Source organism: Sander vitreus, chromosome 8 (assembly GCF_031162955.1).
Source record: "Sander vitreus isolate 19-12246 chromosome 8, sanVit1, whole genome shotgun sequence".
Lineage (NCBI taxonomy): Eukaryota > Metazoa > Chordata > Actinopteri > Perciformes > Percidae > Sander > Sander vitreus.
The window spans coordinates 4780629-4924807 of NC_135862.1; the positions used below are offsets into that span (position 1 = coordinate 4780629).

Consider the following 144179-nt stretch of genomic DNA (forward strand, 5'->3'; position numbering starts at 1 on the left):
CTTGGCGAAGATAGGCGGGTCTCCGTTGGCACAGCGGACGTCGGAGCCGTCCCTCTCGATGAGCGCCTGGACAAAGGTGAGCGACTGCTCCAGGGCGTAGGTGTCTCGCGAACACGTATCCAGGATGCGCGCCCCGAGCGTCACGTTGGGCAGCAGCTCCGGGTCCTTGTTGATGAGGTCTATGGCGAACAGCATGGCCTCCAGCCGGTGGATGCCCTTCTCCTTCTTCAGCTCGCCGCAGGGGATGCCCCTCTCGCCACGAGAGTGCACGGGGAACAAGCCGCCCAGGATGATGTCGCCATCCAGCCGGATGGAGTGGCCGTACTCCTGCAGGGGCAGCTGGGAGTCTGCCACCACGGCCGGCTTCTGGCCAGCTGAGCCTAGCAGCCAGCAGATTTTAAGCATCAGCAGAGAGAGGACGCAGTGTCCCGTGACACTCAGGGGCTTCGAACCCATCGCCATTTTACGGTAAGTCGAGCTGCAGGGAAAGATAGCAGGGATATGATCGCAGAATCAACAGGCAGGCGGTGTGCAGTGCAGAGGGTGTGGCGAGGACGGGGCGAGCAAGACCATGGAATCACCCGTCACCCAGGGCAGGGTCAACCACGGCGGGCAGTCCCACCTACGAACACTGATCACGGAGTTTTCCTGCGGTACGGGTTCCTGTATCGGACATAGCCGTCTGCAGAGAAAGAGACGGAGCTTCAGAGTCTCAGCAGTTCTAGTTTCACATTCTTCCTGACACCTGTAGATTCAGACAGAGGAGGAAACGATCAAAATGTGATCAACAAACCAGAGTCTGAGCACAGGTGTACTGCCTTCTGCTTTACACGCCCATACTCACATATACCAGAACAACCAGCAGTGACAGACTGGGTTCAAAAACCGGCCCTGGCATTTGCAACACACCGGCCCTATTTTTGTCAATAACCTAGCTTGGAAATTAGGAACTCTGCCTTCCAAGTGAATCTTTCCACACACCTCGTCGTAGTACAATCTTGAATATTTGTGGCTGCATGCATAAATTAACTTATCAAAATCAACCAAAGATAAATAATAACAGTAGTGGCCCATAGGGGTCCATACGGGGCATCTGCCCAAATTCCAGATGGCCAGTCCGTCACTGACAACCAGTATGTATTGTATCATATGTCGACTGTTAGGATATTTTCTCTTACATGATTACGAAGTTTGGCATTTCTAATGAAAATGTTGTTAATTTCTATTGAAAGTGTTCTACCGAATGTATCTTGCGTGTTTAATCCGGTGGTTCCCAACTTCTTTGGTCAGAGGTCCCCCCACAGCCCTTTCAGATGACCTCATGTACCCCTTCATCGATTCCCAATGTGTGTTCTAAATCTATAACTGTTTTCATAGTGGATATTGTTTTTAATGCAATAAAATGTCAATATTTAGGTTGGTTTGGTCAGCAAACGTGCTACTACTACTTGGGTGAAGCTGAATGTTTCAACTCTTTATCCATTATTTTTAGCTATTTATTTCTACCATTTATTCCTTACTTTTAGCTACTTGTTTAAACGTCTTTACTAGCTTGCTAACACTTTTTATCAAACACTTACACATAACTGCAACATCTAGTGTTCAGGTATTACAGCTGATATTCTATTTCTTTTCTGCCTAGCTCCATGTTTTGAGGCATCCACCAAGACACTTAAGATGGCCTCTTATACTCTGACAGGCAGGAAGTGGAACAGACCAACTGTCTGTGATCAGGAGGGGGGGTCCACCACCTTGAATTCTTGTTAAATCTGATTAGAGTTTAAATTCTCTGCTCAAGCCCGAGCCCGAACCGGGCCCGACCCTAGCCGACATTTTATGTCATTTTTTATGATCGGGCCGGGCCGGGCCGGGCCGGGCCTTTAAACAAGCATTAGCCTTATTCGGTGGGGAGAAAGCTCTGCCTCTCCAGCTTCTCCCGTAGCTCTGGGTGGATGTCCTGCACTGACTTGAGTGTGAGGTAAACTGGGCTATATCGCGTCTCACGCCTCTGCAGCACTGTTGTCGGCCAATTAGGTGATCAAGACAAGAAAGTCTCCTATATGGTTCCAGGGCTTTGGTTATGTTGCTGCCTTGATCTGTTACCCTCAATATTCAGCTGAGGGAGCAGCTAGGGTCGAGTTTTTTTTTTTTACGTTTCTTCATTCGGATCCATTTCCGATCTAATCCATTCTAAATGACAGCTAAAAACAGCTCAGTTTACATGCTTCGTCCTTGTTGCATTACCGGTATTCATTAAGATAATTCTAAACAGATTTCTGTAGTTCAAACAATTACAAACATAGGTGTAATTTAGGGGGGGGGGGGGGTACAACCCCCTCAATAATCAATTAACCCTTTTTAGATGCTTTTTTTAACGTTTCTGGCGATTCTTTTTCAAGATTGCCTTTTTTTCGCACCTTTTTCCACTATCACCGGATTCACCACTAACATCAACTTATTACCGCTAGTTTTACACTTTTTTGGGAATTCATAATCAATAAACCTCATTTATATGAAATTATACCTCATTTTTTAGTTAAAAAAAATCTGAAATTATGAACTATTTTGACAAATAGTTACGATTTAGTGGATAATCACAGACTGTCACAGTTTAGTCAGGATACTGTGTGAACTGATCCTAAATTTGACCTGCGATGAGCGTTGTATGTAACCATCCGTGTTATTTTTGGGGCAATTTGGTTGAAAAAGACCCAAATTTCTGATGCGGAAACTTTGAAAACGGGTCAAATTTGACCCGAGGACAGCAGGAGGGTTAAGGTCTTGGCTATAGGTTTAGGCACAAAAACAACTCAGGGGATCAGGGATCCATATTTAGGAAAATCTGTACTGCCAATTTCCCACCTCAAGACCTGGTAACATTTCAGGGAACAAAGCTGTGTTGTAAATGAAAGCTGTAACATTGCAGGGACAAGCACATACAGGCTTACGTCCGTTTTATGAAAGACGCTTTCACATGGAGCGAGTCAACCTATCACAAGACTCCGCTGATGGCGTATTTGAATCTGCGCACTGCGATGTTTCTGATTCAAGTAGATCACGAAAAAAGCATTACTTGTCCCGCAAACCTGTTGAATATAAACACATCACAGGAACATTGGGTCGGAGTAGAGCAGCTGCTTCTTTGTGTTGAAAGGAGCCAGCTGGGGTGGTTCGTTGACTTAATGTTAATATCTCAATATATTCTTGTAATCAAATCATAAATTCTATATTTTTCCAAATGAGTTGAGCTACACTTAAATCTGTCTCCGCGTACCCCCTGGCAACTGCAGAAGTAGCCTACCCCTGGTTGGGAATGACTGAGGTACAAAAATGACCCTGGCACAAAAACTAGAGTTGACCGCTATCTCTCCTGTTTTATATTGAGGTTTTAAAGTCTGATGTGTCGCTGACGCATTCTTCTCCCTGACTTCTGGAACTAACTGGAGCCAGTGGTGTAGTCTATATGATACGCAGGTAGACACAGTATACCCACTAAGAAAGCTCCAGGATTTCATATGCCCACGTTTTGATATATTTTGAATTGTCATCTGTGGGTTTTTTTCTTCACATAGGCTAAATAAATGTATTTCCATTGTAAATTGGTGCATAAAAGTGTATCCGAAAACAGGAAATGAAGTCGTTGTTCCCTGGGGGAGAACACCCAGACCCCCCACTATGATATGCCCGCCCCTCCCCCAAAGGCAGATTATGGCCAATATATACATTATATACAGTACAGTATACCCACTACAATACATTAGACTACACCACTGACTGGAGCCAAAGAAATACATCATACAAATCTGTGTTTGGAGGACTTGTTCACAAGGCTGGGGACCACATACTTTTGGCCATGTAGTGTATTTAAACAGATTAAACAGTTAAATTGTGAGTTTCTTTCTATCTGAGCTTCTTTTAATAGCCTACACATCTTTCTTTCTTTCTAGCTCTCTCTCGCTCTCTCTGTCTTAACTATAATTACACACACACACACACACACACACACACACACACACACACACACACATACCACTGTGCAAACACAGCTGTAATCTATGCCTCGCGCACACCCTCCACGTTTACACATCCACCCTCATAAGTGCGCACGAACAAACCAGCAGGAGCTCAAGTTGCATTCCAGCAGAGTCAGCTGATATCAAACAATGAATCTGATCTGAAACCAGAGGAAACACACAGCAATGAGTGACCAATTGCTACTGATCGCCACAATACTGATTGATTGATTGATTGATTGTGTAGGTGGATTTACAGCAATCTGGAGGATGTCGCAGTGAGAGCTCATATCTCCAGCTCCCATCCCAAGACACCAATAATCACACAGATCAATATTTTAACGATCTGCAGGCATCCTCTTTAATTGAATACTGATTGCTTGATTGATTGGTTGATTTATTGATTAGGCTGTATCCTGTAGGCTACATTCTGTTTAAATGATGTGTCCAGATACCTTTCCTCTCCGCAGCAGGAGCAGGTGTTCCCTCTCTCGGTGTCACAGGTCAGACAAATGTTTTCTGTCTCCAGCTGTTCGTCACATCGCACAAAACACTTTCATCTAAATTCCTCCGCGGAGGTCTCGATCTCCTGCATCTGCATCCATCAACCCGCCCCCCCCAAAAAAAAGAAAAATGAAATCCAAATCCACTTTTTGTTTCTTCTGTAACCGCAGTGACAGAGCACAGATGTTCCTGATCTTGATGCTGAACGAGAGGCGGTAAATTCCTCTAAACAAGCAGGTTTGTGACGCCCCGGATCACCTGCAGGTGTCGGTTCGACTCCCCCGCCTTTCCGCTCCTAACGCTCCGGAGCCCGGGTTCCTGTGCTCCCGCAGACAGCACCGGTCGCTCTCAGATCAGCGTGTCGGACTGGAAAGACATCTCCATATCAGGGTCGAGTGGTTCCAGAAGTCCACGCTTTAGCCTATCTGCTTCTGTCTCGCTTCTCGCCAGCTCTTCGAAGTGCGCGGTGCGGCGCGGCTGTCCTGAGTCACAGGAAACACGGTCGCATCAAGTTCCCCCGCTCACACAGCTGCTCTCAGCCCTGAGAGCGGAGGCGTAAAGGGGGAGGACAGGTCTAACATGACCCCGGTCCTGATGGAGAGAAAAGTGCGTAGGACCAAACCGGAGAGGAGAAAGCACGCGCGTGCGTTTGTGTGCGGCTCGTGCAGTAACAGATGAAGTTAATGAGCTTCATCATTCAGCCATGTGAGAGGCGAAGCGACAGAGATGGAGGCAGGGCGCCCCCCTGCGGACCCCCACCGCAACTACACACTAACACCTGCTGCAGTTCTTCAGAAGATAAGATACATTTGTTTCCACATGTGGAATTTTTTTGCTTGGACCAACCCCCATGCTGCTGCCATTACCATTACATATATACATCATACATACATACAAGGCCTGCCTACATACATACAAGGACTACATACATACATACATACATACAAACATACGGTAGGCTACATACATACAAGGACTACATACATACATACATACGGTAGGCTACATACATACAAGGACTACAAGGACTACATACATACATACGGTAGGCTACATACATACCTACATACATACATACGGTAGGCTACATACATACATACAAGGACTACATACATACATACATACGGTAGGCTACATACATACGGTAGGCTACATACATACGGTAGGCTACATACATACATACAAGGACTACATACATACATACATACATACATACATACGGTAGGCTACATACATACAAGGACTACATACATACATACATACATACAAACATACGGTAGGCTACATACATACAAGGACTACATACATACATACATACGGTAGGCTACATACATACATACATAGGCCAACATACATACATGCATACATAGGCCTACATAAATACATATATACCTATACATACATACATACATAGATAGATGTTATTGAACAAACAATACACCAAGATCCCTAAATCACTAATCCCGTCCTTAAAAAAAAAAAATATATAATAATAATATAATAATAATTTAATAGGAGTAAAACCAAAGAGATCCTCCCAGTCCGTCTTGACCTAGACAATAGACAATTGACTAAGTTGTCCAGGCTGATTGAATTTAAGGACTCAGTGGTCTGATACTGAGTACTCTTTAGAGAACACGTAGTCTTAAGTAGCCTATGTCTTCATATATACCATATGATACAATTCTATTGTCAGTTCACACTGAAATTCATTTAGCAATCCTGAGCAGCTCCGCTCAAAAGAAGAAACAAATACACACAGAGCTAGACAACAATTACACATATAGTACAAAGATGAAGAAACATCGACAGCCGTGTTTGCACATATGTAGCTATTTCATTGTTATAATTTAGATTTGTTTTTATTTTGCACAATTTAAAATGACAAATGAAACCCATGACAAAGTACAGAGCAGGGAGAGGCAGAAAACCCAATGGGCTTATTTGAACATGCACATGGGCAATATGCATGGACAATAGACAGTTAGTACCCTTTTGGATTTATTGATTTGTTTATAAAGACATAATCATGACGTAATTTCAAAAGATTAAAATTCTATTACAAAAAAAAGGCTAATGTTGGATATAGTGCTGTCTGTATTAGATGCCATGCATTTTCTATAAATCTTGCTAAGACAAAACAATCTCCACATTCTCAATATCTGCCCAAAGGAATAAATTTTTTTTCATCGTTAAAGGCTGTGACTGTGTGACTTTCTGTGTTGCTTGCTCGTCACATTTTCTTTGTCAAATTGACTTGCTGGTTGGTGTGTTAAACAGTCCTGACCCAGCGTTCTCAACAGATTATTTTCCTTAAAGCCTCTGTAGTCACCGTGAGTTAGGTCTGTTTATATTGGATTGTCACTAAACAGCTCCCCCTTGTGTGTGGCCTGATGGCGCTGCTCCCGCTAACTTTGTAACGGGCCACAATGCAGAACTCCCTCAAGGAAACTGCCAATTTAAGGCAACTAGTGCTCATATTATGCTTTTTTGGCTTTTTCCCTTTACTTCATTGTGTTAATGAGCATAATATGAGCACTTTAAAGCTACATTGTGAAGAAATTTCTCCCATCTAGCAGTGAAATTGTATATGACAACCAACTGAATATTACTTTCTAACACCTCCCATAGACCGTTTTCACGGCAGACATGTTGACATGTCATAGTAGGAAAAGCACAGGTGTATTCCAAACTATTAATGATGGCTGCATTCCACTTAGGAGAGGCCCTGGTATTGTGCATGCTGACTCACTGAAATAGCTTACTGGGAAGCTTAAGGTTATCAACTTCAGCTGTGCTTTTCCTACTATGACAAGTCCAAATGGCTGCTGTGAAAACTCCTACACTGGCTGTATTATTCCAAGAAGTACGACTTCGTCCGTGAGAGTTCCTTCCAGCGTAATAATAGTTTGATGTTATTTTGGTACCATTTTATTAAACATCAGCTATCAGGTTCCCAAACATATGCAAGCTAATGTTAGTAAAGTATCCGTGCTATCGTTATTCTGTATATTGTACGAGATTAATAGTGTAAGGCAATGTTTACAGCGTAGGACAGACGCAACGGAGGTTTGTGTGTTTAATATATTTCTCTGAGCAGTATGAACAATGTCAATGAAACTGAAATTAGCTCTTGGTATCTCCAGCTAGTCCGTTACAACTGCACATGACGTGAGTTGTCTGCCAGGGAAATCACGACAAATATGATTACGTTTACGTTACAAGGCAGACAATCCTTTTTTCATCATTGACGCGAGAAAAAGTATCCTTAGACAACGTTCTAGCATTATGCACAAACATGTTATATCTAGCCAAGCAAGTATAAAACTTGCTTGGCTAGAATTAGAATTTACTCAAATAGGCAGAATGACCTGTCGAGAAGAAAGCAGGTAACTTTGGTGTCCCTGTTAAAATCCTTGCTCCTTATGAGCTCTTTCAATCTTGGAAAAGCCACTCCAATATTAACTTTGGTCTTGTTGCTTTGTCATTTTAATTAGATATAGTAATATATTACCTGTATGTATTTCAGTTTTAATCTTTTAGTTTGTGAATTGAATGTCTGTTGTTGTGTAGCCTTGACTGAAAGGTTTTGGCTTTTTCCAATGAGATGCATTAGAACTTGTAATCGGTTTGTACAATAGCTAACCCTTTTGTAGTGTTCCCTTTATGCCAGCTATTTCCATATTTTCTTGGTTGTGCTGGCAGTGTTTTAGGCCACCACAAACAAAATCCTGTTCAGGGCCACCAAAGTCCTAGGGCCGGCCCCCGGAAGGAGGGGTTCCTTTCAATGCCTTATAGGCAAACACCAGAGTCTTGGACTGGACGTGAGCTGCAGCAGGGAGCGAAAGTTGGAGCAGCCGCTGGTTCTGGATCTGGAAGGGTTTTTCCCTAATCTGTATCCATTTCTTTAAACAACCATACCCTCAAGGGTACTTAACACAGAAACACAGGACTCTCCCAGATGATATAATGAACTTGTATGTTTAAGTTATGGCCATCAGTTTTGATTAATTCAACTGAAAAACAAAGTTGAACAAATACTTATTGTGTTCTTTGTCAATATGTAATGCACTTTGAATTGCCTTTGTGTTTGATATGTGCTATATAAATCAAGCTGCCTTGTCTTCATCATGATATTTTCAAACGCAGTAATTCATCTTTTGATTGATGATTAAATCAGGAAAATGTCATGTCCTTTAAAGCTGTCAACTGTCAACCCGTTACATCATCTCTGGGGATTAATTAACGGGACTTTAACTCCCTGAAACAAAGACTCCTGAAGAAGCTCTTCCCATACAGAGACTCTTTGATCATTAGCTGTCACCTTGGTTACAGGTTGGAAAATGAAGTAACACCAGTGTTTACGCTGCCGTACAGATTCGCCCTCAGAAAGACCAGCGTCTTCCTCCAGGCGTCTTCCTGAGCTCGAGAATGTGCCGCCGTCTCCCCGCCCCACAGCGCTACCACTGTAAAGACAACAGGAAACAGACACAGCAGTCAAAAACCAAGTCCTGATTTTGGCACTTTAACTTTGAATGATGCAGAAATGAAGCTTCCCGGTCTAAAGGTGAACCTACGCATCTGACGTGAGGAGACGTCTCTGAAGGTGCTGGCTTTGGCGAAGGGCGTGAACGGAGGCTCGATCAGGTGACCAGCGTCGGGGTACGACAGGAGAGTCAGCAGGTGGCTGTTCCCCGCCCGCTCCATCATCTCCTTTATCTGGAAAAACAGGAGGTAAAAAAAAAAAAAAAACCTGATCTCATAATTCCCAGATGCAGTGATGGAGTACTCGAGTCCCACTCAAGTCTCTGTTCTCTGGACTCGAGTCCGACACGACACTCACGAGACTCTATTCTGTGGACTCGGGACTTGACTTGGACTCGCGGACTGATGACTTGTACTTGGACTCGAAGGAAATATAAAATCGGATTGAGAAGCTTCTTGTTAACTGTTTACTGTTAACTCACTTTACAGCGTCTTTGGGATCTCTTTTTTCTCTCGCTTTTTCCTCACAGCCACACGTACGCTTCTCAGTCGGACACCGCTACCGCTCACACTCCTTGCTTGACAACACACTCACTGACGTCACTCGCTTAACGCTGCATTCTCGCTCTTACTTTCACTACTCTCGTAACAAAGGAATTGATATTGATATATGCAACTGTAGTGCATGATTCGCGGGCTCCCTACTACATGTTCACGTTTGGAAAATGCAGAGAGATGCGCCCCGGATCGTGAAGTTCACCTACACAGATTTTACATCCAATGCTGGAAAGAGCACCGCTAAAAGTTGTTTAGAAACTCCCTTTGCAACGGTGACAGTGGTGTCATTTTTGTTTAATGTAGACCCTCTGTTATTAGTATATCAGCTCTTTAAAAGGTGCCAGAGTGGAGAAATGTAGGCAGTCTTGGAATTCAACACAGACTCAATTTTGATGACTTGACTTGGACTCGAACACTGGGGACTCGAGACTCGACTCGGACTCGACAGTTGGTGACTCGACTACAACACGGCCCAGATGGTTTCATGACGCGTTTCTTCTTTCTTCAGAGCTTTGTAAGACGTAGTAGCCTACTTGTCTAATATAAGTGTAGCGCTGCGAGGTGGAATCATTTGGATCAAACTTTAATTCTCCAAGAGCTGTCATCACGGCACAGAGACCATGTCTCCATGAATAATGTATCGTAAATAAATAAATGTTCTTCCTTAAAATACAGGGGGCATAAGTCAGTACACCCCTATGTTAAATTCCCATAGAGGCAGACTTTTATTTCTAAAGGCCAGTTATTTCATGGATCCAGGATACTATGATCCTGATAAAGTTCTCTTGGCCTTTGGAATTAAAATAGCCCCCCATCATCACATCCCCTTCACCATACCTAGAGGTTGGCATGGGGTACTTTCCATAAGATCATCTCTCAATGCAAATCAAACCAGCTATTAGGCTAACTGAAATAAATCTCAAAGCGGGCGTGCGAGTTATAAAATAGTCATCCATTTGACTTCCAGGGCTCCGTAGCATTTGTAAATATGTACATCACTATTCAAAAGTTTGTGACCGAGCTTGTTTTTCACACCAGATGTCATCATGTCAGTAAACTCACGTCCAGTGCAGACTCGTGGGCGGGCCCAGTTCTGATCGTCCTCACCTACAACCAGCAACAGAGGACACTGGAGTTGTCCCACCTGCTCAGAGACAAACAGCAGCAGCAGTGTTTCAGCTTTTGTTTATTTATTGGATTTATTATATCATTCTTTTAAATCTTTCGATCAATCTTTGGGGGGCACCAAAATGATGTGCTGGTGCAGCTAAATGAAAAAGTTAGGCACACCAGTGCAACTAATGTAAAAAGTTAGCCTGAAGTTGTGATCGTGCACACGTACAATTCCCAAATGTGTTCTGTATCTTGAAACAAATTACATAACTGGCTTAACTGAGAAGCAAATGTATCTGTGTGAAAGACCAGAGCAGAATTATTTGTTTTTTTAACCTCAACATGTTTTTACACCTACCATCACCTGAAGAATTATTATGTTGTGGTTATATTTCTAATTTTTTTTCGTAAACGAAAATAAAAGAATGCAAAAATCAACAATATTGCAGTGTCAAAAATTCACAAATAACTTCCACAGAGAAGCTACAGGACAAGTTGTTCACTTGTTTGGTTGTAAAAAAAAACACAAAAAGAAAAGAAATGATGGGGCGCCCTGGTAGTTGAGTGGTTAAGTGGTAGCTGCAACGTTCACGGTTTAGTTCTTGTTGAGAAATACTGTAGTATCAAAAAAAGGCAAAAAATACCATAAAGAGACAAAAGACACTTGCTTTTTAGACCAAAAACACAGTGACAGAATAGAAAATGAACTGTATCAGGAGATATTCTGTCCAGTGGTACTCACATCCACTTTGAGTGAGGGGTCGGTGGGGATGGGCAGCAGCAGATCGTGGCAGATCACGTGGTTCTCATTGTTGAAGCGAGTCTTCTCAGCGTTTCTGATTGGACAAATCAGAAACGGGTAAAGTTTATTAAAAAGATAGTTTATAAAGACAGTAGCGTTCACATATACATGCTATTAAAGTTATAAACTATCTTTTTAATAAACTGTCTGTACACTTACAAAGTTCTCAATGTGTCGGTTCACATGTAGGGACCCTCATTATGCTACCGTGGAAGTGTGGTGATATTTTGAGCCTTGTTAGTGGTATTGAAATAGCGATTTCTTTTTACTTTCCCGTGCCCCGATGACGTGTTATAAGCTAATTAGCAGTTTGCGCTAAAACTGGTCACATTCGATTAGCATGAAAAAATATCCCAGAGAACGGTACCCATGTGTTATTAACCCCTAAGTTCATTTTGCACCGAATTTGTCCTTGAAGTAGTTGGAAAAATCTAAGTGATCTAAAGTAACTAAAGGCAGATCAGTGTTGGGGAGTAACGGACTACATGTACCGGCGTTACGTATTCAGAATACAAATTATGAGTAACTGTATTCCGTTACAGTTACAATTTAAATAGTTGGTATTTAGAATACAGTTACATTGTTGAAATCAATGGATTACATGACGATACATCTCTGTTTCACGAGTTTATTCACTCTCTGAATAAATTAAGGCAACTCCATGCATTTCCCAGAAGCCCCAATATGAAAACGAAATAATTAGCTATTTGCGTGATCACTGATAGAGGTAGAGATGGAGCCGGCACAACAGAGCCAGGGCAGGAATGTGTTTCTATCTTGGAAATTCAAACAGCATTTCACATTAAAGAAAGAGAAGGGAGAATGAAATATAACTCTGCAGTGCAACCTCTGCTTGCCAGCAACCAACCTCCTTTCAGCGTCCAAATTCCTCCACCTCCAACCTGAAGAAGCATCTTAAAGTAAGTTCTTTTTTTTAATTAGCCAAGGGTAGTCGTCTGCTGTAGTTTTACTGGTCACCTTGCTATTTTATAGTTGACGTGCGACTTTACATTCTCCTACGTGCTGATTTTCTAGCCCCAGAGCCGTTGAAAGACTGACTAGCCCCGTTTAAAATAAATAAAATGCAATTTAATGTGGAAGTAATCCAAGTATTCAGAATACGTTACTCAATCTGATATAATACACGTTACAAATTACATTTTTGGGCATGTATTATGTATTCTGTAACGGAATACGTTTTGAAAGTATCCTTCACAACACTGCAGGCAGATGAACTTACTTATTAAAGAAACTCAGTATTTGTTCCACAGATCCGTCAACTGGCTGCACATGACTCCCACTAATACACACTATACACCTGAGCTGGAAGATGACGCACACAACACACACAACGCGCACACGCACACACACACACACACACACACACACACACTTTAAATAGGCATACATTATTTATACATGATGATTAGCTGACACCAGAAACTGAATTCATTTTAATGGAAAAGAAAGATCTAATAGTACCAAAAGTAAAGTAACTCTCAGCTATAGCCGTCTTACCTTTGCAACTTGGGAGTAAACAGCCATTTTAAAGGTGATACTGGTGCCGAAGGAAAGACCGATCATGGCGATCCTGCTGCTGAGGATCTGAGGATGCTGCTCCAGGACTTTATAGGCCCTCTGCAGTCGTTGTTGATGGAATTGCGATTTGTTTCAGTTAAACATTTTAGTGGATTTTCATGCTCTACATTAAAGGAGAATTCTGGCCAATTTTTACGTTAATCTTGATCGCTATAAATATGCGTGTACTTTTGATTGAAAAAAATCCGACCCGAATCAGTGAAGGCAACATGGAGTAGCTGCAGCTACGTGCATGAGCTTCCACTGAGCTAAAACGGCAGTTGTCGGGGCAAGTTTTAGAGTGCCTTTGTGCCTCTTAACAGACATAAAATGCAATTAAAGCTGCAAGCAGCGTTGGACGGGTCCTCGCGCCTCTGCGCGCACTGCGGTTACTGGTGGACGCCGCTCCTTGCGACCGTGCATTTGCGCGGCACGCAGACATCGCAAATCGTCACCAATGAAAAGGGAACTCCCTGCTGAGTTCAATGATACCTCACACAAGATTCTATGTCATACAGTTCATTAGCTGTGAAAGGGGGCGTGGCTAAAGCATAGGGGTCGGGCCAAACCATGACCAATGAAAACAGAACTCTCTGTTGAGATCAATGATACCTCACACAATAATGTACAAGAAACGGGTCATTAGTTATTAAAGGGGGCGTGGCTAACCGTCACCAATTAAAAAGGATCTTTCTGCTGAGTTCAATGATACCTCACACAAGACTCTACCTTAAACAGTTCAAATGTTATGGAAGGGGCGTGGCCTGATTAAGTGGGCGTGGTTAAAGTATAGGGGCCGGCTCAGTATCACATGTAGACCACACATTGTAAGTTTCATGTAAATCAGATGATGTCTGTCATATAAGGCTGATTTCCTGTTGCCAGCGGGGGGCGCTATGACCAAAAGTCAATTTGCGCCTGTATATGTCCTCAGGCCTGGACCCTTGTCAATCGTGAGAAATTTCAGGCAGATACGACAATGTACACTCAAGTTACAACAACTTCTTTGTTCATCGCTAAAGACTCAAAATGGCCGCCACGCCACGCCCACACTGTTTGATAACTTTTCATCATTAACGTTTTAAGAGACCAAATTTGAAGTTGATCGGATGAAATCTCTAGGAGTTCGTTAAAGTACGACATGTGGAAATGGCCAAAATCGCACTAATTTCAAACTTTCGATTCAAAATGGCGGACTTCCTGTTGGGTTTAGGGTATGGCTCCAATGACTATTTGTGCTTCTTTCTGCATTTCTTGCGGTCTACATCCTTTTATCGTATAGTCAGTGTTGGATGTCACAAAGCTTCTGACAGCTATACTAACTACCAACTCAAACCTGAAATCTTTTTAATTGGCAACACATTTAATCTTTGATTTATAGCTTTCCTCTCAGGCGACTAAAATTGTGAAATTATGTTTTAAGCAACTCCCATTTCGTTTATCTTTGTCTCATTTAAATCTTGAAAAAATAATTCAAACGCCTGTCCTGGAAGAGGGATCCCTCCTGTGTTGTTTTCATGAAGTTTTGTCTCTATTTTGTCTGTGGGGTTTTTCTTTATCTGAATTGAGGGTCTAAGGATTGAGGGGGTCGAGCCCTCTGAGGGAAATTTTTGAATGGTGATTTTTGGCTGTATGAGTAAAATTAACTTTACTTGACACAGCTGGACAATAGTGTCCTCTGTTCAGAGACAAAGTCCAAAACATCTCCTGCCTCCAGCCAATCAAAACTGCTGCTGCTGCCTAACCTAGTTAACAGTTATGACTATGTTACACCATTGAGGTTAATCATTGATTTTAAGATTTTATGGATTTTCCTCAAAGCCTTGGAGGGGTCAGGCCCTGTGCTACATTTTTTGACATTATATGAAAGTACAGATGTAATAATAATAATAATAATAATAATAATAATAATACTAGTGTGATATCAGATTTATTTTACACCAAGAAAAACTCCTTAAAAACTTAATTTCGCCACTAGAGCAGTCTGTAGTCTGTAAAGGTAAATGAACCTCTGAACCAGTTTCTTATGGGTTTACACATAAACACACAGATAACACACACCCTGGTGTCTGCAGCAAAGACTTTAAGCCAACACAAGCAGCAATATTTGTTTCATTAAAGTCCTTGGATCTGAAGATATACTCTTCAGATCCAAGGACTGTGGTTAGAGGTGAAACTTGTTGCTGCTTAGCCAAACACTGGGCCTCAGAGGATCAGGAAAGGCTGTAAATACTTTAGTCTCGCATTGCCAGACAATCCTCCAAGGCGCTGCGGAGGAGGGTCTGGCTAGTCCACACAGCATTCCAGTTGGGAGAAAAACATGCTCTGGTTTATTGGCATTTCTTTAAGCCAATCACAATCGGCATGGCCGGTACTAAGCCCTGTAAGGAGCCGCTGCAAAACAGCCTCGGTGGTTTGTCGTTGTGGTGGAACATGTGTACTTTCAAAAGTTGTTTTAGTCGTGCAACAGAAAGCTCAGATTGGACAGATAGTCTAGCTAGCTGTCTGGATTTACCCTGCAGAGATCTGAGGAGCAGTTAACCACTGTCCTCATGGATCCACGGGAGTTTAGAACGCCAACACAAAGAAAGCGGAGGGTAGCGGAAATCGTCGAAAAAGACATGCATCCGGTGGGATTTCTTGCGGCATCGAAGCAATCCCGGAAGTGGAACATCGTGGATATAGACTATAAATACTGTAACTTCGCTTTGGCAGAAATGTGCAGACTCTTGAGTGAATATTACGTCCATCAGGTGGATACAAACACACGGCTGCAACAGGAAGCTCATGTTGCAGCTGTGTCTGCTGGATGTGGCTATTTCCTAACTTGTTTTGGGATGTTTTAAAGGTCCTATGACATGCTGATTTTTGGATGCTTTTATATAGGCCTCAGTGGTCCCCCTAATACTGTATCTGAAGTCTCTTTTATATAGACCTTAGTGGTCCCCCTAATACTGTATCTGAAGTCTCTTTTATATAGACCTCAGTGGTCCCCTAATACTGTATCTGAAGTCTCTTTTTATATAGACCTTAGTGGTCCCCTAATACTGTATCTGAAGTCTCTTTATATAGACCTTAGTGGTCCCCTAATACTGTATCTGAAGTCTCTTTTATATAGACCTTAGTGGTCCCCTAATACTGTATCTGAAGTCTCTTTTATATAGACCTTAGTGGTCCCCTAATACTGTATCTGAAGTGTCTTTTATATAGACCTTAGTGGTCCCCCTAATACTGTATCTGAAGTCTCTTTTATATAGGCCTCAGTGGTCCCCCTAATACTGTATCTGAAGTCTCTTTCCCGAAATTCAGCCTTGGTACAGAATTACAGCCACTAGAGCCAGTCCCACAATGAGCTTTACTTAGGAGGAGATTCCAGATCGGCCCATCTGAGCTTTCATTTTCTCAAAGGTAGAGCAGGATACCCAGGGCTCTGTTTACACCTATCACCATTTCTAGCCACTGGGGGACCATAGGCAGGCTGGGGGAACTCATATTAATGTTAAAAAAAAACTCATAAAGTGAAATTTTCATGCCATGGGATCTTTAAATAAATGCTGATTGTGTTGTGATCTAGACACTCATGGGGTTTACCTCAAAGTACTGGTTGTCCACCATCTTCCCGGTTTCTATGGTGACTTTTGGCGTCAGGTAGTCAAGGGCCAGGGAGGCGAAACCGTGAGAGGCCAGCAGCGCTGAGCGGTACTCCACCAACTTCCCTCCACCCCCCCACAGGTCCAGGAGGCCAGGGAAAGGTCCCGGTCCTTCAGAGACATGAAATCACCAAAAACAGTTCACAGTTTACAGTTTATATTGTTCATTTGTTCTCTGGGATTACATCTGATGGAAACATAAGCCTATAAACCTAACCCTAGTGTGGCTCAATGGAAATACATTTCCAGGTTAAAGCCTGGATTGTGCAACAAGGCAGGCCTGCTTGGTTCTTTCGGGGAATGATTGTATAGATTTACAAAGAACACGTTTACGGCATTTACTCTCTAACTGGGACGTTTTGGGACCGATTGGTGGGATTGCTGTGGACGAAGTACACATGACTTATCATAATAGGAAAAGCACAGCTGAAATTGATAACCTTAACGATGGCTCAATTCCATCAAGTGTCCCAGGAAGCTATTTCAGTGAGTCAGCATGCACAATACCAGGGCCTCTCTTAAGTGGAATGCAGCCATCATTAATGGTTTTGAATACACCTGTGCTTTTCCTACTATGACATGTCAACATGTCTGCCGTGAAAAAGTTCTATGAGGTTTAACCATGTATCCAGCTAATTTAAAGGAACACGCCAACTTACTGGGACTTTAGCTTATTCACCGTAACCCGTAACGAGTTAGATAAGTCCATACATACCCTTCTCATCTCCGTGCGCATTGCAGCTCTTTCGGGCAGCTCCACCGGTAGCTTAGCCTAGAAAGGATCCTGAAGGTAACTGGTTCTAACTAGCCTACTGCTACGAATAAGTGACAAAATAACGCCAACATTTTCCTATTTACATGTTGTGATTTGTATAGTCACAGGGTGTACAAATAACAAGGTCACATGAGACACAGCCATCTTCTAACTGTATATAAACTGGGAACTATAGTCTCGGAAAAGCGAAGCATTTTCACTCTCTGTCCGGTGCTTCTCAGGTGCAAACATATCACTCCGCCCAAGTAGCAGAAGTAGCAGTGCTTCGCCTTTCTGAGAATGCTGCGACTATACAAATCACACCATGTAAATAGGAACGTGTTGGCGTTATTTTGTCACTTATTGGGAGCAGTAGGCTAGTTGGAACCAATTACCTTCAGGATCCGTGCTAGGCTAAGCTACCGGTGGAGCCGTCCGAAAGAGCTACCACGCGCACGGAGATGAGAAGAGTATGTATGGACTTATCTAACTCTGGGGGGTTACGGTGAATAAGCTAAAGTCCCAATAAGTTGGCAGTGTTCCTTTAATAGCTCACGTTACTGTATTATGTGAACAGTTAATATTGTATGTGCCGTTTTCTTTTGCGGGGTGCAAATGTTCCACCAGAAACTATTTTGCAGAGCCACGTTGCTGCATCCGGAGCTTAGCACCATCCAAGACGATTGTGATTGGTTTAAAGAAATACAAACAACCCAAGCGTTTTTTTTCCCCTATCCCAGAATGTATGTGTGTAGCTAGACCTTACTCTACAGCGCTGTGGAGATAGGTCTAGCAGTATTTCACTACCCGAACCCTTGTTTATTCTAACAGACCCAACTAACTCATGCTGAACTTGGTTAGTTTTCATGGTTAATGGTCATCCATGTCACATGAATAGGCTTGTTCGAGATGAGGTACGCCTCGCCTGTAAAGTGGATGAGAGCAGGCGGCAGCAGCAGTGGGCTGTGACAAAAACCTGCGGTCAAGTCGGGCAGTTTTCAGCCGTTTCCAGCACCCTTCAGGCCGAACATGAAATCCCAGAAACACTCACATCCTGTTAGGTCTGATTCCGATTTAATAAGATGTTATCAGACCCATATACTAGCTTGTACACAGTGTCCAGAAGTTTTTATTAAGACAGAGTAGCTGTCAAAATGCTCTACCTTTCTCTACCTGCCTTTTATCAAACCAAAATTGAATCCGCTTTCTCCAACCCCAAAAGCTTTTTTTCCATCTTCTCTAACCTCCCAGATTGCTCTTCATTCTCCACCACACTTCCTGAAATTATCTTTCCATCCATCACATCTAGTATTCTTTCCTCCTTCACCCCTCAAATCAAATTCTTACTTTGATTACCTCCGCCCGCCCTAACCACCTGCCCCCTTGATCCTATCCTTTCTCACCTTCTCCAGTCTATTGCTCCTGACCTTCTTCCTTTCCTCACCCGTCTCATCAACATCTCCTTGTCAACTGGCTGTTTCCCCGATGCCCTCAAAGAGGCAAGAGTGACCCCACGACTCAAAAAAACCAACACTCGACTCGTCTGAGGTAAATAACTACAGACCCGTCTCCCTTCTTCCATTTCTATCCAAAACTCTTGAGCGTGCCATTTATAATGAACTCTCTATCTATCTCCACCGAACAACCTTCTTGATCCCCCACCAGTCTGGCTTCAAGGCTGGCCACTCAACAGAAACTGCCCTGCTTGCTGTCACTGAACAGCTTCACTTTGCTAGAGCAACCTCTCTCCCGTCCGTCGTCATCCTTCTGGACCTTTCTGCTGCCTTCGACCCAGTGAACCACCAGATCCTCATTTCGACACTCCAGGATCTGGGTGTCTCAGGTTCTGCGCAAGGTTATTATAGTTTTGCATTTTTTCATTAGTTTTTATTTTTATTTCGTTTTGACTTTTTGTTTTCAAATTCAGTTTAGTTTTAATTAGTTTTTAAAGCGAGTTTGCTAGTTTAGTTAGTTTTTATTTTTTTGAAAATGCTTAGTTTTAGTTTTTTTATTAGTTTTAGTCTTTTTTTTGTAATATGGGTTATTTGTCGGGGGATTAAAAAGATCAGAAAAAGTATTGTGTAATAATAACTCAACAAAAACATCATACAATTTTAGAAATATGTATTCACAATGTATTCAACAATAACACCAGTACATAAAATGTAGCCTACATATGGTCATAAATATGTAAACAGTTTACACAAGACGCAGTATGTGCAAAATGTATAAGTGACATGTTCCAGGAAAAAAAAACTAAATAGCCAACAGACTAAAGAAGACATACATGAACAGGTGTTTTCAACTTAGAGTAAAGTGGCGAAGTCAATCGACTCACACAGTTGTGTAGACATCCCAGTATCAATCCACATATTAACCCACGCTTCCTCCCGCTTTTGGTGTTCCTGCGTATGTACTAACCAGCAGCTATCGGGTCACCGGTGAAAGCCTTCCTGTAGTGTTCTCTGTCCTGCTGTTGTCTCTGTCATGCTGCCTGGCCCTGTATCCATACATCCATGCCCATAACGTTACCGGGGTTAGCTTCTGTTTTGGGGAAAGGGGGCTTTGCGTTCTCCTTAAGGTAAGCTAGGTTAGCCTCCTAGCTTGTGTGCGCTTCTCAAATGTACTTTCATATTAGTGGGATTTTTTTCCCTGTAATAAATTGTCCACATATTTTACCACCTTCTACTGCAAGGCGCTTTTATCTGACACAGTCATAATCAAATAGGACTGTCGCTTTCTTCCGACTTTCGGTACCGCTATGATGCCAGGCGAGAGGGACGGAGCCACGGACATGTTGTGTTCAATTTGACGTGGAATGTCGGAATGTCTGGGTTCCCAGTCGGAAACTATACATGTCTACGGGTAAATGTCATGGTCGGAGAGATATGACGTTATTTGCTCTATGAAAGATCGAGAAAAACGAAAACTAAGACATTTACTATTAATTTTATTTGTTAGTTTTGCAAACAGACATTACAGTTTTAGTTATCGTTTTTTTGTAATGCCTCGTTTTTATTTTTACTTCAGTTAACGACAATGTTTTTTTCCCACCTAGTTTTCGTTATTTAGTTAGTTTTCGTTAACGATTATAACCTTGGTTCTGCGCTCTCATTGCTCACATCTTACCTGACAGACCGAACCTACTGGGTCACTTGGAGAGGATCTACCTCAGAACCTTGCCCACTCAAAACTGGGGTTCCTCAGGGATCAGTCCTGGGTCCCCTCCTCTTCTCTCTGTACACCAACTCTCTCGCCGAAGGCTAAAAACACATCTCTTCCGGCTACACCTCGGATAAACATAAAAAAAATATATATTTCTTGAAGATGCCCTTTCATATGGCTCTTTGTAGCTTTGCTTATTTAAAGCTAATGTACTTACTACTTGTTGTCTGGAGTTTGAACCTTCAGGGTTGAAAGCACTTCATGTAAGTCACTTTGGATAAAAGCGTCAGCTAAATGACATGTAATGTAATGTATGCAATCTGTTGCTGATGTCCTTTGTCTTGTGTTTTTATGTTGGAATGCATCACCTGAGTGCAACTAATTTAGTTGTATTCCTATGCAATGACAATAAAGGCTTTCTGATTTCTGTTAACAAAAGGCTGCAGATGATCCGTAATCTGAACGAATTTAGTCTCTCTGACTCTCTGATCTCGTGAGGTTACCGCTGCCCACGTGTGCATGACATCTGAGCAAGATGGGATAAAGTCGGACACAAATCTAACCAGCATGCATTGGGCGGCGATCGCCGGTGGGCGATTCCGCGCAGGCCTGGCTCATCGTGAACAAGCCTAATTTCACACCTGATGTCCATCCAGAAACCTCCCTCCCGACTCTCCCCTGGTCCTACCTGGGGGCAGGAAGAGGGTCGCAGTGAGTCCGGCCTCTGTAATCGGGATCCTGCGGACACCAGGCGCCATGTACCAGCGCTCCACCATCACACCGGCCAGCGACACCTGATCCAGGAAGCCCTCGGTCTGGTGGCCCGGGTACACCGAGATTGTGACCTCCATGGGAGTCTGGACGTTCATCTTCCTCATCCTGGGGGATGATGGGAAAGAGGCGATTCTGACACTGATTCAGTATTCATTGCTATCATCTGAACAGCGCCTACTCTTATTGACCTACCTGAGCCAAGGTTTGCTGCCTGGAACTGGTCTGAGGCTCCACAGAAGACCCATCGGTTCAACCCCAGAATATGTCCCGCCCAGACTGGGATCCTCTGAAACTGTAGTGTAAAAGGCACGAAAAATTAATTTCTTATTTGGATGTTCATTCTTTTAAATCAATTCCATCATTTTGTAACAAAATGTGGATTGCTGCTATTCACAAACTTGATGATGCCTGCAAACATTTCTGATTTCCCTTTTCTGAATTTTCGAGGTCTAAAGGGCCGTCCACACCAAGAACGATAACTATAACGATAACTATAAAGCTATAGTTTTAGAAATCGCTGTAACTGAAGTGGATGGCGGAATCTACACCACAACTATAACGACAGTGACAGTGGAGAACGATATCGCTGGGATCACTTTCAGAGCGATTTGATGAAGAATAGAAACACTGGCAGCCAATCAAAATCCATCTGAGTTTACAGACGAGAGAGATGTGTTTCACACAGGTTTTGTTTTTTTAAACATCAGTACTTTAAAAGTATTTCTCGTGTCAGAGAAACCACAGAGAGTGAATCTTGTGTTTTAGATGTGATTATCATACTGTCTGTGTTTTTGTTCCGATGCTCTGCACAGATCTGACACCGCCAGCCCGGTCTCATCCCCCCGGCTCTATGGAGCTCTGTGTGTGCGCCGCTCTTTCCTGGAGAAGGCAGCGGTGTCGGCGCCGCGGGGACCGCCGCTCAGAGTTTTTTGGTTCATAAAATGTACCCGAATTCACAAAAATGTAGGATATTACTACAGACATTCCTGTAATTGTACGTTGCAAAGTCTGCTGAATGTATTATTATCAGCTGGAGCGTGCAGTGCGTGCTTGACGTCGACGTCTGCAGAATGTTATTGCTCAGCATTGTGGATGCTCACATCATTATAGTTATGGTTATAGTTATGGTTATAGTTATTGTTCTTGGTGTGGACGGGCCTTAAGCATTATAAAACGTAACCGTTCACAGTCCCGATGGCGCTGGCGATGTAGTGAGCGAACGCCTCCCAGCTGTGTCCGTCGTCACACTTGTAGAGGGCGTGGAGCGTCAGCTGGAAACCAGGGAAGACGTTCTGGACCAGGATGATAAACTTCTCATCCATGAGCCCTCTGGACGGCTGGACCGACAGCTTCACACAACACTGCTTCCTGTCCATCCTGAACTGGCCCGACATGAAACTACCTGAGACAGATATGACCAAATAATGAAACCAAAACTCTCGGACTGGACGGATATCTTCCTAATAATGGCAGATGATGGATTCATGTATGTTGTTTGGCGTTTTTCATTTAGATGTACAATTTCTAATTCAGAACAAATTGAAATATCCATATAAATACACAACTTTTAGGGCAGAGACTGTGATGGGAAATATAAATGAATTGTTTCAATGTAACCCGGGTTTAACCTGCAGCCATCACACAAGAGCTTGGTTGATTGGTAGAAGAAGAAAAAACAGCTCGCGAGAAGAGTTTATTCATTTACCTGTTCTATGTACCTGGATAATCACTTTATAAAGTGGGCGAGATTGATGTACTGCCAAAACGTATTTGTTATGGTGCTTTTAGACAATCTGACTAGCACTTTATATCAACCAAACTGAGACCCAATCAAACTTTAACAGAAAAAGTCTGCATTACTTCAAGTCTATTTTAAAGTGCCTATATTATGAAAAGAAAACACTTTTTCTGGGATTTGGGGTGTTATTTCGTGTCTCTGGTGCTTCCACACACGTATACAAACTTTGAAAAAAAAAAACATCCATGGTGTTTTGAGTGAGATACGGTTTTCTGAATGTGTCCTGCCTTCAGTCTCCGGGTGAGCTGGAGAGAGCTATCTATGTCATCGGCCGAAACATTTGGTGTGTTCTAACCACTTTAGCTAATACCACATCAGCTAGCTGTTTCTCCAACTTTGGTAAGTACAAGGCATGATTAGCCGGGAGACTTCTTCTAAATGAGGGCGCACTTCCAACTTTGTGTGGAATACCTGCAGAACAGGGACACGTAAGTAGTTCTATACAATTTCTTTTGTAGATTAGGGTCAACTTGTGTGTTGTAGCAGTGTTTTGCCATTGAGAAAGAGGTGGCTAACTGCTAGCGGCGCTAGCAGCAGCGCTAGCAGCAGCGCTAGCAGCAGCGCTAGCAGCAGCGCTAGCGGTTAGCCACCTCGTTCTCAAGTAAAGCGGAGGCTCCACGCAGAGCTTTCGCCGTAGCCTACGTAAGTGGCCTGAAGTTTATACTTGTGCGTTGGTGTGTGCGTCGATCTAATAGCAGGGCAGGCATGTGTGTGTGTGCGTGTGTGGTAGAGCAAGTGAGAGAGTGAGGTTGATTAGCTTCGGAGCGAGTAGCGACTCTAGAGTCATAGTGAGAGAAACAAAGTGTCTCCTCTGTGTCGCCGCGACTTGTAGTTACATTTTTCAAGGGGTGCACGTCAGGCTACGGCGTAGGGTCCGCGTCTACACGTACGTGGCCACGGCGTAGATTTTAAACAGAGGCATAAATCACGCTTAAGGGTTAATTTACTGTTGTGTATTTTTATTGGACTTGTGTTCATTATCCACATCCTGATCTGATGCAGGTTACTGATTACTGTTGTTAGGTCCCTCTGCTTCACTAAAATACTTTCCTTCCTTGTCTGAGTATTGTTGGACAGTAAGGTGATTTTCCAATGACGCCCTGATTACATGCCATGCAAAATTACAACACATAGAAAATCACCAAACATAGCAATTAATATACACACTATACAGTTGCAATACATAGTACACACATGAAACAGTTACATAATGTTAAACTCAAAATGCACATGTACATTCAGGATACATGGACTCATAAAGAAGACATTTAAAGTGATTCAATTCAATTGCATTGGAAACTGCAGGCTATTCCATTTATATGGGGCATAATATTCAAATGCAGTTTTGCCTAATTATGTCCTAACAAATGTAATATTTAGGACCAAGGAGTCACTAGTGCGAGTGCCATAGTGATAAGATTTATAAGTATATAGGCAATTTTTTAAGCAAGGCTTTGTAGATAAATAGAATGCAGTGTTGCTCCCTTAGAGCCAAGAAAGTCCAGCCTACATTTTGATAAAGGAGACAGTGGTGGGTACTAAATCCATCACCAAATATAAATCTTAGGGCAGAGTGATAAACTTATTGCGAGAGAGTTCAGCTATAGGGCCACATCATGGTGGTCTAAATACCTCCACAGCAGATGGTCAGCCATCTTTTAACAAGCTTGCCGTGTGTCCAACGTCTCCGACCTGGCCCAGGTTTTAACCACTGAGGGTTATGGCGGTGTTTCTGAGGCGTGACACCCCCCCCCCCAGGTCTGGTTGAGGTCTGGGCCATGGCACTGTGTTGTGGAAAGCCAGTGCACTCTCCACTGTTTATTTTGGAAGTTTGGTTTTCTGGCACTCGGTGAAGGTCAATGATGAGGGGGGTGCCATCAAATGAGAGTCTGGGAGATATATTCTTCATTTTGACATATTCTGTACATGTTTTCTGATGGAAGAGCAGGGGCAAAGAGTCTGGTTTGTCCTGTTTTGAGCTTGCCTGATGGACTGTGATGGATTTGACCTATTTTTGTATGACACAGATCCCCATGTTGATCTTTCTTCTTCAACATAGTACACAGACAGACAGAAAGAATTGTTAAAGGGCTTATTACTTTTAGACTTTTTAATGGGGCCGTTTTATAGTCGTGCGTCGAATCGACACTACCCTACGCTGTAGCCTGGCGAGCACCTCTCGAAAAATGTAACTACACGTCGGCCATGGCGTGGTAGCATTCCCCCCTCACTCATTTCTTGGTTCTCCTTCTCCATAAACAACATGAAATCATGGAGAGGGTTAACTTTTCCTGCTACATATTTCCCACCGTGGTCAGAAATCACAGAGCAGACACTTTGTTTCTCTCACTATGACTGTAGAGTCAGTACTCGCTCCAAAGATAATCGCCGTCACTCTCTCACTTCTCCCTCGCTCTATCACCCACTCCGCGCGCGCGCGCACACAAACACACACACACACACACACACACACACACACACGCCGACTCGACGCACACACCAGCGCACAAGTATAAACATCAGGCCACAACGCCGAAAGCTCTGCGTGGAGCCTCCGCAGAACTGTAAAACTGTAAAACAGGCAACTGCGGAGTTCTGCGAAGCCCTCCGTGATGGCGCACCCCACCCACCACCCCTCCTCCACACAGTTCGCTGGATAAGACTAGTTTCTGAACACAGCCATACTGAGAAATACAGAGAGAGTTTGGTGGAGCTGATAGTCTTAATGAGCTTTTTAGCAACTCATTTGACAATGGCTTGAATGTAACGGACATTCGTTAATATCAAAAAGTTACGCACTAAAGCGTGTTTGACACTCAAAATGTGGGGGTCCTCTTGCAGGAAATTCCTTTCTCCACATGACACTTTATACTTTTACTCCACTACATCTCAGAGTAAATACATTGTTCTTTTTTTCCCCACTACAGTTAGGCTATTTGAAAGCTTATGTTGGGCTACTTTACAGATTAAGGTTTGCATACAAAACAAAGAGAGGACATTTTTTCTGTATTAAGTACTTTTACTTGGAATACTTAAGTACATTTTCCTGATAATACTTAGGCTACATACTTTTCAATGCAGGATTTTTACTTGTAACAGAGTATTTTTTAAAGGGAGGTATTACTTTAACTTCACTAAAGGGTCTGAATACCACTTTCCGTTACTTGAGTAAATGTATTTAGTTACATACATTCTAACGTTACACTGATAACGTTGGGACCTTCAACACAACAGAAGAATCAATCATTTACAGAGACAGAAAGTTGCTTCTACTGTGAGACAAAACTTAATTATGTGGACCTCTGTAGGCTTCTCACATTAGATATATAAGCTCAAATTCCACATGTAACACGTCTCATTTCATACCTCCAAAGTTGCACAATTATTACTTAGCCTAACTTATGTGTGTGAACCAATTCCTGTTCAGCGAGAACATACCTAACGTTAAGCTGTTGTCTTCAGGTTTAACGTCTTGTCGGTTGGTTTCGTTGAAGTTGTCTCAGAGTCTGGAAACCAAGCTGTGACTGAATCTGTGTGAATCAAACAACTCTGCAACAACACACACAGATACAGCTGAGATTCCAAAGTTCAGCCTCACCGTGTGGAGCTTTAATCTCCTCCCACAGCCACATCCCCGTGTCCCGACACAAGATGGCGCCGTCGACTCACCGACACTCCAGTTTCTGCCTGTTTAACGGCTCAAACACATAGACAGTAATGGCGTTTTTTCATTACATGGTACCTGCTCGACTCGACTCGACACAGTACTGTGCGTCCGTTTTCCATTGCAGATTTTAGTACCGCCTCAGCGTGGCTGGTCGTCTTATATGCCGGCTCGACGCACACACACCAGCGCACAAGTATAAACATTAGGCCACTTGAGCTTGTTTTACAGTTCTGTGGAGGCTCCATGCAGAGCTTTCGCCGTAGCCTACGTACACACACACATGCCGTGTGCCAGTTTAGCTGGTGATCATGTTATGTCTATCTCAGCACAAACAGTCTCTTTCAACCTGTGCCACAAGTCAACTGATAAGCCTATAGTTGTGTTTAATTTCATTAAACCCATATTAGGAATCTGAAACAGCAACATATCTGAATGTTACCAAACTCTCTCAGTACATCGACGTTTTGTAATCATATAATAATGACCTTTTTGTGTCGTCAAAGTAGGCCAACAAATTATGTGTGGGATAAATAAGTCAAACTCGGAGAAAATAAGCTTCATCTGTTCTTCACTTCAAATCACTGCAACTCACTTCATAACTTAACGGAGACTAAGATAACACTAATATGGTCATAACAATAGTGTATCTATGGCTACCATAAGTAGACCACAAAATCGCGATTCTGGGTCGACACAGACATACTATGGGTCTAATGAAATTAAACACAACTATAATCAGTTGACTTGTGGCACAGGTTGAAAGAGACTGTTTGTGCTGAGATAGACCTACACATTCTTCGTATGAGATGGCCCACAACAACAATGATAAATTATCACGTTTGCGCATGACTCACGTGTTTAATTTTTATATGGTATTTACCCCCAAAACAGAATAAAGAGTTAAGTGGGGTCATGCCTGTTTGTTGTATATCTGTAGGTGGCTCTTTTATAACCACTGCTTGTAGGCTGTCGTGTGCAATTTGCTATTTTAATTTAGTTTTTTTTCTCCACTGCTTACCAAGCTAGCCATGATATGTGCTGGCTGCCTGAGGTTAATGTGCTGCTAATGCATAATTCTAAGTAAAGCTTGATTGATGGTCCTGCGGTGGCTCCACGCAGAGCTTTCGCCGTAACCTACGTAAGTGGCCTGAAGTTTATACTTGTGCGTTGGTGTGTGCGTCAATCTAATAGCAGGGCCGGCATGTGTGTGTCTGTGCGTGGGGAGTGTGTGGTAGAGCAAGTGAGAGAGTGACAGTGATTAGCTCTGGAGCGAGTACCGACTCTAGAGGCATAGTAATGGCCTCTTTACAGTCGCCGTTCCCGACCTGTCACACGCCAATGTGACGTCAAAATGATGTAGATCTTGATGGCACGCCAGGATTTTAAGTGTGCGACCAGAGGTCGTGCACCACTCTATTTTTTTCAGCGTGCACAACAAAGCGGAAACAGGAAGCATGGACGAGTTTGAGGGCAACCGGATGCCAGGACTCTCAGAATGACTGCAAGTCTCTCTTGTAAACTTACTGGGTTAAGATGAGTTCTTTTATGGTGAATGAAAGGCTTGATCTGACCAAGTAGGTCATCGAATCGTTGTGCAGACATTCTGAAGTGTTCAAAGTGCTTCTCTTCTTCTCTTCGCCATTGTTTATCTTTTTCTTCTTCTTCTAGTCCGTAGAAATAGCAAAGTCGGTAGCCTTTCCTCAGTTGTGCCACCTCTGTTCAGGAGAAGACTGCAACTAGTGTCGCGACCACCACGCGCAAGTATAAATAGTTGCGGCGCTCCCACAGCGCTATATAGTTGCAATACATAGTACACAAATAAAACAGTTACATAATGTTAAACTCAAAATGCACATGTACATTCAGGATACATGGACTCATAAAGAAGACATTTAAAGTGAGTCAATTCAATTGCATTGGAAACTGCAGGCTATTCCATTTATATGGGGCATAATATTCAAATGCAGTTTTGCCTAATTATGTACTAACAAATGTAATATTTAGGACCAAGGAGTCACTAGTGCGAGTGCCATAGTGATAAGATTTATAATTCAGCTAGCTTGTTATATATAGAGACATTTTTTTAAGCAAGGCTTTGTAGATAAATAGAATGCAGTGTTGCTCCCTTAGAGCTAAGAAAGTCCAGCCTACATTTTGATAAAGGAGACAGTGGTGGGTACTAATCCATCACCAAATATAAATCTTAGGGCAGAGTGATAAACTGCATCAAGTAAATAACCAGCGTCAAAACGTCTTTGACTTTTCACACCTGATGCGAACCATACCTGAGTACGCATGAACTGTACTCAAGAACACCTTTTTTAGTGAACTGTGCCCAGGTACGGTACGTAGAGTTCAAATTAATAAAATTAACTGGACTTTGGGGTCAAGTGTACTTGGATCTGGGCCCAGGTCCCTGATGTGAAAGCCCTTACTGTATTATAGTCCATCATATTTTTTTTCATTGTCACCTGCCTCCTGAACTTTTTGTTTTCCTTCACATAAAACCATCCATCAGAATCATTGACTATAAATAAAAATGAACAGAGCATGTGTGACGTCACCCGTTGGTTTGTGGAGATCTGCTATGAGTCGTCGAGTTTGTTGCTACGGGCGCAGCCATCCTGGTTGCGGATGTGACAATTTTAGATGAGAGGGAGGAGTGAGGCCTCCCTCACTCCTCCCTCTCATCTAAAATTGCCATAGACTGTTGGGCGGTATCTGACTGTGATGTTAGCTGAGAGTTGTCTATGAGAGGCCGTATAGGAAGTAATTCATACTTCTGTTTTACACACACTATCATAATCTTGCATATACAGCACTATACTCATACACACACACTATTATAATCCTTTTACATGTATGTATGAAAGGGTATAGTCGTGTATGTGAGAGAGTATAGTAGTGTGTGTGTGAGTATAGTAGTGTATGTGAGAGAGTATAGTAGTGTATGTGAGAGAGTATAGTAGTGTATCTGAGAGAGTATAGTAGTGTATGTGAGAGAGTATAGTAGTGTGTGAGAGAGTATATAGTTGAATATGTGAGAACTTATAGTTCTTTATGCGAGAGAATATAGTAGTGTATGTGAGAGAGAATAGTAGTGTATGTGAGAGAGAATAGTAGTGTATGTGAGAGAGTATAGTAGTGTATCTGAGAGAGTATAGTAGTGTATGTGAGAGAGAATAGTAGTGTATGTGAGAGAGTATATAGTTGAATATGTGAGAACTTATAGTTGTTTATGCGAGAGAATATAGTAGTGTATGTGAGAGAGAATAGTAGTGTGTGTGTGTGTGTGTGTGAGAGTTTGATTGAAACGGAAGGGAGTTTGATTACTCAGCTCTTGATTGGTTGACAAAGAAGAAGAGGTATTTGACGGTCAAAATCCTAGTCATTATACTAGTTTGGCTGAAGTGGCGCTGTAATGGACAGAGAGAGGCTAACTGAAGCTGTGGGTCTTCTAAATAATATTATAGGAAATGGTGAGCTATTGTCAACGACGTCTCAACAATTAAATCAAGTCCAACAGAGCTCTGATTCGGAGATGCAGAGATTATTCAGGGGTGGAACTGCAAATCCAGTCAGACCTGGCTCCAGCGCTAGCGCTGCTACTTCTAGCTAGCTCAATGGAACATGGAGGACATCCATGGGAGGACCCCGTTACCAGACAAGACAGCATTTTGGTGGATCATCGTCGAAATCCAGGAAGAGGTAAGTTGATTAAAAAATAGCCAAGGACCCTTTTTTATTAACCTCGTACTATCTGCAGTTTCCCCCCAAATTCATGTTAGCATGGTCGTGACTTTAGCGCCGCTAGCTAGCTAGTTGCTACTCACATACAACACGGGCTAGCCGTTTTCCATTGAAAACTCTGCAATATCTCCACTAGTGCTAATTAATATGACCAAGCAAGTTTGAGCAAGCTGTGTGAAATAATTTCAGAAATCAGGTTTCAGAATTAAATCTGCTGTTACATGAGAGAGGACACAGTATCTGTCAAGCCCTTTGATTAACCACAGTATATGGTATTTTACTGTACAAATACATTTGACTTTGACTAGGAGAAAAAGCTAGCAGCTAGCAGCAGCAGTTATGGAAGCATATTGGTAGTTATAGTATCCATTGCTGCGCTCCTGTTATTCAATAACAGATTGTAATTTGCTATTCAATGCGCAGCTTATTACAGTGTAGTTCTGCATTTATTGGATTTCGCCTATCTTTGGGTAAGGAGACATCAGAGTAGGCTGTTTACAGCAAAGATAGCGTTAAATGAGAAAGCTCTAGCATCGGCTGGCTAGCTAGCTGAGTTGCAATCATCTGACTGGGTGACGATGTTCAGCCTATCTGTGTGTGTCTTTGAGTACCATGAAAAGCGCTATATAAATACAATGTATTATTATTATTATTAATATTAAAAAGTGCAATCCACATGTTTACATATGTGTATTACAGTGAATAATAATCTAAATACTACTAAGTGTGGTAAAGCCACATATTTGTTTTTATATTTCTGCAATCTGCACTTTAGTTTGTGTGATTAGTTTCTGACTTTCATATGAATGTTTACACCAGGCGGTCAGTGCTCAGTATACTACTGGGACTGAAGGAGTTCAATAAAAGATGTCATTCATATACATTCATGCATCACCTAATTTCATCATCACATCCAGGCCTGGCCTCCAGGAAAGAACAGTTTGTTTAATATATCTAATCTTGTGTTGTTCATACTATACAATGATTTAGTACAGATTATCTGGCCAATGCTGGGTGTCTAAGGACTTTGAAACACACAGAAGACAAAGATCTCTTGGTGGAGGATATTATCATGTTTCAGGTGGTTCATCGAGTCAGTGGAGCACTTTGGTTTGTGTAACTCCATTTTTTAGCAAACATAATTAACCCTTCTAAGGTGTTAATATTTTTGTTACACAGCCAATGTTCCCGGGTCTGGTGGACCCACCACATTATTAGGCTTTTAAATCAATACAGCCATAACAATTTATGTAGAAATACTTAACAGAGGTTTACTTTAGCTCATTTACCAATGATTTATACATAATTTGTGGTTCATATCTGCCATTTACTCCTGTGAGATCATATGATCATATTCGTTTTTTGTGAGTAAACAAGGAAATTCAATTATAAAAATGGTAAAAAAAAAAAATAGAAGCAAGATTTTTGATCATTATTGGTGCATAGGTAAAAGTACTTGAAATGTAACAATTTTGTAACTTTGTGTGGGAATAGCAGGTGCAGAAAGACAACATAGTTTCATAGAACCTACACTCAGACACGCACACATACAGACGAACAGACACAAAGAGACGCAGACACACACACACAAACACAAACACACACACAGCAGGCCCAATTAGGAGGAGGACACAGTTAAGTTTCATAGCACCTACAATTATTACACTGTAATAATTACACTCGGGTCCAGTAGACCCGAACACCTCATATGTAATAGTTATGTGTAGGGCGTTGTACCGTGTGCCGTCATTGAAAATAAGTTATTTTTTATGTTCTTCACAGAAAATGAGCCAAGGCCAGTGAGTTTGAGGTAGAAGAAATAATAAATAGCATCATTTTTCTTTTAGCAAACATTGAAAACGGGTCCCACAGACCCGAACACCTTACAAGGGTTAAGAATTCAACATATATTTTTAAAAGCCAGTGTACAACCTTACAAACACTCTGAATAAAGGCTTGCATGTATCATATAAAATAACTTAAAGAACATCACGTTTTAGATAGTTGTCAATGACAAGGCTTTCTTGTAAGTCATGCCTTTCATGTGCTGTGTGATCATTTATCCAATTTGAAAACAGATATTTGAATGTTCTCATGATACATTTTTACAGATTCCGGGAGGGGCTGAAGACCCTTGGTGTTCTTGATGCAATAAGAATGCACCCAGATGCTTTCAGACCGCTGTTTTGTCACGAGCCATCCCCCACTCACAGCTGATGTACTAGAACAGCTCTTTGAAATTCGACTGTCAGCAGTGGGCAGCAACAAAAGAAGGCCAGAGGAATGTGTGGTTGCATTTTGGAGGGACTACCTGCTGGATGTTGAGGGTAAGTATTATTGCTAGTTATGGAATAAAAATCTTTTCATATGCCCTTCTGTCTGTCTTTGTCTATCCCTCCCTTTTTAAAAGTTTTCTACATGCTAGGTTTAATTTCTTTTTTGGTGTTCTTTGGTGTATTTCTTTTTCAGAGCAAGAGGGACCCTTGCAACTTGGGGGTATCCTGGCCTTTGCGACGGGAGAAAATGCAATTCCACTCCTGGGCTTCTCCCCACGACCTTCGGTGGATTTTCTCCATGAGCTGCCCCTCAGACAAGGCCGTCATTTACCCACCGCAAACACATGCATTAACTGCCTGCGGTTGCCAGTCCTGAAAAACTGACTTCCGAGAACTCCTGAACATACATTATTAACATCTGTTGCCTGTTGAACTTGACTAAATTGATGAGGCATCGTTGTCAATAACTCACCATTTCCTAATACATTATTAATGTCTTGATTAAACAATTGAAAATGGAATAATCGTTTGACTAAAAAGGAAACCATTTTGTTATTTTATGTTGTTGTTCAACAGTTTCTAGAATTCTGTTCATAACTGTTTCATTGAAAATAAAGTCATTTTCTGGAACAACAACATTGTTTGAAGTGTCAAAATGTACTGGGGCGTCTTCATTCATTTCAGCGTTGTCACTCCCAACTAAAATGTTCTGCATTGCCTCTGCATTGTCGCGCGCAACCTGGAGCGCGAGCCCGTGTAAAATGATAGAAATTAAGGTCCCGTCGGGTCCCGTCGGGTCCCGTCGGGTTCGGACAAAGATCTTCAGGTCTGCACCAAAGCTTCCCTGATTGTCATCCTCTTCAAACTGCTGGTTAATCGAGAGCAAGAAAGAGATTGTCCGAGTATAACCATTGAGCTCAGAAATGAATCTTTCCAAAATGACACTGTCATGTCCCAAATTGTCAGTTTCCCTCACAATTCTCTGAACAGTGTATCAGTGAAAAAGATAGCAATGTTTTCCTCATTACCATTAACTTCCACAAACAAAAACTGACCTTGAAAAAGAAACTAAATAAGATAAGAATACTTTTTTTCTTCTCTTCTACTACGTTTTTGTCCTTAAAGTTTCTGCTGCTTGATTTAAATGTCCCTTGTTCCTCTGAGTTGGTGCTAGCTGTACTTTCAAAGCAGCAAGCCCACCGGATAATGATCATTTTTTTAATGGCCCCTTTAGCCAATGAGGAAGTGAGAATTTAAACTGTCTTCCTGATTGATCAAACCAACTTCCTTTTCAACTATACTCTCTCACACACACAACTATACAATCACTCACACACAACTATACTTTCTCTTTCACATACCCAACTATATGCTCTCTCACATATACTACTATACTCTCTCACATACACTACTATACTCTCACATATACTACTATACTCTCACATACAATGCTATACTCTCACACACACACACTACTATACTCATATACACGACTATACCCTCTCATACATACATGTATAAGGATTATATTAGTGTGTGTGTGTGTGTGTGTATGAGTATAGTGGTGTATATGCAAGATTATGATAGTGTGTGTAAGACAGAAGTATGAATTATTTCCTATACGGCCTCTCATAGTTGGCAATGCTGCTTACACTCTACGTTACGTTACACACTTTCACCGGCAATCTGGATGCAACTGCAGCTGAAAGCTAGCCTACATAATTCGAGGTAAGATTTAGCTTCGCTAGGTTTTAAATATATCTTTGTCCCATAGTTATATTACATATAAGACAGGCCGCAAACTGTCAATGACATCATAGCCACGACCTAAAACATCCCCTGCTTTATCATTGATTTTAAAATCAACGAGACCATAATTTAAAAAATTGAACATCATTCTGTATTGCAGAAGACGTAAAACTAGCGATTGAGACCATAAACTCATTATGAAAATGTTTACTGAGGTGATAAATCAAGTGAGAAGTGGGTCACTTTCTCAGAGACTTCTACAGAAACAGACCTCCTTTTGCAACCGCACGTGTCGCCCCCTGCTGGAATTCAGATAGAATGCAGGTTTAAGGCACTTCTGCATTTGCAGCACTTTGCCGAACCGGATGCTTTGTCCATTAATATTAACAGTCTATGATCAGAATGCAGGAAATTAAAGCTATGGTGCATAGTTTCTGTTGCTCCCATGAGGAATTCTAAGTAATGACAACAAAACTGTCAGCGCATCCACATGATACAAGCCCTCCGTGATCGCGCACCACCCCTCCTCCACACAGTTCGCTGGATAAGACTAGTTTCTGAACACAGCCATACTGAGAAATACAGAGAGAGTTTGGTGGAGCTGATAGTCTTAATGAGCTTTTTAGCAACTCATTTGACAATGGCTTGAATGTAACGGACATTCGTTAATATCAAAAAGTTACGCACTAAAGCGTGTTTGACACTCAAAATGTGGGGGTCCTCTTGCAGGAAATTCCTTTCTCCACATGACACTTTATACTTTTACTCCACTACATCTCAGAGTAAATACATTGTTCTTTTTTTCTCCACTACAGTTAGGCTATTTGAAAGCTTATGTTGGGCTACTTTACAGATTAAGGTTTGCATACAAAACAAAGAGAGGACATTTTTTCTGTATTAAGTACTTTTACTTGGAATACTTAAGTACATTTTCTTGATAATACTTAGGCTACATACTTTTCAATGCAGGATTTTTACTTGTAACAGAGTATTTTTTAAAGGGAGGTATTACTTTAACTTCACTAAAGGGTCTGAATACCACTTTCCGTTACTTGAGTAAATGTATTTAGTTACATACATTCTAACGTTACACTGATAACGTTGGGACCTTCAACACAACAGAAGAATCAATCATTTACAGAGACAGAAAGTTGCTTCTACTGTGAGACAAAACTTAATTATGTGGACCTCTGTAGGCTTCTCACATTAGATATATAAGCTCAAATTCCACATGTAACACGTCTCATTTCATACCTCCAAAGTTGCACAATTATTACTTAGCCTAACTTATGTGTGTGAACCAATTCCTGTTCAGCGAGAACATACCTAACGTTAAGCTGTTGTCTTCAGATTTAACGTCTTGTCGGTTGGTTTCGTTGAAGTTGTCTCAGAGTCTGGAAACCAAGCTGTGACTGAATCTGTGTGAATCAAACAACTCTGCAACAACACACACAGATACAGCTGAGATTCCAAAGTTCAGCCTCACCGTGTGGAGCTTTAAAGCTATTTTATGGTCGTGCATAGAATCAACGGCGTACCCCCACAGACCACTCTGCGTCTACACCGGACCCTAAGCCGTAGCCTGACATGCACCTCTAGAAAAATGTAACTACACGTCAAGGCGACGCAGACCGCAACGACTGTGATTGGTCAGATTAATACATTATTTCCGGAGTGTAGCTTTTCCAGTTTTCCTGTCCCTCTATACCGCCATTGTTTTGCCCGGAGTTGTTTGTTTCGTGAAAAGGACAACGATGGATCAAGTTGAGGAGCGTTTGATCGAAGAAGTACCAAAGTACGACCATCTTTACAACTCATCTTCAGCGAACATACCTAACATTAAGCTGTTGTCTTCAGGTTTAACGTCTTGTCGGTTGGTTTCGTTGAAGTTGTCTCAGAGTCTGGAAACCAAGCTGTGACTGAATCTGTGTGAATCAAACAACTCTGCAACAACACACACAGATACAGCTGAGATTCCAAAGTTCAGCCTCACCGTGTGGAGCTTTAAAGGGATATTTCACCACTGGAAAGATGAATATATATTTTTAAATTGGGTCATTTATGTAGTATAAATGTGAAATCTTTTTAGAAATTGATGCCTTCTAGACCGAGAAAAGCCAGAAAATGTGTTTTTGGCTCATGTGGATGAAAGACACCAAATCCCAGAATGCACTTGCTTCGCTTCTCTACAAGGCCACTCCCAAGCCACGCTTACCGGTTAGAGAGGGAAAATTCAACTACTAGCTGGCTAGTTGACTCGAATAAAAACTGAATAGACGCCGTTTTATCGTGAGTCTCCGTGACGAGTTAGCTAGTTGATAAATTAATTTAAATGCTAGCGTTTTTTCCATCGAAATGGTGCTACATTGCTTTGTACCGGGATGTATAGCCAAAACCAGGAAAGGACAAGCAGTAAGTTTCCATCATTTGCCAGTTAAGCATTTGGAGCGGTGCAAACAGTGGCTGCGGGCTATCAACCACCCAAAGTTTGGAGAAGGACCGATATGGAAAACCTGAAAAACCAGAGGGTTTGCAGTCGCCATTTCCATCAGGAACACTACAAACCCAATGTACTTGGAATGAAGAGAACCACTCTGAAGGACACCGCAATTCCGTCGATATTCACCTTCCCAGATGACGAACAGCCGGGGCCATCTGTTAGTAAACGCATTCGCCTAGAGGTAAGACTCTTGCTAATACTCGACTCTATTTCTGATCACCCAGTAGCCTATACATAGTGATATAGTTGTTAGCAGTAAAACAGCAACGTTAGCAAAGTAACGTTAGATAGACAATGACATATAAGTTGTATATAAGTTGGCTGTTATCAAAGTAAAGCCACTTTTAGCTACTGAGCTAGCTACTTGTCGAGTTATGTAAGCCTGTTGCTGTGTTCGATGGTTGAGATGACTGCTGAGACAGATACGTTTGCGAGATGGACATTATTAATTGCTACACGTATATTTACTATTGCATTTTATCAGCCGTGGAAAGAAACTATGCCGTTGTTTCATATTGGCAGTAAGCGTTTTGTGCGCTGCTTATGGGCACATAATGTTTAATTATGTTAAACATAGTATTATATCACTACTCTTATAATGCTACTGTTTCTGCACTACAATGTTACCACACTGCACATAGCTGTACATACTGTACATCTGTATATAGTTCATACTGAATATCCATATTTATTCTGTTTTTCTTATAATATATTTTGTTTATACACTGCATATATCTATATTATTCTTACTACTATTATAATGTCACTGCTACTACATTGCACATATCTGTACATGTTCATACATGGTTCATATTACATAGCCATATGTATTCTGCTCTTATAAGGTGTTATAAGTATAACTGCTAATACACTGCACATATTTATATTTAATTTATATTACTCTAAACCACCTTCTGTAAACCAACTGTATACTACTGTCTACACTGCACTATATTTCATTCTCCTGTCTATGCAACACCTGTCTATACTTTGTATATCACATTGCACTTTTCAGCTTTTTTTGGAGTTCTAGTTGGATGCAAACTGCATTTCATTGTCTTTGTACTTTTACTCTGCACAATGACAATAAAGTTGAATGTGATCTATCTAATTTCCTATCCTTTACAGGACAAGCACGGTTCAACCAAGTCTTCTGCAAGAGATCCAAGCAGTGGGTCTTGAAGAAAATCTTCACACCACACACCACCCAGTTAATAGACTTACCCATCCAGAGGGTCATGGACAGAAGACGCAACCCAAACATTTTGTTGAAGTTGCCAACCTCCTCACTTGCCCTACCACAGCCTGCGCTGCCACCCAACATTGCACCCGTGCCTAAACCATCAAAGGAGGCTGCCACGACTTCTTTCCAAAGCTGCTTCTGAGACCAACACTTTCCGGTAGCACCTTCTCATTCATGGCACCTACCTCAAATTCCCTCCGCTACTACTTCCCTGAGTCCTCTAGCTGTGTCAAATCGGATTCTGCCACCGCTGTTTATATTTCATTATTTATTTGTTGCTTGCTTTGTTTTTATATTGTGCAGGACATTTTTAGATGTATCTCCTTGTTTATTTTAATGTGTACCCTTGACTATGGTGGCACAATCTTTTTCCTTTGTGATGTAATAAAAAAAAACATTTCTTCATCTTAACCTGTACTCCTGTGTACACCAAAGTTATACATTATAGACTTGTGGAGGAGGCTGAATGGTTACTGTCATTGTGATTTAGCTGTCATTACTTAACTGTACACACTACCTTGATTATTCCCCTTGTTGGAATTCACTTTGGGTTAAAAAAAAAGAGCCAAATGTAATGTATATGTATATTACACATTTGAGACTTGCACTTCAAAAAGAAAATGCAAGACAGGACCATGTCAACAGAGTAGCTTAGTACTTTCCTCCAATTGCAATCACTATTTCTCTAGGCAAATACATACTGTAATGGTGCAACACTAAGGACTATAACACGAACCACAACCAATGTGAGTTTGAACTTTTAATTAAAAAACATAATATTTCACACTCATAGCTCATCCAGAGCTTTAGCAGTTTCTTTATTGCCGCAGTATTGTCAGTCAGGAGCTGGATATCTCTGTCTGATGTCCTAAACAACACAGGCAGGCAAAACAAGGCGATAGCCTTAAGGTCTGGCAATGTGAGACTACTAGTGAGTTGACATTTAAAAAAGAAGTTGTGTGCTCGGAAAACAGAGTGACACAAAGCACGGTCCAGTTCAACAATGTTCAACAAGGTATAATGAAACACACAAAAGTATATTGTAACAGTTGCTCCAGTCATTTCTGTGACACAAGAGTAGATAGATAAGAAAGCGGCACCAGAGGAAAAGGAGGATAGCAGATCTTGCAAAACAGATACGCTAACGTCAACTAGCGTTCGTGAACTCCCTAACAAAACTATTTTTTTTTAGTGCTAAACATGGTTTTTAGCTGTGTAAATGTTAGCAAAACAAAAAAAAGAATTATGCAAATATATCTCCATCCATCCTCATCCATAATGCGCTAGTTATAGAGAGCCGAAGTCACGCCCTTCTACTTTCAGTCCATGGAACCTATCTTTCGAAAAAATATGAACGGGAGTCAATGGAGAGATAATAATTGTTTTTTGGTCTGTTTCGAATTGCATTTCACAATGGCCGTGTGAAAATTTAAAAGATAAATTTTTTTTTCAATGTCAAGAGATAAACAATTTGACGTAAAGAAGTTGAACAACACTAGGTTTTGTGTGAGTTCGCTTAGTGAACTACATCTCTCGTCTCGAACAATATACGTCACCAGAGAAATATGGCTGTCTCCTTGTCGAGCTTTACCGTCTTCTTCCAAGACGAAGGCAGAAGTACCAAAAGAGGTGAAAACCATTATAAATCGGTACAAAACACACGGGCATCGTTAGCTGTGACAGAAGGGCGGACAGAACCGTGAGTGGAGGGAAAATGTGGTGACGAAATGATGTAAGCGACTTGGACTTGTAGTCCGTCTAATTACGTATTTTTCCATAGCAGTTAACTTTGATATTCTTGACATGTAAAATCAATTTTTATTTTGAAAAACATCACGTGTAATACAAGGCACAAGTCCATCGGGACCAGAAAATTGTTGTCTTCCGCCATTGACCACCGTTCATTTTTTTTCTCAAAGATAGGTCCCATGGAGGCAAATGGAAGGGGCGGGACTTCGGCTCTATATAAAGACTCTTTGACTGCACATGCAAGGGCTTTTATCACTGAAAAATAGGCTCAATCGCCATTGTGTTACACATATGTTAAAATATATAATACATATAATACTATATATAATACTATAATACTTCTTTCTCCATTGATTAACTGCTATGAAAAGTTTAACCACTTTAAGACTTTTTGAAGTTGTTTTTTTCGTGTACGTTTTGACTGCTGTGAGCGATGGTCATTCCCAACATATCACACCATTAAGGCTCCTTAATGCTACATTTGTTTTATAGAAGTCCAACTTCACGTTACTTTCACTCTGAAAGTCTATAAATAGGCTATTTTTCTCCACTGAGAGAGGCGACCATTAAAAGTCTGAACTCTGCTGATGAGGAGACAACACTCGTCTTTGTGATGGAGGCCGTAAAGAGGAGACGCTGGTGGGGGGTTTATCTCCTGATGGATGAACCCCTTTTCTTCTGATTCATGAATGTACAGAGCTCAGAAAATCTACTCTTCTTATAGGCTATAAAACATTCATAACCTTTAGTTTTGTATCAAATGAATTGGCCTGATTGGATGGTTACGCAATTTATTAAAAGGGACATTTTGCTATTTCCTTTCCGAAAAACAATATAAACCATTGTGTTGTCTTCCCGTCGACCATGCACCTTTTTGTTTTTGGCGGTCACAATTTTTAATTAAAATGGGTTTTTTTTCAACGTTTTGGTTGTCTTTTTCAACACTTTTGTCACTTTTATCCAAGTTTATTTGTCACTACTTATGTTTTCTTGTCATTTTTTTAAATGTTTTTCAACGTTCTTTTATCAATGTTTTTTTCAAATGCTATAAAATTTAATAAAACACCAGAATTCAATAAAAGTATTGACCTGATCATTTATTTTACTTGTGAAGAGCGTTGTAAGGAACCATCCACGTCATTTTTTTGAAAATTTGGTTGAAAGAAACCCACATTTCAGATATAGAAACATTTTGAAAATGGGTCAAATTTGACCCGAGGACGACAGGAGGGTTAAACTGAATCCCTTATATTTGTTTTTACTTAAAATATAAGTTAACGTACTAATTAATGATATTGTAGCCTAATCTTAATGGGATCCATTGGATGGTATCCATTAATTAATGGGTTTAACTGCTGTTGCCACAGATTTAGGACACAATGTCATGTATCTCTTAAAAATAATTTGATAATTAAGGGCTCTGGAAATTACATTACAATTTAAAACCTTGTATTTCTATACCATCTAAAACACATAAAATGATAGTAAGGAAATATGTTAAATAAGTTTTTGACTTTTCAAACTAAAGGACACGTTAAAGAGGGTATTTGGTATTTTTAGGGACGAAAAAAAGGAAAGATTAACGATATTTTAATGGTTTATTGTTTCACCGTGACAGCAGCACAGAGAGAGGGTCGAGCTTGACTGAATAACAGGGTGAGGATGAGGGGGCCGCCCAGGGGTCAATGTGTGTGTGTGTGTGTGTGTGTGTGTGTGTGTGTGTGTGTGTTCTTGTTTAACTATATTCGTGGGGCCCAGAAACCGGGAATACAGTATAGCTACTTGTGGGGTCCGGATAGCTTTGTGGGGCCAAAATGCTGGACTCCACAAGTTTAAAGGGCTGTTTGAGGGTTAAGACCTGGTTTTAGGATTAGGGTTAGAATTAGGTTATGGTTAGAGTGAGGGTAAGGGTTAAGGTTAGGCATTTAGTTGTGATGGTTAAGGTTAGGGTAAGGGGCTAGGGAATGCATTATGTCAATGACGGGTCACCACAAAAATAGTGCCATGCACTATGTGTGTGTGTGTGTGTGTGTGTGTGTGTGTGTGTGTGTGTGTGTGTGTGTGTGTGTGTGTGTGTGTGTGTGTGTGTGTGTGTGTGTGTGTGTGTGTGTGTGTGTGTGTGTGTGTGTGTGTGTGTGTGTGTGTGTGTGTGTGTGTGTGTGTGTGTGTGTGTGTGTGTGTTTCGACTGACCTAGTTCCTCTGCTGTGCTGGTTGGTTATAAACACAGATCATAAAGCGTGAGTCACCTCGCTGACCTGCAGCAGTCAAAACAACTCCTACGCTCGCCTGTTATCAGCCAATCGGAATGTTTTTAACACTGTTATCTGTCAGCCTGAACGTAAAGGAAGAAGAGCAAAGCATTACCCTCACACTTCCTGTTTTGAAGCGAACGCAAAGGACTCTCTGTTGGCCTCTGCAGGCATCCAACTTTAGAGGTGAACAATTGACCTTTGTAGACCTCATTTACACACTGCTCTAATAAACATTATCAAGACTACAGTATAATGCAGTATAATGTCACATCGTATTTAGTTGTATAAAATGTTCACGTCAGCCTCATCTGACAAATTTGCCTTCTTTAGCAAAAGATCAACAGAAGTTTAAACAATATGGCCGCAATATTAACACCAGTGGTGGAAAGTCACAAAATACATTTACTCAAGTACTATATTTAAGTACAATTTTACGTACTTGTAGGCTACCTGAATATTTCCATTTTATGGTAAAGGGCAAGAACCTCAAAACTATACTTAAAGGACAATTCCGGCGCAAAATGAACCTAGGGGTTAATAACACATGGGTAGCGAGTCGACCGTTCTCTGGGATATGTTTTCATGCTAATCGAATGTGACCAGTTTTAGCGCAAACCGCTAATTAGCTTATAACACTAAAGTAAAAAGAAATTGCTATTTCTACACCACTAACAAGGCTCAAAATAGCACCACACTTCCACGGTAGAATAATGAGGGTCCCTACATGTAAACTGAAGCACTGAGAACTTTGTAAGTATACAGACAGTTTATTGAAAAGATAGTTTAAAAAGACTGTACCATTCGGTATACAGGCAGGCGCCATCTTTGGTCATGACCAGTCGAACGACGAACGCCGTGCTTGAGCTATGTTACTGGTTACTGGTTGCACGGTGTTCGTCGTTTGAAGTTTACTTGAGTAAATTACTTAGTACTTAGTTACAGTCCACCACTGTAACATGGAGTCAATACAAACAACAACAATAAGAAGTGATTTAAAAAGATTTAACTCATTCTGCAGGAACTGTTACATCAATCGGTTTATTTAGTTTTTATGTTTAAAAAAACAGGGAGAAGGACAGGTTTGACAAAAGCAGATCATTAAATTTGAGTTTGAACTGTAAAAGACAGCCACCCCTCATATAATGTGCTCAGATAGAAGCTCATCCATCACTGATTCTCACACTCTGCTTCCTCGCTTCGGTCCCAGACTCAAGCGTGGATGGAGGGCGTTGGCCTGAGCTCCACGTCCTGGCCTGACCCCGGCCTCTCTCTCTTCTTTTTTCTGGGTCAGATTTAGCATCGCTGGCTGCTGCTGGCGTCCCGCCCGGCCACTGCCCGTGGTGCCTGGCTCTGCCTGCCGTTAACCCCCGTCATCATCATCGTTGCTCGGTGCCAACAGGAAACAGAGGCTGCTGCAGGAAACAGAAGCTCTGTGTGTGGACAAACACTGGAGTTCACATGGAGCCAGCAGCACTGAGAGACACACTGACTGTATGAGAATTAATCAGATTTACATTTATAACACAGATCCTGATGATGGTGGAGGGCATAAAGTCTAGTTCCTCTCTTAAAAGTCCCTTACAATGACTGATATATATATATATATATATATATATATATATATATACGGTATATATATATTTCTTTTCTTCCTTTTTTCTTTTTTTTTTAATTGACCATAATGGAAAACAGCTCCGTTTCTGTTCTTTTTTAAGCACTTCTGAACCTTTAATACACAAACAAACAAATTATTATGAATGAGATCAAGATCCCTGTTACAACACATATAAGTGTTTCCCTTTACCCTAACTTAAACCCAACCTTACCCAAACCCTAGTCCATATCCACGACCTTCCACTTCAGGGATTGCTCCGTTGCCGCCGGAAATTCCGCCGTATGTCACTCTTTTGTTGACACGTTTGTTACCTTACGCTTTCTTTATGTTGTAATTCTGAACGTCGGTGGATTTCTGAGGATTCCAACTCCTCAGATCTCTGCAGGGTAAATTCAGACAGCTAGCTTGACTATCTGTCCAATCTGAGTTTTCTGTCGCACGACTAAAACAACTTTTGAACGTACACATGTTCCACCAAAACAAGTTCCTTCCTGAGGCTATTTTGCAGAGGCACCGTTGCTCCGTCCGGCGCTTAGTCCCGCCCAAAACGATTGTGATTGGTTTAAAGAAATGCCAATAAACCAGAGCATGTTTTTCTCCCATCCCGGAATGCTGTGTGGACTAGCCAGACCCTCCTCCACAGCGCTGAAACATAACCAAAACGGACAATAACCAAACTGCAACCTTTTTCCACAACTTTAATGATGTGTTTAAAACCGTGACCGTTACAATCTGTGTTTTAATATAAAAACGGAAAAAATGCTCCTGTGGGTCGTATTAGAGGGCAGGAATAAACAACCCATATCGTCATATGGTTTGGAGGACTTGTTACATTGCATGATAGAAATGATGGACAAAACTGCAAAGACCCTAACAAGTTCTAAACAGGAATTCTCCTTTAAATGTATTAAAGCACATGTCTGGGTGTAAAACGATGTTGACAACCCAATAAATCCCAGAGCAAATGAAGCTCTTACTGCAGCATGAGAGTGTCTGGCAGCCGGAGCAGAAACGTCCACACAGATCCACTTCTGGGGAAACCCTTCATCTGCCGTCGGGGCTTCCAGGTTTTACCGTCGACGGCAAACTCCAGAGTCATGGTCCTGTTGAGCGTGAGCACAGAGTCGCCTCTCACCACTGCCGTGAACAGCGAACCTTTGCTGTTGGCGAAGTGTCCCGGCAGAGAAGACCATTGGCCCGAGCTCAGGTTATAACAGTCCATCAGGCATCTCAGGAAGTCGTCCGACGGCCCGTTTCTCACAACGTACAGGTTGTCCCTGTGGCCGATCATGCAGTGGCCGTAGCTCTGGTGCCTGATCAGCGTGGTAACCAGCCGCCACTCGTCTTTCCTTGAGATGTACTCGTAGATCTCCGTGGTCTCCATCGGCCTCCATAAACACGCAAATATCCTGCCCATGGCTTTGGTGCACGCCGCTCCCGCCGCCGGTCGTGGTAAGTGAGCGGCAAACTCCCACCTTCCTGTCTTAACGTCGTATGTTTCCACAGATGACATTAACTTCCGGTCGTACTCTCCTCCGATGGCGTAGAGTCGACCGTCTAAACCCACGAGGCTAAGATTGCATCGGAGCTGCGCCGGACTGGAGATCTGGCTCCAGCTGTCGTTTTCGACGCTGTAGCAGAAAGAAGAGTCCACGACTTGTCTATGAAGTCCATGAACTCCTCCGACGACGTAGAGTTTGTTGTCCAAAACAGTCACTCCAGCCATGGAGGTGCTGGCCTCTAGTGGAAGATCTGTCAATACTTTCCAAATGTTGGCAGTTTCATCCAGGTAGCAGACCGTCCTGGAGGCAGCGTGGACCGTTTCATCCACGCCGCAGGTCACATGAGCCCCCACAGCTACGAAAACACTCGGGGTCAAAGACTCAACGTAGGAGATCAGTGCTGACGGCAGGGATTTCTTGACCTCCGCTTCCATGTCGGCGTACATGTTCCGGATGAACAGCGCAGCAGCTCGGTAAAGATCCATGAGGCCGAAGTTTGCGGCGGTGTGATACATCAGCAGACAGTTGTCAGAATCGATGAGGTAGATGAGATGCTTAGTGAGCGGAGCCACCTGCAAGAAAGCAGCACATTCGATGGCTTCGACGATGTCGTCGCCGTCCAGGACGGGCATCTCGTCTCGTGACACCGCCAAGGCGATAAGGAAACCTCGAGCACGCAGAGACTTGAGGTGGATTTCTTCCTGCCGACACTCCTTCATTCCAGAACGATACAGAGCTCGGAAATAGTCGCAGCTCTGAACGAGAAACCTCTTCTCCTCAGAGAAGTGAGTGTCTCCGATCACGATAGTTAATTTAGCTGAGGAGAGACAAGAGGCACAACATGGCAGATATCTTTCGTCTGCAGTGACACAGCTGCTGCCGTCCTCTGATTCACGGCAGTGCGCTGACATTACAGTTCTCTGACAGTGACACTCGAGGAAATATCCTCCATGAAAATTAAACCAGAGGTCGAAACGTTTCCTAAAGTCCTAGAGAAGAGCTGGAGAGAATTGAGTCAGTGCGACGACGCTTCACTCTGTTCTTTCACAGCTTTCAAAAATAGACGCAGCTAAAAATAGAAGAGAACAAATGACCTGAGTCACATTCATGTTGTGGAGTATGTGTGAACACTGGGTGAGTAGTAATATCTGCTGCTGCAAACTTAAAGGACCAGTTCAACTATCACACAGAAATGTATTTTCTCACTTAGTGGCATCTGGTCATGACGATTGTTTTTGTTTGATTTGCAGAGATTTAGCTTTTTAACCAAAATGCAATGGAAGTAAAAAAAAAAAAAAAAAACATTTTAAGCATCAAAACCTTAAAAAATCTCTTTAAAACTCCATTGTGTATTTTTTTGAGTTGATTCGTAGCAAAAAAAAAACTTTGGTATTTCACAAAAATGTGCTCATTCATGTGTTTTTACTTCCACCAACTAATCAAAGTATTCTCCTACGCGTAGAATCTGCCATTCAGAATCATTCAGAATACATACGAGCGACTTGCTCGAATGGCGGCAGCCATGTAGCGCCTCCATCTTTAAAATACATTAGCCAAAGAGGGACATACCTTCACCGTCTTACACAATGTAGCTTTAAGAAACAATATCCACGACTTTACTGAGATCATTTCTCACTGGAACATTTTTTTTGGTAGACGACAACCATGGTTTTGAAAGGTGCTTTATAAATAAATATTATTATTTATTATGAAGATAGTTTCAACGTAAAAGATCCATACTGTAATAAATTAAGACCTAAGGACATTGAGGTCTCAGTATTTCATCTGCAAATGTGGGCATTTAGCAACGTACAATTAAAAAATGTACAGAAGATAGATTCCACTATTTTCAAACTCCTTATATTTAAAGTATCTCGCCACCAGGATTTTATTCTTATTAGTGTGGAGTCTTTCAAAAGACATTTACCGTTCATGTTGGGAAATAAAATATTTGAACAGTTACTAAACTCTAACACTTTTACATTTGGGGAATATGACATTGAATGGTACGAAGGAGCATTAGGGCCACATCAAGGGAAAAAAAGTTAAGGAGGAAGATGTTTTATTTATTTTGCATTTTGAGAATAAAGTCGAAATGTCGAGAAAAAACTTGATAGCCTATTTGAAGAATCAAGTCGGACTTTTGAGAATAAACCAAACTACTAACTTTACCTACTGTATTCTACAAAATGCATGAACTCTTTCTCTTTTAGCGCATAAACACAGTATGGTGATAAGTATTAGGACTTTGAAGAGATTGCGCCGAAAATTGCGTCTGTTCAGAAGGAGAAACCACACAAACTTGGAAGAGGTGGCCGTATTCCTGCTAACTGAAATAGCTTGTAATGGACAGATGCAATAAGGGTATCCATGGTTACACCTACGTGCAATACAGAGAGGATACGCTGTATCACAAGACACAATAAGACAATTGATCTTGTTTGATCCCGAAGGAGTGGAGCTCAGTTGAGCGCGGCACTCCAAGGATGTAACCCATATCTATGATGCTTCCTACATGGCAGCTGGCATGGCCGACAGTCGCTCTAATGTGATGAAGTGATAAAGGAGTTGAATTTATTCTCGTTATTTTGACTTCATTCTTGAAATGCAAAATAAATTAAAAAAAATATCTTCCTTATTTTTTTTTTTCCTTTGATGTGGCCCTAATGCTCCGTCGTAGAATGGGACTCTGTATTTAGGCAATAATTCAACATGATCACTGATTGTCTAAGCCATAAATGGTTCACAGTTCTCGCGTCTAATTGAATGAAGTGGAATCAAAATCTGTCATGGTCTTAAGATGCACAAGATGTTGTATATGCACAAAATAAAAATGTAAATAGTCATCATAAAGTTAGATTTAGTCAGTGCCTGAAATGGGCCACTACTGACCAGTATTGAGTACCGGCACTTCTGATTTTTGTCCCTGTGAGTACCCTTACTTTTAATTGTTATTAACAGTATTATTAATAGGCTGACATTTATACCAATATAGGCTATTTATCATGATTTATTAGGAAAACATAAACCAAACATTCAGCAACCCATATTGCCCGAATGGAATAATCTTTTGTTTCATAACCACATTTACAGACACTGTGACGACTGGACTGTGAGATTGGCAGAGAAGGCTCCTTAGATCGAATCATCGAAAATTCGACTAAACTGGGTCACTTAAGATACCTGTGAATATAAATAGATCCATGACACATGCGATGATGTAACTGCTGAATTAGGGTGCTGACACCTTTTTTTTGGGTCCAATTCAAGCACTGGATTTAGTTCCCAAAACCAAATGTAACTCTCCTAACATGTTTGAACTATTACTCCTTTAGTGCAGGGGTGTCAAACTCATTTTAGTTCCTGGGCCACATAACATAATTTGATCTCAAGTGGGCCAGACCAGTAAACCACTCCAGAAAGATCAGAAACTCAGCTTGACGTTGGCAAACGCAAGTTGCTTCTGCAACGACAGCATTCTAAGGCCATTGTATGAAAAAAAAACAATGTTACGGACCCGTGAGAGAGGGGTAATATTCCAAAAAAAAAAAACTCAGATTTTCCAAGATTAAAGTCGTAAATTTACCGTAAAAGAACTCAGATATTCTCTGAGATTTAAGTGGTAAATGAATTGCTTCTCTGCAATTTTGACACTTTGCAACGTCATCCAGTGGGCTTAACTGGACCCTTTGGTGGGCTGGATCTTTAGGGTGTAGCACTTAAAGGAGTGTTAGGCTCAGCGATCGTGACACATTCAACATACAAACACCAGATTAATACAAATAAGACAATCAAAAGTTCTTCCAGTGATAATATTCACATGAGAATTTAGACTTTTTTGGAACCAAACGTCTGAAGGGTCAGTGAGTGAAGGGTGACATGTTACAGGGATGTCTGACCTCTGTGAGCTCAGATCAGTTTGAAGAACAGCAGCAGCAGCTCTTTGTTTGTGTCTTGGCATCTTTTTTCTGTCGATCTGTCTCTTTACATTCACGTACAGTGAAGCGGAGGAGGGGCTGACCTACATTCGGGCTCGGTGGGGGCAGTAATACCGCAGGTCCTTATCAAAACAATCTCACAGCTCTGATCCGTCTCATCGGCTGCAGGTGCTCCATGTGGTTACAGCACGGCCCAAGTAGAAGAGAAAACAATGAAATAAGAAGATTACACAGACAAATGTACTGCAATACTGCAGGGTGTTGTTTACACCATGTAGAAATACCAGTGTTGTGACCAAGTCATCTTTGCTCAAGTCCCACATAAGTCATTTGGTACAAGTCTCGAGTTATTATTTTCCAAGTCCCAGGTTATGTCAAGTCAAGACCCAAATCACTTTTTTTTACACCCAAGATAAGGCTGATAAAGTTCATTATATTTATATTTATTTTTTGATAATTGATGTTACGTGTTGCCATAGCAAGGAGTTTGACTGACAGCCAGTCATCCAAAATCATGACAATCACATTAGCGGAGGAGCTTTTTGAGTCGTCCAATCATGATTCACAGTTTGCGCTGCTGCCGCAATACTTGATAGTTAGACACAATTGTGACATATTTATTATTTTAAATAGCTAAACATTCAAAACTTATGAAAACACGTTGGTCATCCGAGTCATCGTGCCTTAAATCAAGTCAAGTCTCGAGTCATTAACTTACAAGTCCAAGTCGAGTCTCAAGTCATTTCTTTTTTTGTCAAAACAGTGACTCAAGTCGACTTGAATCCAAGTCACCAAGTGTCAAGTTCACATCTCTGTCTCTGAGAAAATACAATATACTATTTGGGGGGGAAAAAGGGATGTAAGTAAGTTATTACATTCAATAATCTTTGAATGTTCTTTTTATCTGTATACACTACCTGCTCAACAGCAAACAGCAGACAGCATATTCCGAGACTAGCTGGTGAACATAGTGGAGCATTCAGCAGCTGATATCCTCTCAGGGGTTGGTGGAGACCAAAAAAACACTTAAAAAGAGAATATTGGACTGACATTCTTCAGGTGGACACTAGTCTCGCATTGCCAGACCCTCCTCCACAGCGCTGTGGAGGAGGGTCTGGCTAGTCCACACAGCGTTCCGTGATGGGAGAAAAACGTGCTCCGGTTTATTGTCAATTTGTACTGTATTTATCATTGTAAATATAACGTATGTGTATGGAATTGAGAAATGATCAAAATTGAAACAGCAGGATAAGTAACATACCAAAAGGAAACAAAATATTCAGATTTTATAAAAACACGACAAACTAGATGTGTTGATGTGTTGATATATGAATGCTATTTGTAGTGTATCTCTCATTTACCTATCAGTTCTATGGGTGGTTTTGAAAGGCATTCTGGGAGATGTAGGAAACCACTGCAGATGAGTCAGGCTAAAGGGAAATGTGTTCATCTGAAAGTAAACAATGAGATTTTGTCAATTTATATAATATTCACTATTATAATAATAATTCTTACAACCTTATAGTATTGCCATTAGTATCTTTATTTTAAAAAGTATTTCCTTGTTTTATTATTATTTTTAGTTGAGATGTTTTCTGAAGTGATTATTTTAAAGCCTCTTCTTTTCTCCCTGATGAGCCGCAGCACTGCCGGAGTGACCCTCTCTGAATCCTTGCGCCTGTCCTACTACGTTAAACTAGTTCGCCTTTTCTAATTCGTTTTGGGGGCGACTTTTTCACTTCACCAACTTCTAATTCACCGTGGACCGATACCACTCGTTACACCGCTTTTTATTCGTGTGCACGTTTGGATATGAAGTGTGTGGTACTGTGGTGTTACTTAACGTTTAGCTGGAGGCAGGCGGAAGGATCTAGCTGATGTTTTTAAATATTGGCAGCAGGAGGCACAGTGGCGCGCTTCTCTAGCTAGATGCAGCAACGATCATCTGACCTTTTTTTTTTTTTTTTGACCGGACTACCGATTTTCCCCGCTTAACCGTCTCGTTTTGCCCGTGAGAAGAAGCGAGGACTCCGCTGTTATCTGGGATCTTTACGTGAATATTTTCCAGCTGTATTTTTTTTGGGACAAGTTACGAGCAGCATGCTGCTCTCTAAACTGGGCTCCTTGTCTTACATCTCGTCCAGCATGGATCTGCCGGCGAAGCTGCAGCAAGGTAACGACAGCATGCAGGTGTTAACGGCACACCGTGTTCCGTGACCCGGTAGATTCCGTAACACACGTTCTCTTTACCTAACCTCAACCGGTCCTCTCCGGTACGCATCACCATAACGTTAACTTTAAGTGGATATACCACAAAATAAAATCCATCGGTTTCTTATCAGGTCACCGAATCTGACCCATAATACGACGTAACACGTGTACCGGCCTTAACTGGCGAAAAATACATAAACAAACGGACATTTTGTAGACGTTATTATTAGCAAGCATTTCAAAAATGCAGCCGATGGATTTAAAGTCATCGTATCTTCTAATTGGAGAGGTTAAGACCAGCTTACGTGTTATATTCTTACAGAATACTTAAATAATTATTACAATACACACATTTTCATCCACTAATCGGTTAGTGGATCTGTGCTGATGTATGACCTTTTTAAATAAAACAGTCTGAGACCATTTTGAAAGCAAGGCGTTGTGCCAAAATGTGTAGTGTGTATCTCGTTATAACAACTAACAGTTATACCCCCTCTGTTAAGACAGCATGTTTATTTTTACATCAGCCATGTAGCTAACATCGTTGACATGGATGATATTGGAGATGCTGTTATAACCGTCCACCATTTTTAAACGCCTGACACGAGAACAGGGGTCGTCTGAGGACGTTTGGTTATTCTGTCGTGTGTATTCATTCAGTAATGCGTATTGTTTATTTTCTTTTGCGAATTGCGGCAGTATTTATTATAAACGTATAGTAAGAGCTAAGTGTTTAGCTAAAGCTGCGTAGACAACACGCAGGAGACGAAACACACCTGCATTTGTTTTGTGTTGTGGGTGGGGGGCGGGGGAGTTACAGATTTTGGCGCAACACCACAATGTCCTAACTGTCCAAATTACATAGTCCTGATTTATATTCTGTTTATTTTTTTCAGCCAAAGCGGAGAAGCAGCCGTTTGAGAAGCTGTACCGGCTGGGTTCGGTGCTCGGCAGCGGAGGATTTGGCACGGTCCACTCGGCTGTCCGCCTCGCCGACGGGGTGCCGGTAAGAGCGGGGCGCTGCTTTGTTATGGTCCCAGCACATGGTCGCAGCACGCAGCGTCAAGCTAACTGCAAGCAGCTGCATTTCCGACTCCTGCCTTCAAAATAAAAGCCGTCCTAAAGTCTTCATCATTGGAGTGACAGTTCTTGAAACTGGAAACGATAGGTGACATAACAATCTGTTCCGTTTTTTTTTGATCGTCTTAGCTCTCTCAACAGATGTGTTCAGATTTCCATTTTTCTGAATCCTATTTTCAGATTGGTACAGCTGCTGTAGCCAACCCTTGTGCTTTTATTTGGGAGGCAGTGTCTATTCCCTTTACTTCCTGTTTTACTCTTGTAAGCTGTTAAGCTTGACACAGCCCAGCCCTGCCTGGCATGTGGTCTTTGTTTTGACAAAGAAATGTGGTTTTGTAAGCTTTCTTTTTCTCTTTTATTAAAAATATAATCTTGGTATTTTGCTGTATACTCTTTAAGGGAACAATAAGTGGGTACATGTTTGATAATATTTTCATGAAATCACCAAAATGGGAAAATAATTTTAATTTATTAGTAAAGAAAAATAAAGCTTTGCGTACTGTTAACGGTCACAGATTTATTTTAATTTGGCTCGTTTTTTGTTTTGTTTTTTAATAATGCGTTTTTACATAGACATTTCATTGTGTGTGTATCTATCTAACACTGTATGGAGGCTGTGTGTTAATGGTGTTGTTTTTGTTGACATGCAGGTAGCGGTGAAGCATGTGTGCAGGGAAAGAGTGACTGAGTGGGGCTCTCTGGTGAGATTATACCTGCAGATTAACTGTTTTATATAAGAACTTCCTGTCCGATAGTTTACCATTAAGGTCAATACCTTTTTTTTTTTTTTTAAACAAGAAAAGCTATTTTGACAAAACACACTATTTAAGTTCACAAAGACATTAAGAATTACAAGTTGTATTCTGAGTACCTGAGCATGTAACATCTTCAAATGGAATAAGAGATTTTAACTTAAAGCAACACTTTTCCCACTTCAGTCCCCCTACAGGTTGGACGTGGAATTGTCCATTACATTACATGTCCAGTTCATTCGAACTACAGATCTGCTACCCGATCTGGCAAACTTGCATAATGTAATGGACAATTCTTCTTCCAACCTGTAGGGGAACGAGCGGGAAAAGTTCTGTAGTGTTGCTTTAAGTCCGCCCTGCAGCCCTTTGCTGCACGTCATTCCCCCTCTCTCGCCCCTTTCAAGTCTAATACAAATAAAGGCCTAAAAATTATCTTTAAAAAAAACAAAACACGAGTTATAACTGTAAATAAAAAAAATAACTATTGCATTATGTGCAACTAAAGTACTTTTGGTATCTGTCATTTCTACATGATTAAGTGTAATGTTTATAAGTTATGGGCGGTGAGATCAAGATATATATATTTCCCTCTCAGTGCGGCGCGGTGGTTCCTCTGGAGATCGTGCTGTTGAAGAAGGTGGGCGGGGTGTTTGGCGGCGTGGTGCGCCTGTTGGACTGGTGGGAGCTGGCGGACGGCTGGCTGATGGTGATGGAGCGCCCCGAGCTGGGGCAGGACCTGTTCGATTACATCACGGAGCGCGGCCCGCTGGAAGAGGCGGCGGCGCGCGGCTTCCTCCGTCAGGTGCTGGAGGCGGTGCGTCACTGCCACGCCTGCGGCGTCGTCCACCGAGACATCAAGGACGAGAACCTGCTGGTGGACCTGCGGACCGGACAGATCAAACTCATCGACTTCGGCTCGGGGGCGCTCCTCAAAGACACCGCCTACACCGAGTTTGATGGTGAGTCGGATTAGTGTGTGCTCTTCTACTTTTGTATACGTCTGTCTGTCCTAAGGTGAGGATGTAAGTGGGGACGTTTTGGAACACATGGCTTTTTTTATACATTATTTTTGTAAAGTAAGTGTTTGCTCAGGAAGTATTTCTCCAGAAACTCCAGCAGCCCTTGTTAACGACTCACTCTCCGACACACTGTACCCCTTTGTGATGCTGTTGTCATGACAACTGCAGCAGCCTCAGCCTCAATCAGACCATTGTCTACCTAACGCCACCTCCCTCCTCCCCTGCAGGTACGCGGGTGTACAGTCCTCCGGAGTGGATCCGGTTCCACCGGTACCACGGCCGCCCGGCCACCGTCTGGTCTCTCGGCGTGCTGCTGTACGACATGGTGTGTGGGGACATCCCCTTCGAACAGGACGAGGAGATCCTGAGAGGACGGCTCTACTTCAGACGCAAAATCTCCTCAGGTCGGTACGAGCGCGACGAGTCTGCTCCGCTTAGATCGCAAGATCCGGTCCTACATCGATGTCCAGGGAGGAAGCTCTGCCTGTAAAGTGACATCAGAGAGAGGCTCTTTTTATAGATTTTTTTTTTTTTTTTTTATTAACGTTTTAAAGTACTTAAATATACAATAAGTATAGTATTTTACGACCGTTTTGGTGAGCCCAGAGGGAAAATATGTCATTTTAAAAGTAGCCTACATTTATGGTAGCAAGCTAACGGTAGACTACAGAGAGAGTGTGATATTTTTACGTCCGTTTCAGAGCGACGGAGGGAAAATATTTCAGTCGACATTAAGTGGAACCGAAATTTGCGTTCTAATCCGGTCCGATTCCTACCGGTTGCGTAGGAACCGGTTACACAGTGGAACCAGGTTTCAGTACCCAACCCTACCAAGCTCCTTATCCTGCTTTATGAAGCATTTTTAGAAGTGTGCTTTTACTGGGTGTGTGTGGCCTGAATGGTACTTTTATCTGTTTTAATCTATCTTATACTTAATGGCATTATCTAAACCTATATTTTAAATAGTTAATATTGTTCTATTATACTTATTCTCTAGTGTTGCTCCTTTCTTAATAATGTAAAACTCATTGTTGGTCTGCCATGTTGTTATTGTCTGTTAAGCAATTGGTAACTTTGTTTTGAAAAGTACTGTATAAATAAAGTTATTATCCCTTTTTTGTATTTGTGTCACAGAGTGCCAGCAGCTGATTGGCTGGTGTCTGAGCCAGCAGCCGTCTGACCGGCCGACCCTGGAGCAGATTCTCCTCCACCCCTGGGTGACGGGCAGCGACGGGCAGCAGGCACACGGCGACGCCATCACGCTCCACGCCGTCACAGTGGACTCATCCTCCTCCTCGAGCCAGCAGGGCCTCTGATTGGTCAACGCGAGGCTCCCAGGAGGGGGCGTGACATAGACTTGATTGACATATGCCTCTTGTCAGCGTTTGGATGTCCTCGTGCGTGCAGCGTTGACGCTGCGAGGAACTGTTTTCTGGTGGCGGGGGCGAGTCGTCACAGTTCAGGGTTGGGTTGATTCTGTGCTGCTCCACAGCCCCCCCTCCCGTTCGCAGACAGTAGAGCCGCTCTTATAGAGCCTAAACGTCTGTCTGGTGTTCGTGTTTCAGAGTGCCTTGAGTTTGAAGTAGGGATGCACCGAATCCAGATATTTTTGGGGTTCGACTGAATCCCGAATCCACTGGTTAAGATTGTGCCGAAACGAATACTGAATCCTACTCCCATCCTCAGTCCATTAACACAGTAAACACAGTAATGAAGTAAACAAGGTCCACAGTTTTTAGCAGTGACTGTCCTTCCTTTGCCGTACCTGAAGTTGCTGCATTCTGGCTGCTGTCTGTAGATCCCTTCATGCACGACTCGTATTCTTTCGGATGTTTCATACCAGATGTTGTAACAGCGGTGATGTTGTGTATTGTTTAGGGTCCTCGCCACCACGAGACAAATCGGCCTTGCAGATTGAACATGTAGCTGGACTTGAATGGCCTTCTTTTGACTGAAAGTACTGCCAAACAACACTTTTTCTGCTCACCAGTTCCGTTTTCACTTTCTCCCAGCCTACTGCATTGAACGGTCCACCTACGTAAACGCCTTCCCGTAATCAACGGCGGCGTCATTACGTCGACCAGTGTAGTGCAAGCGTAGGGTTCGGTGGAAGAAATTCTAAAAAAGCCCAATATTCGGCCGAATCCGAAGCCTGGATTCGGTGCGTCCCTGGTTTGAAGGTTGCTGTGGGCAGAGCGTCGCCACGGTAACCAACTGCAGTTCAGGAGTCGGTCCGGAGGGTTCTTCAGACGTTCCTTTAGTTCAGATGATAAAGTTTCTAAACCAAAATAAACATGGTTAAATCAGACGAACCCAGCCAGGTTCTTTTCCAGTGAGACAACCTGGCCAGGAGGAGTTGGCAGGGAACAGGCTGTGGAACTAGTTGTGTTTTAGTACGTGTGATGTCAGCACTGACACGGGCGAAGGACCCTTACCTGCTGATGTGGTGGGACACTATTAACACTCATTTAACAACACACACACACACACACACACACGCACCTCTCTGTAGAGCCGGGAGTCTCCGTTCTGATACCAAAACTTGACTTTTTGATACGGAGTACAAATGTTTTCTTTGTTACATATAATATATCACATCCCTCAGTGTTTCCTTTTGCCTGAAAACAAATGGATGAGGACTTTCCGTGATTTTAAAATACAGGCTAAAACTAGCAAAATAAGAGAAACTCTCTCTCAGGTTCATCAAGACAGTTGGTTGTGTTATTGATTATTCTTTGTTTAAATGGGGCTTCTTATTTTAAATATTTTATTTTGACGTGTGTGAATAATATTTTTGTTCTGACATTTCCATACATTTTGTACATTTCCCGAGTGTTTTATTTATTTAGTAAACAGACATTCCTCATCATGGGATTATTTATTTAAGTTGTCCAACTTAAAAAAAAAAAATAATAATATTTTAGTAATTCATGTTTTTGTCATCCTGAAAACAAGAATGTTTTTGAGTTTTCTCAACGCAGGTTAAGACTGATAGTTCTGAGTGTCGTATACAATTCTCACAGGGAAAAAGTATTTTTTCATGGAAACTTTTCAAATAAAACCGGTTTGTATATAAACTGATCTTCCGTGTGATGTGTTCGCTCCTTTTAGACTCCGACACTCATCTCTACAAACCACATTACATTCAAAAATAACCTCAGATCTATTTTCTTCTCCAAACCTTCATTTCTATTGGTCCAGGGAGTCATTAATAGAGGAAAATGGACTCGTTTTTTACATTACATCTGAAACCACCTTGAACAACTTTGTTTTGTGACCATTAACGTAAAGGTCCAGTGTGTTTAGTTCATTATTAAAATCTGTGTTGCCCGTTCACAAACTTCTTTTTCATGAATATTTACCACCACCATCAATTCCAAGTATTCCTATTGGCTTGAAATGTTAGATTTGCATTCACATGAACTGGGGTAGAAGCATATTCAAGTGTCGATATTCAAAACACATGCCTTTGTCAATGTAAAAGACTTTTGGCTTGAAATCCCATTTCCCAAATTTTTTATTTATTTTTTTCCCCCACCTGCAGTATTTTCATTCAAAGTGCCCATATTTTGAAAAAAAACACTTTTTCTGGGATTTGGGGTGTTATTTTGTGTCTCTGGTGCTTCCACACCCTTACAAACTTTGAAAAAAACCATCCATGCTGTTTTGAGTGAGATACGGTTTCTGAATGTGTCCTGCCTTCAGTCTCCGGGAGAGCTGTTCAAAATCTGCACGGCTTTCTACGTCACTAGCCGAAATGAGGTGCTAGAATGAGGGCTAACCGTTAGCATGCTAGCTCGTTCTCAATGGCAAAACACTGCTACAACACACAAATTCACACTAATCTACAAAATAAATTGTATAGAACTACTTACATGTCCCTGTTCTGCAGGTATGCCACACAAAGTTGGAAGTGCGCCCTCATTTAGAAGAAGTCTCATGGCTAATCATGCCTTGTACAGGCCGAAGTTGCAGAAACAGCTAGCTAGCTCATGTAATCCTTACTTGGCTATTGCACATGGGTGACTGACAACAAAGATGTTACAGCAGTGAGAGGTCTCACTCTGTAGCTAAAACAGAGACCTGAACACAGGGTGAAAAGAGGAGCTGCAGCAATGTGCAGTACAACAAAAATATGGTGTTTTTTGAAAATTAAACCATGTAAACCTATTCTGGTACAACCTCTAAATACAATTAAGAACCTGAAAATTAGCATAATATGGCCACTTTAAAATAACCAAATTTCCCCTCAGTGACATTAAAACATATCCAATCCAATATTTATGTATATTTATATTTTTGTGATATTCCTTCAGGTTTTTACCGTGGGTTTTTACACACGTTGTTTCTGTAGAGAGCACTTCCATGTGTCTACGGCGACACCGTGTGGCCGCTACCAACAACTAGCAAAGATGGTTGGTATGTCAACGTCATTTTGAACAGGCGTTTCGGGGACAGCTACCTACCAGCAGGGGTCCTTCCATCGTCAACACCGGAACTGCACGTGAACAGTAAGTAAAATAGTTTCTTAATGCTTAATAAAGTATGTTAAAATGAGAAAATATACTATTGTTGTATATGTATAGTTTAGTTAAAGTGTGTATATATTTAACCCAGAGACATATACTGTGCTAACGTCAGACGATAAGCTCAAACAGCCATCAAATATGCAGTTTCTTGTGCACTCTAAGCCAAACCCCGTTTAAAAAGTGAATTAGATCAAGTTAACGGGTCTTCAGCACGATAACATTGTTTACTAATTCATGAACAAATACATTTTTAGATTAATCAAGAGGTGTTCCGTAATTCGGCTAATAAAGAATAAACCAAATGTCAAACCTTTTTAGTCAAATCTTGACATTCTTAGTCGGATCACACAGCACGGTTTAACGTTTAAACGACGGACTGATATTGATAGTGGACACAGGTGATGCTTTAAAGGTATTTGGTAATGTTGGAACTACTATTTGCATTCACCAATACACAAGAAATAATAATTTACAATACAATAATGGTAAAAAATAAAATAAAAAATAGTTTGTTGTTTATCACAACGTGTCATCACATCATTGCAGTGATTCCACTAAAACAAAACCAGTATGTATATTGTATTGTATGTGTATATAATATATGGTATATTGTGTGTCTGTCTGTGTATTTGTGTGTGTGTGTGTGTGTGTGTGTGTGTGTGTGTGTGTGTGTGTGTGTGTCTCTGTCTGTCTGTGTGTTTTTTCCAAACCGAGGGGTCAGAGGTCAGGATGGGTCGGTCCTCCAAAGACAAGCGGGACATTTACTACCGTCTGGCCAAAGAGGAGGGCTGGAGAGCGAGGAGCGCCTTCAAGTTGCTGCAGCTCGACCACGAGTTCAACCTGTTCACAGGTGAGACCCGCAGGACGCCTGATGGGCTCCAGACACCTAAATATCTCCACCTACATTACACCCTCCTGGAGAGAATATAAACTACAGATTGACCGATACCATTTTTTTGCTTCATGATACCGATTCCGATACCTGAACTTGTGTATCGGCCGATACGGAGTACTGATCCGATACCAGCGTGTCGTGTATTTTATTATGTTTTAACAGCAGTGTACTACTACCCCTGTATGGATGTGATACGATTTCTATCTTTGTTGTATGGGTTAAACGTTTTGTGAAACAAGAACAAACGCAAACAATAAACGCCACAGAACTTTCTTTTATTATCCAGTTTGAGAGTCAGTCATAACGGAAAAAGAACATGAATACAACTTTAAAGTAGATTTTCTTTGGGGCTAAATGCTGAAAGGTATCACATCGGTGGAGAACTCCAGGACTTTACGCATTTATGCCGTTTGTTCATTCAGAATGGAATGGATCGCAAATGTATCCGAATGAAGAAACGTTAAAAAAAAGCTCGACCCTATAGCTGCTCCCTCAGCCGGATAGTGTGGGTAACGGATCAAGGCAGCCTTTCCTGTCTCAATCACCTAATTAATACTGTCCTTCGCTGCAGTCTGCATGCTGACGCGGTGGCCGACAACAGTGCTGCAGATGGGGGAGACACGGTGTAGCCCAGTTTACCTCACACTCAAGTCAGTGCAGGACATCCACCCAGAGCTACGGGAGAAGCTGGAGAGGCAGAGCTTTCTCCCCACCCAATTAGGCTTATAAAGTAATGATTAAAAAAACACAAATGCTTGATCAAGGGCCCGGCCCGAGTATAGCGGCGGAAAATATCGGCCCGACCCGGCCTGTTGGTCACGTCTGGTCAAGTTCAGGCTCGGGCAGAGCATCTAAACTCTATTTGGTATCCCTCTTTGCGCCTGTCTCTGACTGTATTCTTCTTTAAATAAATGGCTGATTTGACATTTATTAATGTTTTTTTTTTTTCTGCCTTAGGTGTGAACCGAGCAGTTGATCTGTGTGCAGCTCCTGGCAGCTGGAGTCAGGTCCTCAGTCGGAAACTCAGGTTTGACTTTTTAAATAAACATACAGTCATGTAGAAAGAAATGAAATGGATTTGAACAAATACCAACAGCGAAATGATTGATTGTTTGGTTTTGTTTTTCCCACTCAGAGGGCAGGAGGAGAAGGGTGAGACGGGGGAGGAGGTGAAGATCGTGGCGGTGGACCTGCAGGCCATGGCTCCTCTGCCCGGAGTCACTCAGATCCAGGGAGACATCACCAAGGTGACGACACCATGAATCTGATGGTGTAACTCTAATCGCCCTTTTCCACTGCAGGAATTAACAAAACGTAACGTGGAACCATCGTTGCTGGCTCTTCTTTTATTCCACTTTGGCAGGGGGTCACGGGGCGGGGCTAGAAGGGGGGCATTGGGTGGGGCTAGAGGGAGGGGGGGCATGGGGGCGGGGGCTAGAAGGGGGGCATTGGGTGGCATATAGAACCACACAATCCAGTGCGTTCTAATGTGTGTCTAGCACTTTCACCTGTGTCTACTGTGTATGATACTTGTGTTATGTTTTTTCTCATGCCATCAACCTAGTTGTCCTGATCTGGAATAGTGGTTGTGTCATTTATACTTGTCTATGCCTATGTCTTTCTTGTTTTATGTGTATGTGTTGTATTGTTGTAGCTTATCTATTGTTTTTAAGCCATCAAGCTGCTAGGGACTGCAGATGAAAATTAGCCTGTATGGTTAAATCTGGCACATTTACACCTTGGACTCTGTACTCATGTTGATTAATGTGTGTTGTCCCTTTTTTTAAATAAAGAAATAAAAAAATAAATAAATAAATAACCATCCTGTTGCATCTGTAAGGAGCAGGACAACCAATCCTTTTAACAAGTCGTAAGCGTTTGTCCCGCCGTCGTCCGTCTAATGACGTAAATCTGACTCGTCCCGGTTTGTAAAACACAAGAAGAAGTGCGTCAGTGCTTGGCATGACCTGTGTCGTCTTCTTCTTCTTAGGTGTCGACAGCGCAGGAGATCATCCGTCACTTTGAGGGCCAGCCGGCCGACCTGGTGGTGTGTGACGGCGCTCCAGATGGTGAGATGCTCACTTCCTGTCTGTCCTCACCAGGGGCACGTTCAATCTCAAAACGCTGTGCACCGTTTTGCTACGGCTTCCTGGTTGAACGAAATGTTTCCTCGGAACGGCGTGCAACCGCTCTGAGTTGTTTTCTCTGGTTTGGTGGGCGTGTCTCTCGTTTATTGGCTGTGTCACAGGTGATACCCAATCAGCAGAGACGTGTCTGGAAACTCTGACGTGTCTGTCTGGTAATGAAAAGACAGAGCGCCTTGCGCACACAACAGGGTGTTCAACGCACCCCCGTTTCAGTTTAAAACAAACGTGTTGCTAGGTTTTGTCGAAGCTGAACGTGGCCCTGATCTTAAGTCTCTCCTGTCTCCCTTTTTGTATTCAGCTGTCTGGAGTTATTTCCTGTTCTGTTTCCATAGTGACCGGGCTCCATGACGTGGATGAGTACATCCAGGCTCAGCTCCTATTGGCCGTGAGTACAGTGGTGTGTTTTGTGGTCACCTGTCGGTCTGTGATGTCACACTGACAGCCGTTTGTCTCTCAGGCTCTGAACATCACAACTCACGTCCTGAAGCCTGGAGGGACGTTTGTGGCCAAGGTGAGTCCAACTTTTATTCATATGGTTTATTAAGAACACATTTTGTAATTAGGGCTTTTTTTTATCGCGATTAATCGCTGAATTGATGTACTGTATGTCCATTAATATGCACTGTGCCTATCTAAATAAACTATTAAATAAAAATAAAAAAAATCATTTTGAATGGGGCTAGCGCGTTTAGGCTGCGGCGGGGGTTGCCGCCGGGCGGGATGCGCAAAGAAACGCAGCGGGTTTGAGGCGGTGTGAGAGTCCCGTACGGTAAACAGGAAACATCACTGCCTCTATACGCTGCCACAAGAAAAGTTTAAAAAACACTATGAGGGTAAAAAAACGAAACACAAGCCCTGAACTGCCCGGGAGTTTGTGTAACAGCTGAATGTTTCCTGCAACAACAAAGCTCTCGCTCTGTCTCGCTCGTCTCTTTTTCTCTCTCTCTCCTGTGAAATAAAGCTGCCTTCAAGTGCGATCTGACGGAAAACGGTTGTTGTGAAACATAAAGTCTGCTTGTGCTTTGTTGGGTTGTTTTAAGAACACAGCAGGGACGTCACCAACAACGGGCCGTTTCATTGACACTACCCCCGCCGCAGCAAATTTCCGGATCCCCTTTTTGGGTCTGAATGCCCCCGTAACTCCCACGGTGAAAGTAGTTTAATGCAGTGGTGCATTGTGGGCGGAGGTAACGCTGTGTCACACTGTATTAACCCCTCATTGTCCCGTGTGTCTCAGATCTTCAGAGGCAAAGACGTGACTCTGCTGTACTCCCAGCTGAAGATCTTCTTCAGTGGTGTGACCTGCGCCAAGCCTCGCAGCAGCAGGAACTCCAGCATTGGTGAGCAAACCCCCCCCCCACCCAGAATGTTTGAACTCAAAGTAAAAGCAGATTTTACCACATTAATTTGCATCTGGATCTGTGGTGTTAGATAGAACTCTGTTGACAAAGTACTTACAGTATCTGTCTGTCTGTCCGTCCGTCTGTCCCTGTGCAGAGGCCTTCGTGGTGTGTCAGAATTACTCTCCTCCTGAAGGTTACGTCCCCAACATGTCCAACCCTCTGCTGGATCATTCCTACGGTAACTATGTGCTCTGGATATCTGATCTGGATCACGATGCCACTGGGAGATAGAAGCAGCGTCACTTCCCTTCACCATGTTTGGTGACAAGTCAGACGGCGCTGCTTAACTCATTTCTCTGTTTAAAAGCTGTTCTATTAATGCAAACAAGTGTGTCATGTTTTGAAAAAAATCCTTAAGACAAGCGTAAAAAATACATATTCTTTGATTTTTTTTTATACTTGATGTTTTAGTTACCTATTCGGTCTTTAAATTGGATGTCTAAGGAAAATGGAAATATGTCATTTAAAGTCACGATACCCAGCTCTAGTTGCAGCCTTTCGCGATGTGTATATTTGGCTTAGTTGATATCGCGATGCCAATTAAAAAAACGAATGTATTGTGCAGCCCTATTATCAATCACATTTCTTATTTCAAAAAGGTTACATACGGGTAGTCTCTGTTTCCGTAGATTAAATCTGAATTGGATCGGTCTTTAGTTCCCCTGCGTGCCCTGCTCCTGCTTCTCCTCAGTGTGTTCTGGTCTCTGTCCTCCAGATGTGGACTTCAACCAGTTAGAGGGTCCGAACCGCGTCATCGTTCCCTTCCTGGCGTGCGGTGACCTCAGCGCCTTCGACTCAGACAGGACCTACCCTCTGCAGGTGACCAGGCACAGGTTTATCTTCACAGAGTTAAACTGAGCAACACAAACAGGATTCTTACATTAAAACAAGACTAGTTGAATCATTTTTAGTCATTTAATAACTGTGCTCAATGCAGTATTACAATTGAGGTATTTTACTGGATTTTTAAGCAGATGATTAATAGATAAATGAATTTATTGTGATATAGAATGTTTTGTTAGGAGTTTTAAAGGGGAAGAAACTTCTCAAAATGTAACAAAAAACATGAAAGCCATCCTATCTTTAATGGATTATCTGCACAGTTTAAGTGTTTTTTTTAAGGTGTAAAAATCCCTTCTAATTATCAATTGCATGAAAACTTTTCTAATCCATTCATGTATCCGTTAATTAACCCCAAATGTTTCAGCTCCTTCTGTAAATGTCCTGTCATGTCTGAATGACAAAAAGCCATTACTTTAAAAGATGGATGAAGCCAGCAATGTTACGTGTTCCATGTCTGAAAAGGACTTAAAGAGAGAGTTTGGATTATTTTAAGTGTGGTTGTATGAGTTACTTACCCATAGTCAGTGTATTACTAGTCTCGCAATGCCAGACCTTCCTCCACAGCGCTGCGGAGGAGGGTCTGGCTAGTCCACACTGCATTCTGGGATGGGAGAAAAACGTGCTCTGGTTTATTGGCATTTCTTTAAACCAATCACAATCGACATGGGTGGTGCTAAGCGCCAGACGGAGTGAGCTGCTGCGAAATAGTCTCGGGAAGGAACTTGTTTTGGTGGAATGTGTACGTTCAAAAGTTGTTTTAGTCGTGCAACAGAAAACTCAGATTGGACAGATAGTCTAGCTAGCTGTCTGGATTTACCCTGCAGAGATCTGAGGAGCAGTTAACCATAGTCCTCACAAATCCACCGGAGTTTAAAGTGCTCATATTATGCTTTTATTTATATTATGCTTTTTGGATTTTTCCCTTCCCTTTTTATTGTGTTGTATATCTTTTTTTGTGCACGTTATAGGTTTACAAAGTGAAAAAGCCCAAAGTCCACCCCAAAGGGACTTACCATCTCCAACAGAAAACACTGTTCACAAACTGCTCCAAACAGCTCTATTGTAGTCCAGCCTTTACTTCCGTGTAGACCGTGTGTTACAAAGTGACGCACGTTCTGACTGGCTAGTAGTCCTTACCTAGGTACTGTCAGGGCACGCCCTCATACTCTGCTTCTGACTGGCTAGTAGTCCTTACCAAGCTACTGCACATGTGCGACTCCCAACAAAGATGGAACAGAAGTGAGATGTCTCACTCTGTAGCTAAAACAGAGAGCTCAACACACAGGGTGAAAAGAGGAGCTGCAGCAATGTGCAGTACAACAAAAATATGGTGTTTTTTGAAAATTAAACCATGTAAACCTATTCTGATATAACCTCTAAATACAATTATGAACCTGAAAATGAGCATAATATGAGCACTTTAAGATGCCAACACAAAGAAAGCAGAAGGTGACGGACATCCAGCCTAACAGAGGAACATCCAGCCTAACAGAGGAACATCCAGCCTAACAGAGGAACATCTAGCGGAATTTCCAGCGGCACCTGAACAATCCAGGAAATGAAATGCCGTCGATATAGACCAGTGCTTTACCTACAGTAGATGACAGTCGGCACACTCCCAGTTTGGAGAGGCAGGCAGGAGTTCTGACACGGAAGCTAAGCAATGTATTGCTGTGGACGGGGGCAGCAGCTAAATGCCGAAAGAAAGGCCCATCTAAAATAATTAGGGCTGTCAAACAATACATTTTTTTAATTGCCAAATTTCTATAGATAATCGCGATTAATCGCATGTTTTATCAAATGAATGAAATTCTATTATTTTGCATTTCAGAACTGTTTTTAAGTACATATTAACAATGGAAAGCCATTTTTACCAGGGTATCTTAATTGGGAAACAAATGAATGCAAAGAAAGTTACTTTATGAACTTGATTTGATCTTGGCTTTAAGATTTGTAATTGTTTATTATTTATTTACTGTAAACAAAAGAAAAATGTGTAAACATTCCATTCAGAATCTCATTGCCATCCATTTCGGCGTCTCGCGCTCGCCATCCACTCAAAACGTAACATTAGCCTACTACTCTTTGGCCTGCTCGCAAGCCCAAACAAGTGTGTGCGGCGTGCCTGTTGTTTTGTTTCCGGTCTAGCTAAATCCGGTGTGGTGTTGTAGTTTTTGTAACGTTACTAGTTGTTGCAACAGCATGTGAAAAAAACTACAAAGTTTGCTAGGCCAAAAAGAACGTTAATCTTGCGATAAAATAATTGACGCCGTTAAAATTGGTTTGCGTTAACGCCGTTAACGTGTTTAAGTGACAGCACTAAAAATAATTAATAAAAGTTTATTTGTGCGCTATATATTTAGAATCTTTTCACCGCTTTTCCCTGCTGTCAGACAGCCGTTTCTAATAGGGAACTTAAGCCGTTATATCCATCTATGCTTTCTTCAAAAGTCACCAGACTCCGAACTGACCCTTTAAAACCCTAAAGTCACACAACAACAAAAACAAACTAACCAATCAAGGCAGCAGTAGAGCAGCAACTTCCGTGTTCTGCGAGGTAAAATGATGTTTTTGTCAGAGGGAGACTGGTGGCTTTGAAGAGAGCATAGATAGCGGCTTTGGTTCTCTGTTGGAAACGGTTGTGTGACAGCAAGGTAAAGGGGCGAAAAACGTATAAATAGCGTACACTTAAACTGATAATGATTTGTTACCGGTAGCTAAAATACATGTATCTGCTGCCCCCGTCCACAGCAGGACATTGCTTAGCTTCCGTGTCTGTACTCCTGCCTGCTTCTCCAAACTGGGGGCGTGCCGACCGCCATCTACTGTAGGTAACACACTGACTATGGAGACGTAGCTCATACAACCCTACTTCAAAATATCTGAACTATCCCTTTAAGAATCCCTTGGATTTGTCGAATACTTCTAACTAATATGTGAGTTAAGGGGAAAGTAATGTATCCGTAATGTTTCTCAAATTAAAGGATCTCTAGCTACCAAACACCTTGATGGTGATTAAGGTGTTTGGTGTGTTTTTCAGGGGTAAATTATAGATAAATTAAAGGGTATTTTAAAATTTCTTGGTTCTACTTTTTATCATTTTTTCCTTTTCTTCAAACACAATCTCACCCGTTGACTGTTTTCCTTCTTCAGCTGGATGCTGGTAAACAGTACCAGTACACGCCCCCCACCCAGCCGCCCATACGCCCCCCCTACCAGCAGGCTTGCCACCTCCGCAAAAACAACCTGCTGTCCAAAGAGGACGCTCTGTCCAACCGTCCCAACCAGAGCCAAGACGACGAGACGGATCCACCGGCCGAGTCCACCTGATTCGTCTGACAGCTGCGGATTGGCGGGAAAAGAAACCGAGTTATCATTAAGGCAACACCAAATCACTTTTCCCCTTCGGTCCCCCTACAGGTTGGAAGCGGAATTGTCCATTGTAGTTTCTTATGTCTCTTCCGAACTACAGCTCTGCTACCCAATCTGGCAAACTTGCATAGTGCAGTTATAGCCGATAGAGAGCCGCAAAGTGAATGCAGAAGTGGCGTTCACCCTGTTAGGAGTTGATGAACCAATGAAACGATTTTGGAAACATTATTGTAAGGTACAAAAGAATCTTTGGTGTTGCTTTAAAAGGGACAGTCTGGCATTTTGGAAAAAGTCAATTATTTTCTGTCTGATAAGAAGATAGATACCAGTTTCATTTCTGAACAGTGCTAGGTCCAGAGCATGTTTAGCCTAGCTAGCTTAGCACAAAGACTGGAGGCAGGATGGAACTACATGTAGCCGTAGAATAGAAGTTTCCTCCTGCCTCCAGTCGTTGTGCTAAGGCTAGGCTAAACGTGCTCTGACCGATTGCTGTACTGGATGTTTTTCCAATCAAAGGATACGTTTTTACTGTTTTGTCTGATTTTATGTGAAGTCTTTTTTGACAGATCCTCCATTGAGGAATTGTAAACCTTTTTAAAAAATAAAGTAATTTCTTGGAGGCAAACCAATACTGTGGTTAACATGGATTTTATTTTAATTCAGTCAAATCTGAGTTATGTTTTTTGTCTATTTTACTACTGTAGATGTTTATGGTTGTGCTAGTTTTAAGTCCTTTATAAACTGTTGGGTAGTTTAATCTCCAGCAATACATCATATTCTATAAGACCATCATCTGTTTACTGTCCTGTGAGAACCACGTATCTCTACAAAGTTTTGAAACTTTTTATGGTGTCAGAAAAACAGCCCTGTTTTCAGCTTTGTGACGATGCATTTTCCAGCTGATCCAAGAGGCTTTTCAAAGACATTATTTTTTATCTATATTTTTTACATTTTAGGAGAATTTCTATTAAAGGTCCCATGACATGGTGCTCTTTGGATGCTTTTATATAGACCTTAGTGGTCCCCTAATACTGTATCTGAAGTCTCTTTTATATAGACCTTAGTGGTCCCCTAATACTGTATCTGAAGTCTCTTTTATATAGACCTTAGTGGTCCCCTAATACTGTATCTGAAGTCTCTTTTATATAGACCTTAGTGGTCCCCCTAATACTGTATCTGAAGTCTCTTTTATATAGACCTTAGTGGTCCCCTAATACTGTATCTGAAGTATCTTTTATATAGACCTTAGTGGTCCCCTAATACTGTATCTGAAGTCTCTTTTATATAGGCCTTAGTGGTCCCCTAATACTGTATCTGACGTCTCTTTTATATAGGCCTTAGTGGTCCCCTGATACTGTATCTGAAGTCTCTTTTATATAGGCCTTAGTGGTCCCCTGATACTGTATCTGAAGTCTCTTTTATATAGACCTTAGTGGTCCCCTAATACTGTATCTGAAGTCTCTTTTATATAGACCTTAGTGGTCCCCTAATACTGTATCTGAAGTATCTTTTATATAGACCTTAGTGGTCCCCTAATACTGTATCTGAAGTCTCTTTTATATAGACCTTAGTGGTCCCCTAATACTGTATCTGAAGTATCTTTTATATAGGCCTTAGTGGTCCCCTAATACTGTATCTGACGTCTCTTTCGCGAAATTCAGCCTTGGTACAGAATTACAGCCACTAGAGCCAGTCCCACAATGAGCTTTCTTAAAATTTCTCAAAGTGAAATGTTCATGCCATGGGACCTTTAACACATTAAGGAACACTTCGTCCTTCAGTTTATCTCAAAACATCTGGAGATACATGGTTTTCACTGGACAGGAAGGGGATGGAAACTGTCATCTGAAAAGTAAATAAAGTTGTCAGACAAATGTAGTGGAGTAAAAAAGTACAATATTTACCTCTCTGATGTAGTGCAGTTAAAGTAACGTTATAAAGATGTAAATGAAAGGACCTCTAATTACTTTCCGCTGCTGGTAGCAGCAAATAACTGCAAAAGACGAAAAGCCTTCAACGCACCAAATAACCAAGTAACGTTCCTACTTGTACCATGGATGTATTAAGAGAACTTGTACTCTACAGTTTCATGGTAGTGAAGCCAGAAGCCACTTCCGGGTTTCGTTTGTACGCGGTGACGTCACGACGACGTAAGATCTCACACAACCGCATTGTTGTTGGGGGAAGAGAAGCTCGGGCAGCCGCTGAGCTCTGCCGCTTCTAACTGCTTCCAAACAGCCCTATATTGATCAGTATTTATCCTGATCAACTGATCAATAACACTCTGAAACTGGCTCCGTCGCCCTGGATACCTGTCGGCCACTCTCAAGTTTAACTCGGTTCAGCGCGAGCCGCAGCCGCCGTTGGATGAGCGGACTGAATGTGGATTTAACTGCCGCTTCGCTCCGCAGGCCGCACCGCCATTGCTGCTGTTTTTATAAGCTGAATTCGTGATAATACTGAGGTAAGTTCAGCCTCACTCTGCCCATATCTCTTTAATATAAACCCGCTACCGTCTGGGCTGGTTTGAATCCAAAACCAGTCCGCGCTGCTCATAGGAAAAGCACCCTTTTTCCGATCGAGGCAGTTTCTTGTTGTGTTGGTCGCCATATTTCCTCCCCCCTTCAGTTGTAATGCTAGCAGGCTAACGTTAGCCCAGTTTGTGGACGGAGTGTCCTACTGCGTTTAACTGGCCACCAGAGAGGCCGCCGCCTGATCGGAAGACACCACCAGGTCGTCTTTTAGTGTAGCTAACAACAGATCTGTGTTTGGCACACCACTTTAAAAGCTGTCTCGATTAATAACAAAGATCAACGTTGCGGTTTGGTAAATAGGTGCTAACGTTAGCTGGTGGCCAGCATGCACAATTCTACCGAGAGAAACCGAACGAGCCGCAGCTGCTGTTAGCCGATGATATCCAACAACAAGCAGCTCTCGGCGGCTTAAGACAGGCTAGCTGAGCCGCCCGTAGGCTCGGTGCGGAGGTATGCTGCTCTGTGCATTTCTGTCATTCACCCACCGAACCGTTATCACAGTCGGTTTCCGCCCCCTTTAAAGGGATGCTTTGCCCGATATTCAAACAACTTTGTATGATAATAATATTGGTAGTATATGTAAATGAATTATGTTAAACTTTACACCATCTTACCAGTCCCCAGATCTCCCTACTCACAGGTCAGCAGAAAAACTCCAAGTGATGCGTTTTGCGTCACTTGGAGTATTTCTACTGACGCTACAGCTGTTGCTGCATAGACTGTAACGTTATATAAAGATGGAAGACCCCTCTCCGTGTTTAGATTTGACATACGTTCTTGGTTGCCGATGTTGTTAAGAATCTCTTCCTAATTGTGGATCACATTAATGTTGCAATTCATAGACTGTACGTAAAGATGGACTACGCGTCCCCACGTCCTCCCAATGTACAAAAAAGTGAAGCCAAAATATCCCACAAATGGGCGCTGCCAACTTGTAATTTTGGAACTTTAATTAAACTAGACAGCGCTGATGAAAATGTAAACCAAGATTCCATTTCTGCATTGCCTATTTCTAGCCTAAAAGGTTTTCAAAAGCATATTTGTTGTTGCCGTTTAGGCTAACCGTTATACAAGGTTGGTACCAGCCGGCTGCCATTCTATCGATGCTGTCGATGCAGACAAGCTCGCTCGATGCGGGATTACATTTCACTGGAATTGTACCTTGTTCGATTCCATGTGACAAAAAATTGAAAATAAATTGATTGAGCAGCGGGGGGTTTAACGAGATTAACTTCAGGGTACAATTGCAAGAACAGTACAGAAATAATTTTATTGGCCGAGCATGTTGACACTTTTTCAGTTGCTCTCAACCAATGGTGGAAGAAGTACTCGGATATTTTAAAAAAAAGTATACAAAATAGCAATACCACAGTATACTGCATTCAAGAACTTAACCTAAAAGTATTAGAATCAAAATATACTTGAGTAAAAGTTCTTATTATGCAGAATGACCCATTTCATTTCTCAAATTTGAGGATTTTAATAACTTGAGTCAACAGTCAGACGGTGCTATTTAAGCCCCTAACATGGACTATAATGGAGTTTTTCCATTACATGATACCCGCCTTGACTCAACTCTGCCACGGTGCCGGAGGTGGTACTAAAAAAAAGTAGCTGTTAGCAGGTACCAGGGACTTTTTTTCGTAATGGAAAACCCAAAAAGGCGAGTAGAGTAGAGTCGAGGCGAAAGGAGCAGGTACTGCGTAATGGAAAAACGCCATGAAAGCCACAGCAGTTTTTTCAAGACTTCTTACAGTTGTTTTTGTACAAATCGCTTGACGCTCATGTGGAAATTTGGTAAGATTCTGAATCTTTTTGATTGACTAATTCCTCATTGTAATCCGGAAACTCTTAACTCTGCACTTTAGGCAATTCTGTCTATTTAACACCGATACATTTAAAGGCGAATCCCTGTTGATTTCAACCCGTAGCTCTGTTGTTTGTAAATTTGGAGTGCTGTTCGTAGCAAGAAAAACTAAAACAATCGGTGCTTCCTACACCGTGTTATCCTCCTGCTAGAGTTAGCAGCCAACAGGCTTAAACAGGGCAAGTTTTAAACATGCGTTTAGCCTCTAAACATGTTTGAAATGTCATTACAAGTGCCTGGAATATTGGATTGTATGAGTAGTGTTGACTTGACCGGAAAACAGGAAATAAACAGAGGTATGTGCACTGGCTGGATTAACACAACTTTTATGCCTTTCTGTCACATCTACTGCAGTCAGAGTCACTGTGTTTCTTCAGAAGGAATCACTGCACATGGGTAGCACTAGTAATGACATTTCGAGCATGTTTAGAGGCTAAAAACATGTTTAAAACTTGCCCTGTTTAAGCCTGTTGGGTGCTAACTCTAGCAGGAGGATAACACGGTGTAGGCAGCACCGATTGTTTTAGTTTTTTTTGCTACTGACAGCACTCCACATTTCCAAACAACAGAGCTACGTGTTGAAATTGACCGGAATTCTCCTTTAACAGATTAGCATATTTTGTTTCAGGAGGAAAACAATTAGTATTGGAAATGGTCTGTATAAGTATGGTTGTTACGGCGGCACAGATATCAAAACAAGATTTGAACAATAACCAGCCTTTATGTAGTCAGGTCGATTGCATAATCAGCATCACCAAACGACAGAGATTTATATGGGCAGATGAGACCGTACCACGTAACAGACGCACTACACGGCATTATAAATCTGGGCGAGGTGGAGAAAATCTAACATCCCGATATTTTTGACCAAATACATCGACGTCGATGTTGCTCCAACATTGTAGAGTTGGCTATTTGTGCTTTCACAAAATATTAACACAACGAGAGTGTGGAAACAATGACGTTATGGGTAAAGGCAAATAATAAAACAGGTAGTAAGTTTGGTAGGTTCAGAAAATGACATCCCTTTACTGTAATGCAGCCTTCAAAACCAGGAACGATATGCAAAATGTAAGACAATGTCGATATATTGCCCAGCCCTATTGCATCAGTAATAAATTGATAGTTCATAGTTTGCAGGACAAGCAAACCACACTGGAACTAAAATGACTCGCTTACAGAGATAAAAAGCGGTGTATTTCTTTACATAATTCTCTGGTCGTCTGTGATTTTAAGGTGGGAAGAGGTGATGACATCCTTGCGTAAACACATTAGCTGCCCGTCATTGTTCCCTCAGGGTGAAGGGGGTTAATCATTACTGCAGGTTTTGGTGGATCCAACGTGCTGGTTGTTGCTTCACAAACTCGTCAGTTGCTGCCACGACATCACGTAAGTGAGTCACTGACAACTAGGGGTGCATGATATATCGACTCGATATCGTTATCGCGATATCCCGTTGCGCAATATTATATCGAAAGTGTTGCGATGTGTGGCTTAGTTGTGTTTGATTTAGAGCTTGAAACGCTATAATGATCATGTTTCATTGGCCAGCTACCGTGCCACTTGCACATGTTAGTGCACGTCAGCGCACGGGTCCACTACATGACAAACCCTACGGTCCAACCAGTAGAACATGTCCTGTTCTGTAGACATGGTCCTTATTTATTTATTCATGTTGGACCAGTCCAATATGACCGTCGGTTGAAATAAACCTTGTGTTGTATTTGTTATTATATTTGTTATATATAATCTATTCTGAAGCGTTTTCCTGTAACTTTTGTAATTTTACACACGTTTAAAAAGAAATATTGAAATGAATATCGATATCGCAATATCCCGTTTTGTCAGTATCGTGGCACCCTACTGACAACGTTGTTGAAATCTGTCTGGTGTTTCAGGGTCTTTACGGCTTCAAGATGAAGAAGAAGAGTCGACATCACAGACCTTCGGTGCTGAAGAGAGACTCATCTCCCATCAAGCCGTCGCCCAACCGGGAGACGCTGACGTACGCCCAGGCCCAGCGGATCGTGGAGCTGGAGGTGGACGGCCGCGTGCACCGGCTCAGCATCTACGACAAGCTGGACGTCATCACGGACGACGACCCCACGGCGCAGGAGATCATGGAGTGCAACAGCAACAAGGAGAACAACGAGAAGCCCCAGCAGGTCCTGGTGCGCTCGGTGCGCCTAAAAAACAACCAGCAGAAGAAGAACGCGGCGCTCGTGGCCTCGCACGGCGCCGCTGGCGGCGGCACCCCCACCGCAACGCACGGCAGCACCGGCGGCCTGTTGGAGCCGAAGGTTAGAACGGTTGAATACAACCTGCCGGTGGTGCCGAGGCGGCCGGCGGCGTACTTCAAGTACACGGAGCGGACGGAGGAGGAGCTGGACGACGAGGTGGAGTACGACATGGACGAGGAGGACTACGCCTGGCTGGAGCTCCTCAACGACAAGAGGAAGAGCGAGGGCGTCAGCCAGGTGTCCTACAACCTGTTCGAGTTCCTCATGGACCGCTTCGAGAAGGAGTCGCACGCGGCCACGCAGGGCCAGAGCGACCTGCAGTCGCTGGTGGACGAGGACGCCGTCTGCTGCATCTGCATGGACGGCGACGGCGCCGACAGCAACGTCATCCTCTTCTGCGACTCCTGCAACATCGCCGTGCACCAGGAGTGCTACGGCGTGCCGTACGTACCCGAGGGCCAGTGGCTGTGCCGCCACTGCCTGCAGTGTCCGTCGCGGCCCGCCGACTGCGTCTTCTGCCCCAACCGAGGCGGCGCCCTGAAGAAGACGGACGACGAGCGCTGGGGCCACGTGGTGTGTGCTCTTTGGGTGCCCGAGGTCGGCTTCTCCGACACGGTTTTTATCGAGCCCATCGACGGCGTCAGCAACATCCCGCCGGCGCGCTGGAAGCTCACCTGCTACCTGTGCAAGGAGAAGGGCGCCGGGGCGTGCATTCAGTGCGACAAGATCAACTGCTACACCGCCTTCCACGTCAGCTGCGCCCAGAAGGCCGGCCTCTACATGAAGATGGAGCCCGTCAAAGAGGTGACGGCGTCCGGCGGCGCCACCTTCTCCGTGAAAAAGACGGCCTACTGCTGCAGCCACACGCCCGAAGGCTGCGACTGCCGGCAGCTCAACATCTACGAGGAGCCCCATCCGAAAAACGGCGCCTGCCACAAGAGGGCCGACAAGAGGGGGAAGTCCCGGGCCAAGGGCTGGCACAAGAAGAAGAGTAAGAGAGGGGAGCCTGAACCAGAACCGGAACCTGAGACCCCCAACAACTCTGGACCCAGCATCACTGCCTCAAGGTAAGCGGAAAACTAGGTTTGTTCAGTTGAAGTTAGAACTGAGAGTACCGTTATGAACACACTTGAGTCGACTGAGTGTTGATTGTTAATTCATGTGAGAGATGCATTCTGGGAGTCTTGTTGTCCTCGGGTCAAATTTGACCCATATTCAAAAAGTTTCTATATCAGAAATTTGGGTTTCTTTCAACCAAATCGATAAAATCACGTGGATGGTTCCGTACAACGCTCCTCACAAGTAAAATAAATGATCCGTTTAATACTTTCATTGAATTTGGGTGTTTTATTCAATTTGATTAATAATCTCCCCTGTTTCCCCCGTGGGTCAGTTTCGACACCATCCTGAACCAGGTGGCGGTCCAGAGGAAGCGGGTGTTTGTGGAGCGGGTGCTGAGCTACTGGGTGCAGAAGAGGCAGTCGAGGAACAACGTGCCGCTGATCCGCCGGCTGCAGGCCAACCCTCATCCACCCAAAGTCAAGCCAATGGTCAGTGCTGCCGACGCTCGCCGTGGAACAATATCTTTTAGTAGGGCTTGGGACCAAGTGCTTTTGTCCTGGTTCGATTCTTTCACGTTACACGGTAGGGTTGCACGAATGTGATATTGCTCTATCGATTATGAACATTGCGATGTCGATATTCATTTAGATATTTTTAAACGTATGTAAAATTACAAAAGTTACGGGAAAACGCATCAAAATAGATTCACAACAATATAGTGCACACTGAGACTTACGTACGGCTCCGTAGTGCGGCTGGACCACAGGTCGGTCGTGGATGAAAAATATTCAATCTTTCCGACTCCAAACTCTGCCTCAAATAAACACGGTTTATAAAGTTGTGGGATCGCTACCTGTGAGAAATAGATGAGGGATGGGATTACTTTTGGCCACTAAAGTTTCCTCTTCAATCTCTGTTATTTCGTCTTCTCCCTGATCAACCCTCATTTTCTTACTTCTGTGTTTTCTTTTGCTCCACTCACTCCCTTCGCTCTCTCTTTAGGTCCTTTGTTTTCTTTCGCTTCTCTGATTCATTCCATTTTTTTTGTGTCTATCTATTTCTTCACTTACACTGTCACTCTGTCGAAATACGCACACACGTCACGTGGTACGCTCCATAGGGTTTGTCACGTAGTGGACCCGTGCGCTGACGTGCACTAACATGTGCAAGTGGCACGGTAGCCGGCCAATGAAACATGATCATTACAGCGTTTCAAGCTCTAAATCAAACACAGCTAAGCCACACAGCCGACGGACGGGACGCAGCGCTCCACAAAATAAACAGAATATTGCATACTTATCGCGACACTTTCGATATAATATTGCGCAACGTGATATCGCGATAACGATATCGAGTCGATACATCATGCACCCCTAATACACGGGTGCCGTTTCGATTTGTATTGCGATTTTCATTCATTTGCAGTTGCGGCTTGATAGCATTGCGAGTTTCTTTTCCTTCTCTAAAAGTTGAATAATACACTTCTAGAGACAATAAATCATGAGACATTTCTCAAAACTTAATTGTTTTCTAAGAAGAATACACCTCACGTGTTTAGGGACTCAGTCTGACATTTATTTCATTTAAGAAGTACATGACACGGATCTTCTGCTTTCTGTTTGTTTAGCTGGAGACGGATGTATTCGCCGTCAGCAGCACCGTGTGTAAACAGAAACCGCTGAGTTGAATCGCTGGTAGATGAAATAAATATCAATTCTGGGGAAAGAATCACTTTTCATAACGGTATCAAATCGCGACTAGGGTTGGGTAACGATTCCGATTCCTGCACCGATTCTTGGAAAAACTGAAAAATGACATCAAATGTGTGATATGTTTACTAGCGATCACGTGCAGTGAATGGTTAATATGCTTTTACGTCCGTTTTGGTGAGCCCAGAGGGAAAATATGGCATGAACCGAAATGAGGACCCTTTAGTGTCAACACTTCACTGACTTTTTAGTTTCTGCGTTCTCTGCAGGACCGCGCCGAGTCCAACCAGGCGCTGAAGGAGCAGCTGAAAGAGTGGCACCGCCTCCGCCACGACCTGGAGCGAGCGCGCCTGCTGCTGGAGCTCATCAGGAAGAGAGAGAAGCTGAAGAGAGAGGAGGTAGAGTCACGTCATCATTTACCGCTTCCCCGTTTCTCCTTTTTTTTTTTTTCCTCCAGCTTTTATTTGAAATCAAAGTATCGGCAAATAATGCCGAAAAGAGGTTTCTTGTCTGGATATTTTTTGGGATTTATTTCCAACCACCTGCCTGCATCCATGAGAAATTTCTTTTAGTAAAGGTTTGTTGTTCACACTGTATCAGCTTAAATAAGTAATGTTATTCAGCGTTTCCCCTAGGTTTGTGGAAGACTTGGGTGCGCATATTTGGCGGGAGGGGTTTGGGGGTCTTTACTCCAAAAATTGTGATGTTTTTCAATAAAAAAAAAAAATGCAATTTGACATAATTTTGGACCATTATTATCACCATATCCGTGTCTACAATGTGGGAAAAGCTAGAGCAGATAATACATAACAACTTCAAGACAAAGCTTGCTACAGAAGTCCAACTACAATCATTGGATCTGAGAAAAGTCTTTGTTAGTTTGATTCTTTTGTCACTGTTTTTGGCGCTTTTCGCATTCATTCAGCTCAGGTGCTGCACCTAAGACTTATAATGGCAGGGGAAACCCTGTAGTTTATTCATCATGGCATAGTGGCTGTCATTCACCAAAACCTCCCAGATTTCGCAGACCTGAATGGAATCTTTGGGGGTTTTCTGCGGACGGAAATCTGCAGAATTGTGTCTGTGTGACTGCTTGGGGTGGACATGTGTTCAACAAAGCCGCATTTTTTTTTCCTACTTTTCTCGTTTTACCTACAGATTTTGTGTGGCCCTGCTCATAAGTCAGGTGTATTCAGACTGAATGTGAAGGGAGCGTTGTGCTCACAAATTTGACCTCAAACACCCCCAATGTACCGCTGTCATCGACTGTTTGTACAATCAACACTGACCTCGGGAACATTCCCAACAAGGAAAGGGGAACACAGTTTTGACTTTGTGCGCGTGTTCTCCCATCAGATGAAGCTGCAGCAGTCGGCGCTGGAGGGCCAGCTGACCCCCTTCAACATCCTGCTGAGAGCCGTGCTCAGCCAGCTGCAGGAGAAGGACCAGTACAGTATCTTCGCCCAGCCCGTCAACATCAAGGAGGTCTGCCACCATTTATCAATTAACAATCTGCTTTACTGTCCATCGATTACATTGTCGCATGCTATGGTCCCATAACGGTCAGCAGCCATGGTTACTACATCTGGTATATAATGTGATTTACATTCAAGTCCTGGAAAGTAACTAAATAGAGCAAAATGTCCAGGAAACGCTTAGTCTGGCTATCAGCAGACCAAGCTCAATCTTTTAAGATTGAGCATTAGTCTGGGGAGTCTGCTCTGTATTTTCTACTGCACAAGAGGCGTGATCAACAGGCGTAGTTCAGATGACTCTGTACGCAATTGGATACTCCTTCAACCAATCAGACCAACGAGCCGGGTGACGTAGCAGCGACGGCGGCGTCAACGGGTTGCTGCGCTTCGGTGGCCGCCACGTTGAATGTAAACAAGAAGCTGCTTGGTTGCTTCTCTATCGTCATCGTGTTTAAACCCGCTAATAGCGCGGCAGATGGACAAGCCAGTTTGTGATTGGTCCCCGCAGATTTGTAACGGAAGCAGGATAGATAAACGTACAGGTTTCCAGCCTGAATCTCAAATCGCCGGCAGATCGGGCTGGGTTTACCCAGTCTAGGAAACGCTTTCAATGTGCAACAAATTAACATTAATTTGACATCAACCAGGGTTTTTACCGATTACTCATCGGCTACTAAAACCACAAGTTGGTAGTAGGGCTGCATGGTATGAAGAAAATATCTAATTGCGATTATTTTGACTGATCTTGCGATTGCGATATCAGAGGGAATGATCATTTTTGTATCATTATTCTCATTTTCATTGAAAAATAATGATTAGTGTGATTTACATTTTTTTTTTTGGCGAGGATCTGTTTAAAAAACAACAACTTTAGTCTGTAGGATACGATTTGTAGTCCGTGACGTCTCTGCAGCATTGAATCCTTAATTCGGAATGGTTTGACACACATTTTGTCTGTAACGATACTGCGCCCCCTTGCCATTTGGATTTTGCACTAGTCCCTATTGCGATTTTGATACAGTTGTGTTTGCGCAGGCCTAGTTGGTAGCTGTTACTTTCTGCTTAAAGATGAAGCTACTGTGGATTCTAACACATCACTTCCTGCCTGTGTTTTAATGTGAGGGCAGGGGTTGACCTTTATTGTGAAACAACCAAAGGAAGTGTTGACAGTGCTAGCTAACGAACGCTTGACCCATCTCTAGGGCTGGGTATCGTTTGGATTTTTACGATTCCGATGCCGAACCGGTACTTTTTAAAACGATACCGATTCTTGAAAAACTGAAAAATGACATCAAAGATGTAATATGTTTGCTAGCGATCACGTGCAGTGAATGGTTAATATGCTTATGTCCGTTTTGGTGAGCCCAGAGGGAAAATATGATATTTTTGGATATAGTGGAACCGGGTTTCGGTACCCAACCCATCACAGGGTTACGTTTAATTCTAAATGAGAACCGATGTCTGTAACGAACGTGAATCCCTGTAAATCTTCTGCCGTCCCCCCCAACGTGTCCTGTGCTCCGTCTCCGGCAGGTTGCTGACTACCTGGACCACATCAAGAACCCCATGGACTTCTCCACCATGAGGAAACGCATCGACGCTCACGAATACCGGAGCCTGGAGGAGTTCGAAGCCGACTTCGACCTCATCATCTTCAACTGCATGAAGTACAACGCCAAGGACACATTCTTCTACAAGGCAGCTCAGCGGATGCAGGACCACGGCGGCGCCATCCTGCGCCGGGCCCGCAGAGAGGCCGAGAGAATCGGCTTTGACTTCCCCAGCGGGCTGCATCTCCCCGAAGCCCCAAAACTGGAGACGCCACCCCCCTTCTCCTGGGAGGACGGTAAGTCGAGTGATCGTTAAATAAACCCTTGGGTTGTACAAAATACTGTTTTTTTGATATTCTTTAATCTATTTTGATGTGTTTTCCCATAACTTTTTGTGTTTTTATATTTAATAATATCGAAATGAATATCGCAATATGTATGCATAATATCACAATATCACATTTTGTCAATATCGTGCAACCCTAATACTGAGCCTGTTGTAGTCCCCCCCCCCCACCATATTTGTCGTCTTGTATTTAATCTGATTATATCAAAGACTTAATATAAAGATGGGCGACGCGTCTCCGCTTCCTCCCACTGTACCAAAGTACAGTAAAGCCAAAATAAACCGGCTACGGGCGCTGCCAACTTTTACTTTTGGAGCCAGCTCAGCTGTAAAAGCGCTGCAGTGTTGTACTGTCTGATGATGTCACCGTCTGTCTCTCAGTGGACCGGCTGCTGAGCCCCGCCTACCGCCGGCTGACCCCTCTGGAGGATCAGCTGAAGGCGCTGCTGGAGAAGCTGGACCTGAGCACGGCCATGAAGCACAGCCCGTCCCGCAGCAAGAGGCTCAAACTGCTCAAAAAGACCATCATGGAGGTCCGCAGCGAGATGAGCCTGAAGAAGTCCCTCCGAACGCCGCCACCCCCCCCCCCGGAGCCAAGCCCGCCCCCCACCGAGTCAACGCAGAAACCACTACCCGAACCCCTGGCGGAGCCCTGCACGCCTCCGGAGGAGAAGCCTTTACCTCCGCCAACGTTAGAGCTGCTAACCTCACTGTCGCAGCTCGGCAGCTTGCCCGGTGCCTCAGAGCCGCCCCCTCTGAAGGCCGCCAAACCCAGCACGGACCACGCTCCCGTGGAGCTCGGCGGCGACACCGACACGTCTACCTCAGCGCCCGCGCCCAACGGGCACGTGCCAGACCCACCGCTTCCCAACGGCGACATCCACACCGAGGCCTCCGGCGCCTGCAACCGACGGAACAACGTCCTCTTCCGCAAGTCCAAGAGCGCCAGCCCCCAGAAACCACCCAAGACCCAGGAGGCGTCCGCTGTGTCGCCGCTGCCCCTGGGCACCAAGACCTTCCTGTCAGTGGTGATCCCTCGACTGGAGACGCTCCTCCTGCCGAAGAAACGAACACGCAGCAGCAGCGCCGACGACGAGGACGAGGAGTCGCCGATAAAGCGCCTCGGTACAGGTAAAGACTCAGAATGGTTGTCCGTGTTCCCCGGACAAAACATGAACTTACATGTTAAAGAAATCATTTGAATGATCAGAGTACTGTTGTGCCCATAACCACGTTTCCTGCGTTTGGTCCTTTCAGGAATAGCAAACGGTTTTGTGGTGGAGGAGGAGGAGGACATCTCGCCGTCTCCCCGCCTGTTGGAGCCTCGCCGCCGCTGTGCCTCCGAGTCCAGCATCTCTTCCAGCGGAAGCGTCCTCTGCAGCACGAGGTGAGTTCGGGGGGGGGTCAGCTGTTATCAGAGGACGCAGGTGAGGGAAACTGCCAATACGCTCATTCACAGTCATTAAAGGGATATTTCACTGTTGGAAAGTGAATATATCTTTACATTGGGTCACTTATGTAGTAGAAATGTGAAAGAAAATGTAGAAATTGGTGGCTTCTAGGCCGAGAAAAGCCAGAAAATGTGTTTTGGCTCATGTGGATAAAAGACCCCAAATCCCAGAATGCACTTGCTTCACTCCCAAGCCACGCCTACCGTTACAGACAGACAGTGAGACAGTCAACTCAACTTTAGTGTGTTTTATTTCAACCATATACACGAAACAACGTTTCACCGTGGCTCAAGTGGTTACACAATTCAAATATATGAAAACAACATTATATAAAAACGACATACGAAACAGGCTACATTTAGTGCACACACATGATATGCGCCGTAAAGTTCAGCTAACACATAGCTAGCTACTAGCATTAGCGCTTGGTGGGCTGTATCACCGAGTATACAAATTTGCGTGTAATCTAGAATGGTCTCATCTTTACAAACGGTCACAAACTCCACCAGCAGTTAGCAGTTAGTCGGATACAAGCAACCCCATTTCTGCACCAGGAAGTCCGTGTTAACATGGCTCACCTCCACTAGCTAGTCTTACCCGGCGATAGCTGTTGTTCAGCAATGTTTCCACAACAACAAAAACGCACCAGTCTCTGAACTCGCGTTGGGAGTTTGGTTGAAGTTGGATGTAGTCCAGTTTGTTGTCTAATGAGCGGACACTTGCAAGCAGGATTGATGGAACAGATGGCCGACTGGTGTTAGTTTTCCACCCGCAAACTCGTACAACGTTCCCCGCTGATGATGTCCTTTTACCGGCCAGAGGCATCGAGCAACACCGCTCTCCATAGCAGGCGGGCGTAGCTGTGTCGAGTATTCCGTCCGTAATAAAGTGTCCTGCATATTCTCCGATCTGTACCAATGTATCCCGGTGGTACACGTGTGCGGTAGTTTGAACCCACATAATTGTTGTTCTAAAATTTCCTTCGGGATGAATAAATCTGTTTCTGCTGAGAAGCTAAGCGATGATTCAAGATGGCTGACACTCGTGTTTACCTCAGCAATCTCCGGAAAAAGCCGACAGTCCAACCCTACGCGGAAGTACTGGCTGTAGTCCTTTGCCTCTGGAAAAATGTATACCGATGACGTAAAACGACGATTTTTGCGCCATCGGTATACATTTTTCCAGACCCACAATACAGAGATCTCCCCTCTCAGGGGGACATGAGGGAGGGAAGCACGGTCACTCAAAAATACTACCGTGTTTCTGCTGATACAAAGCTTAATGCTAAATCGGTGAAGTATCCCTTTAAGTCATTAAAGAAATAATGAGCTATGATCCATTTCTGCGTCAAAGCGCCGCACACACACTTTGTGTAAAAACAATATAAATATTATTATTTATTTATTATTTTTTTTTGTAGAGCGGCTCTCCGTGGAGCTTATGCACCACTACGCGCTGCTCTCAACGCCCGGTGTAGCCAGTTTCACTGGTTACAGTAGAAGAGTAGTGTTAGAACGTCACGTCACGCGTGCAACGTAGCCGGCCCGTAAGTTAAAATAAGTTAAGGGGGAGGAACAAGAAGCCAATTGCCTGTATGTGTGAAAAGAGCTTTATCTGGCTTATGGTTTTTAGTTTTTTTTTGAATGTATAGTATAATTATATTATTTTATCATTCTTTCAAGGGGGGGCGGGGAGTCGTTTCACTATCGCTGAAAAAAACTGAAACTCTGAACATAATACACAGTCAAAAATTAGCTTCCTGAAGTCTGAACATGCTAACGGTTTGTTTGCAGGTGTCGCAGACTGCTTACAGAGCTGTAGCTGAGCCAAAGTAGCGCTCTTTTTAATTCATTAACTGTAATCGGTAAAATGAAACCCAGATACAGATCTGCAAATTGCCAAATATCGGCCCCGATAATCGGCCAGGCTGATAATTGGTCGATCCCTAAACCATTCCAACAATGCGATAATCAAACAGAGAAACCATATTTTGAGCCGTGGTGATGCTGATGGGTCAAGCGGCATGCAAATAATTTGATGTTCTAACAAGGTAAAAAAAATAAACTATTTTGTAATAACATAACATTTATGAAAATATCTAGATATAACTTGAAAAGGACCTAGTAGTTAAAATATTCCCACTTATCTTACTGTATTTTAACAATATATATCATGTGAATCACTTTTGGACTTTGTCTGTAAAAAGGTGCTGTATCAAATGAACTTATTATTATTATTATTATTATTATTATTATTATTATTATATTCTCATTCTAACAAGAAACTAAGCATGTTTTATTTGTAATGGTGGCAGCAATAATGAAATAAACTCAAACCAACAGGAGAGACCTGAAGCTTGCTGCAGAGACATCATCCACCCCCGTCCTCATTTAGTCTGAACTTCGTCCTGTGACGGGTTTTAAAAGAGCATTTTCCTAATCTCGCTTTCCTCCGGTCTCTTTCAGCACCGTCATCGTGTCTAAAAGCGGTAAAGGGCGGTCGCCAGCGGCTCGCCGGAGCACCGTGGACGACAAAAGCACCCTGATGGCCTGCATCGACAACGGAGAGTTCCCCAAAGCTGCAAAGATCTCTCCAGGTGAGCAGAGCAGCATCGGGCTCATTGTCGTCCGATGAATGTGCATGAAACTGCATGGCACGCTTTGATTGGTCAACTCTGTCTCTCTGTCTGCCAGTCTACTAAACTTATTAAAACACTTTTTTTATTTATTTTTTTATTTATTTCTTCCTTACATCACTTTTCTTTTTTTTTCTTTTTTGTTGTTCCACCCGTGTGACCCAAAGAGCACTGAAGTCGATTCTTCATTCAGAGTTCTGACGTTAAAAGTCTTTTCAAATAAAATCTTGAAAATGGGATTTTGCCAAACGCCTCTGAGTCTCAAACTGTCCAGGGGCCTCCGAAAGTCCTTTTTAGTCGTATAGGAAGTGGTAAATGTGCAAAGACTCCAGAAACAGGAAACCTGTGATTGACAAGGGGGAAGTGAAGGGGACGCCCGTTATTTTCTGTGGGTTCCGTGGATTATTAGCTCACGTCACGGCCACTCAACAAACACTATCCACTCCGTTTGTCTTTTAGCTTCTGTGCCGATTATCTTTTGGTTTAATATGTAAAACTTTATTGTTCTTAGTGAGAGCCGACTGGTGGTAAACGGGTAGTATCATCAGATTAAAGGGCTACATCTGGTGGAACATTAAAACACAAAATACACCTGCTAAATCGGACCCCTCTGACATTTCACAAGCTCCTCAATCCAAATACTAAAAAGGTCCTGATTCAACTATTAAGTCGATAAACTCAAATTATTGATATGATATGAGTAAAAGTTTACCTGGGAGGTTCGGAGTCCTGAAATTGACGTTACGCGATCCACGGGAGAGAGGACGGCTCACTCGAACACTTAACGGCTGAACAGTGGAGCTTCTTTCTGCAGCAGCGACGATTAGTCAGCTAATCGATTGGACGATCAACAGAAAAGTAATCGGCAGCTATTTTGATATTCGAATAATCGTTGAGTCATTTTTTTTAATGCAAAAATGGCAGAAAGTGCAGTTTTCAGCCTCTCGAATAGAGCTGGAAAACTTCAATGTCCCTGAGAGGCAATTTGTTGTACAGTACAGGCATATTGACACATAATCCACAACACAAACATTGAACCAGACTTCTACAGCACTATTTATCTAACACATAACGTGCACACATCAATAAATAGAATACAATAGAAAGGAGTATGTTGTACTCCCTTAAAAGGCCTAATGTCATAAATAAATGAAACTACTGCAGTTTTCAGCCTCTCGAATATGGAGATTTCTGGCTCCTTTGACAGCTGATTTGATCTGCTGCTGGCAATGCTTCTTATTTTTTTACCGGTGAAAGTGGCGGTCAGCGCCGGCTAAAAACAAGAAGCTTCCAGCTGAATGTTTTGTACACTGATCTTTGATAAAGAGAGGGTAAGTCTCAGAGCTTAGTGAATCTGGGTTTTGTGTTTGAAGGTTGCACATTCTCACACACACAAATCTGCATTTACATACGCAGTGAAATACTCTGGCTGTCATGAAAGAGCTCCGCATTTGATCTGCTTTATCCATTAAAATATGTCTGGATCGGCTCAGGACATCTTTACCCCCCCACTCCCCCCCCCTTATGTTCCTGGCCTTTCATAAACTCTTCAGTCAGTCTGAAAAGCTCTACTCGACTGCGGTGCCCCGTCCTCCTTTTTCCATTGCAGATTAATAGTACCGCCTCACGCATGAGGCGAGCGTGGCTGGTCGTCATAGCGACGCCACAGTAAACTGCCGTGACCCAACGCCACACACACACACACACACACACACACACACACAGAACGTCAAAGGTGTGTTGTTTTTCATTCTCGGCGTGTGGCTGTTTGCCAGAAGACACATTTAGTTTCAAAAGAAGCTGGAGGCAGCAAAAAAAAAAAAAACCCACCGCTGGCTAAACTATTTAAAAATGGCGGGTTGGGGCGACCTCTAGCTCACCCAGTAGGAGAGTGCGCCCCATGTAGGCTGAGTTCTTTGCAGCGGCCCGGGTTTGAATCCGACCTGCGGCCCTTTGCTGCGTGTCATCCCCCATCTCTCTCCCACCTTTCCTCTACTTCCACTGTCATTCTGAAAGAAAAGGGAAAAAAAATCCCCCCCCGTCTGTCGCTAGCGATGATGACGCAGTGATTAGTGACGATTCTCACCATACGCCATACATGACTCATCAGGAATCTCTTCAATTGCTTTTGTGTGTGTGTGTGTCCTCTGGTGTGTATGGCTGTGTGTCTAGACTGTTGAGTTGACTACTTGATAACTTGCTTATCGTTGTTCCTGTAGAGGTGTGGAAGCCCTCGGCTGCTTGTCCATTTGTTCTGGAGCCTCTTAAACTAGTTTGGGCTAAATGTAGTGGATATCCCTCCTACCCCGCCCTGGTGAGTGAGTGCTGGTCCCTCTCTATGTTTCATTACCCATCAGCCCCCTCTGCCATCGTGCGTGCTGTAGCTCGTGATTTGTGCTCACACAGCCATGCGGGAGCTTCCAGCTGGCCGATCATGGACTGCTTGTTTGGGCGTGCGTGTGTGTGTGTGTGTGTGTGTGTGTGTGTGTCTGTGTGTCTGTGTGTGTGTGTGTGTGTGTGTGTGTGTGTGTGTGTGTGTGTGTGTGTGTGTGTGTGTGTGTGTGTGTGTGTGTGTGTATGTGTGTGTGTGTGTGTGTGTATGTGTATGTGTGTGTGTGTGTGTGTGTGTGTATGCATGCTTGTGCCTTCTGAGTGCTGGCTTTTTGCTCTGCGGCTGCCTGGCCCCACCCCCTGTTACTGTGAGGAGGCAGCTTCACTCAGTCTCCATCCTGCTCTGTTTTTTTTTTGTTTTTTTTTATTGGCCCGTCACAGATCATGGACCCCAGAGCGCGGAGGACGGGGTGTCAGCACAACGGGGCGGAGCTTCCCCAGCCGCCGCCGGACGTTCTCAAAGCCGGAGAGCGGATGCAGTACAGGTCCGCAGAGAAACTCTTCCTCGTCCACTTCTTCGACAGCAAGCGCAGCTGGTGAGGAACTCGCCGACTCACTAAAAATCAAAAGAGGATTTCTAAAAGGCTTTGTTAAAACTCTGGCAGCTCCATTTTGGACACGTTTTGATAACAAAGTATTTATTTTGGTAGACCTGAGAAAAGAAAAGACTGACTCGAGATGAATGCATGGATCCTGCTTTGACTAATCCCATTACATAACTACTTCTTTTCAGATGATAAAAGGCTGACAGTAATGTGTAGTCTTCCCGTCAATCATGAAAACAAAAAAAAAACTTGTCCCTATCAAATGTTTTGGTCGCTTTTTAAAAAAAGTTTATTTAACGTTTTGTGTTTTTTTCCCAACATTTTGGTCACTTTTTTAAACATTTTTATCGCATTTTCTGACGTCTTTGTCACGTTTTCAATTTCTTGGGTGCTTTTTTGACATTTTTGAGGCTTTTTTTCCTGTTTTTCGTTGCTTTTCCTAACGTTTTGTCGTGTTTTTTTCAATTATTATTATTTTTTATATATTTCCGGCACTTATTTCGATGTCCCATACTTTCTGATATCATTTTTTTTTTTTTAAACTGGGTCAAATATGACTGGGTTAACACAATGGTAAAATGTAGATCTGCTTCCAAGAAAACCCCCAAACATGACACCTGACTCTTAAGTTTTTCATTATGGGCAACAAAGATAATCCGATAACTCCGTTTTGTTTTATATTTAAGAGATAAGTCTGGCAAATCCACTCACTTCTTTAATGCACTGACATGATGAGTCACAGGACCATAGTCATCTGGGGAAAGAAATGCATCATCAACATACATGTGGTAATAAATGCTAAACTTACATTTTACGGGAGCATTTCTATTGACATTAGTACATTGTACACATTGACATCTCTTTCACAGATGTCTCATTTTATATAATCTTCGAAATAATAAAAACTTCGTAGCACATTTCATATAAAAAGATGTAATCACGTGCTTTACAAAAGTTAAAATAAATATTAGGAACATTTAAAAACGGCAAAACACACTAAAAAATAAATCAAAGGGTTTTAAAGAGAAATACAACTAAGCAGGGCACTCAGAGCGCAGACCTCCGCAATGTTTCAGAGGTAATGCAGTGTCAACTTTCCCAGTCGGGAAGTTATTTTTCCGATTAATCAGACGCCACATGAATCCAAGGCAAATGCACCCTCTTGCAATGTTGCTAAAAGCCTGTATCCGTCCTGGGATTCTGATCTGCTCCATCAAATCAAATGGGTTCTTGGCCCACGCCACACCCTTCCACCGCATTTCATGAAAATCGGGCCAGTAGTTTTTCTGTAATCCTGCTGACAAACCAACAAACAGACAAAGCGAGCCGAAAACATAACCTCCTTGGCGGAGGTAATTAATAAAGTACATAAATGAGTTCAAAATATAGCAACAGTTTCTTGTTTGAAGAGATGAGTTTTCTTTTAAAGTGCTCATATTATGCAACTTAATGCTCATTTTCAGGTTCATAATTGTATTTAGAGGTTATATCAGAATAGGTTTACATGGTTTAATTTTCAGAAAACACCATATTTTTTGTTGTACTGCACATTGCTGCAGCTCCTCTTTTCACCCTGTGTGTTGAGCTCTCTGTTTTAGCTACAGAGTGAGACATCTCACTTCTGTTCCATCTTTGTTGGGAGTCGCACATGTGCAGTACCTAGGTAAGGACTACTAGCCAGTCAGAAGCAGCGTATGAGGGCGTGTCCTGACAGTACCTAGGTAAGGACTACTAGCCAGTCAGAAGCAGAGTATGAGGGCGTGTCCTGACAGTACCTAGGTAAGGACTACTAGCCAGTCAGAAGCAGAGTATGAGGGCGTGTCCTGACAGTACCTAGGTAAGGACTACTAGCCAGTCAGAAGCAGAGTATGAGGGCGTGTCCTGACAGTACCTAGGTAAGGACTACTAGCCAGTCAGAAGCAGAGTATGAGGGCGTGCCCTGACAGTACCTAGGTAAGGACTACTAGCCAGTCAGAAGCAGAGTATGAGGGCGTGCCATGCTAGCAGCTAGGCGAGCATTATAACGTGTGTTACAAAGTGACCACGTTTGTCTCTGAAGTAAAGGCTGGACTACAATAGAGCTGTTTGGAGCAGTCAGCCGAACGCAGTGATTTGACAGAAACATAAAAACTCTGAGGTCACTCGTGTCGTCACGCTGACCACTCGTTTTCTCTCTCTCCTCAGGCAATGGCTTCCTAGATCCAAGATGGCTCCCTTCGGGGTCAACCAGTCGCTCGACCAACTCAAGCTGAGGGAGGCTCGCTCCTCCTGCATCCGAAAAGCTGTGCGGCTCGCCTTCGACCGAGCCATGAACCACCTGAACTGTGTCAGCGGCGGGCCGGAGCCGAGCACCGGCCTCGCCGTCGCAAACTGAACCCTTCTTCCTCCCATCATCCATCTCTCCTCTTTTAGCTTTTTGTTTTGAAAACCATCACAACAGAGACGCTCAGTTTCTGCCTCATACGCACAACAAAACACACATACTTTACACATACACGTTTACCATTTCCTGCAAACTGGAACCGGATCGTTTTCATGTCTCTTCCACACACACACACACACACACACACACACACACACACACCCCCTCTCCCCCCCTTGTCCGAAATACTGTAGCTTGTGACGTCCATCTTGTTTTGTCAAAGAGCTATGCAACGAAAACGACTCCGTTAGCGGGTGCAAGAAGTTGAAAGAGAGGAAAAAAAATAAAAAATTCCAAGCTGGGCTGTGAGGACTAAAAAAATCACAGGTCTAAACCTGTTGAATGTGTCAGTTTGACCTCTGACCTCCTTAAAAATGTGCTGCAAGACTGCTGCAACAATCTCACTGCCATGAAAATGTCCATCAGTGTGCGTGTGTGCGACTGCAGCAGCTCCTGTAAATATCCTGTACAAGGCCTGACACTAATTTATTCACTCCCTCAGTTTGTCCTTTTTGTTGGTACATTTGGTGTTCACATATTTATACAGTCGGAGGTGACGATCCACTGACGGTGTCGGTGTTTCTGCTGGTGCTATCTCTACACAGAGAAAAAAAAACAAACATGCATACTGTAACGAACATTTCAGCTCCATTTTTTTTTTTTTTAACGGTTTTTGTAAGTTATTGAGTTCTCAAGCTTCAAGTTCTCTCATCTTTGGCATTAATTGTTTTTGTGTTTGCATCTTTTTACCTGAATGTTTTTACTGGACTACTTTTTTTTTTTTTCTTCATTTGTACATATTTATATAAAATCTATATAGATGCTCTCAAAGTTTAAAATGCCTAAAGTGCATCATTCACACCGAAACCAAAAAATCTGCTGCCCAGAAGTTTCCCACTAATCTTTTTTTTTTACAGTTTTTCAGGTTTTTAGCCTTTTTGTTTGTGTGCTGTGATGATTTCAAGTCCTCTATAAAACGTCACAGAATCATCTTTTCCACCTGATCGGAGCTACAGTCGGCTGTAGGAGAGAAGAGAATGTGCCTGTACTAATTTATTGTAAAGCAGAAAATGTATATGCATTACTTTATAGAGAAAGAGAAAAATACTGCGGGCACACGAGGGGGGCCAAATGTAGAGGCCCTTCCTCCTCTTCTGTTTTTGTGAGTTTTTACTTTTTGGATTAATAGCATTAAATCTGAGAGGTGAGGTGATAGTGTTGATGTTTTATTTGGGCAGGGTAGCACTGGGTAGACTTCCTGTTTTGTTTGGCCCCTCTGGATGTGGATGTTGTGTGTAAATAGATTTGGTACTTTAGCTGATTCTCTGGGAAAAACCACAGTTATAGCCAACGGGAGTGGAAACCAGCCGACAGCAGGCCGGTGGGATTTTTATACTAAAACACTGAAAAATTAAATATGTTATTGAATCACTGACTCAGCGTGTCCTGGTTTTATTATAATTATTAAATTAGATTTCAATACATCTTTTCCCCTGATTTTTATTTGATTTTTTTTACTTTTACACGTGGTCATTTTAAAGTACACTTTAATTAAAAAGATATTCATTACCTTTATCTTTGAAATATTACCATAGTTTTATTTGATTCTGTTTCATCTTTTAATTATCCTGGTTTTTATTTCTTAAATATAATTACTTAAAGTTTGGGAGAAATATCATGAAAAAATATTTTTATTATCCCGATTCTATTTTATTCTGTTTCTTAAATTGTCTTGCTTTCCCTTTTTTTATAAATACTGTTTTTATTATTAAATATTTTGGCAATTTTGTATTCAGTTTTACACTTTTGAAATTGAAATGTGCATGTGCACTGGCATCATTATAACATACTTTAACACATTATGCACTAAAACTGAAAAGAGTAAAAAATACCCACATTACACATGACACTAAACAAAAAAAGAAACCGACGTATGACTCATATCTGACCACAAGGGGACGCTGCTGTTCTGTCTGTGAAACAGCTGATGATGCAGAAATGAAGAAACTGCAGTGTCACCACAGTTACAACTCGGAGGACGTGTTCCAAAATGATCTGAATCTAAAAAAGTGTTTTTTCAAAGCCAGACAAACCTGAGACCGTGTGCAAACAGGAAGTATAGTGTTGCCATGGAGTCAGTTAATTAGCGGTGATCCCCCATTTTAGCCTACTTTCTTTACACTGTTAGCAGTTTGCAAAAGTACTTGTGAAGAGCCTATTTTCAAGTTCAGCCACAGATCCTTGATTGGAGTGAGATCAGGGCCCATATTTACCAAGCTTCTCAAAGTGCCATTTCATTATGTGTCTTAAGTGCTGAGAATTCAGGAAATGTACTCCTACTTTCAAACTTAAAGTATGAAAGCAACTTATCAAAGGTTAGGAGTTGCCAGTAAGGGCTTGTGATGGCACGGAGGGGACCGAGACGCGCGCAAATCTTTCAGGAGAGGGAGAATGTTTTTGAAATGTTTGACGACGAGCAGTTAATCAAATGGTATCGTTTGGACAGAGCAGGCATGGAATATAAAATCTAGGCTATATATAGGCAGGCCAGTTAACGGCACACTGGTTTCAAATTGTATTAAGAAAACATTTCCTTCATTTCCAATGTGTATATCATAATGTACTCTTGAAAATTCTTTGTCAAACGTGTGTTGAATGTAAACTCCTCCATTCAATGTGAACTGATCTGAGAATAGTCCTAAATACGGAAGTCTATTCAGTGATTGGTCCGTGCCTATGTCGTCATCCAAAATCCTGTTTGTGGCACAGAAAAGTGTTGTGGATCATCTCCAAGAATGACACTTATATACTTATATAGTCTTATTATACTTATATAGTCTTAACCTACGACTGAGATCCATGATAACTCAGACTTTTTAAGCGCAGCTTTCAGCCAAGAGTTTTTGTGTTGTCTTCCCGTCGACCTTGAAAAAAAAGTTTGTTTTTGCTTTTTCCAATGTTTTAAATTGTAACATTTTTCTTCTACACATTTTCAGCGCTTATTTCTACGTCCCATTTTTTCTGATATAAAACAAAAATGAAAAACGTTGTGCCAATGTGACCCGAAGTCAACACAAGGGTTAAGTCAATTCTTAGCAGTGTTCTTGTGAGTAATTCTCAGAGGCTTGATAAATACAGGCCCTGGTCTCCACGGTATTAAGGTCATTGCTTTGAAATCATTCCTGTGTATCATTGGTTTTTTATTCTGGAAAACAAATATTGTCCTAAGGGCCAGGATTCTTGCAGCAGACTGCATCAGTTTAAAAAAAAAATCACATTCATTTTACCCTCACAGGCCTTTTAAGAGCCACCCGCAGAGTAGCATCCCCGCAGCATGACGCTAAGGGCTCCTGCACACTGCCTGCGTGGCGTGTCCGTTTTTATTTCGGCTCCCATGTTAACAGGTTAGAACTTACACACTGCCTGCGTGACCACGCACGTCTCAGGCGCGGCTCGAGCTGCGCCGAAAACGCGTGCATGCTAGAAATAGAACCGACGCCTATTTTTCACACGACACGCAAGCGTGCTGGAAGGGTTTCCAGGCAAAATAGAATACAAAAAGATGTTTATACGTCATTTTGACACGAATACATTTAATAAATGACATGTTGTTTGAAAGTCTCAAGGGTTTTGACATAAATGCAGATATAAGTGTCATTTAAAAATATAATAATAAATAATTATCGATTTTCAAATATTGCACCTGTCAATACAGAACGAAATATTCTGTAGCCTATTTTGCCGTCAGTACTGCCGACGTTGTCTTTGCTGTAATCAGATCAGTCTATATTTATGTTTAACATGAAGTGTACTACTTATTGAGCAGCAGCGCCGCGTCAGACACGTTTCTGGTGCGCAAAGACATAGAAAACGCCACGCAGCCGCCATGCAGCCGCCACGCAACAGAAACGCCACGCTCACGCCACGCAGGCAGTGTGCAGGAGCCCTAACACCACCATGCTTCATGCTGGAGATAGAATGCGATGATGATGTGCACCAGTTCTGTTGAACTGTAGCCGAGATGTCATGGGAGGTTTCTTTAAGGGTGGCTTTCTCTTGGCTGCTCTCGACTAAAGCTGCGACTTGAGAAAACTACCAATTGTATCGGATGACGAGCTCAGATAGCCTGCTTTGAGCAGAACCCAGTTCCTTCATGTGTAAGTTGAGATTGTTCAGCAGCTGAGTCCTCCGCGACGCTGTGGCGTGTTTTATGAGGAGAAGACGGAGGAATTGTGTCGGGGGACCACAAACCAGCAAGCCAGTCATCAGCAAGGAGCGTTAGTATGCATTTCATTTAAAATCTGTAGCTACTGTTGGTTCCAGTATCCCTGCAGGTCCAGTTTTCTCAGTCTTGTATCTTGCGAATGTCTCTGAATATTTTGCTGATGACTTGACATTTTCCTCTAATTAGCAGCAGATAATTCAGGCGTCCTGAGCTCATCGACCAGCTCAGGCACACACACCCTCTGAGCTGTCTGGGGGTTTGAATATCTTTGAAGTTGGAGATAATTATCCAAGCATGGAGCAGGGGTAATTAACAGCGTCCAGCTCATAAATAAACACATTTCCACTGCACACACGCAATTAATGCAGCAGACGCCGCCGCGAGTCTGTCTTCTGCAAAACAAATGTCATTCTATATAGTAATTGTAGGAAAGTTAAGAAATGCTTTTATGAATCATTTAAACAACGGTATGCCAACTGTGAAATGTAGCCACTAATTCACACTAAGAGTTCACAAACTCAAATAGCAAATTCAGAAATCCAATATTTAAAAAATTATTTTCAAGGGACCCAAACACAATTCAAATCGTTACCCAAAAGTTGGGTCAAAAATATCAAGATGCTCAAAATTACAGAACTGAAATCGATCAGACCTCTGTCCTATCAGGCTACGATCTGTCAGTCACATGATCCAAGAAACAGAAGTTCCAAAGAGTGACTGGACATTATTGAAGTGAATGTTTGACACCAGAGGGAATCGTCTGCAGCAACAGTCCTGAGTACGACCAGAAGGACATACACTCGTACACACACTGACATTGTGGGGACATCCCTGCAGTGTGGGGACTAGCAGCCGGTCCCCACAAGGCAAACTGTTAAATATTAGAATTAAGACTTCTTTGTGTGACAGAAACAATCTAATAAGCAATATTCTGCGCAGACCTGCAGTCAGACATCGAAACAAAATGTCTTCTTGCTGAACACAAAAGAACTTGTCGCTTTTTGTTGTGTGAAAACCTCAGCTCCCTGCCATCTGCGTCCTCGTGAATATTAATACATGGCGGCAGCCGCTTCACACCTTTGAAGTTTTGATGTTATTAGCAGGAGAGCTCTCTCGGCTGAAACCTCCACAATGGAGGAATAATTACACAGCAATTATGGCTTTAGAATTAAATGAAAAATGGTGTTCTCGGGCCGTGTTCGGCTGCTGTTAATCGTTTGGAGTAAACAAAAAGATTTCTGTCTGAGAGCGGGAACGCCAGCCGCCTCAGGGAGCTGCGTCAGTGGTGGCAAAACATTTAGTGTTTGTATTATTTAAGGCGGTCCGATTGTTACAATGTCGTGTGAACAATGACAATGAATAAAATAAAAAATTGTTCTGGTGTTTATTATTAGTGTAAGACAGGGCCGGCTCTAGCCCTTTGGCTGCCCTAGGCGAGATTGAGTTTTGCGCCCCCCCCCAGTCTCGCAGTGCCAGATCTCCACAGTGCTGTGTCAGCGATAGAGTACCAATGTATGTACATTTTACTTGCATGTAAGTTAGATGGCATCAACATTTGGTCTAATCATAACTGGTCCGGCAACCCAAAGGCCAGTGTTTTGTTTCCAGATTTGTGTGCATGGTGACTTATGATGGGGGGGGGGGTCCACCCCCTGAACATTCTGAGCATTAAACACTTCATTTCCTGCATTCAGGTGAATTTTTATGCACCTATTTCTACATTTTTCTGAATCAATGTATGCTGGAAATATCTTTATGTAAAGGGAAACATAGATTATAATCCAAATATAAAAACATAATGGAATATATTGCAATAAGGCTCTCAGGAAATCTGTATTGCTTTCATCTATTTATTCTCCTTTGGATCGACATTTCTAATTATATCTGAGTCAGCACACACGTAGCCTATCATCATTTACTCCTCCCTCCTCTTTTACATCTTTTGTTGGGGAATTAACCTCCTTTAATGTGCATATGACAATTATTCACCTCAGTGATAGGCTACATGAATTCATTTTAAAGAATTAATAAACCCCTGGACTGTAATATTTCAGATGTGTTTGAGCAATATTTCTACTCATGTTCAAAACTTTGTGCACATTCAAAATATAACTCATGTGTGCTCTCTGAGATTTGGAGGAGTCGTGATATTTTGAGAAAAATAAAGTTATAATAGTCACTATATTTCAGAAAATAATCCACCTGCACCACAGTCTGCTGTGCCTTACGTGATTGCTCTGCTGATATGTTAGATCTCAGACCGTCTGACAGACTCAGAGCCCCGTTTGAGACTCTGGTCTCTGAATGAGACAAAGTTTAGGGAAGTGGCTGAACACTGCTCTACAACGGAGGTGGAAAACCGAAACTAGACCTACTGCAGAAATACACAGAGCACAAACGGGACACATCTACCGCAGCATGCCCACAGCAGAGCGCGTCCTTTATAAACCTGAAGCTGCACAGACCACGGAAGGCGAGCTGCAGCAGCTCCGTGGTCTGTGCCGCTGCTCGTCTCTATTGTTACAGCGAGAATGGACGCACGGGTCTGCTTCAGAGCTCCGTGTGGCTGAGGGGGCGCCCTAGGATGATCATGTTTAATAAACATGTTTCATTTCGCATGTCATTCTATTTCTATTATTAATGAGAAGTAGTCCTAAGGGCGACACGGCGCCCCCAACACATTTGACGCCCTAGGCAATCGCCTAGTTCGCCTATAGCAATCGCCGGCCCTGGTGTAAGAGATATTGTAAAGGTTATCAACAAGAAACATGATACATAACAAGGCAAGAGAGAAACAATGACAGCAACCACATAGGAGAAAAATACAGATAAGCTAAAGTAATCAACATGAGGAACCTCCAACGGGACATCTCAGGTCGGGCACGAAGAAGCGTCGGGGTAAGATTTTTGGGGTTCGGCCGAATACTGAATCCACTGGTTAAGATTCTGCCGAATCGAAACCAAATACCGAATCCTACTCCCATCCTCAGTCCATTAACACAGTAAACAGAGTAATGAAGTAAACAAGGTCCACAGTTTTTAGTAGTGACTGTCCTTCCTTTGCCGTACCTGAAGTTGCTGCATTCTGGCTGCTGTCTGTAGATTCCTTCATGCACGACTCGTATTCTTTCGGATGTTTCATACCAGATGTTGTAACAGCGGTGATGCTGTGTATTGTTTAGGGTCCTCGCCACCACGAGACAAATCGGCCTTGCAGATTGAACATGTAGCTGGACTTGAATGGCCTTCTTTTGACTGAAAGTACTGCCAAACAACACTTTTTCTGCTCACGAGTTCCGTTTTCACTTTCTCACAGCCTACTGCATTGAACGGTCCACCTACGTAAACACCTTCCCGTAATCAACGGCGGCGTCATTACGTCGACCAGCGTAGGGCAGCGTAGGGTTCGGTGGAAAAAAATTCTAAGGTTCGGCAGAAACCGAACCCCGTCAAAAAGCCTAATATTCGTCCAAATCCGAAGCCGAATTCTGGGGATCTTGTATTGTTATTTATCTCTTTACACCTTTCATAGTCTACAACTGCCCAGAAGGGAGCTGCACTGGGAGCAGAGTGGGGTTTTGGGGGGAATGGACAAGTATGAGACAGCGTGGTGAAAGAGGGCCTGATCGACAAAACAAAGATAGAAAGGACGAAGGAGGAAGGAAAATAACTAATCAAAATCAAATAAAACTAAAATAGACAAATGAAATGGTAAATAAGTATGCAAATTAAACTGTAAATGGTAAATCAATAAATAAGTGAGTAATTGAGTAAAATCAAGTCAAGACTTACCCAAATTGTTTATAATGAGGTCCCCAAATATCGGTCTTTAATACTACTTGAATCACTTCAGAGACAAACAACTACGCAACAAGATGCAGCTCAACAGATTTAATCCTTTTTAGACTCAAGAGATAAAAACATTGGGCAAAAAATGCCTTTTTATTCACGGCTGCATTTGAATTAAATCAACTTCCAGAAACTCTGAAACTCATTGAAGCAGAGAGAAATGTACGCAGGCTTTGAAGAAACGGCTTGCAAATAGTCTCTCAGGATAGGGACCTTGCACAAATTAATTCCGTGTTGTTGTGTTATGTTCTTATGTGATTAAATGGATATTGTATTTGTACCTGTCAGTCTTGCCAGACTTGGCATCATGGCAGTGCGGTGCTAATGGACTAGTCTAGCCTTTTAACTCAAGTTTTTTTACTTAAACATGACACTTTTTTGACAGAACTGGTTCCTCTTTTCTAAATTTCTTTTAAAAAACAATATCACTGGACATAGTCCTGATTCTCTGGCAGCGTGAACATCCTGTAACTTCACCACAGTTACTGCTGAAACCTGTGTTTGTGTGTTGCTCCTCTATTTAGTCGAGCTGTTCTTTTAATTGCAGCCATAACGAGCTAGAAGAGATGAAGTTTCAGGCTTCATTAGAAACACTTGCTCACCTTTTAACTACTGTGAGAGCGAGCTGCTGGAGGGGGCTGATTGACAACACGCTAATTAACCAATCAAGGGGCGCGTGACGAGCAGGCACCTGTGTGGTCACTCCGAGTGCAATTACCTTCTGCCTGCTCCCCTGCTTCCTGTTCAGCCAATCTGTCGGCCTCCGAGAGCCTAATGACCCGCTAATAAGACGAGCGCTCCAGAGTCCATCTTAATGAAAATCAGCCGAACCCCCCTCCCTCCTCGCTCTCCTCTCGACGGCGCCGTGAATTCGCGAAGCCCGGTCCTCGACCTTTTGTCACCTCGGCGTGCTGGGAAACCAAGCGGCGTTGGAGATCATTAAAAAGTGGAGGTGATTTCCTGAAGAGGCCGATGGACTTCATTTCTCTCCTCTGAAAGAGAAATGAGTCGGCGGAGGACGACGGCCTCTCAGCACGAAATCAAAAACCTGCTCTTTGATTTTTTTTTTTTTCACCATCTCATTTCTCGATCCCCAGGTCATTATCGGGCGATGAAGCTGCCGGGTCCACCTGTCTGCCCTGCTGCCCGGAGACGGATTCACACCAGGGGGAACCTCGTCGCTCTAAAACGTCCAAATCTGGACCGTTCGGTTGGAAATAAGAAAATAAGTTAGTGAAGATCTCGACTGTTACAGCTTTCTGTAAAACATCTGCTGTAAATTCTGAATTCTGAATCCACTCTGCTGGAGAATGAAAAAGCTCTAAAACAAACAAAAAAAAGAGGTGGTAACGACCATAAACATACATTAATCGGGATTAAATCTGATTTAATCCTAGAGATAAGAATCACAGCAAAGAAAAAAAGTTTAAAATGATTTAAAACAATTCATAAAAATCCAGTTATTGTCTGTTAGTTGGCAAAACAATCTCACCTCAAGGTCCATTCAGTAGCGCCTCTGGCGCTGTCAGTCGTATCACAGGATCCTCCTCAGCAAATGCAGTTCCCCAGTTGTCATGAAAATGTCCTCTGAGCAATTTCTCGTCCATGTTGGTTTAATTATTGATATTCTATAGGTTTCTTCTTGTCAATAAATCTCATGCGCAGACTCAAACCAACCACAGCCTGATATATCGTCTTCCTCTGTGCCATAGAGCTCCATGGTTGTCCAAATGAAACTATTGAAATCACATTGAAACAAGAAAATAAGACTAAAAGGACACCTGGAGCATCATGGGTAACTAGTCGCCGTATTACAGCAAGTGAGAGAGGCTGCAGTGTTTTGGGGTGACAGTGATCAACGTGCAGTTACGGTCGTACAACCTGCTATTAAATCTAATGGGATGTTGGACTATTGTGTGTTTGTGTGTGTTGCCGGGAAAGTGACAGTATATTTCGCAGAGATATGAATATTTTATGGAGTGAACTCATTAGACACTCGGCCTCTCGGGAGCTCAGAGGAAAGTTTGTTTTGTTCCACATTATTTGCGTGATGAATTATACATCTCTGGGATTCAACAATATGAAAACAACACAGCTACAATTAGATGGAGGGTGGAGGGCTATATTTACACTCCACACATCAAAACGCTACCTGGCCCACTTTACCGCCCACCAGCTTACTTCCTGTCCGTGAAAGACACTTTAAAATCTGCTTTTAATTCATAATTATTAGTATAAAATAATATCTGGAATGAAACTTGTTTAAGAACTATTTGTACAAAGTACTTCATATTTCATTAAATAAAGTCAATCTTTTATATTTTAGATAATGTTTTCTGTTGGTTTTTCACAGCTGATACAAGATGTTCAATCCACACTAACGCTGACCTCTTTTAAAAGGAATAGTTTAACATTTTGGCAATACTCTATTTTTTTAGAGTGAGATGAGAAGAGGAAAAAGAGCATAAAATCCCATCGGCAAGTCCCTCCTCTCCCGGTGAACCTCATGGGACTTTAAATTCGGAAAAGAATATGTACGATAGTGAACGGGGATCGACTACTTATTTTTTTTGTTTTCTGTTTGAATTGAGCCATGGATTACAAATATGATGTTCGTCAATTTAAAAGATAATTTTGCAAGTCAAGAAAGTCTCAGTTTGTGGTAGTACCACTTGGTTTTGTGTGAAACCGCTCATTGAACTACATCTTTCAGTTCGCAAAATCTAGCTTGATGCTTGGCTTGCCCGCTCGCTAGCTAAGGAGACTTTCCTGCAAGTCTCCTTATCTAAATTAGGAACATTACACATCTTGTCCTGCACCTTAGCTTGTTAAATGAACAACCAAACGAAAAGTGCAGTTAGCCAATTAGCTGCAGCACATTCTGTACGACATATAAACATACCTGCAAATGTCACTCGGGGTCCATTCAGATGCTGCTGTGGTCCTTACTCTTCAATACCACCAACAACACGTTATCTGCCCAGGACTTCTTTACTTTGACTTATTTCGTTGTCTCTCGTTCCCCTGCAGGGGCTCAGCCTGCCAGCTGCTGTCAATCGAACACTGTAAAGGAACATTTCTGATGTTTCCCCAAAAACCTTAGTCTGGCTATCAGCAGACCAAGCTCAATCTTTTAAGATTGAACATTAGTCTGGGGAGTCTGCTCTGTATTTTCTACTGCACAAGAGGCGTGATCAATGGGCATAGTTTAAATGACTCTGTACGCAATTGGATAGTCCTTCAACCAATCAGACCAACGATCCGGGTGACTTTTGCAGAGCGACGTGAAAACTCCAGACAGGAAACGTGTCAACAAACATGTTGGTTTGTAGCATTGATCAGCGGTTTTGCAGAAGCAGCAATGGCATTGAGCTATTTTTGCAGGTTGTGCAAAAAACAACAACATGAAAGTGAGTAGTATTTACACCCACTTGAGCGATTTGTTTGCTAAACTAAAGAAGCCATTGAGCATCGTCATCGTGTTAAACCCGCCCAATAGCACGCCAGGTGGATAAGCCAGTTTGTGATTGGTCCCCGCAGATTTGTAACGGAAGCAGGATAGAAATATGTACAGGTTTCCAGCCTGAACTGCAGGGCGAAATTAAATCGCTGCCAGATCGGGCTGGGTTTACCCAGCCTACAAAAACCTTTTAATATTAACAAATCTCTCTTTTAAAAAAAAAGAAAAAAAAAAAGGGTTGACTAAATGTGATTCTGTGTTCTGATTTGTTTCTTAAAGTGTAACTCTTGCCAAAATGCAACCTAGGGTCTTTTTGTGAATGTACCTGAGTCAAACTTTAGTTTAAAAGCATATTTAGGACGGAATCGTCACTTTTGAAGATTTACCGTATTTTCGTTTTTCACTTCCATGCTAGCCTCAAAATAGCTATTCTTAAAACACTAAGAAGGCTCTACAAAACATGAAACTTTGCTTGAAGTATTGCCAGGGGGTCTACACCTTAACGAAAGCATTGAGAACATTGTTTGTGTACACAGAGTTTACTAAAAAGAAAGGTTTTGAGCAACTCACGTTAGCAGTTGTTGTTTATGCTATCCGCCATTTTCCCAGTCAAAAATAGGAGATCTCCGAATGCGAATGAACGGACTCCATAGGAGGAAATGTCATTCTTATATGAGGCTCCTTTTTCAACTACGAGGTTAATATTGTGTTTCACTAACGACAAAACAACGAATTATCCGTGCATTTATATGGAACTAAGCTTTAGGAGCTTTCCATCTTTACTCTCCTCCCTCGACTATTTTTGACTGGCTCGATAGACGGCGACCGGAAGAACAACAGCTACAGTGAGTTGCTCAAAACCTTTTTTAGTGAACTCTGGGTACACAAACAATGTTGTCAATGCTTTCGTTAAGGTGTAGAGACCCTGGTCATATTTTGAGCAAAGTTTCATGTTGTGTTGAGCCTTCTTAGTGTTTTAAAAATAGCTATTTTGAGGCTAGCATAGTAGTGCCCCTAGCACTCCCATTCAAAAGGCCATTTGACCGAAAAACGAAAATACGGTAAATCTTAAAAGTGGCAATTCCATCCTAAATATGCTTTTAAACTAAAGTTTGACTCGGGTACATTCACAAAAAGACCCTAGGTTGCATTTTGGCGAGATTTACGCTTTAATGGAAGACACAGGAAGGGATTTACAAAGTAGATGTTTATGCTGTCAGAGAAAAAACAACCTATAATTTCAGTTGGACTTCATCAGATAAATACCTAAAGTAAAGCTTGAACACTGCAGGCAACACACGGAAGAAACTCAGTGTTAACTTTGCAATAGTTTTTCTGTCTTTATGGTTGACTGTACCTTTAACAGTGTGATGGGGGGGTTCGTCTCCAATCTCCGCCGGCTCCATTAGAGAACTGACAGGGCTGTGAATGGGCTGGAGGCCTCGTGGCCTCGGAGCAATCACCACGGCCATTTCACACCCTGCTGATCCCTTCATCTGCTGCAGAGACGAGAGAGGGGCTCCGAGGGCCCCAGAGGCCCCTGATGAAGTCCTGACCTCGCTCTCCAGAACCCGCGGGATTAAAAAAAAAAGAAAAAAATACTACTCCTGCTTAAAGTGATGACGGCCGCTCAAGTTAGTCGATGGACAAATTGGAAATTTTTATTGCAAGATGAGAAAAGTGACTCTGGACTCACCGGACCTCACAAAATGAGTAGAAACTTATAATGCACACATTTAAATACTACATGTTTGATGTCATAGTAGAGAAAATGTATAATTGATTTTTCTGCCCAATTTGTCAAATTTCATTTTATTCTTCACATTTAAAGCTGACAAGTTCACATATTAAATTCCTAAAATTGATTCTTTGAGTGTACCAGAAAATATGTAACGCTGAACGTAAATGACATCGGCACATTTAAGAAGTGTCGGTTCTTCAGCAGTCATATTTATAACATACTTTAGAGTGGTTTTTGCTGACATAGTTTTTTTTTTATAAACATGAATAGATTTCTAAATGACTGACCCATCTGGATTTAACTTGTTTCTCTCTCTGTCAGGTCAGGATGATCACTGCTTGTCCTCTTTGGTTATCTTAATTCGGTGGCACTTAAAACTTCTTTAAAACGCCTCTATGCTCGCCTGAGATAGAAAAACTCAACTGTGCACGTCAACAACCATTATTTTGCGAAAAGAAAAGTGATTAATAAATAATAACACTTAACTAACAATTAACTATACAACAAAAATGAATCCTGCCACAAACAATGATATTCAGGTAGTAGCCTCCACATAAGTATATGAGTAAAAAAAAACAACTAATGATTTTTCCAGAACCCCAGTTCTCTCCTACATTCACTGGTTTCTTTTAACCAACCACCATCTTTCTCTAACCATAACCAGACCTCAACCATATAGGTGGTAACATTTCCTGTCTTTTATGTCTCATGTCAACCCGTTCTCACTCCGAACTCGTAAAATACGGACGTTTAGACAGTGTCAGAAACGACGCAAAAAGCGCCCTTCAGCGTGTGTGTAAAACGCACGGGGGAGAGCAGCAGCTACACGGCGTATGAAGATGACGTAGCACTAAGAGCGACTATGGTAGCGAGTAGTATGAAAGCCTGAAATTCCGCATAGGGTGGTGGATGGGTCAAACAACACAGGACTTTCACCCAGGAGACCGGGGATCGTGTCACGTTTCCTAAACCCAACCGTCCTGTTCTTCTTTTCCTAAACCCAACCATCCCATTCTTGTCCCGCGTGTCATGGAAACGTAAGCCCACCCACAACCTTTTCCTTAACCTAACTGCGTCAAAAGTGACGCCAATAGTCCCGACCAAGCGCGTTTAGATATGACGCTAAAGGAGACTTTTAGCGTCAATAACAACGCCAAAGGCACCTGACCAAGCGTCCGTATTTTACGCGATGGGAGTGAGAATGTGTTGCTCATGTCTTAGCTTGTTGACAGTGAATTTTAGCCCTGTGTTCTTATGAAATATTTGGTTCTACAAGCTTATTTGGCTCTCTGTTCCCTCAAAGGTCATCGCTGTCAAGGCCGTTTGCTAACAATCAACGGCACAAATTTGCATGTCGTAGTTCAGATTGAGAGAGATATATTTCAACCCTGCAAACAAATCCACTGATCACAGTAATTCCATATATCATTTTTTTTTAAATGCTGGTGTGACTGGGTATTTATGTTAAAAGAAAAGCCCAAATAATGTTAAAATGTGACAATTAACCTTAATTTCCTTAGTTGTTACTTAAATAGCTCTGCCTGGTTTCTTTGGAATTGTACATCTTATACGATGCTAATCAAGTTCATAAAAAATGTTTAGCCTGACAGATTAGGTATCTTTGGAAACTTTGTGAACTTCGCTAGAATTCAAATGTATGTGTTTTCCTAAACAATGTTAAGTGTATAAAGACGGATCCAGCAGAGTCAATCTTTCTTCATGTTCTGCAGGTTCAGTATGTGTGCTGATAAACAGCATTAACAGCAGCCTGTACATGTGGATGCAGACTTTAATGAATCTCTATCTGTGGTGGTGTGGGTCCCAGATAACCAGCAGGCCTCTTCGCTGTGTGCAGAGACAAGACCAGCTGAGGAAAAACACAATCAGAGCAGTAATCGGCTGCCTGATAAAACCAGAAATGAGCTGGCAGAAGAAAAATAGAAAGAAATGCCACATTCAGGGGCCGATGCAGTCCCACTCATGTAATGATCTCGAATCAGAGGCCACTAAAAGGACAATTTTCCTCCCCGGGCTTTAATGTGTGATACTCATCAGCCTCTTTGCCTCAAATAGAAACTGACGTGCCGGGTCTCTGCCTGTTTCTTGGGAAAGTGAGAATTTCAATTACCTCGCCTCAGCGGCGGCCAATCTTAATAACTTCTTTCTTAATTCGTGTTCACGTCGGCATCGAGGCGTTGCATCCAGGCGTTTCCCCCTCACACCGGGCTGCCGAATACGAGACTGGCACCACTTAGCTCCATCAGGACCCCCCTCCCTCACCTCCCAGCTCCTGTGGAATAAAGGTCAAGTAATCAGGCATCTGGAAAGACAGCTCATTTGTCATCCCTTGATAAATGCGTCTGCGGCTAATCTGCAGAGCAGGACCCCGCTGCGCCGCCCCGAACAGAAAGGTTAACCGATTCAAAACAGGAAAGCGATGGAGGACGATGGCACGGAGGGCAGCAGCAGCAGCGGCGGGAAGAATAAAGCTTCATTTTGATTCAATTGTTTGGGGGGCTATTTCTGGACCAGTGCATTGTGGGAAGGCTCCGACAATAACCTCCACCCTGCCGCTAAATGACAGCAGACTGCGGCGAACATTAACTGTGACAAGACATTAGCGGCGATGAGGTGATACGTTTCTCCGCAGGAAAGAAAAGCTGCGGCCTCCATCGCCCCGCTCACATTCACTTCTTCTTCTGCCTCCCAACAGATTCTCCTACCGTCTGCTGAAAGTCAACTTGACAACACTAAAAGAAAGTGGGGTTACACTTTACTTGAAGGTATCTACATAAGAGTGACATGACACTGTCATGAACGTGTCATAAACATTATAAACAAGTCATAAACGTTTATGACATAACGCTTCTTTTAGGAAATGTCATTTGGTTTTTGTCATGATAAGTTATGGTTAGAGTTATAGCTGTTACACACCAACCAGACGGCCGACCGTCGGCAGAAAAGGAAGCCGGACTGATCACTTGGGTCCCCGAGGTCCAAAGAAATGCCTCAAAACACACTGAAGTGACGCAGACTTGAGCGTACGCTCTGTGCGTGCGCAAAACGTATTACGTCTCCATAGCAGCAGGCAGAGCTTCTCTGTATTGTTTCCCAGAAAATGAAAACCGGCAGCTGATTGGACGATCGCGTCACGTGGGTCTTTTTTCTCCGGAAATTCACAGCCAGACTGTCATGGCAGCTTGTTCAGAATACGATATCATATTGTATTAAAATAGTTCACCGAAACGCGTTTCTGAAAACATTTTATGCGAGAAGTAGGCCGCGTAGTTTCTGAATCTGTCTTCATTTCAGATCGACAAAGGTCAGTTTAAAAGATTTTTGTCAGATGTTGAGCGGCTCATACGCTCGCCATTTCCGGGTGAGTCCCGACTGCCCTGTCTCCGCATGTCAGGTCGGCCAAAATGAAGGCCGACAGCTCGAGTCACTGACCTCGCCAGACTGTCCAACGGCCGATAATTGGGTTGGTGTGTCAGGGCCCTTAGGGTTAGGGTTCATGTGTCATGACTGCGTCATGTGTTCATGACAGTGTCATGTCACTCTTATGTAGATACCTTCAAGTAAAGTTTTACCAAAAGTGGTTTCACTGTAAAAGATTGTAGTTTGGGTTAAAAAAAAAAATTTGTTTGTTATGTAATTTAGGTACGCACGTTATAAGTCAACATTGACTTTTGGTTTCACACAGGACACCAACAGTGGCCTTCTGAGTGAAAGTACTGCATTTGTTTGACCGACGCCGAGCCGCTGGCTGTTTGGTTTCCAAACTTACTGAAGTGTTTTCAGACAAGCCGAAAGTCAGTGAGGGTATTTTTATCTGTAAACTGAATTACCTCGAAGTCCCTCACATCAATGATTTATGGGATGAGATTTGCATCACCAGTGGGCACGCAGGGACCTCATTTCTGGAGGAACACCAGCTGTATTATCCCCACTAACAATCATCTCTCGGCGCATTCACGATGAAAAAAACAAAGTGGCATAATTAAATTAGTCTTAATTATATTCTGATTGGATGGAATTATTTCCTCCTGTCTGTAAAGCTCTGAATCACCTGGAACGTTTTTCTCACGGATTCCTCAAAGAAGAGTCAGTTTCACTGTGCGAAAAATATTCTCTCCTCAAAAAAAAAAAATATCTAGTAAGTGGACCACTTATTAGATTTTTCTTGGGTTTAATTTCATCCACTACATCTCAGAGGTACATTTTGTACTTTTTACTCCACTACATTTGTCTGACAGCTTTAGTTGCCTGAAGGATGACGTGTTCCTTTGTGTTGACAAAATTCTCCTACTTCTTAACCCTTGTGTTGTCCTCAGGTCAAATTTGACCCGTTTTTTAAAGTTTTTTTATATCAGAAATATGGGTTTTGTTTAACCAAATTGCCCAAAAATAACTTGGATGCATGGATGAACGTTGTATGGATACAACGTTCTTCGCAGGTAAAATTAATGATTACTTCCATTGAATTTTGGGTGTTTTATTCAATTTTATAGCGTTTGAAAAGAAATGTTAACATGGTTTCAAAACAGTATCCAGACTAAATGTTGACATTAACCAGAATGAATGAATGAATGAATGAATGAATGAAGAAATTTATTTCAGACATATCAAAAATAAACCAAAGTATCAAAGAAAATTACTAATAAGTTAAATAAGCAAAACATTCAATAAACAGTAAGTAACATTGGCCAACTTAGACATGTCTGAAAAGGAGTAGGAAGAAATATACACTTATTTAATCCTACCCCTTTTCCATAACTCATGGAACTCCATATAAATATATATATATATATATATATAAAAAAAAAAAAGTATATATATATACACACACACACACACACACACACACACACACACACACACACACACACACACACATAATCATACACATACATCAAAGAACACATATTGCAATTATTAAAGCCCTCCTTTCCTATATTTTTTGAAAATCATTGCTTCGTACCTTTTTTTGAACTGGATAATGTCTGGACATTGCTTTAGTTCTGTGCACAGACCATTCCACAACTTCACACCACTGATTTTAATGCACTGACTTTTTATAGTCGTGCGAACAGCTAGAACTTTGAATTTAAACTTATCCCTTAAATTAACCCCCCCTCTCTATCAGAAAAGAACTTCTGAATAATACCAGTTAGTAGTCTGTTTTTTTTGCTTCATACATAATTTGTATTGAGGTGGTTCGGGCATCTGGTAAGGATGCCCCCTGGGCGCCTCCCTAGGGAGGTGTTCCAGGCACGTCCAGCTGGGAGGAGGCCTCGGGGGAGACCCAGGACTAGGTGGAGGGATTATATCTCTAACCTGGCCTGGGAACGCCTCGGGATCCCCCAGTCGGAGCTGGTTAATGTGGCTCGGGAAAGGGAAGTTTGGGGTCCCCTGCTGGAGCTGCTACCCCCGTGACCCGATACCGGATAAGCACACAAAGATGGATGGATGGATGGATAATTCGTGCAACTTGAAATTCAACTAGATCAATGAGCTTTAAAGCTCTGGAATGTAAAATCAGTAAGTTGGTGTGATCATAATATCCTGCTTTATGAACTGTTCTTATGGCTCTATTTTGTAGTGTGATGAGTGGTTGCAGTGTGCTTTTATATGTGTTCCCCAGACCTCCACACAGTAATTTCAATGAGGTAAAACCAGTGAACAACATAGAATATGCAGTGATTTGTGATCCAATACATGCGTTGCCTTACTCAGGACTGAGATGCTTCGTGACACTTGAGATTGAATGTGTTTTATATGAGGTTTCCAGCAGAGCTTGTGATCTATAATCACACCGAGAAATGTATTTACATACACTTTCAATAGTCACGCTATCTATTTTAACATGCACTTGATTATTTGACTTTCAATTTCCAAACAACATGATATTGGTTTTACTCTAAATTTAATGATAATTTATTACTGTCAAACCATCTTTTTAATTTGCTCATTTCAGATGTAATTAACTCCAGAAGCTGCTGCAAATCCTCACAGTACAAAAGATATTTGTGTCATCTGCAAATACGACAAATTTTTAGAAATTCTGATGTTTTACATAAATCATTTATGTAGAGAATAAAAAGAACCAGTCACATCCTCTGATCTGAACTATTAGTTAAAGTGCCCATATTATGCTCATTTTCAAGTTCATAATTGTATTTTAAGGTTGTACCAGAATAGGTTTACATGGTTTAATTTTCAAAAAACACCATATTTTTGTTGTACTGCACAGCTCTCTCTCACTGCTGCAGATCCTCTTTTCACCTGGTCTCTGTTTTAGCTACAGAGTAAAAGGCCATTCACATTGTACGCGCAAACGGCAGCGCTGCACTATGAAAACCATTATTGTCAATGGCTTGCGCAAGCAAGAACTGGTCTGGTAGATTTATTGATCCCAAATCAGTTATGTACATTTTGTTGTTAATACTGTACTTTCACCACGTATCTCCAGATGTGTTGATGTTGAATGTTTGTGATAAACTGAAGGATGAAGTGTTCCTTTGCGTTGAGAAAATTCTACTTCTTAAGCTAAATAAAGTCTTTAATAAGCTTCTTGGATCAGATTGAAAATGCCTGGTCACAAAGATGAAAACAGGCCTTTTTTCTGACACCATGAAAAGTTTTGAGAGATACGTGGTTCCCACAGGACAGCGACGCTACGAACATATGATGATCTCACAGAATATGATGCATTGCTGTAGATTAAACTGAACGATAAACCCCAGAAACAGATATAATAGAAAAACACTGACAGGGAATGTTTTACAATTTACTTTCATTGTTAGTATATTTTGCTGACAATACTTCAGTAAGGTTCTAATTGCAGGACTTGTACTTGTAGAGTATTTTCACAATGTGTTATTAGTACTTTAAAAAGGTGCTGTAGGTAGGATTGTGAAGATCCAGGACTTAGCCAAAAAATGTGAACATCAACAACTTCTCAGTCTCTCCCCCATTTCCGTTAAAGTACGTTAAAAGATGCTGTAAGTAGGATTGTGAAGATCCAGGACCCTGTTTCCGTTAAAGCTTAAAACGGTCTCCTAAGGCCCTCCCCGCACAAGGGAGAATGAATGCGTGTGCATGAGCAGTGATTGACATGCAGTTAGACACCCCCCCCCTGGCCCTGATTGGTGCATCTGAACAGGGAGCTGTGGATTTTTGCAAATCACACTACAGGCTGTAGGTGGAGCCAGAGGAGCTGGATTTCTTTTTTTTAAATGACCTGCTTCATGTAGTTCTACTGGAACATAGGGTCAGTTTCAGCAAATATGACAGTTAGTTTTATAAGTCTTACCTACTGCACCTTTAACTTCAGTAAATGATCTGAATAATTCCTCCCTCTTGGCGACGGGCCACTGAGAAGTGAAGCAACACTGAAGGAGGAGAGCTGCAACGTCACATTTCCTGAACTGAATGTGAAAACTTGTCTGAGCGACACCAGAGCAGTTGAGACAAGTCTGTCTGTTTCTCTCTAAAGAAACATTCAACTGATCAGCAGCTTTTTCTCAACAACAGCCGAATCTCTGCCAAACACTGGTGAGTACACTGCCCTACAGAGACAAAATACACTCACTAAATAGAGGGTTTTCACAGCGCGTCATCAGACCTGAAGTCGCCATGTTGGAGGTACTCCACATCACAACAAATCACAGGCACTGAAGTAGATCCCGAACAGCGTTAAGGAAAATTGTATAATTATTGTGTTTTAGGTTGTACCAATAGGTCAGACCGAGAAAAACATTTGGAATATTATCGACTTCCCAAAGTTATTAAAAACCAGGGAGAGGAATGCCAGAAGTTATCAGAGGAAAGGAGGCGCTTGTGGTTGGCAAAGCTCAACCAGGATCTACGAGGGAAAAATCTGTCTTGTTCGGTCTTTGAATTGAAGAAAAAAAACTATTGAGTCACTTGGCTACACCTTGAGTATCACAATGATATCATACAGTTAAGGTTAGGTTGATTAAAGACGTTATTGCATTACTTACTTTGGCCTTCACACAACACATTGGTCGTTAATGACTTGGTACTGCGTCTCCCTCACCCATCCACACACCATCTGGTTATAAGCCTCCAAACTTTTGTAGGTTTTAAGGTCTTCCGCTGTGTATGGGCTCGGCGAGAAAACCAGGTAGTTGACTATATCGGGATATGCAACTGAAGGAAGAATCACCGGGTCGCCATGGATCCAAGAAGAGGGAGCCAACTTGTAGGGATCTGCACCGCCAGTAAACTGTAATTTCTCAAAATATCGCGCCTTTTTTGTGGTCCAAGTCCTTCCATGCCTTTGCATCTTGGACGCGTTTTGATGAGCTTTTCTGTTGTTTAGACAAGACAAGTATTAAAGTATCCAAAGTGCACAATACTCCATTACTCCATTCAGTTGTTTACACCAAGTGCCTCCAATATGGCCGTGCATCCAGGTTACCACCCAGAACGTGACGTCGGTGAAAACCCTCTATATGTGGTCAAAGTTTAGTTCAAACCAGAATCTGACTGTTTTACATCTGTTTGACCATTTAAAGAATAGTATACAATAGAACTGTGTCATTTTAGATAATATGTACATTCAGCCAGAAATACAATACAGAGGTAAAAACCAAACCACAGTGACTTAACTCTGGCTAGTTAAGATTAGACAGAATAGAAGGGACAGCTAGCATTATCTTAAGATATTTACAGGCCCGTTTCATGTATGAACTCAAAACCTCAGCTCTACTCGGACAGGAAGGTCCACTCAGGACAAATGTTTAACGGAGGTCTTATATTATATATAATTTCCTGCAGTCCAGAGCAGTTACATTTAATGTGTCTGATTCTCTGCTCTCTGTTAAATCCTCCTCTCTCTCTCTCTCTCTCTCTCTCTCTCTCTCTCTCTCTCTCTCTCTGAACCTGCTCTTTGTCTACACTGACTCTCTGACACTAAAAGTCTTTGGACAGAGAAGGAGATGTTTGTTTTGCTCTGCTCCTTCAGAATATTTAATCTGGAACAACACCCTACACTCCAGACCAGTCAAACTGGTTTATCCACATGTTTTCACATGTCGGTACAGGTCATTGATGTTACTGGGACAAGCAATTAATGCCAGTCCAAATAACCTCTGGGGAAATGTGGTTATCCTGTATTCAAATACTATGCAGACCTTCAACACCTTATTTATCAGGTTAAAGACATTACATAAATGTCTGACATCTATCACTCATATTGTTCTCTCTTCCAACCTTCTTAGTTACTTTCCCTCTCGCTCACGTTTTGTTTCTTTGTTACGTCTTATTACATCTCTTCGCTTTCCATAAATGTGTGTGAGTGAGAATTTTTATACTCTAGTGATCCATTTTGTAAGTCTGATCTGAACCATTTCCTCTCATGACTTAAAGGAACACGCCAATTTATTGGGACTTTAGCTTATTCACCGTAACCCCCAGAGTTATGGATTATAGGTCAAAAGTTGAATGAACGAGTACTTATGCCCTTTCGATTTCTTACAGGTTGAGTCATTGTTGCCCATAACACGCTAGCATTCTGCTAATGAATTCTGATTGGTCAGTGAAGGACTGATTACGACCGGAGATCCCGCTTGACGGCATCCGAAGCAGAACCAGAATGTCAGAGTGAATATTTCAGCGTGGTCTTTAAAACATTAGCAACCTCTTTCTAGCACGTGTATTAACAGGGAGAGGCTAACCTGTCAGCTGTGTTGTCGATGCCTCGAGAGAAAAAAGAGCTTGCCATAAAGCAGTATCTCTGGCCGTATATGTGTATGACGTCATTGACATTTTAAAAGGCTTTTTAGAACAAAAAAGCGACTTTAAAAAAAATCTAACACCCAGCAGTGTGTATTTTCTTAGCCTCCCCTTTCGAATGCAACATTCAAATTACTAGTCAAAAAATGATATCCTGAGAAAAGTGGATTTTGAGGGGTATAGCTCCATAGAGTCCCATTCATTCTGCACTGGCCTGTGAGCGCCCCCTATATGGAACTCTGGTGGAACTGCAACCAGTTCAGAAGCCGGAAGTAACGAGAGAGTTGAACTTCTTCCCATATTAGAAATTCTTTGATAGTTCCCAGTATGTATGAGGTTAGAAGATGGCTGTGTCTCATGTGACCTTGTTATTTGTACACGCTGTGACTATACAAATCATAACATGTAAATAGGAAAATGTTGGCGTTATTTTGTCACTTATTGGGAGCAGTAGGCTAGATGGAGCAGGTTACCTCCAGGATCTGTGCTAAGCTAGGCTAGCAGTGGGTGCGTCAGACAGTTACGACACGCACGAGATGAGAAGAGTATGTATGGACTTATCTAACTGTGGGGGATACGGTGAATAAGCTAAAGTCCCAATAAGTCGGCGTGTTCCTTTAAGAACAGGTAAAAAAAATAAAAATAAAAGTCTTGCCAGGTGATTTTATTCAGTCAGGATTCATTTAGTTTGTTGTGTTTGTTATTGCGATACTCAATTCAGCCACAAGAGGCTGAAGAGCACCACTGCCCCGTGTTCTAAATAGGAGTCAAATGGCAACAACAAACAAATGTCTAGCCAAAGGAAGGACATGACAGTGATGTTACATAACTTGCTAACACACAATATATTTACATAGTGTTTAGTGCATGGAGAAATTAAAACTCACCTGGAAGGAAACATGAATGCTTTTAGTCCCATTTAGAACATGCGCAGAAATTAATATTGCGACAAACACAAAAATGAACTTGAGAAAAATGAATTCACCTGCAAACATTTCTAGTCATCTATTTGACAGAGGGCATTTTTTTGAGGGACTTAATTTTCATGGTAAAACTTTTGTGACTTGTTAGTCATACGCACAGGAGAGAAAATGTAAAGCAGATTTTGAAAATTGATCATTCATCATCATTCATCACTTGCCTGTAAGAGCTTCCATATTAGTGTTTGCTAATGTATTAATTATATTTAGGCTCAAGAATGTAATATTTTTCAAGTGAATTTTTGAGAAATTGTGTGTTTTCTGCAAGCAATCAGAGTACATTTTTTGTAATGATCTCCATGTTATCGCTTATTTTCTGAGGTTGGTGATTTCATAGAAATACGACCATTGTGAGCTCTTTTTCACTCTCAGCAAATTCATATAACAGAATTCAGGATGACTCTCCTTATATTCCACTACTCAGTTTGATTTTATGAAACAAATAATCAAAATATGTAATTACATTTCTTTCTTTACACTTTTTGTCCTCAGAGTGTCGATATGTCTACTGCCTGCTGTCTGCTGACTGAAGATCAGTTTCTGTGCTCCATCTGTCTGGATGTGTTCACTGATCCAGTCAGCACACCATGTGGACACAACTTCTGTAAAACCTGCATCACTCAACACTGGAATATTAATTTCCCGTTTCAGTGTCCCAACTGTAATAAGGTTTTCAACACCAGACCTGAGATGCAGGTCAATACTTTCATCTCTGAGATGGCTGTTCAGTTCAGACAGTCAGCTGAACAGAAAGCCAGCAGCAGCAGCTCAGAGCAACACGTGTCCAAACCAGGAGAAATTCCCTGTGATATCTGCACTGGAACCAAACTGATGGCCCTGAAGTCCTGCCTGGCGTGTCTGGTCTCCTACTGTAAGACTCACCTGGAGCCTCATCTGACAATGTCAGGTCTGAAAAGACATCAGCTGATTGACCCTGTGGAGAACCTGGAAGGCAGGATGTGTACGAAGCACGATAAACTGCTGGAGCTGTTCTGTAAGACCGACCAGATGTGTGTCTGCGTGCTCTGCACTGTTTTAGACCACAAGACACATGATGTTGTTCCTCTGACAGAAGAATATGAAGTTAAGAAAGCAGAGCTGGGGAAGACAGAGGCTGAAATTCAGCAGATGATCCAGAAGAGACAACTGAAGATTCAGGAGATCAAACACTCAGTGGAGCTGAGTGACGAAGACGCAGACAGAGAGATAGCAGGTGGTGTTCAGGTCTTCACCGCTCTGAAGGAGTCTGTTGAGAGAAGCCAGGCCGAGCTCATCGACACGATCAAAGAGAAGCAGAGAAAGATGGAGAAACAGGCTGAAGGCTTCATCAAAGAGCTGGAACAGGAAATCTCTGAGCTGAAGAAGAGAAGCACTGAGGTGGAGCAGCTCTCACAGTCTGAAGACCACCTCCACGTCCTCCAGAGCTTCACATCCCTAAATGCTGCTCCACCTACCAAGGACTGGACACAAGTCAGCGTCCGTCCACCTTCATATGAGGGGACTGTGGTGAGAGCTGTTAATCCACTGGAGAAGACGCTCAGTAAACAGATGAAGAAGCTGTTTGATGTTGAGCTGAAGAGGGTCCAGCAGTCTGCAGTGGATGTGACACTCAATCCTGATACAGCACATCCAAAACTCATCCTGTCTGATGATGGAAAACAAGTTAAACATGGTGATGTAAAGAAGAATCTCCCAAACAATCAAGAGAGATTTGATACGTGTCCTTGTGTCATAGCAAAGCAGAGTTTCTGTACAGGAAGATTTTACTATGAGGTTCAAGTTAAAGGGAAGACCAAGTGGGATTTAGGAGTGGCCAGAGAGTCGATCAGTAGGAAGGGAAAAGTCACACTGACGCCTCAGAATGGTTACTGGACGATATGTTTGATGAATGAAAATGAGTATGAAGTTTGTGCAGACACTCTAATTGATCTCTCTCTGAAGTCTCGGCCTGAGAAGGTGGGGGTGTTTGTGGATTATGAGGAGGGTCTGGTCTCCTTTTATGACGTTGACACTGCAGCTCTTATCTACTCCTTTACTGGCTGCTCCTTCACAGAGAAACTCTACCCATACTTCAGTCCCTGTACCAACAATGGTGGTAAAAACTCTGTCCCTCTGATCATTTCTCCTATTAATCACACCAAGTAGAACAACCATCTGATTTTCTACAGAAAAATTCACTTTCATTTCATGTAAAAATGTACTGTAAATGTTTTTTTGATGCGTCAAGTTGCTACTTACTATTACAATACACAGATTTTACGACCGATTCATTTTAAGGGTTTTACGGTTTTACATTTCAGATTAAAAAACACATTAAGGGATCTCTGTCTGTCATCTTTTCAGGGTTAAATAATTATTAATTCATATTGGTACAAAATTGTTGGAACATCAACAAAATTTGATCAAACCTTCAGCTGCAGTAGTTTCAAACATCAGTTCATAATATGATCCATTGTTGTAGATTCAACTACCAAAAGTATGAAGTAGTTTAAATTATACGCTCTTACATCAATAACAATTACACTTGGAAATTAATACGTCAATAACAATAGTACAACTAAAAAAGTTTTGCATGTGTGCCGACTACTTGGTGAACATCTCAATAACTAGTCTAGGATTGCCAGACCTTCCTCCACAGCGCTGCGCAGGAGGGTCTGGCTAGTCCACACAGCATTCCGGGATGGGACAAAAACGTGCTCTGCTTTATTGGCATTGACTGCAAAATAGCCTCGGGAAGGAACTTGTTTTGGTGGAACATGTGTACGTTCAAAAGTTGTTTTAGTCGTGCAACAGAAAAGTCAGATTGGACAGATAGTCTAGCTAGCTGTCTGGATTTACCCTGCAGAGATCTGAGGAGCAGTTAACCACAGTCAGTTCTTTTGTGTCTCTGGTGCTTCCACACACATACAAACTTTGAAAAAAATCCATCCATGCTGTTTTGAGTGAGATACGGTTTCTGAATGTGTCCTGCCTTCAGCCTCCGGGTGAGCTGTTCAAAATCGGCACGGCTTGTGACGTCACAAGCCGAAACGAGTTGGCTTGATCAGGTCTGAAAAGACATCAGCTGATCGACCCTGTGGAGAAATCACTCGTTCAAACTTTTGATGCCCAATCCATCTTCCTGCGGCCAGTGGACGCTGGAGTCAATAGGTGCTTATATTGCATGCTAATGCTAACGCTAGCATGCTAGCTCGTTCTCAATAGCAAAGCACTGCAACAACACACACAAGTTCACCATAATCTACAAAAGAACTACTTCCATGTGCGCCCTCATTTAGAAGTCTCCCAGCTAATCCTGCCTTGTAACTGACCGAAGTTGGAGAAACAGCCTCTCTTTTACTGTCTATGGAGCTAGCTAGCTGACATGATCTACATCTGAGCTACTGCACATGTGCGAGTGCAATCAAAGATAGTACAGAAGAAGAAAAGAGGTTTCACTCTGTAGCTAAAACAGAGACCAGCTAAAAAGAGGATCTGCAGCAGTGAGAGAGAGCTGTGCAGTACAACAAAAATATGGTGTTTTTTGAAAATTAAACCATGTAAACCTATTCTGGTATAACCTTAAAATACAATTATGAACCTGAAAATGAGCATAATATGGGCGCTTTAATATCATTAGAAACTCCTGTGCTGAGCTACCTTAAATCTGTTGTTTGACATGTCCTGCAAAGAGGTTTTGAGCTCTGTTAAGTCGATTTCCCAACAATTTCCCATTAAAGTCTATGGGAAATTTAAGGTGTTTTTTTGCAACTTTCGTAAAACCCGCTAGGTAAATCTTTAAGAAAAGACTTAGCACATCATTCCGCACGTTTGATTTAATTTCTGTGCATGTGTGACTAGTAGTGGGACAAAAACAAGGAAGAAGATGAAGACTATTATTCAGAGTGCCGTTGTGCTGCTATAGCAGTGTGCATCAGCACAATTCGTCATACTTAATAATGTGAAGCAGCTATAAAAAGCTTAAAGTCAAGTAATGAGCAGAGCAGGAAATGATGTGAAGACAAAGACAGTTAACAGATAATATAATCACTTTACTTTAGAGTGGACAAGACCGTCAAGACAGAAATATGAAAAGGACAAGGGACACAATGAGTTAAGATGCTGTATAATGGAGGCTGTCTTGTCCCGACTCATCTCTGAACCAGAGAACCAAAACTGTTCTGGTCTGTCAAACATCTGAGTGACTCCTGAACTTTTCTTCAGGGGAAAAAAAACTGTCTGGTCTCTCAGCTCAGATGCTCTGTCCTCATCCTGCCTCCAAAGTGCGGATAAATCACTCGTTCAAACTTTTGATGCCCAATCCATCTTCCTGCGGCCAGTGGACGCTGGAGTCAATAGGTGCTTATATTGCCGAATCACAGAAGGTCTTATTAAGCACAGGCAGTGATGGAAACAGCTGCAGAGACATCAATACATGGATAAGACAGCAGAGAGAGAGAAAGCTGGACAGAGTTACAGGCTTATCTTTAATACAAGATGTTCTGTGTCAAGCACAGTCCTTATGGTGGCACGAAAAAAGGACTCCCAGAAACTCCTGAATAACCACTAGATCCATTTTGTTGGTTGCCAACTGTCATTAAAGAAGCAGAAAAGATCTCACAGTTTTCTGTTTTGTCTCAATGTTAACAGAACATTTAGGATAGGATCTGAATACACCAACGTGTGGAATTATGGAGGCAGCATGTGTCAAGACTATTAAGAAGGCAAATACGGAAGCCTGTTTGTGCCAAACCATGGAGAGTTTGTCAACAGACTTGTTTTAAAGGTGCTGTAGGTAGGATTGTGAAGATCCAGGACTTAACCAAAACATTTGAACATTGACAACTTCTCAGTCCCTCCCCCACTTTCTGCTAAAACCCAAAACGGTCTCCTAAGCCCCTCCCCCCACAAGGGAGAATGAATGTGTGTGCATTAGCAGTGATTGACACGCAGTTAGACACCCCCCCCCCTGGCCCTGATTGGTGCATCTGAACAGGGAGCGGTGGATTTTTGCAAATCCCACTACAGGCTGTAGGTGGAGCCAGAGGAGCCAGATCTTTTTTTTAAATGACCTGCTTCATGTAGTTCTACTGGAACATAGGGTCAGTTTCAGCAAATATGACAGCAAGTTAGTTTTATAAGTCTTACCTACTACACCTTTAAGTGCACAGGTGGTGGGCGGGTAGACCTGTCAATCAATCTGTCAAAACAACAGGATCCAATCACGATTCAGGCCCTCTTTACCTGTACTGCAGGTAGGCCAGTTTGTGTTAAAGCCAAAGTCATCGGTTTACAGAGCTGTCAATCGCTCACGCAGCATGGAGTCAAATGACTTATTGATCGGCTGATTCATAAACACAGCAGGAAAATATTCAGCTGTTCTACATTTGCATGATGAAATGAACATTGAATATCTGTCAGCCTCCACACCGACTCATTAGCATATTTCACACCTTCAATTAGCTCTGACACAATTGGCTACTGAGCTTGCAAAAAATAAAATCTTTGTACAAGGTTACTGGCTGTGTGTGTGTGTGTGTGTGTGTGTGTGTGTGGTTACAAATTGCAGTCTAAGCAGATAAGATGCAAAGCAGCTGATACATGTCAAACTGAGTGGTTAAGCTGTCTTTCTTTGATAATTTTAAACTAATTCAATAAACTTTCATGATATGACTAGAAATGAGAGGATGACATGATGCAAGGTAGTTTGTAGCGATGTCATAGTAATGACAAGATGTCTAAGAACTTGCCTTTAAAAAATATCTTGTTTTGTTTCACCTAGCTGCATCTACCTTCTACCATCTACCTTCTGTGTGGCGTACACACCACACACACATTTGTGGCACTCTTTGTGGGGACCCGTCATTGACATAATGCATTCCCTAGCCCCTTACCCTAACCTTAACCATCACAACTAAATGCCTAACCTTAACCCTTACCCTCACTCTAACCATAACCTAATTCTAACCCTAATACTAAAACCAAGTCTTAACCCTCAAACAGCCCTTTAAAGTTGTGGGGTCCAGCATTTTGGCCCCACAAAGCTGTCGGGACCCCACAAGTATATCGGACTCCTGGTTTTTGGACCCCACAAATATAGTTAAACAAGCCCACACACACACACACACACACACACACACACACACACACACACACACACACACACACAGTCTTGACACCTGTGGGTGACATATGTCTGCGAGGCTATAAGCATGATAGCATCTCCGCCTCGCCGACCCATCTTCGAGGCGAGGGAGGAAGGTGTTAATGCTTTGGAGGCCGTTTATTGTTGACAGGTGACATAATCAGGGTGAGGTGGACGTGAGGGACTGTATGGCATGCAGCTAGAGCTGTGCCATAAAACACCTGCAGTTTTCATAACAGAATCTAGGTATTAAAAACATGTAGCAGCATGAGGACAAATAACACGTTACGAGCTGGCCTACTGCTGCTTTAAAAGCACATGCTGTCCCTATTTAACTGAAATAATCCTATAAAAAGTACAAAATACTAACCCTTAACTGAAAATGTACCTACATCATTAAAAACGCACACTTCGAGAACTTCACTCACACAAAACAGCACAAAACTGTCTCTGGAGCTTAGAGATTGATGCAGTCTTAACCCAATGCAAGCTTAAAGCGTAATAAAGAGTAATGTCCAATCATCTTTTGCCTAATGCAACAAGGTCACTCACTGGCTTTGCCTTCCTAACAGTAACTCTGACCAGAGTACAGACTTATGAGGCCCTTTACTGACAAAATATTTTCCCCAACCCTAAGACGGCTTAATCAGAAAATGCTATATTTGGAAAAAGACCTTATTCGGAATATCCAAAATGGAATGTGCTCTTTACATGACCTGTATCAGATTCAGAATATTGTCATACTGGATAATAGTGGAATATTAGTGTGCAACGCAATGTCTGAGGTTTTTGAATTTCTGTTCCGTTTATGAATTAAACATGATACAGCTTAAGTTTTATAAATGCTTGACCAGCAGATGTAATATCTAAAACATATTGGATATTAGACTTCAACAGGTTTAAAATGTAGGGTTTGTGATCTCTCTGTGATTCTCTCTGAAAGCATTTGAAAAAAAACCCTGTCCTCCTCCCGACCTCGAGTTCAGACCACAATCTTCCAGCGAGAACACCGCCTGTCACTGAATAGAGCGGTGGCCGCTGTCATATTTTCGATATTCAATCGGTGACCGGCTCACTTTATCTGCTTTCATTTCTTTCCTCCTCTGTAATGAAACGAAGAGCAAACAGGCCGCCTGTCCTGCGCACATCAATAAGGGCGCTGACGAGAGGATAATGAAATTGTTCATTTTCAATTTTTCATTTCTTTCATTATTTAAAAAAGCGCTGTCAGCGTCTCGGCCTCAGGCTGACCTTCACCGATTATTACTTGTGCAACACTTTCTCCGTCAATTCTCCATCTCTTTCCTCCTCCTCCTCCTCCTCCTTTTAGCCACCTGTCAAACCTTCATCTGGCCTCTTTACACTGAAGAGTAAATAGCCACCATCCCATAAATCTGTTCATTAATTTACATTACATATCGTAATATAAGTTGGCATCTCAGCATGATTCATATTGTGCCTTTGTTTCTTTTTTTTTCTCCAGTCACTGCGGCTACGCTGGCTGAAATAAACGACTCGTGAACTTTGATTAAAAGTTGTTTTGTGGCTAAAAGTTTGATGACAATTGAAAGAGCACATTTAAAAACCAAAAATGTCGGATAAGTAGTGCTGGGAGATATATTGATTGAATTCAATTAATTAAAATATTTTTGCACAATGTGTACATCATTAAAAGTCAAGTTATTTCATCATTAGTCTCGCTTTGCCAGACCTTCCTCCACTTTGGCTAGTCCGCACAGCATTCTGGGATGGGAGAAAAACTTGCTTTTTTATTGGCATTTCTTTAAACCAATCACAATCGTCTTGGGCGGCGCTAAGCGCCGAGCGGACCCACGGTGCGGCTGCAAAATAGCCTCTGGAAGGAACTTGTTTTGGTGGAACGTGTGTACGTTCAAAAGTTGTTTTAGTCGTGCAACAGAAAACTCAGATTGGACAGATAGTCTAGCTAGCTGTCTGGATTTACCCTGCAGAGATCTGAGGAGCAGTTAACCATAGTCCTCAGAAACCCACAGGTGTTTAGAACGCCAACACAAAGAAAGCAGAAGCTAACGGGACATCTGAAAACAGACATCCGAAAAAAGTGACATTTGACAAAAGTGACAAAGGGAATTTCCGGCAGAACGAGAGCAATCCCGGAAGTGGAACGATGTGGATATAGACTATTTCAACATGCACAGAAAGTTCATTTTCAGTTAAATGGTAACGTAGATGGTTGTTCATTAGATATAATTGTTCATGGCAATCCAATAAACTCAGTGGTAAATAGTTAAACCTAAATGTACAACTGCCGCAGTTTAAGGACCATTGTGACTCCAGGGGCCTCATGTACTACGCAGCTTTCATACTAAAAGATGGCATACGGAAAAGTACGTACGAATAGAAATTATCAGATTTTAAAAACTGGTCGTATGTCCTGCGCACATTTACACACACACACACACACACACACACACACACACACACACACACACACACACACACACACACACACACACACACACACACAGGCCACTGACCACACCACTGACCACGCCTTGCCTCCTCCCATAAATTACTATGCAAACAACTATAAATACTCTACTGACGTCATCTTTGTCCAATCACAAGGCTAATCCTGCTGCAAAACAAGCAACAAAAAAAACTTCACTGAGTTGAACATGGTGGAAGCAAGGAGAAAATGTGTTTGGAGAAAATTTGCAGAGTGTGCAGATTTTCTGTTGTAGGTTGGTGTTTTCACCGGGAACCATCGCAGAAATAAAAAGGTCTGATATCGAAGTGGAAATCAATAAAAAAGGAGAAAAAGTGGCGGCACCACACCAGTTACAAAAACACTGTGCATGTCAGTCCAAATTACGCACAATAAGCAGTTTGAAACCACTGATGAGTCCAGCGCGAAGGAGACCCAAACCAACCGGGAGGAGAGGGGGGAGCCAGTGTGTCCACGGTGACAAGGTGACAGTGCGCACCCTGGATCTGCTGCGCATGAATGAAATAAATACAACAGAAATATGTGCAGGATTAAGACAAATTAACAAATGTTCTAAATAACATAAGCGAATCATTTAAATAACTGGTTAAAACGCAAATGCCAAGTGTCCTGCCACTTTCTCACATTGTGTTTATGACATCCAGACGGTGCTGTAAAGCTGCTGCATTCGGCCCAGTGTTTGGTGGCCCAGGTCGGGTTCATTTTCTACACCTTGTTCACTTACTAACACATCATCCACGGGATCAATTACGCATCACACGAGTTTGCCCACCGGACGCCGCGTTTATTCCTGGAGAGATGGATCCGTGCGTCTCGCCTCCTGTGCGTCACGGCTGTCTAAGAGACAATTGCAATGTCCCTTGTCGATCTTGTTGATCGTGAGTCAGATATTTCCATCTGTAATAAGCTGGGGTGCGCACAATGTAGCTATATACAGAGGGTGGCTGAAAGTATTTTCCAAGTGGATTTTTCATACATTTGACACACAGTCATGTTGAACAGAAGTTATTAAGTAGCCTAAATGTTAAACAGTTTAAAGCATTTCCCGTTATCCACATGAATGACCAAACCTTTATGGTGTATCAGCGTATATAATTATGTTTTTTTCATAGACAACGTCATAGACGTATGACAGTACCTGGAGAAAACTTTATTTTGTAATATTTGGGGAGTTTCGGCATTTTTCAGTTAGAATTCGCCACGTTACGCAAGTTCATTTTTATACATCACACCGTGTGCGTGACAACCAGCGTACGCAACCTTTTCGTACGTACGCAACGTTTATACATGAGGCCCCAGGTGTCTTTTTTTGCATGACGTTGACGTTAGGTGCAAGGATATTTGTGTCAAAGACTTTTCACATTTCTAAACACTGTGCACCATGTCAATATTTTTATTTCACTTTTAAATGAAGTCTGTCCTGACTGAAATAGTCTTTGTTGGTAATTTTGCCACAGATCATCCACTCTCTCTGTTGAACAGACCATTTAATTGGATGTCTGTATTCTATTTAGTTAAAACATCTGGTACTGACCTGCAAGTGCCACAAAAATTGTTACAATCATGTTTAAAAGTTCATGCATTTTGCAAGAAAATCTAAGTCGATAATTGTGAAAGTCGGCCCCAAGTTTGAAAAACAAATAACAAAAAAAAAGGGAAATAAAATTATAAAAAAAAAAAAAAGATCCAATAGCCGTGTCAAAGCTACATGTTTTAATGATATGAGTGAGGAGAAAGATCTAAAGCTTGATAACCAATTTCATCCAAATGGGGTCAATTACACGATTGACTTCTGAAATGTAGCTTACAGCCTTGGTTTCTATTAGTAATCTTTCTAGTGATGATGTGGGTGTCTTTGCCCTTTATTTTGAACTCATCCTACCTGACGCCTGACGTTCTGTCCATCTGCTATCAGTGATGTTTCAAGGGGAATCATTCACGTCTTATTTCAGATGATAGAGCAGCATGACAGTCGGTGTCTGCCGCCCCGAACCCTGACTGACAGATAAATGCTTTTATAACCTCCACCCCCTCCGCACCTCCACGGGCTGGTGGTGATTGAGCGGGGCGGCTGCAGAGGTTAGAGGTCAGGTGCTGGAGGAATTAAGTCCATCAGCTCCAACGGTCTGAGCAGAGAGGATGAAACCAGACATCAGAGTCAAACTCCCAGTGGAGACAAATCTATTAGAGGGAGAGGGATGGAAGAAGAGGAGGATAAAGTTCTACTCTCCGTCACCATGGAAGCAGAGAATGACCATAATCTCAAAATGTAACCAGTACTGAAGAAATGTATTGCATTGAAATATTGTTCTTACATACCTCTGAATTCATGTGGTTTGGATTCTATTGGAAATTTCCACACGGTAATTTCACGTTGTGCGATAAAAAACAAACGAGACAAACTGATGGAGTATAAATTGCGGCAAAAATAGTTCTCCAATATACAAAAAAGAAATTCTGAAAAAAGGTGAGGAGGTGAAACATATAATATGCAAAAAGGGAAATATGGCTGTTGTTATCAGACAGAGAGAAAGATCCCAACAGACAATAGTGGACCGATCAATAGTGAAAGATCTACTTACTAGTCACTCCACATTTTTACAAAGTTGTACACTGTGTTTTAATTGCTTTTAATATGCTTGTTTTATGTGTTTGGTTTTATTGCTGTATCTGTTTTTATGTGCTAAATGTGCTGCTTTTACTGTAAAGTGTCTTTGAGTAGCCTGTAAAGCACTATATAAATAAATTGTTTTATTATTTAGCCTACTTTGCCTTAAAAGTGAGCAGAGGGAATTCATGTTCCTCGGGAAATTTACCCTAAGGACACTAGGCTTAATTTCAAACCCGTATTCACAATGCGAGAATATGTTTTACAACCATATGCACAAATCTCTATAAGCTATGTCTAATTCTAAATATCTTTCTACAATTAATGTTCATACAGAACAAACATGACTGGACAAAAACTAGAAAAAGAAGTAAGTGACTTCACTGTAAGCATATCTGTAAAACAATATAGCCTATTATTCATGTTTTTTCCTCACTCCCAGATGCGTGACAGCACCAAAATAAAAAGATTAAGAAGCTTTGTGGCGTTATAACACATTCCCACTCCCATCTCGTAAAACACGGACGTTTGGTCAGGTGCCATTGTCGTCGTTATTGACGCTAAAAGTCTCCTTTAGAGTCCGCTGCACGGTGTGGGAGGATCCCCCTGCCTCCCCCTGCCTCTCCACGTTGCACGGGGCAAATTTCACGGTGTCTCCAGTGCCAGTGCAACCATTTCTTACCATCCAAACAACTGCAATAGTAGGATTTACATCAAACTTGTGACAGCAATAGTGACAAGTAATGCATGTTAATAAAAATAACTGTTAAACACGTTTATTTTGGATCAGAGCGGCAGCTGATTTAACACATCAGACTCCAGGATTAATCTTAGCCTGGCTGTTAGCCTGCTCTGGAGCAAGCTAGCTGCAAAGAATAAATCTCCATGGTTACTTGGCTGGGTTTAATTCAACCTGCTTTTGTGCAACCAAATCAAAGCTAAATTCATCCAGGATAACTTGAATATCCCGGCTTAATCCCTTATCCTGGTTTTGTGCAACAGGCCCCTGTACTACGAAGCAAGACCAACATGTCCTGCATTTATTTCAGTTACCCGGCTTCACCTAACCTAACAACCACGGTCCTGCATAACCTGTGTTTAACAACTAGTTCAAACATCTACCAGAGCCGCATATTTTACATAAGAAGAGCAAACTATAATTCGACATGAATATGAAGAACACAGACACGGTTTTACAGGCAAAACGCAGCTTCCTAAAACAGGAAGGAAAGCTGGCAAAAAAAATAGACGCCGTAAATGGGTAAATCACAACACTTATCAATATCACTTCCCCATCAGTCAGGCACTAGATCTGACCATGATTACACTTGTGCTTTCCATAAACTGTCGTTGCTTTAGCCTTTTATTTCAGTTGCAACCCTGGCAGTGGTAAACAATCATGGGAGCAAATAAAAAATAAACATAATTCAAACTGATGTGTGGCATTGGCAACACACGGCTCAAGAAGCCGACAAATATACGTAATTCCCTCCGCTGAAAATCTTCATCATCTTTCATAAAAATACCCATCAAGGAATGTTAAGGGGTTATTGGTCTCTAAATGTTTTAACTTTGATCTTCTAAGAACGGTGACGCCGTTATCAATCGAGTATTGATTGGTCAGTAGGTGGTGCTTTTACACCGGTTGATCTCTGATCTCCAACATAACCTGCTCCCGACCAGGTTAGGTGTTCAGCATAAGTTACCACGGCGATTTAACCCGGTAACAAGTGATCCACCGTCGTGGTACAGAAAACCCTGCGTTGAACCTGGAGTTACCTCGGTACCCCCAAATCTTTTCGTTACCTTCTCCCACCAGTTTTAAATTCTCCTCCATGTTTTCTCCTCTGCTGCCTAATAACTCACCGCAGTTATAAATATATGAATCAGAGGCTTATAAATTAATATCCAGCAGGCTTGTCTGAAACGGTTTGTAGCATAATTCATCTTCTGAGCTCATGATCGGGTTATGTAAGTAAATATGGGAGCAATCCATAACCGGAGACCTTCTTCGTCGCCCCCGAGGTCACCGCTAATTGGTGGTGGGAACGTGCGAGTAAGGGAGTGCCGTCCGACTGCAGGCGTCAATAAAACGATTTCAGTGCAGCGCGTACCAAACACAGAGGAAACAGAGTTCAGAGGTCAAAGGTTAAAACAAATCTGAATAGATTGTTTTCTTCTCTAGGAATTTTTATTTCAGTTGCATTTGTTTCATTTTTCACCAGTTAATGTAAGAATAGTTGTATTGAAGTGTTATACTAGAAGAGCGGGGACACACACACACACACACGGACACACACACACACACACACACACACACACACTTAAAAGTGTTGTTTGTTCCCCCAGAGGACTTTTTTTCTCAGAATGTTCACCATTTCCATTCTGAGAAGCTGTTTGTTCACCTTTTCTTCCTGCCGTCAGAACACCGAAGAGCTCTGCGTCGCCACTTCAGAGACAAATGACCCGTCAGGACGGATGTACACAGTGCGACTCAGACAACCCAGAATGTGTTGCGTTGTTGGTGTGTGATGGGGCCGACTGATTGGCTGTGAAAAATGAAATGTCACTTGACTGTAACTGAGTGTTTGCAGGTGATGGCGTCACGCTCTGGCTGTCAGCGGAAGTCGCTTTCATGCAACTACATTACAGAGTGAAAGTTACTGCTCTGAACATTGATATATGAACATTACAACACAGAGTCATTGGTGCCAACAAACCTGCCGTTAATGTGATCAATAACCTTTAATTTAACTTTAACACCAAAATTATAATATATAATATTTTCCAAAATTGAAGAGATTAAGGGAAAGTTTGAAAGCTTGAGCATTTTTATTGCAAGCTCAAACATGTCTACAGTGTACAACTGTGTGTGTTTGTTAGTTTAGTGTCTGTCCTCAGCAGGCGTCTCTTTGTTCTTCCTTATTAATCAGATTACCGACCTTTAACTCTGGTCAGGGACATTGTTTCTGGACTGTCCTGGTTGGATGAGGGTGGTGGGTGGGGGTGGGGGAGGGGGACTTCTTGTCAGCATACCTGGACAGACTGCCAACCAATGTCCACCATGACCCCGTCCCCCTCTCCACCCCCGGTCGGCTGTGCACCGTGACACCAACATCCATCACCTCTGGATGCAGGTCGACATCCATCAGCAGTGGAGCTTCGGCTTTGTAACGAAAGGCCGGCCCCTTAGGGGAAAGTGTGTGTGTGTGTGTGTGTGTGTGTGTGTGTGACATATTGACCTGTCATCTGAATATCTAATGAGGACCCTGAAAGTGTGTTTCATTACAGATTCTGTTGCACTTTGACATTAAAACTGGACAGAAAATGTGACCAACGTTTTAAAAAGAGTGGAACATTTTTACAAAGTAAGGGCGCATGGAAAGTGAGGACATTTGGGGACATTTGAGGGTAAAGACATTTTGTTAAAGTGGGGACATTTTTGGGAGTGAGGACTGTTGGAAAAGTTGGGAGTTTGTTAAAGTGGGGACCTTTTTGCTAAAGTGGGGACATTTTTGGAAATACTGGAAAAACCAGTAGGTTTTATTTATAAATGCTATGGATATTAAGGAAAAGCAACAAAGGACAGAGCCTCCCCCAGGGCCAACAGACATTTTTGAAAAACTGATGGAAGCAAACAAGCCAAAGTAGCCTGTCTTTCCGAAATTAAATGAAGCTTAGCTAAAGTTCAATCAGGAAGACCCTCCGGCTTCTACTCCATGGGCGTTCACTCCAAGTTCCTTCTTCTAGAGGCTATTTTACAGAGTCACCGTTATTGCTTAGCGCCGCCCAAGACGAATGTGATTGGTTTAAAGAAATGCCAATAAACCAGAGCATGTTTTTCTCCCATCCCCAGAATGCTGTGGACTAGCCAGACCCTCCTCCACAGCGCTGTTGAGGAAGGTCTGGCAATGCGCGACTAGTACAGATACAATAGATGTTTCATTTCGGCCAATTAATACCCTGAAACTCTTCGAGTAATTTAACAGCAAGATGAAAAGCAGCGTTTCCCTGGATACAGTTTCCTTGCTGAGCTGCACAGTGCACAAGTTAATATTTTAAAAATATCAAAATGCTATATTAAATATCTTTCAGGACTTCGTGCCTCAACTTTGACATCATCTTAGCAGGGATGTGTCAATCCTGTGGCTGTGAATGTTTTGTTGATAAGCTCACGGGGAGCAGCAGCAGGCAGTTATTGCCTTTCAACAATTTAAAAATCAACGTCCCGTTTGTGCCATCCGACGGCAAGGAGCATGTCCCACTCACTTTCATAGTTTCAGGTTGATCTTACTAAAACCTCTCTGAACATTGTTGCTCTTACTGTCTCGAAGTCCAGATGAGAGGAGATCTGAGTGGATAAAAAGGTTTATCCACTTCAGTTATTACCTCTAGAATAGATTTTGTCATTGTTTTCAACAACGAAACAGTGTTTAGCCAGGCCCGGATTATTCATAAGAGCACTTGGGCCAGTGCCCAGGGCCACCAACCATTCACAACCAGTGGGGGGGGGGCACCACAGGACACAAGCTTTAACAATATTTTCCATAAATTGTTATATTATTCACTTGAAATTGTTGAAAGACCATACATTACTCATTTATGACCACTAATTTCACAACAATAATAATAATAATAATAATAATAATAATAATAATAATAATAATAATACATTATAAATAAATCAATATTACATGACCACTATCACTCCCCCCTCCATGCGACACATTACATTACATGCGACATTGTGGATACACAGTAGTGATTTGGTGGAGACGATGTTTCTGTCTTTGAAACAAAAGAAAGCCTTGGCACTTGCCCTGGTTGTGAGGAGAAGACGGAGGAAGGCAGCAGGAAGAAGGGTGTGGGTGCACGAGACCCTCAGGTTCAGAGAGCAGCTGGGGGAATTCCGGCTGGTGAAGGAGCTCCGCATTCACTGTGACCGGTTCCAGGGGTATTTTTGGCTCAACAGGGAGCAATTTGACAAACTGCTGATGAGAGTCGGGCCTACGATTTCCCGGATGCGAACAACATTCCGAAAGCCCAGTTCTACAACGGAACGTCTGGCTATTTGTCTCTCCCTGACGTGTGGCTCCAGACAAGACAGTATGGAAAAGTACTTCCAAGTAGGCCTACTGTTTTGGTCTGCCCCTGCACCACTTTTGTCTCCTCTCCTTTATGTACCTGTCCCTTAGGGTCGTTCACTTTTTCTTACACTCCTCCTCTAAATAGATGAAGACGTGTGGATTATTTTCATTTCTAAATAAAATGTTGCATTTCAACACTATGTGTCATTGCATGTTTATATACTTAAGTAAGAGGTCTGCAGTCATTGCAGTTGGGTATAATAAAGCTAAGATATGAGCCTACATTCATACATGCATCATTCATTCTCTGGAAAACACTGTGTTTAATGCATATGTGCAATTAATTCCTCCAAAACTGGAGCTTACACATTTGGAAATGGGTAGTTATTCTGTGTAAAGGCCATATACCTACCTATATACCTATATGTGAAATGAACATGACTTGTGTCAATCAGTCCAAACATATTTTACATCATATAAACATACAAATACAATATTATTATTGTGAAATAACAACCGAGTGTAAATTGTAATTTCCCCATTGGGGATCAATAAAGAGTATAAATTATAATTTTTTTTATAAGAAATACAAATACATCCTACAAATACCTGTATGGAGCTGTATAATCAACTTGGTATTTGGTTTTCGCTGCTCACAACAGTAGGCTACAGTTCTTCTCAGTTACTTTGGTGCATTTCTCAGATCAGAGATGACAATAATGTTTAACTTTGTCACATAGGGAATAGTGCTCCCTTTCATGTGCATTGTTCATTAGACTATACTTCCAGACTGAACTGTTAAATATGGACAACACCACAAAGCAGTTTCACTATCTTGGTATAAACAATGGCGGAAGGACTTGTCAGTTTGATTCATAAATACTTGCTTTGGACACAAACAAAAGATTTCCAGCAAGATACACGATTTTTCAGGTCAGTCACTATGCTGTGCACTTTACAGCAATTGTTTTAAGAAATGCACTCACTGTTGTGCAAATGAAATTATGATCTGACAAATGCACCAAAGTAACTGAGACAAAATGTAACCTAGGATTGTATTTCAGTGGAGACATATATGTTGATTTCACATAGCTAAAACAAACCTGAATGATTTAAATTAAGAGGCTACAATAATCTACACAGCTGGCATGCCTATTATGGTGAAATATGCTTCCACAGCATAGTTTTGCGTCCGAGGTCTCTGTACGACATCGAACTTGTGTCGTAGTCTAGACAGCTCTGGGAGATCGCTGACGGCCAAAATCAACCTCTCGTCCATGTTCCGTTTGTGGATCCACGTGTATTCTGTGTTTTTGTTGTTGTTTTTTTTTCCCAGACACTTGAATACACGTCAGAGCGCACCGCGGCCGCTCTTGCGCGTGCCGCGGTCAAAGTTGAACCATGTTGAACTTTGACCGCGGCAGACCAGTTCTTGCGCGCGCAAGCCATTGACAATAATGGGTTTCATAGCGCAGCGCTTCCATTTGCGCGTACAATGTGAATGGCCCTTTACTCACTCAGATGTTTTTTTTTTTAAATGACCTGCTTCATGTAGTTCTACTGGAACATAGGGTCAGTTTCAGCAAATATGACAGAAAGTCTTGAATCTGATCATTAAATTAAAGCTCTATTGTTAAACGGAAAGGAATTTCTTGTCATAATTCAGAATTTTAAAAATGAAGTGCCACAATTTGTTTTTATAAAAAAAAAAAAAAAAAAGGGGTACTAAGAGGAGTCCTTGGCTGACATTGTTGCACTGGACCTCCATTTTTTAGAAAGCTCAGACAGCCTCCCTCCCTCCTGCTGCTCCAGAACAAGTTTCCAGCGTTAAATCAAAGTGGAAAATTAATGACAGCGAACAAGCGTACCTGAGCTCCCCGTCCGCTACCTGCTGGATGTTATAAAAAAGAAGAAAAAAAAAAAATAAGGAAAAAAACTTTATTTAGGTCAGAGCGTCCCCTCTGGTAACAGAGGATCTTCTGGCTGCTGTTTCTGTAACAGATTGTGTGGGGATTTCAACGGGATGCCTCCATGGCAATAGAGATTAGGCAATTAACCTCAATGTCACTGTAATTATTAAGACACTTTAGCAAAGAATGAATTAATTTCCCAAAAGGTGCCAGAAGAAAAGGATGTACTGCTGCTCGGCCACAGAGAAACAGAGAGTGATACCATGTTGACGGGCAATAAGAGGAAATAAAGGGTGAAAGACAAAACAGAGGGAAACCATTACAGTGACTTCATGCAGCTCGCCATGTTCAAAAGATAAATCCTCTGAGGCTGAGCGCAGCTGGGCTGCGTTCACGAACCGGCAAAATATCAATTTCATATTGGTGAAGGTTGACATCAGCGATGCACCGAATCCAGGATTTGGCTTCGGATTCGGCTGAATATTGAGCTTTTTGACGGGGTTCGGTTTCTGCTGAACCTTAAGGTGTTTATGTAGGTGGAGCGGTCAATGCAGTAGGCTGTGAGAAAGTGAAAATGGAACAATACACAACATCGCATGTGGTATGAAACATCTGAAAGAATATGAGTTGTGCATGAAGGAATCTACAGACAGCAGCCAAATGCAGGAACTTCAGGTAAATAAAATGATAAATGCACTGTTGTGGACGTTGTTTACTTCATTAATGGGTTTACTGTGTTAATGGACTGAGGATGGGAGGAGGATTCAGTATTCGGTTTCAGCAGAATCTTAACTAGTGGATTCGGTATTCAGCCGAACCCCAAAAATCTGGATTTGGTGCATCCGTAGTTGACATGGTGAGGACTTAAAAAAGTTGACGGTAAACTCAACTCTGGATTCACCACAGTGTCTCTCCGCTGAAACTGACCATTTCACACAAAATCCTCTATCTGCTTCACATTCATATTGATCATTTTTAAAGTCCCAACTACAATTGAATTGCATTTTTTTGTGTGTGCACGTGCTTACCGTTTCTAGGTAGTACCTTCACTGGACATGCCAACATTTGTAGCTCCCGTTATCACAAATTTAAAAAAAGTCACTTTACCTTTATAGACCTACTTTTTTCTAACTGTTCACATCTCCGTATGAAGCCTACTTCTCATTATGCATATACAAACATTACCACATATCTGTTTACACTAGTTTATTCACCTTGCACCCGTCTACCACTAATCTGTAGTACGTTCTTTTTCGTTTACAGATATTTGCCCTGTTCATATTCTACTCGGTTTGATTTTTGCCTATTTGCCATACCCAAATGGGAAAGATTCTATCAGAAGAACTGCAAGTTCAAAATGCATGTTTAATGCTTCATTTAATATTCTTCTAGAAAAAAAAGTGCTTGATTGGTTCAAAACTGTTTTTTGGACCACATCTAAAATAAATCATATTTGAAAAATAAGACACGGTTTATGCCACACTATGCAGAACACCACACATACCTTTTACATCTTTACAATAACACCTGTATAACGTTTCAGAACTCTAGGCCTAACCACACAGCATTCCGGGATGGGAGGAAAACGTGCTCTGGTTTAATCGGCATTTCTTTAAACCAATCACAATCGTCTTGGGCGGTGCTAAGCGCCGGACGGACGGAACCATAGTGCCGCTGTAAAATAGTCTCGGGAAGGAATTTGTTTTGGTGGAACACGTGAACGTTCAAAAGCTTGTTTGAGTCGCGCGACAGAAAACTCCGATTGGACAGATAGTCTAGCTAGCTGTCTGGATTTACCCTGCAGAGATCTGAGGAGCAGTTAACCATAGTCCTCAGAAATCCACCGTTTAAGGTTAAAATGCCATCACAAAGAAAGGGGACGGTAACAGACATCTGGCTGAAAAGAGGGACACTGGGGGCACCGGAGCAATCCCGGAAATGTAATGTCATGGATATAAACTAGAGGGAGCCATCGATTTTCATGCCAAGGACTGCTTCTCTGAATTATGCATATCTATCTATCTATCTATCTATCTATCTATCTATCTATCTATCTATCTATCTATCTATCTATCTATAAAACTAAAGACACAATCCTCCATACCCCTTTACTACAGCTCAATGCACACTGACGCTCCGAGGTCAGTCAAACTTTGGGGACATCTGTGGCCGGGTTGGGTCAGTGGGTAGAGCAGGTGCACATATACTGAGAGGCTTATGGCTCGACGCAGAGGTCCAGGGTTTGAGTCCAACCCAAGACGATTTCCTGCATGTCTTCCCCCTCTCTCTACCCTCACTTAGCTGTCCTATCAATTAAAAAATCTTTAAAACTTTGGGGACATCTAATAAACAAATCATCCAGCTTTCCCTTGCACAGGAGTCCAAACCTGTCAGCTTCTCCACCACATTCTACCTCTTCTCGGCATGTTTTAATGTCAAACATACTGACAGATTTTGGTAAACTTTACCTGTTGTTGAACACAGTTTTCTCTTTTTATTCCACTCTCAATATGAACACTGTTGAACATCACTGCTCTTGTTATGAAACCGTGACTCTCTTTTAAATATATAACATGAAATCACTTTCACCTCTTCTGTCATCATAAATGGAACAGTGGTTAAACTCTTGCATAATTAAAGTTCACGTCATGAAAAAAAAGCACACATTCTGTTGACAGTTCATCAGAGAGTCGGCGGAGGTTTTTCTTATTAACATCCCGCACTGCTGCTGCTCTCTCTCTCTCCGTTTGATGGACACATCTGAACATGTGGGAGGACGGAGGAGCAGCCGCCCACATCGTCGCCACTTCAGCTATTGATATTCACCTCCTGCCGCTCCGACCGGCTCGTTAGTTATATCCGAGTGCACCGAGGATTAATGAAATCAGTGTCATCGCGGCGGCACCGAGGGGTCAGAGGTCAGAGGGAGACCAGAGGGAGCCGTGTTAGTGAGTGGGAGTTTGTGTGAAGATCTGTATGCTGTGGGATAGGATGGCATCTTAATTAGTATGCTAATGTGTTACAGTGTGAATGTTTTTCAGTTCACAGGGTTTATATAAATGCTGATGAGTTTTTTTTTTTTAATCTATCCATCTATCCATCTATCTATCTATCTATCCATCTATCCATCTAGGTAATGAGATGACAAAATGTTGAAGTGAATGTTGACTTGAAGGGTTTGAACATTTTAATTTCCTTGACTGCCAATTGATTTGTTAGATTTGATACATAAAAAATAAATAAAAAAAAAACCTCTTTATCTAATAAGAACAATTTATTTTTGTATTTAAATGACAAATCCGGCGCAAAATGAAGCTAGGGGTTGATATCACATGTGTACCGAGTGGACTGTTCTCTGGGATATATCTTCATGCTAATCGATCACAAACCGCTAATTACCTTCTAACGCTAGTCGTCGGGGCAGAGGGTAAAGTAAAAACAAATCTCTATTTCTACACCACTAACAAGGCTCAAAATATCACCACACTTCCACGGTAGCATAATGAGGGTCCCTACAGGTGAACCTGTCAACATTGTCACATTGAGAACTTTGTAAGTGTACAGACAGTGTATTAAAAAGATAGATTATAAAGACAGTACCGTTCACGTATACATGCAGGCGCCATCTTGGGTAAACAGTCATGACCAGTCGAACCACGAACACCGTGCTTGAGCTATGTTACTGGTTACACAGTAAAGCAGAGGGAAGTTAAAGCTTGTGTTCATTTAAAACAGGCTGCAACATTTGAACTAAACATACAAGATGTTTAGTTAAAATGTTGCAGCCTGTTTTTTTTGTGTGTTATTTTTACACAGACTTTTTGTCCGAGTAAAAAAAATCCAAACATTTATTTTCAAATGCTATAAAATTTAATAAAACAGCCAAAATTCAAGTAATCATTAACTTTACCTGCGAAGAACGTTGTGGTTCTGTACAACGTACATCTACGCATCCCTGTTATTATTTTTTAGGGTTAAGTTTGTTTGCACAATTACAAGTACAATAACCAAGTAAAATGGATATGTGCAGAAGATGATATGAAGTCCCTGATACACACGGTGGAATTAAAGAAGATAATATGAAAAAAAATCTGAAACAAAAACATCAAGAAAAACATTAAAAAGAGAAGTTGCAATGAAGACCAAAGAAATAAATTAAGTAAAGAAATGAAAAAGCAGTGAATCACTGTTTGGGTTTATCTGTCAGGCTGGAAACCGTCAAAGTCAGCACAGATGAAACGTGGTTGTTTTTTCCCCAGCAGGTAATGATTGTTCCTCCTCTCCTTTCCCCCCCCCCCCCAACTCTGTGATTAGAGCTCTGTGATGGTGCTGCTCATTAAATGCTGCTATGCTAATAAGGACGTGTCTGCATTCGTCTTAACAAACACTAATTACAGCTAGACGTTAAGCTCTCGGCTCTCGTGAGATTAAAATTCACAGACCTTTCGAAGCTCAGATACTACCGGGGAGACGCCGCCGTCCTCGCCCAGGGGTGGTCGGGAGGACTTCGAAAATCTGTACTGTACAACTTAGCAAATTTGATCAGAGTCACCTCTGAAATGCAATTAGCAATATGTCCTTTGCATTTTAACAGGTGTGATCTTGCCTTGTGTTATGGAGAGACACCACAGGCCGCTATTCCCAGTTGGGTGTTTATTTATTCTAGTAATAGACCACAGCGCGGCCACCGCACTGTTTTTTTTTTTTAAGGTTATGTTTTGGGCATTTTAGGCCTTTACTTTTATATGACAGCTGAAGACATGAATAGGGGGAGACAGAGGGGGAATGACATGCAGCAAGGTCAGAGTTGAACCCACGGCCACTGCGTTGAGGAGTTAACCTCTACATATGGGCGCACGCTATGCCAGGTGAGCTACCCAGGTGCCCACAGATTACAAGTTAAACTGGGCGGATACAACTCGGAACAATATTGATGACAGCATAAATGTGTACCTGGTAATCAGTGGAAAGTATTCAGATCCTTTACTTAAAGCGTAACTCTCGCCAAAATGCAACCTAGGGTCTTTTTGTGAATGTACCCGAGTCAAACTTTCGTTTAAAAGCATATTTCGGACGGAAGCGCCACTTTTAAGATTTACCGTATTTTTGTTTTTCGGTCAAATGGCCTTTTGAATGGGAGTGCTAGGGGCACTTTTATGCTAGCCTCAAAATAGCTATTTTTAAAACACTAAGAAGGCTCAACACAACATGAAACTTTGCTAGAAGTATGACCAGGGGCTCTACACCTTAACGAAAGCATTGAGAACATCGTTTGTGTACACAAACTCTTTTTGACTGACGAGATGGCAGCGACCGGAAAAACTGCTAAAGTGAGTTGTTCAAAACCTTTTTAGTAAACTCTGTGTAGACAAACGATGTTCTCAATGCTCGAGTTCATGTGTAGAGCCCCTGGTCATACTTCTAGCAAAGTTTCATGTTGTGTTGAGCCTTCTTAGTGTTTTAAAAATAGCTATTTTGAGGCTAGCATAAAAGTGCCCTTAGCACTCCCATTCAAAAGGTCATTTGACCGAAAAACTAGGATATGGTAAATCTTAATAGTGGCGTTTCCGTCCTAAATATGCTTTTAAACTAAAGTTTGACTCGGGTACATTCACAAAAAGACCCTAGGTTGCATTTTGGCGAGAGTTACGCTTTAAGTAAAGGATCTGAATCTGAACATCCTCACATCATAGAATCTGGAAACGATCCAACAAACAGTTCTGTCAATCAGTCAATCAACTAAGGGTTTAATCATCTAATCATTTCAGCTGGACGTTATATTGTTGGGTGGTTTAATGTATAATAAAACATTGTATTTTATAAACTACCATGTGTTTTGTGTGCAAAATCATTAATTTGTAAAGTAACTTAAGCTGTCATTAATGTATAGTGGAGTTTCAAGCACAATACTTCGTGGCTTGGTTGGATCAGTGGGTAGAGCAGGCGCACATATACTTTGAGGCTAATGTCTCAACACAGAGGTCCAGGGTTTGAATCCCACCTGTGATGATTTCCTGCATGTCTTTCCCCTGGCTGTCCTATCCATTAAAATGTGGAAAAGCCCAAAAAATAATCTTACTTTTTTTTTTTTTAAAGTACAATATTTCTCTGAAATGTAGCAGAGTAGAAGTAGAAAGTGGCATGAAAAGAAAAGACTCAAGTAAAGTACCTCACAATTGTACTTAAGTACAATACTTGAGTAAATGTACTTAGTTACATTCTACCACTGCTGGTAATAGACAACTTGAACATACATCCACTGCAATGATGATACTAGATATATGGAAACACACGTTACCATACACACACACACACTAAGTTTAGTAGATGGCTAATTTAGCTAGCAATATAGCCTACATGCTGTTCTTAGAACAGAAATGAATATATAAATCGACAACTGCATCTTTGTCTATATTTGCCTCAAAACCAAGCTGTCCTTGCAAAACATGTCCAATCTGTCTTCACCAGCGTCATCACAGCTTGATGACACCACCAACTTGTTGTTATAATCAAACTGTCCTGAATACAAAAATGTCCTTAATATTTTTTTTTATCTGCTGAGACTGAAGGGTTAGGTATGGGTTACACTTCAAAATGACTTACAGTTTTTGCCGATTGCTTACACACTGAAAGCAAAAGTATTACACAATTATCAAAACCTTACACTCAAGGAGCAAAACATCGGCCCAGATGTGCACCACCATAAGCACAATATCAGCCTGACACGTTTTGTAAAACAATACACACAGTGATTTGCAAAACACACTTGTATACATTAGACACAGAACTATATCACGATGTCACTTCCTTGCAATTCCAAAGCACTGACTGTCAAATGACCACATCCATGAGCCGATCTGTGAAACACAGCCATCAGAGGCCTGTACTACGAATCCAGACCAACATGTCCTGGATTTATTTCAGTTACCCGGCTTCACCTAACCTAACAACCGCGGTCCCGCATAACCTGTGTCATGATGGTGGTTAACAACTAGTTCAACCAACACAGGGTTTCCCAATCCAGCAGCGCGCGCGTTCACATTAAAGAGGCGGTGTTTGCACAGCACGACCAATCGCAAACATCTACCAGAGCTGCATATTTCACATAAGAAGAGCAAACTAATTCTACATAAATATGAAGAACACAGACACGGTTTTACAGGCAAAACGCAGCTCCTAAAACAGGAAGGAAAGCTGGCAAAAAAATAGCCGATGCCGTTATGTGTAAATCACAACGCTTATCAATATCTAACAGGTTTAAGCACTAGACAAATGCAGCAGGTAAGTGTAGTATTTTCTGTACTGTATTTTCAGTTTTTTTTAAAAGATTTTTTGTTGTTTTTACTGTAATTGTAACCTGTACTGGATACAGTAGTTGATGTTTGTCTGTTTGCTGAGCTAAGAATGTTATGCACACTACTGTAGTAGCATGAAAACTGGGACATTGTTGTTCTCCATGTTGACATGTTGACTGATTTGGGTATATGGAAATAAATAAATAATATTTTCCTCAGTCAGCAGCATTGGTCTAGTGTAGTGTTTGGTGAAGTTATTGTATATTTGCACTCTCTGTGTACTTCATTTACAGTACTCTAGTCACTGAGAAGTAGAATTGCTCAAATTGTTTTAGGTTAGCAACAGCAGTGTGTAACTGGTTCAAACTGAATTAAGTCATATGCGTGTTTCACAAAAAAAGTGTTGTTTTTTTTTATAAATAAGTGTATAGTTTTTGCAAAGCTTCTGAGGTGTTCTTGTACTTTTCAAAATAGTGCTTAAGCAATCGGAAAAAAAAGGTTTGTTAACCTGTGAGATGATGTTCACACATTTCACAGCTTCTGGTTGACATGTAGTCTTCCTCACATGTATAGATACATGCATCCTCTTATGTTCTTTGGCTTTAGTTCCCATCTAAAAATGGCCTTAGTTTCACTTTCTCCCTTACAAACACAAAAGACATTTTTCACAGAATATGCATAAACGGATCTTTTAACACCCTGTAAGCATGAACGTGGTCTTTGATTCTGGCAGCTGTGAAAAAAAAAAAAAGCCCTGACGGAGTAAAAACTGCCTCCATTAGTCTCGTCATTACCTCTTAAGTAACACTGAGAATCCATTTAAGTTTGCCTGATAACTGACAGAGCAGAACAGCAGGGTGTAAGTGAGTGCCAAAAGAACTGTTACTTTATAAAAAAATACAACAAAAATACTCCAGTACCAGTTAAGGTCCTGCATTCAAACTCTGACTCAGTAGTTCACCTATTTTCTTGCATTTAATCTGGAGGACTTGTGGGTTTTGCAATAACCGAACCCGGCCCAAGACGGACAGGCTGGTATTTATGTCCGAGCCTGACCCGAGCCCGACACATCTCGTTTTTTTCCCCTCATACTAATGACACATACGTTAGTTTGTGTGGAAAGCCCGCTTTTATTAAGCAGCTGTAGGAAGGCATACGGAAATGTCAACAGATGAGCGCATCAGCACACACGGGGCAACAAGCGCGCGTTAACACAGGTGCACACCTACATAATAAGCTGTTTTAAATTTAAAATGTTCAATGCCTTATCGCGCTGATGTGACCGAGCCCGGCCCGAACCCGAACATCATTTCTAAATATCTGTCCGAACCCGGCCCGGCTCGGGTATCCATCCTCTACCTGATACGGCCGCAAAGTTGGTCAGGATCTAACCGTAAATTGTTTTGTACATGGACAGATAAGCAGAGACACATACTGCATCCCGAGTTCAACAATTAAAATCATTTAGAGTACGCAGCTGTCAGGATGAGTCCCGAGCTCCATTAAAGCTATTTTTATTATAAGTCCAAACTTTATTGTCTCTAGAGAATCCTATTATTTTTGTGCGTCGAGCGGATTATTACTTAAAGTTTAACGTTTTGCCTCCTGCAATCGCATCTCAAAATACTTGCAGTAGTGACTTAATTCTATAATTGAAAGTTATAAAATCTTTACTTGCTTAAGCAACAAGCTACAACTGGTTGGTGCTGTTGGTCCCTCCAAATTGCAAAAATGTGTTGCCAGTTTTAGGAAAATATTGCCCTTCACATATTAAAATGAACATATTCAAGTACCAATGGACTTTAGGTATGTGGCTGCCAGCAAGCTTCCTGCAGAAACACTTGACCTTCTTTTTATTTATAAAGTCGTTTTGTTTTGTGTTATTTCACGTTGTCTGGCGGTGAACAGATTCATATTTTCCCGTCAGGACAAATCTTTACTTCATCATTTGTTCCCTGTTAGCAGACTCACAGCTCTGCTTCCAGCCACTCATTTACACTCTCATTTGTCTTTTCTTTCTTCTGTGAATTATTGGCAGCAATGGCTACATTTATTATAACAGGGAGTTATGTTTCCTGGAAGCCATTTCTAGGGGAGTGGTTAGTTCCTGTTGATGAATGTTAGCTAATCGCAGGTGTCAGACGCAGTGTTCGCGATCATTTATCATATCTTTAAAGGACGTCCCTCCGGGAATATTAACCAGCTCGCTGCCCGCTGCTCCACTCTTTAAGAAAGTCTTTAGTAATATTACAGCAGCTCTGGGCTGACTTCATATCAGGTGATGGAGGGAGAGGACGAGACAAAGTTCATCAAATTATTTGGTTTAGGTACCGAGTATATGTGAGACTAACTAACTTATGAGACATAAGTTCAAATTTATAAGTCAAAACCGGTCAAACATGTGACACTGCTGTTACTGCTTGTTAGACTACAAAGACTAAAAAGGTCTCCAACTAGTTTGTATGACATGATGTCCATATCTAAAGTCACAGAGGGCAGGCTGTTTTCATGAACCATTCATACAGCTATGAAAAGTGATGCACTGCAGTTCGTATGTATTCCACGTATTTATTGCTGTACGCCCCCCATTGACTGCCGCTATGTTGTTCCTTCCCGAGGCTATTTTGCAGAAGCGCTGTCATTGTGTCCGGGGCTTAGCGCTGCCCAAGACGATTGTGATTGGTTTAAAGAAATGCCAATAAACAAGAGCATATTTTTCTCCCAATCCCTGAATACTGTGTGGTCTAGCCAGACCCTCCGCCGCAGCGCTGTGGAGGAAGGTCTGGCAATGCGAGACTACTTGTGTAGCGTCACAAAACAAACTTTCTTCCAATCTTAAATAGTAGTTTTGGTGTCCAAACTCAACTGCCGTCGACGCATAACAACTGGATGGCGGAATTTTGTAAGATATCATACAACTGTTGTGCATAAGTTGTCATACAATGTCATACAAACCAGGTCATGAGAATGTGTTCAATAGGGATATTCTACTCTATTCTATAGATGGGTATGACGCTAGTTGCAAACTACCATCAGAGGTAAAACATTTGGGTAATTTTCAGTAAGACCTGTTGTCAGGCTGTTTTGACGGCTTGTTGCAGAAGTCTGGAAATCAATGGGGCTGCTAAAAATATTGGTTGAAGAAAAGAACATTGAAACTGAAAGTGTTTATTCATCTGGCAATAAGAAGTCTCAATATTCTGACCGATTTGGGCGTTTCCTGAATTAAACTACAGCGAGATAAAGACGTACTTCCACAAGAAATAAAGTAAATATTTCAAGAAAGAAGTTGTATTGTGCAGAGGAAAGATGATTCCTTAGTTCTCAACAGGTCTGTCAGCACCACATCAAATATTTTAGAATATTTAAATAAAGTTAAACCAGTTACATGTTTAAATCCAATATGACGTGTTTTGAAGCTTTTCAGTTTCTAGAGATTATGGCTTTATTCTAATAAAACACAACTTTTCCTAATATTATTAGAACTTTGCCAATTATCGCTTATTCTTGTGAGTATTGAAACATACACGCCAATCTGTACTAGAATAACTCAGACAGACTGAATTTTGCAGCAGCAGCTTCATCAAGGCAAGGCAAATTTATTTAAGGGCACCTTCTCATACACAGAGGTCATTCAAAGTGCTTTACAGGAAAAAAACAAAAAAAATATCCAATGAGATATTAAAAGTACCATCGAACGAGACTAATTAAGAGCTCTGGAGACGAGAACAGTCTTTAACTTACTTTGTGCTTGCCTGAGATCCAGAGGAAGCTGATTCCAGCAGTGGACATAACGGCTAAAGGCTGTTTCACCACTCACGCAGAACTCTGGGCACCACCAACCGATCAGTACCTGCTAGACCTACCAGGCTCATACTCAAACATATCCGCAATATATTTAGGGTGCAGACCATTGAAAGACATAGGCAATAAGTAGCACCTTGAAATCGATTCTAAAGTTAACCAGAAGCCAGTACAGGGATTTCAGAATTGGAGTAATGTGCTCTCTCCTCTTGGTGTTAGTCAGAATTCTAGCAGCAGCATTTTGAATGCGTTGCAACTGTTTTATGGTCTTCTTTGCAACACTAGTACGAAGCGCATTACAGTAGTCTACCCTACAAGAAATAAAAGCGTAAATGATCTTTTCTAGATCTTGTTTGGACACAAAGTTTCTGATTCTCACTATGTTTTTGAGATGCCAGAAAGATAACTTGGTTACAGCATTAATGTGATGAGAAATTCAGATCTTCAACAATGATTACGCCAAGATCCACCACTGTGATCTCTGTGGAGAAAACAGTTTTTTGGAGCTCTGTGTTCTCCAGCTGTCCTGAAGACTCACCATCCCCTGCTACATCTCAGCTCGGCTTGGCTTGGCTCTCCTTGTCAGCTCATGATTTGTGGGTCTCACAGGAGAGGAACAGAAGGAACTCCTCTAGGTTAAAATCTGCAAACAATGAGTCTTCTGTGGGTGTGATGGATGGTGAACATCCCGGTCCATTTGTCTGTGCTTTGCACTCGCCGGTATCAACTGTTAAAGAAACTTTGCTTAACATGCAGTCCTGAATGTTGGCCGGTCACAGCAGAGCAGAGAGGAAGAAGAAGGAGGAGACAAAGATGATAAGACGGATGTTCGTTCGGATCGGGGAGATATTAGGAATGCTGGCTTCTAGTCTTTCTAGTAGTTTTAATTTAAATTCTCTTTAGAAAACTGTTCTGATACTGACAATGGCCTC

The 144179-nt window shown here is 42.1% G+C and overlaps 6 protein-coding genes, 1 long non-coding RNA gene and 1 pseudogene across 8 annotated transcripts in view; 5 read left to right on the forward strand and 3 right to left on the reverse strand.

Moving 5' to 3' along the window:
- The window catches only part of grm8b (glutamate receptor, metabotropic 8b), a 145826-nt gene extending 141215 nt beyond the window's left edge, over positions 1-4611 (reverse strand). Inside the window, exons 1-2 of the mRNA XM_078256461.1 lie at positions 4469-4611; positions 1-745 (exon numbers count right to left, since the gene is read on the reverse strand). The exon at positions 1-745 is cut by the window's left edge and continues 81 nt beyond it. Coding sequence (XP_078112587.1) covers positions 1-462 — 462 coding nt within the window. The 5' untranslated portion in view covers positions 463-745; positions 4469-4611. The remainder of the gene's footprint in view (positions 746-4468) is intronic.
- A 4141-nt stretch (positions 4612-8752) lies between these two features.
- On the reverse strand, positions 8753-26765 carry LOC144521835 (peroxisomal succinyl-coenzyme A thioesterase-like; annotated as a pseudogene). The gene is made up of 11 exons (XR_013502361.1): positions 26633-26765; positions 22577-22798; positions 21589-21688; positions 21311-21501; positions 16645-16814; positions 12994-13113; positions 12716-12798; positions 11416-11509; positions 10623-10704; positions 9095-9236; positions 8753-8983 (listed from the first exon to the last, which is right to left on the reverse strand). The product of XR_013502361.1 is annotated as a peroxisomal succinyl-coenzyme A thioesterase-like (transcript).
- Positions 26766-36850: 10085 nt separating this feature from the next.
- LOC144521472 (uncharacterized) lies at positions 36851-38790 on the forward strand. Its single transcript, XR_013502332.1, has 2 exons — positions 36851-37317; positions 38265-38790. It is a non-coding gene; the product is annotated as an uncharacterized LOC144521472 (long non-coding RNA).
- Positions 38791-44969: 6179 nt separating this feature from the next.
- Positions 44970-46409, reverse strand: kbtbd13b (kelch repeat and BTB domain containing 13b). The gene has a single exon (XM_078256018.1). The coding sequence runs from the start codon at positions 46407-46409 to the stop codon at positions 44970-44972; it is 1440 nt and encodes a 479-aa protein (XP_078112144.1).
- A 4983-nt stretch (positions 46410-51392) lies between these two features.
- On the forward strand, positions 51393-57573 carry LOC144521836 (serine/threonine-protein kinase pim-3-like). Its single transcript, XM_078256462.1, has 6 exons — positions 51393-51609; positions 52544-52653; positions 53378-53428; positions 54075-54438; positions 54726-54902; positions 55633-57573. The coding sequence occupies exons 1-6, from the start codon at positions 51537-51539 to the stop codon at positions 55812-55814; spliced, it is 957 nt and encodes a 318-aa protein (XP_078112588.1). The 5' UTR covers positions 51393-51536; the 3' UTR covers positions 55815-57573.
- Positions 57574-58945: 1372 nt separating this feature from the next.
- On the forward strand, positions 58946-68316 carry ftsj1 (FtsJ RNA 2'-O-methyltransferase 1). Its single transcript, XM_078256463.1, has 11 exons — positions 58946-59009; positions 59742-59877; positions 60880-60949; positions 61058-61169; positions 61913-61991; positions 62402-62454; positions 62527-62580; positions 63307-63409; positions 63567-63650; positions 64188-64291; positions 67469-68316. The coding sequence occupies exons 2-11, from the start codon at positions 59757-59759 to the stop codon at positions 67643-67645; spliced, it is 957 nt and encodes a 318-aa protein (XP_078112589.1). The 5' UTR covers positions 58946-59009; positions 59742-59756; the 3' UTR covers positions 67646-68316.
- Positions 68317-69859: 1543 nt separating this feature from the next.
- On the forward strand, positions 69860-90573 carry LOC144521839 (bromodomain-containing protein 1-like). Its single transcript, XM_078256464.1, has 12 exons — positions 69860-70151; positions 73987-75395; positions 75722-75878; positions 77369-77497; positions 78456-78584; positions 80108-80420; positions 80852-81601; positions 81728-81857; positions 84387-84517; positions 86776-86870; positions 87329-87483; positions 89677-90573. Exons 2-12 carry the CDS (start codon positions 74005-74007, stop codon positions 89864-89866), a joined length of 3570 nt encoding a protein of 1189 aa, XP_078112590.1. The 5' UTR covers positions 69860-70151; positions 73987-74004; the 3' UTR covers positions 89867-90573.
- Positions 90574-110591: 20018 nt separating this feature from the next.
- Positions 110592-116252, forward strand: LOC144521840 (E3 ubiquitin-protein ligase TRIM21-like). Its single transcript, XM_078256465.1, has 2 exons — positions 110592-110746; positions 114424-116252. Exon 2 carries the CDS (start codon positions 114433-114435, stop codon positions 116074-116076), a length of 1644 nt encoding a protein of 547 aa, XP_078112591.1. The 5' UTR covers positions 110592-110746; positions 114424-114432; the 3' UTR covers positions 116077-116252.
- Positions 116253-144179: the final 27927 nt, after the last annotated feature.

Coding starts and splice junctions, on each gene's coding strand:
- kbtbd13b (XM_078256018.1), bottom strand. CDS start 46,409: ATGTCAGCGCACTGCCGTGAATCAGAGGACGGCAGCAGCTGTGTCACT.
- LOC144521836 (XM_078256462.1), top strand. CDS start 51,537: ATGCTGCTCTCTAAACTGGGCTCCTTGTCTTACATCTCGTCCAGCATG. Junction 52,654..53,377: donor GCCTCGCCGACGGGGTGCCG/GTAAGAGCGGGG, acceptor GTTGACATGCAG/GTAGCGGTGAAGCATGTGTG. Junction 53,429..54,074: donor TGACTGAGTGGGGCTCTCTG/GTGAGATTATAC, acceptor TTTCCCTCTCAG/TGCGGCGCGGTGGTTCCTCT.
- ftsj1 (XM_078256463.1), top strand. CDS start 59,757: ATGGGTCGGTCCTCCAAAGACAAGCGGGACATTTACTACCGTCTGGCC. Junction 62,455..62,526: donor AGGCTCAGCTCCTATTGGCC/GTGAGTACAGTG, acceptor TTTGTCTCTCAG/GCTCTGAACATCACAACTCA. Junction 63,410..63,566: donor CAGCAGGAACTCCAGCATTG/GTGAGCAAACCC, acceptor GTCCCTGTGCAG/AGGCCTTCGTGGTGTGTCAG.
- LOC144521839 (XM_078256464.1), top strand. CDS start 74,005: ATGAAGAAGAAGAGTCGACATCACAGACCTTCGGTGCTGAAGAGAGAC. Junction 75,879..77,368: donor CACCCAAAGTCAAGCCAATG/GTCAGTGCTGCC, acceptor CGTTCTCTGCAG/GACCGCGCCGAGTCCAACCA. Junction 81,858..84,386: donor AGCGTCCTCTGCAGCACGAG/GTGAGTTCGGGG, acceptor GGTCTCTTTCAG/CACCGTCATCGTGTCTAAAA.
- LOC144521840 (XM_078256465.1), top strand. CDS start 114,433: ATGTCTACTGCCTGCTGTCTGCTGACTGAAGATCAGTTTCTGTGCTCC.